This window comes from Heteronotia binoei, chromosome 19 (assembly GCF_032191835.1).
Source record: "Heteronotia binoei isolate CCM8104 ecotype False Entrance Well chromosome 19, APGP_CSIRO_Hbin_v1, whole genome shotgun sequence".
NCBI lineage: Eukaryota > Metazoa > Chordata > Lepidosauria > Squamata > Gekkonidae > Heteronotia > Heteronotia binoei.
This window is the reverse complement of record NC_083241.1, coordinates 25,172,526-25,311,698: the sequence shown is the minus strand read 5'-3', so window position 1 is coordinate 25,311,698 and position 139,173 is coordinate 25,172,526. Positions and strand designations below refer to the sequence as shown.

The following is a 139,173-nucleotide window of genomic DNA, read 5'->3' as shown; positions in this document are numbered from 1 at the left end:
TGGTAGGCAGTGGTTTAGAATGCAAAATGGTACAAATTTAAAATCCAATGACAGAATAGCAAAATTAACAAATTGAGCAAACCTTTGATCTGGGTAGCAGACGTGTAAGAAACCAATAAAACAGTAACATGTCAAAATGTGAGAATGTCTGCTAATCACTCTATTGGGTATAAACCTGGGCCAATAAGTGATTAACAACAGAGTGATTAGCAGTTGTTCTCACATTTTGACATGTTACTGTTTTATTGGTTTCTCACGCTCATGCTGGGTAAGAACGCCGCCAATTCAAAATCCGACAACGGGGCCGCAGGATGGAACCGGCTGTTTCACTGTGGAGCTTCGTTGGACATTTAAATTGGGGTATTATTAAGAACTGCATTTTACAATTCTTCTCTGAACCTGACGAGTCAAAAAGCTGGCTCCTCCCAGGACATCCCAGTTCCAGCCTTCGGCCCTGTTATCAGATTTTGCATTGGCAGGGTTCTTACCTTCTTTTCCACCAGTGCAATGTGAAGGGATTTTTTTTCCCCATTTGAAATCTGCAAGCGAACAATAGACTTTAAATATTCAAGAATGGACCATGGTTTCCGCTTTTAGCGGCTTTCTGACAGGTCAGTTATCAATGTAAAGTGCACTTCTGCACGTTTGGAATGTATGAGACTTGGAATGTCCTGTGAATTGCATTTATTTATAAATTGATCTTTATACATGTTACTACGCCAGTAATTGTAGCTGTGTAATTTTCTTGTATTGATCCTCCAGGTGGGGCCTGGGGTTCTCCCAGAATTCCAAGGGATCCCTAGATTAAAGAAATCACATCCCCTGGCGGAAATGGCGGCTTCAGAGGACAGGTTTTATGGAATCATATCCCCAAACTCCACCCTCCTCAACTGGGTTGATAATTTTCAGGTAGGGATGGAGATCTCCCAGCGTTACAACTGATCTTTGGATTATATAAATCTCTTATTTAATAATGTATTTAAAACATGTATTCCATTTCTCCTGAAGAAAATGCCCACTTTGAAAGAGGACCGAATGGCATTATTAGACTCTACCGAGGTCCCTTATCCTCCCTAAATCCCACTCTCCCAGTCTCCATCATCAAATCTCCAGGTATTTTCAGACTCAGAATTGGTAAGCCTATATCCCCAGGCTCTAGGGTTGCCAAGTCCAATTTAAGAAATATCTGGGGACTTTGGGGGTGGAGCCAGGAGACATTGGGGGCGGAGCCAAGAGCAAGGGTGTGACAAGCATAATTGAACTTCAAGGGAGTTCTGGCCATCACATTTAAGGGGACTGCACAAATTTTTAAATGCCTTCCTTCCATAGGAAATAATGAAGGATAGGGGCACCTTCTTTTGGGGCTCATAGAATTGGACCCCTTGGTCCAATCTTTTCGAAACATGGGAGGTATTTTGGGGAGAGGCACTAGATGCTATACTGAAAATTTGGTGCCTCTATCTCAAAAAACAGCCCCCCCCAGAGCTCCCGATACCCGCGGATCAATTCCCCATCATTCCTCTCTCTTGCTTCCTTCTGCATCACAGCTTGCCTGGTTTGCTCAATCACACAGGAGCTACAGAGCAAAACCTCTATTTTCTCCATTGGTTGAGTCTCCTCCTTTGGGGTGGAATGGGGGAGAGGTATAGCTTTGCTAGACTCTCTCAATTGCACAGCAGAGCTACAGAGCCAAGCCTCTCTTCCTACTATTGGCTGAAGCTCCTGAACCCCTGGGGAAGGAAGGAAATAGCCAGAGCTTCCTTTGCCCAGTTCCCTTGATCCCATAGGAGAGATTACAAAGGAAGCACCTTTAAAACCAACGAGTGCTAATGTTTAAGCATGTTTTATTTTAAGTTTGTTTTAAATCTTTAATTGTGTTTGTCTGTGCCCTTTATAAAGTTTATATCTCTGCTTCCTAATCTTAAATAGATACACACATGGCCCGGCCTGACATGGCCTGGCCCAGAAGGTCTTATTTATGTCAGACCTGTCCCTCACACCCCTGCTATAGAGTGACATTGTCACAAACGCGGAAACTACAGCTAGTGCAGAACACGGCGACCAGGCTGTTAATGGGGCTGCCCAGGTGGGAGCACATACAGCCGGCGCTGCCAGAACTGCACTGGCTGCCAATAGTATACCGGAACTGCACTGGCTGCCAATAGTATACCGGATTTGCTACAAGGTGCTGGTTATTACCTTTAAAGTCCTTTATGCCTGAGGACCTGCTTACCTGAGGAACCATCTGTCCCCACACGTTCCCCAGAGGGTACTAAGATCGGGAACACAACCCTGGGCCGAGAGAGGCGAGGCTGACGGCTACCAGGGATCACGCCTTCTCAGTAGCAACTCCCTACTGGTGGAACCAACTGCCAGAGGAGGTTAGAGCCTTGTGGGACCTCACCCAGTTCCGCAAGGCCTGTAAGACCAGACTCTCCCGGCTTGCTTTCGGCTGACTTTGATACTTGTAACAGTGGGAGGAATCCAGGGAATACTGACATCATCGAACTTGAATAACATCAGAATCGAACTTGAATAACATCACAATGTTATTAGTGCCATTGGGTTTAAATTGTTTTAAATTTAAGTGATTTTATTAATATGATGTACTAACATGTTATTCTCCTATTGTCTTACGATGATTGTCATAAGCCACCCTGAGCCTGCCTCGGCTGGGAGGGTGGGGTATAAATTTAATAAAACCTAAACCTGTTAACCCTAGCCCAAAGAAATAAAGCATCTTACTAGACAGCACCCAAGGGGTAATGAAGTGATCCCAGTCCCCTTCTCTAACCCCCTTAAATTAAGCAAGATTTGCCCCTGTTCACAGAAGAATCATCAGGACGTTTATTGTTTCAGAAATTCCAAATGCTACACAAGACAAATGGCAAAACGTGTCACCTCACTCGTTGGCAGAGGCCTTACAGAAGCAACACGCTGGCAGACTAATACATTCAGAGCTGAAATCCACCAACACGCCTGCTGCTGAGCGGCATATCTGCTGTTGTGCTGCAAATTGTTTCCAGCCGTCTTCACTGACATTTTCACATTTTTACAGTTTGTATTCTCTTCCAGGCAATGTTCTCAAAACAGTAAAAAAAAACCCACCCAAAACCCAAAAGTGCACGCTCAGTACTCCCCTTGTGATTGGACACTGTAATTGGTCTTCCTTTCCTTCTTTCCAGGGAAACAAATATTTTCATTGTCTTTGTTTCCCCTGCTTTCTAGTTTCAATTGTAGTTTCAATTCACTTCAGATGCAGTCCTCTGGGAAATTAAGGGGCTGTCCATCAAGTCTAGAAAAAGTTCTGGTTACAGGTCTCCTGGCAGGAAGGAAGTCCTTAAAGAGAAATCTCCATAGTGTTGTTTCTGTATGAAATCTTATATTTGATGGATTCTGTATGTATTGCTTGCAGGAGTGGAATTCTAGCAGGAGCTCCTTTGCATATTAGGCCACACACCCCTGATGCAGCCAATCCTCCAAGAGCTTTTTTGTAATGACGACTGCTTCAGAATGCAGGTGAAGGAAGTATGATTGAATCCAAAAGCTAGCATGTCAGGGAGTTGGACTCTAGAATAGTCTTCTTTCTTTCTGAGATTACTAGATTCCCAGTTAGCCCCTAGCCATCCGTACCTTTCTAGGGAGGTAAGGGATCGCCATAGAGTTGCCAACCTCTACCACAGACTATGGCAGCAGTGGCCAAACTGCAGCTCAGGAGCCACATGTGGCTCTTTTACACATATTGTGTGGCTCTTGAAGCCCCCACCGCTGTCCAGCTTGGAGAAGGCATTTGTATCTTTAAATCACTTCTCCAAGCCAAGCCAGTGGCTTGGAAAATGCATGTAAAGTTAAAGTTGCTTTCTTTCCACCTCTTCCTTCCTTCCCATCTATTTTCCTTCCTTCATTTCTTCCTTCCTTCCTTGGCTCTCAAACACCTTCTCATAGCTCTCAAACATCTGACATTTATTCCATGTGGCTCTTATGTTAAGTGAGTTTGGCCAGCCCTGCTCTATGGTAGTATTCCCCATTGATGTCCTTCCCCTCTTCCAAACCCCTCCCTCCTCAGGCTTCACCCTCAAAATCTTCAGGTATTAATCAGCCTTGTGCTGGCAACCCTGTTGTTATGTAATATTCTGATTTAGGTCTTTGGTTATTATTTTAAAAAGAAAGAAAAAGAAATCGTGTATAATTATTAATAGTTGCTCTTTACAGCTATTGTTCTGAATTGTTTTGTTTTTAAAATGACTGTGGTGCAGAGTGTTAAAGCTGCAGTACTGCAGTCCTAAGCTCTGCTCACAACCTGAGTTCGATCCCCGGCGGAAGCTGGGTTTTCAGGTAGCTGGCTCCAGGTTTACTCAGCCTTCCATCCTTCCGAGGTCGGTAAAATGAGTACCCAACTTGCTGGGGGGAAAGTGTAGATGACTGGGGAAGGCAATGGCAAACCACCCCATAAAAAGTCAGCCGTGAAAACGTTGTGAAAGCAACATCACCCCAGAGTCGAAAACAACTGGTGCTTGCACAGGGGACCTTTCCTTTCCTTGTTAGTACTTGAACCAGACAATCTCCCACCTGCCGTCTGGCTGTGTTAAGTTGTATTTAGCAGGCAACAAGCTCTCAGCATCATATTTACTTGTGCTAACTAACAAGTGCACAAAGGACAGCAGCCTTAATGTCTTTAATGTCTCATCCTGTCAGTCTCCAACTGAAGGTGTCATGTGACTCTCATACACAGGAGTGAGAATCGCATTCTGTGGACTCACAGAAGCACACAGTGTTTAGATCACTCAATCTAAGTGCTCTATTTATGATTCCTCTTCCCTGTCAGTTCCTGTAATGTCTCAGCAAAGGGGCCCTGGATGTGAAACAGAAGATGAACCCTGCTGGATCAGACAAGTGGTCCATCCTGTCCAGCATCCTCTTTCATGCAACAGCCAGTCAACTGCTTTAGAGATCCAAGGCCTTTCCCTGAAGTCTAAGCCCTTGACCTCTTTGCTCTAACTCTTAGCACTGGATCTTTAGCTTTGCAACTTCTGATGGTTATTATATTTTATTCCATTTAAAAAAAAAAAAGACTTCACCTTCAAAGAGACTCATTAGAATAATAATTTTAAAATATCTGAGGGACAATAACTATTCATTTACTTGAGGAAGGGATTCTCAAGCCGGGTGTGTTTCTGTGACAGAATGAGACCATAGAACTGAAGAAGTAGAACTGGCTATCCCGCTCCAGGTAAAGAGAGTTGCATTTTGAAATTGCTCTCCCATGTCAAAACACCCAAGCAAATAAAACATTACATTTCAGAGAGGAGGAAGAGGAGAAGAAGACCATAGATTTATATCTCACCCTTCTCTCTGAATCAGAGTCTCAGAGCGGTTTACAACCTCCTTTATCTTTTTCCTCCACAGCAGATACCCTGTGAGGTGGGTGGGGCTGAGAGAACTCTCACAGAAGCTGCCCTTTTCAAGGACAACTCTGAAAGAGCTATGGCTGACCCAATGCCATTCCAGCAGCTGCAAGTTGAGGAGTGGGGAATCAAACCCGGTTCTCCCAGATAAGAGTCCGCTTGTTTAACCACTACATCAAACTGGCTCTCAGTTATGTGTTATGCCAGTTTTCTATTTACAGACAATTATTAATGTAGATGAGCTTTGGGAAATGTAATCTTTCCCCTGCGGTCCAAGGTGGTGCAGCTCATTCAACCACTCTGGCACATGGTCACCCTGAACATGCATGCATGAGCACATGCATGAACTCATGGAGATGCCTTATGCTGAATCAGACCATCGGCCCGTCAAGATCAGCATTGTCTACTCAGACTGGCAGCGGCTGTCCAGGGTCTCGGGCTGAGATCTTTCCCATCACCTACTGCCTGGTCTTTTCAACCAGAGATACCAGGGATTGAACCTAGCACCTTCTACATGCAAATGCCCTGCACTGAGCCATGGCCCCTCCCACAAATGAAGGGGCTTCCTTCTGCAGTAGAGCAAGCTTCAGCTGCGTCAGATACAGGGATGGCAGAGAACTGCCTGGCTGCCTCCTGCGAATGGTTCCACAGGTGACACTTGGAGGCTGGATCCAGACGCAGCGGAAGGTTTACTTGGCTTGCCATGACCTGCTTTCCAGCGTGTACTCTACAGCTTCCTTCCAGATTCTAAAGATTCTTTGAGCTCCAGCTCTTTTCCTGGATCACTGCACCAAGTTTCAATGCCGTTACTGCATAAGTTGGTTATGGTTTCTTTTTTTGTGGGGAGAGGGGAGGGTCCCAAAGTTCATGGCTCTGCACTTTCACACAATCCCTTCTGCTTTTCTGTCACTGAATCACCCAGTCTGGAGAGATTCTCTTGAAGCTCTTTGGAGCCTGACTAGGATTTTATTACCCTGGATGCTTCGGCATCACGAACAAATATGGCTCCTTCACTATTTATCTTGACTGCAGATCATCACCATGAGTAAAACACGACAGCCTAGAAGTCACTCTGCTTAAGGAGAGTTCGCTGGGGCCTTATGCTGCCTCTTCAGTCCTCCTCGCACCGCATAGCATTTTGCTGAACCTCTATAAAAATCTGAAACAAGAATTTAGATGACCTAAAGAGAAACCAGAGTTTATTCGCTGCTCATGAATCTGTGATGGCATCAACTCAGGGAAATATATTTTTAAAGGCTGAATGGAAACAGAATTCTTTCTGGAAAAGATATTGCAAGTAGCACACAAGTTGGAGGGGAACATGAGTACAGGCCAAACCATTTGTCATTTAGGATCATGATTCCTGCACTCATCCTGTGATCTCATCAGATAGCAGATCAGTAAGTCATCATGTCGCTGTATGGTCCCGGAGTGATTAAAATCATGCAACCAGCAAGAAGACACTGCTTAAAATAAGAAGGCACCACCAAAGCAACAGTGAATGATCAGCAAAACTACACAGCTGGAGAGAATTTGGTGAAAATTCCCTGTGCCCTGGGTGCAAACATCCCTCTTTCTACTGCAAATACTCAGCACAGATTACTTAGCTGAATATATTCCTGCTCTGAGTCCATCACAGTAAGACCACATCTGCTTTCTCCCAATGAGTCAATGACATATACTGGCAGTCAGGGCTTTTTTCTGGAAAAACAATATGTATGAAGTGGATGTGCAATGGTCACTGAAATGGATTGAAACTGCATTATTTAGCATGTGTGAAAGCATTTAGTTCAGGGGTGGCCAAACTTGCGTAAAGTAAGCGCCACATAGAATAAACTTCAGATGTCAGAGAGCCGCAAGACATGAACATCAGATGTTTGAGAGCTGCAAGACAGGAAGGAAGAATGGTGGGAAGGCAAATAGATTGAGGGGAGGTAGGAGGGAGGGAGAGGTGGAAAGAAAGCAACTTTAAATGCATTATCCATGCTGCTGACTGGCTTGGCTTGGAGAAGTGATTCAAAGACTAATGCCTTCTCCAAGCCAGCCAATTGGGTGGTGAGGGCTTCAAGAGCTGCACAATATGTATGAACGAGCCATGTGTGGCTCTCGAGCCACTGTTTGGCCACCCCTGCTCCAGAGAGTATAAACCAAATGTTGATCAACCTTCAGCCCAATCGACTACAATAACTGTTTTCCAATGTGATAATTGCCCTGATCTGGATAGCCCAGGCTAGTCTGATCCTGTCAAAGTTCAGAAGTGAAGAAGGGTTGGCCTTGGTTAGTACTTGGATGAGAGGCCGCCAAGGAAGTTCAGGGTGGCTTTGCAGAGGCAGGCAATGGGAAACCACCTCTGTTTGTCTTCTGGCTTAAAAACCCTATGGCAGGGGTGGCCAATGATAGCTCTCCAGATGTTTTTTGCCTACAACTCCCAATGGCTGGAGCTGATGGGAGTTGCAGGCAAAAAACATCTGGAGAGCTAGCATTGCCCCCCCTGCCCTATGGAGTTTCTGTAACTGTAACTTGGCTGTGACTTGATGGCACTTTCCACCACCAATGCAACAATTAGTGGAGTGAACATTGCTCATCTGACTGACAACACATACCCACAAACTGCAAAAGCCTAGTATTGCAATGGATTCCCTTCTTTTATGCGACAAATCATATATTCTAAAAACAACCCAGCTAAGGTTTATGGACCATGAATTTCAAAAAGTGTCCTCTTTGCAGCCCTCTGTTCTGCAGCCAATATAGGTATATATCAAAGGCATGGAATGGACTACAGCTATGATGTTAGTTGTTGTATATCTATTTAATTTTTAATTAAAAACTGGATAAAATAAATCTCTTAATACGTTCTTTGCACAGAAAGATAACATACATATGTATGCACTTTACATATTTATTTAAAAAATAAAAACTGGGAATAACAGTCCCCCTAAAACCAGTATAGGGAAAGGGGAATTATTTTTTGGCACCAGTGGGAGAAGGAAACTCACATGTACCATATAAATCACTGAGCAATCTTTGCATCATTATACATCTCTCTTTGCCTTGGCACCAAGGTTAGTAAATGCAACTCCTGTAAGAGCTATGAAACTAAGGGGGGACCTTGCGCCGCCTTCTTTAATTCTGTCCCTCCTTCCAGTGGCTCTTGAGAAAGGCCATGGAAGTAGCTATTGCCCTGGTGGAATGAGCCTTCAAGGGTCCTGTGAGAGGCTTCTTAGCAGGTAGCATAATTTAATAGTCTCCAGCTCTCTCAACTTTTGTACTCTCTCATTCTTGTACTCTCTTTCCCTGCTCCCCTCCTTCCCTGCATTAAGTTCCTCACTGACCTCGGGGAGCCACACAATATGTGTGAAAGAGCCGCAGTTTGGCCCTCCCTGCTCTAATGCCTCTTTATAGCAGTTGCTGGGGAGCAGGAGGGGGAGGATTCTGTTGCAGTCATTCTGCCCCTGGGCTTCCTAGAGGGAGCTGGTCAGCCAGTGTATGAACAGGACACTGGACTAGATGGGCCTCGGATTGAATCCAGCATGGCTCTTTTGGGTTCTTATCACCTAAAGACTGCAATCACACATGCTAAATAAGGCAGTCTCAATCGACTTTTATTGCACTTTCCAACTGGATTTTGCTGTGTGAACTGGCAAATCCAGTATGAGACTGCATTGAAAGTGGACTGAAATTGAATTATTTAGCATTTGTGATCGCAGCCAGAATTTAACTGTCCCCATCAGTGGTTGTGGGAAATTATGAGCAGGAGAGCTATGGCATCCTGGGCTGAGTCCAAGCCCAAAGGACTGGTGTGTGCATTGTTTCACTATTGATACTGATTGGGAAGTGATTCCTGGTCAACATGAAGCAATCTTCTGGTCAAGATTCAGTGACTGAAAAGCCCCTTCCTTCTGTTTTATGGTTCCGGAGCAGCACCGAAAGGGATGGATTCTCCACAAGTGGAAAGCTCCAGAACTCATCGTAATGCTGGCTCGGAGCCTGGCCAGGCTTGGCAGTTGGGAGCCTCGCCCACGGCCAACTGTCATTTGATGCCAGAGCTTTGTTGGTTGAAGATCCACTACCATCACAGCATCAACAGATAACAAGATATGGAGGGGAAACAGGTAAGAATGACCTCCTCTCTCTTACTGCCACTGGGGAGACTTGGGGGTGCACATAAAAGCCATGGTGGAAACAGATGGGGAAAGAAATTTGGGTGGTAGTTCTAATGATGGGGGAAATCATCCTAAGGAGAGCCCTGCTGGGTGAGACCAAGAAGGCCCATCAAGCTCAGCATCTGGTTTCTAAAAGAGGTCAGCCAGATGTCAGTTAAGAAGCCGGCAGTAAGGGCAGAGAAAGGAGATCCACCTCTGTTCTTTCTCTAGAGCATTTCAAACTCAGGGCAAGACTGCCAGGTGCCATCACAGGATAAAAGGCAAGTGCCCAACCTCTGGGTTGGGAAAGGCTTGGAGATTTGGGGGATGGAACCCATAAAGGGGAAGGGAAGTCCTCATAGGCCCATAGCTACGGGGGGCTGGGAGGGGCCAGACTCCACTAATCTTTACCTTTTTGGCCCCTCCACTGCTTGCCTGCAGCCTTCCTCGCTCGCCCACAGCTTTTCTTGCCACCCGCCACTTTCCTTGCCTGTTTTTCTCTCCTTCCTGCTGCCTTTCTCGCCCTCCCATCGCCTTACTTGGCCACCTGCCGTCTTTCTCTACTGCCCATTACCTTTCTCAGTTGCCAGCCGCCTTTCTTGGTCACCTGCCGCCTTCCTTGTCTGTCTTTCTTTCCTGCTCGCCACCTTTCTCGCCCACCTGCCACTTTCTTTGTCTGCCTTTCTCGCCTTTCCCCTGCTTTCCTCGGCTGCCCGCTGCCTTCCTTGGCTGCCTGCTGCCTTCCTCACCTGCATTTCTCTCCTGCCCGCCGTCTTCCTTGCCCACCCACTGCTTTTCTCAGTTGCCCACCGCCTTCCTCGCCTGCCTTTCTTGCCTGCCACCTTCCTTGGCTGCCTGCCACCTTCCTCACCCACCCGCTGCCTTCCTTGCCAACCCACCGCCGCCTTTCTCAGTTGCCCGCCACCTTCCTCGCCTGTCTTCCTCGGTTGCCCTCCGCCTTTCTCATTTGCCTGCCCCGCAACCCTCCCACCTAAATTTATCCCCTGGGCCCCCTCATCCAAAATTTTCTGGCTACGGGCTCAAGTCCTCCACCTTTCTAAGGAGCTATTTTCTACAGGGAAACTGATTTCGGTAGTCTAGAGACCACTTGTAATTCCAGGAGATTTACAAACACACACACACACCCTGGAGACTGACAACCCGAGTTGACTTGTGGAGAAAAAATAAAGGCTTCTGTAATGTACTGAGGTCGGAGACATTCAGATGGCAACATGCTTTATTAGCAAGTACATCACAAAGACAACATGGCGGGGTTAACCTCCTGCCCATGAGTAACTCGGTGGGGCTTACACCCGTTGCCGGGTTAGGGTTGATCCTGTTTCCAAATAGGAAGGCGGACAGTCGGTGGTCCCAGTCCCCTTGAACTATGCGACCCAGGGCCTCCTTGGCTGTGCAAACCATGTGCGCCGCTTGGTTGTTAGTTGTAGGGTGAAAGGGAACGGACCTTATGTGGCGGATGAAGTACCTATTCAGGAATTCCTGGAACTCCCGGAAGGTAAAAGCGATGCCATTGTCTGTCACTATGGTGTCAGGGATTCCGTGAGTGCAAAAAACCCTCCGTGAGGCTCTGACTGCGGCCACGGTGGAGGTGGAAGCAACTGGGATGACCTCCAGCCACTTCATGTAAGCATTCACCAAGATAAAGAATATTTGCCCCTAGTATGGCCCTGCAAAATCTAAGTGTAGCTGGGACCACGGCACCCGATTGCATTCCCAGCAGTGAATGGGGGCACCGGACGGAGTTGGCCGGGAGTCTTGGCAGGGCGGGCATCTCCTAACCCACCCCTCTATCACTTCATCCATCCCCGACCACCATACATAGCTCCGCGCCAGAGCTTTCATACGCACTATCCCAGGGTGCATCTTGTGCAAGGCTTCGAGCACTTGCTTCTGGAGTTTGGGAAGGACCACCACTCTGCTACCCCACAGAATACACCCTTTGTGTAAGGAGAGTTCCTCCCAACAGGAAACAAAAGGCCTGAATTCAGCGTCCAATTTGCCCATGGGCCAACCCCTCCCCACCCAGTCCGAAATGCGTGCAAGGATATGGTAGCCGTGGACCTGGCTACCTCAGTGGCATGGGGGGCCACTCCGGTAGAGACTCCAGAAGCATCATGTGGTGGGCCGGGGCCGGATCGGGGTCTATCTCTGGCAACGGAAGGCAGGTGAGGGCATCTGCGTGGCCCATTGCCTTGCCGGGGCGGTAGACTAGCTTGTAGGTGTAGGAGTTGAGGAACTCAGTTTATCGCAGGACCCGCTGCAACAGGATCTGCGGCATCTGGCAGTCTGGGGCAAGAAGGCCAAGCAATGGCTTGTGGTCTGTGGCAATCGTGAAGCACCAGCATACAGGTAGTTGTTGAATTTGTATACGCCTGCCACGATTGCCAATGCCTCGTCTATTTGGGCGTAGTTGCACTCAGCCTGGTTTAAGGTCTGAGAGTAATAGGCCACGGGAACCTCTCTCCTGTCCGGGATTTGGTGGCCCAGAACGGCGCCCACTCTGTAAGGGGAAGCATCACAGGCTAAAATCACAGGTAGGGACACGTCAAAATGGTGGAGTACCTCATTTGAAACCAAGATGTCCTTGACAGCCTGGAAGGCCGCGGCCTGTTTTCCCCAGACCCATGGGGCGCCCTTATCTAGGAGTCTGTGTAGGGGTTCGGCCAGGGCTGCTTTGTGGGGCACGAATGAGTGGTAAAAGTTCAGGAGCCCCCAAAAACTTTGAAGCTCTGCCTTGCAAGTGGGGGCCGGGGCCTGGACTATCGCCCTGGTCTTGTCAGCCATTGAGTGAATTCCCGCGGCATCCACTGCAAACCCCAGGAACTCCATCCTTGGCACCCCAAGTGAGCACTTCTCCCACTTCACCTTGAGACCTGCATTCTGGAAACGGTGGAGCACCTCTTGAAGTCGGTGGCAGAACTCGTCGGCGTCGGGTGCCACTATCAAAACATCATCGAAAAGGGGTTGTACTCCAGGAATCCCTTTAAGGAGAGAGTCCATTAAGTTCTGGAAAATTCCCGGAGCCACGCTGACCCCAAATTGTAACCTCCACACCTTGAAAGCACCCCAGTGTGTAACAATGGTCTGAGCCTCAGCCGTTTGCTCATCCACCGGAAGCTGTTGGTATGCTTGGGCCACATCCAACTTCCCGAAAATCTTAGAGCCGGCCAGGGAGGCAAGGACATGGCTGACCACTGGGACGGGGTATGGGTGGTCCTTTAGAGCTTTGTTAATTGTGCATTTGTAGTCTGCACAGATTCGCATGTCCCTGTTTGGCTTGACTGGGGTCACTATGGGGGTTTCCCAAGTGGCGTGAGAGACAGGCTCTAGCACCCCCTGGGCCACAAGGCAGTCCAGTTCGGCTTCAATTTTTGGCTTTAGTGCAAACGGAACCCGCCGAGCCTTCAGCCTTAAGGGCCTAACCATGGGATCCAGCTGCGGCGTGATAGGTGGCCCCTTGTGGGTTCCCAGAGCCCCATCGAATACTTCCGGGAACTCCCAGCACACCCCCCAACAATTTTGATTCCCAGGGGCTTAAACCAAGCCAATCCCAAAAGGGTGGTGAACTGGCGCTTCACCACAAGTATGTCCAGGGCCCCTTTGAAATTTTTGAACTCCACCCTAACTCTGGTCCACCCCATGATCTGCACCAGATTCTTTTGAAAGTCCCGCAATATGAACTTCACAGGCCGGAGGGCCGGCCAGTTGTGGGGGCAGAGTTTACTAAGGGACTCCTCCGAAATTATGGAGATGGAAGAGCCCGTGTCCATTTCCATCAGGCAGGGACTCCCTTCGATCAAGACCTGCACTTTGACCTTGTTGGGGGTGTCCAGGGGCAAGTTCATTACCTGGATGCTGTCTGAGGCCGTCGTGTGTGCGTCTGTCGTAGTGTGCGGACTGGGGCCTCCTGTTGGTTCTGGCCCTGCAAGCCCGGGTGATGTGGTCCACTTTTCCGCAGCTTCTGCAATCCGCTTTGCAGTAGGGGCAGTCTCAGCTCTTGTGTGAGTCCCCAAAGCTGGTGCACTTGGTGCTTGCCTTCTCCGCTGCCCATGGTTGGGTTGGTGTTTTCAGCCCGCTGCGCAGCTGGTGGCGGAGCTGGTGTGCCCCTTCCTCGTCGGAGCCGTCCGAGGTTGAGGCAGTGGCGGCCTGGTTCGCAGAAGGGCTGGTGTGCGTCTATTCGAAGGTGGTTGCCTGTCGAAGCGCTTTTTGCAAGGTTGATGTTTTTGTCCTCGTATGCTAGCAACTTTCAGTGCATTTTCTTCTCCTGGATGTCAACCACGAAGTGGTCCAGCAGGATCTCTTCCAGGTCCCCCGTGAAATCGCATCTCAGGGCTAATCCACGGAGCTCCGCAAGATACTCGGCAGCAGACTCAGCGTGTCTCTGCTGTCTCATGTAGGATGCGTGCCTGCATGAGGGGATGGCTGGGGCACCATGTGGTTCATCATCGCCTTGACCAGCTGGTCGTAGGTGGCCCTTGCAAGGGTGGTCGGCGTGATGAGTCGCTTCATCAGCTGGATGGTCTCCACCCTGCACGAACTCAGGAGAAGCGCCTTCTTCTCGGCTGCTGTCTCCATTTTGCGCAGTTCTATGTAGTAATTGATCTGGTCCATCCATGAGTTCCATAAGTCAGGCTGGGTGACGTCGAATGCCGGTAGGGTTTGTCCGGGAGCAGTAGCCATGACCTCGGCCGCGGAAGCGCTAGAGCTCGGAGCGCTGGAGGCTCTTGGCTGCTCTCTGCTCACTGATATCCCACCTTCGTCGCCAGTGTAATGTACTGAGGTCGGAGATGTTCAGATGGCAACATGCTTTATTAGCAAGTACATCACAACATGGCGGGGCCAGGTCCCCTGTTATATACATTTCCTGGAACAGCCTTCTTCCTGGTCAGGTCCAATCCTGGCCAGTTAAACTTCCTGCCACTGATCGTCATAGGCGGGCTGTGTTCATCCCTTCCAGGCACTGCTCCCAGGCAGGCTGTGCTGTACCTTCCGGGACGAACACCAGACACAACAGCCTCTTTCCCACAGCTTTCTCTCTGGAAAAGAAACCGGCTGGCTGGTGTTAGAACACATACAAGGTGCCCTTGCCTGGCTCGTCTCCTCCAGCTCCTGGTACTCAAAGGCAGACTGTTTCTGAACATGAAGGTGCCTCTCAAGTTATGACTTATGGCCCTTGGTTCAATAGCTTCCATCCTGTAGATGATTTCAATGGGGGGGGGAGAGAAAAACAAATCACCAATATGCTCCTGACCCTACAGATATTATTATTATTATTATTATTATTATTATTATTATCATCATCATCATTATAATTATTATTTAGATTTCAGACTCACCATTGAATGTCAAGGGCCTTTGATGCTACATTTTAGAGAACGACCTCTTCATTGAACACCTGGAGGAGGTCTCCAGTGAGGTAACTCTTTGAAGAGTCCCAGAGGCTCATGTAAGTTTAGGAGTCAGAGGGACCAAGAGAGGAATTCAGAGAACAGACCCACAGGCAGACAGTGAGAACCTGTTGGGGCCTGGAAATGAGTCAGTGAGGGGAAAAAGGCAAAACTGAAGTTGTCTTGTGTCAGCTGTCAATGGAGAAGAACGCCTGGGGACACAGCGGAAATATGCATTCTAGAACCATTCTTTAATAATACAGAAGGACACCAGAGATCCTTTTTAGGATGACCACTTTAATTGAATGTTCTTTGTGCTAATGGTGTGCCCCATCAGTGAACTAGGGGAACTTCCAGAAACATATCAAACTGCCGTTAGTAGAGTGAGACACTTGTTGGACTGATTTCCCACTAGCTTTATGTCGCTCTCACTCTCCTCTTCTCTGTGGGGCTTCTGTTGGATTTCACACTATCTGCCCCAGGGCTGCAACTCACTCCGCCTCTTTCGCGCAGCAAACAAGAGCCTCTAAAAACCAGTTTTTGTTTGCTGCGCAAAAAAGGCAACACTAGTTGCAGCCCCAGGCAGATAGTGTGAAATCTGATGGAAGCCCTGCGGAGAAGAGGAGAGAGAGAGCGGCATAAGGCTAATGGGAAATTGGTCCCAGTTTGATGCTTATCTTTAGTTTGGCTTAACTTTGACTGTCTGTAGCTCTCCTCTTCCCCAGTCCCTGATGCCTGAGATTTCTTTGAATGGAAACTGAACTGGAGGCCCTCCTGCATGCAAATCAGGGGCTCTAACCATTGAACCCTCCTACCAGCCAACCATCCACTGTGAAACCACATCACCCTCGGGTTGCGTTAGGCAGAGTCAGACCATCATTCTCCACTACATCTCCTGGACCTCTGGAAGAGAGAATTTTCTCTCAAGACTTGAGATCCTTCAAACCTGCTAGGGACTGTATAGGGCATCTTCTGTACATGCTCTGGTGCCGAGATGCAGCCCTCCGTGTTCTAAGCAGACTTCCGTGGTCCACAGCATGGCTGGATACGGGGTGGGGGCTGAATGTCTTGTCCAAAGCCACCTAAGAAGTTAATAGCCAAGACCAGAAGGGGGGGGGGGGCTCCAGCTTCACAGCCTTTGTGACACCTCCCTTCAGGTAGCAACAATTACATGGAAACAACAGAGGGCTTCCTGCTGTTCACTGTCTCAGAATATCTGCTCTTGTAAAAAGTCTGAAGCTTTTCTTTGTTTCCTCACCTTCCAGACCTCCTTGGACAGCTGCTCAACACCCAGCCCTGTTGTCTCCAGCTGTGACTCCATCTCGGTATCAGATGGAGTCCAAGAGGATGCCATCTTGCTGGAGGTGTGCCAGGCCCAGCCCCCAGCCCCTCATCCTGTCAGTGGCTGCAAGGAGGCCAAGAGGGTCGGGAATCCACCCTCCTTGGTAGTTTCTCTCCACTTTCCATGTGCAGAAGCTCCTTGTGCACCTTCTATATGCAGAAGCTCTCTTTAGCCCTTCAGGGACCCCAGTCTTTCACAAATTCTTCTCATTCATTGGTCACTTCATGACTATGCGGGGCAGACCCACATTGATAATTCCTAGAACATTGGCTGATTCGCCAAGTAACATCAAGCGTCCCTCCTGCTGCTGGCCATTTCTTTTTTGCCTGGGAAGGAAAATGGCCAGAAGATCAGGAGCCTCTCCTGGGAACATCTTCAGGCGGCTGAGAAGTTGGACAGCCAAGCGAAGAGGTCGTGTGCATCCTCAGCAACATCAGAGGTATTGTCTGAGGTCCTTTGTTTGCTTCTTCTGTGTTTGGAAATGTATGGATTTGATTTACATTTAACGCATGTTAATATGTTAATGTTTGTGGAGATGTTCAATAATAATAGTTATTTTAATAGTAAACTTGAACATTTATAGCAAATATTAACAACTATATGTTTATATAGAATTATTAACTGGTAAAGTTATATTATATTGTTTTAAGACTATTTAAGATCATATGGTTTTATGACTGCATACATATGGAAAAACTGTATAGAACATTCAGACATAGAAGGAAGGTAGGAAAACGGAGGAAAATGGCTTCTGGTACAAGCACCGCCAAGAAAGATCTCAGCTTTGGAGACAATATAGAAATACCAGCAGAAAAGTTAGAGTCATCTCTTTCATGTCAGAGCTAAAACAAGAAAATAAAAACATCCTAATTCAATTGCAACCAAGTGATAAAAAGCCTCAGGACATTATTACCTGAGGACATTACAGGAGGATATACTAAAGAGAAGGACTGAGATCTCATCTGGACTGCAAGAAACAAGTCAAAAAATTCAAGAAAGTAAACAAGGTTGTTATGTATTGGAACTGGAGTTTGGCCTTAGGGCCAGCAGAGACTTGGCTGAGCTGGAGACCCTAAAACAATAGGCACCTGGATTCAGGAAGGAGGCCCATCAGGGATTGTTAGGCCAGCTATTAACCTATAGTTGTGTGGAATGGGATGATGGTAATGCGTTTTTGGATGGGGAGGTTTGCATACATATAAGCAGGGCCGTTGGTCTTGCCAGACAGTTCTGTTTCTATCTCACTATGCTGAATCACTGAATAAAGAGCTGAACTCACTATCTATTGGGCGTCCTCATGCTTTGAGCCCAGTACGTTTTAAAGGTATTCCAGAAACCAAGATAAACAAGAAGAACTTCAAAGGAAACAAGACAAAAATGAATCAGTGCCAACAGTTGCAAGCAAGCTGTTTAACAGAACCAGAACAACGAAGTGATGTCTTGGAAACGAAACTCAGAAGTAAGAACCTGCAGTTCTGTGGAGTTTCAGAAAACGTTGGCGAACTGAATCTAGAACAATGGATTTTGAAAAGGAACACAAGATTACTTGAAAGTGCAAGGTGCTGCAAGAAAAACAGGTTACTTACCTGAAACTGACTGTCTTTGAGTGGTCATCTGTGCATTCACACCCTTGGGGAAACCAGCGCCTGAGACAATTCCAAAGGTGATAGAAAGCTCCAGAGTAAAAAATTCTGTGGCCTCCCACTGGGCATGCGGAACAACCGTGTGCATCCCCGGGGAGGATGCCAGAATCCCACCAGTTTCCTTCTGACCCCTTAACAATCCAGTAAGAGAGCAACTAGACTGACATTGGATGGGAAGGTTGGTGGGTGATGTGAATGCACAGATAACCACTCAAAGATAATCAGTTACAGATAAGCCACCTGTTAATCTTCATCATGATCTATGTGCTTCACACCCTTGGGAGAATAACAAGTTGAGTCCTACCTGGAGGTGGGTGCTGGCAGACATCAGTTGCAAGTAAGAAACCTAAAAGGTTAATATGCAGTTAAAGGGTCAAACATTAAAAACAAAGTGTAAAAAAGTCATGAATCAACATACATGTATTTATTGTTGAAAGCTAAAACCATTTAAGGACCCATCATAAGCCTCTATCCTATGTAAAATCATAAAATCTCATTGGGACCACATTCAACTTGACCTGACGCATTTTGACCTAAATTGGTCTTCTTCAGAGGTCAGAAAGGTAAGTACACATATTGGCTCATAATACAGAACAGAATAAAACAATAGAACAATGCTGGACCACAAGGAAATTTCTGTAATATAAAAAAGAAAAATTGTAAATTTGTAAAAATATTTTTCATGCTATTTAAGGATAATATTTAGAATTAATTACTTACAGTGAAGTGACAAAGGCTTAGAGATATTCTTGAGGCCTCTTGTTCTATAGCCTTATGTCTTAATCAAGAGCATACCTATAGCATTCAGTGCTTTTTGTATGCCTAAACACAAAATATTAACCAACAAATAAAAGTTAAACCACACTAAAAATAATACCGAATAAAACCATAAATTTCAAATTTAATCAGTTGTCTCACCACGTGGTCCAGAATTGATCAAGTAAAGTCAGAGCCTATGTGCCAAAGTTGTGTGTACTGCACTGAAGCCAGTGCTCAGCTTAAAAATGCTAGGAACCAGATGATGCAATCCTGGCCCAATCAAAGCACATGATGTAATTAGAACAAACGTCATGAGGGAAGATAAATTGGAAATTACAGGTACATTACAGGTAAAATGGAAAACTTTAAAAAGTTACAAAAATAATTTCAAAATTTTCTCTCCATTATACACAAAACCAATCAATTTCCTCATTCAAGCCATGAGGTGTTAAAGTCCCGAGTGTAAATCCAAAATGTCTCTCTGGCCTTCAGACGCTGAGCAAGCTGTAATTTTGGAGCTTGTATTTGTTCCAAGACAAAGAACTGCAGGTGTTTATCAGAGTGATTTGATGAAGTCCAGTGTTTCACCAAGGGAGCATTCTTCCTTTGAAGACGGATGTTACTTCTGTGCTCACAAATCCTGTTTTTCACAGTCCTAGTTGTATACCCAATGTACATTAAATCACAGCAGATTATACAATAAATAACAGATTTGGAATTACAATTAAGAAATGACTTACCGGTAATTAAATACTTCTTCTGCTTGGTAGAGTCAAGAAAAGAATCAGTGCATTGCATTAAACTACAAACAGCAGCCTCCACATGAAAAGCTACCTACTGGTCTGTCCCTGCCATCCACTCCCATCTGTCTTGTTTGAATGGATTTTAATCTGCTGTTAACTAAAACATCCTTCAAGTTCTTAGATCTCCTATGTGTAAAAAGGGGAGGAGGGCGGCATATGGGAAACTTGAGGAGATGCCAGTGTTTCATAATAATTTCCTTTACCTGTCTTGACCTGCCATCAAATGTTAAGGGGATAATTAGTCTCTCAATTTGACTTTGTCTAGTTTTAAAGACCAATAAGGATGACCTGCAGGTATTTTTTGCTTTGTGATAAGCTTGTTTAACTATTCTGGAGGAGTAACCTCTCTCCCTAAACTGTCTCATCAGGAACCTTGGTGAGGAGATGCCAGTGTTTTATAATAATTTCCTTTACCTGTCTTGACCTGCCATCAAATGTTAAGGAGATACTTAGTCTCTCAGTTTAACTTTGTCTAGTTTTAGGGGCCAATAAGGATGACCTGCAGGTATTTCTTGCTTTGTGATAAGCTTGTTTAACTATTCTGGAGGTGCTAATGTACATTGGCTATACAACTAGGACTGTGAAAACCAGGATTTGTGAGCTCAAAAGTAACATCTGTCTTCAAAGGAAGAATGCTCCCTTGGTGAAACACAGGACTTCATCAAATCACTTTGATAAACAGCTTGCGTAACGTCTGAAGGCCAGAGACATTTTGGATTCACACTCGGGACTTTAACACCTCATGGCTTGAATGACGAAATTGATTGGTTTTGTGTATAATGGAGAGAAAATTTTGAAATTATTTTTGTAACTTTTTAAAAAGTTTTCCATTTTACCTGTAATGTACCTGTAATTTCCAATTTATCTTCCCTCATGACGTTTGTTCTAATTACATCATGTGCTTTGATTGGGCCAGGATTACATCATCTGGTTCCTAGCATTTTTAAGCTGAGCACTGGCTTCAGTGCACTACACACAACTTTGGCACATAGGCTCTGACTTTACTTGATCAATTCTGGACCACGTGGTGAGACAACTGATTAAATTTGAAATTTATGGTCTTATTCGGTATTATTTTTAGTGTGGTTTAACTTTTATTTGTTGGTTAATATTTTGTGTTTAGGCATACAAAAAACACTGAATGCTATAGGTATGCTCTTGATTAAGACATAAGGCTATAGAACAAGAGGCCTCAAGAATATCGCTAAGCCTTTGTCACTTCACTGTAAGTAATTAATTCTAAATATTATCCTTAAATAGCATGAAAAATATTTTTACAAATTCATAATTTTTCTCTTTTATATTACAGAAATTTCCTTGTGGTCCAGCATTGTTCTATTGTTTTATTCTGTTCTGTATTATGAGCCAATATGTGTACTTACCTTTCTGACCTCTGAAGAAGACCAATTTAGGTTGAAACGCGTCAGGTCAAATTGAGTGGGTTCCCATTGAAGTTTTATGATTTTATATAGGATAGAGGCTTATGATGGGCCCTTAAATGGTTTTAGCTTTCAACAATAAATACATGTATGTTGATTTATGACTTTTTTACACTTTGTTTTTAACATTTGACCCTTTAATTGCATATTAACCTTTTAGGTTTCTTACTTCAGTTTTTGGGTTAAGTTTCTTTCCCTTCTTTGTTTTTCTTTAGACATCAGTTGCAAACCAAATAAATTACTGCCAACAATGGCTCTCCGTTGCTCCCAAATATCCAGAGTAGAGTGTCTAATAAAGGTATTAGGCATGGCCCATGTGGCTGCTCTGCAGATCTCTGAGAGGGGAATGCCCTTGAGAAAGGCCATGGAAGTAGCTATTGCCCTGGTGGAATGAGCCTTCAGGGGTCCTGGGAGAGGCTTCTTAGCAGGTAGCATAATTTAATAGTCTTCACTATCCATCTGGAGATTTGCTGAGATGACAGTTTAGAACATCTGTGATGGTCTGCACAGGTTACAAATAAGTGAGGAGTCATCTGGAAACTGCAGGTTCTATGGAGATAGAAAAGAAGGGCCCATTTGATGTCCAGGGAATGCCATCTGTGTTCCCCAGACATGGGACTGGGAAAGGAGGTAGGGAGAACTAGTTCTGACTGAGTATGAAAGTCCAATACAATGTTAGGAAGAAAGTTTAATGTCAGGAATCAACGTAACCCCTTCAGAACCAACATCTGAGGAACTTGACACGAGGTGGAGGCCACGGAAATGCGGGAGGAAAGGCACCATAGGAATAGTGCCAATGTCTCCGTTATGGCCCCCGTATGGTGGAATCAGCTGCCGGAAGAGGTGAGGGCCCTGCGGGACTTGGCGCAGTTCCGCAGGGCCTGTAAGACGACCCTCTTCCGGCTAGCATATACCTAGCTATGATGACAACTGATGTAACTGGCCAGCCATCTGTTTACAGGAAATTGAAATATTCTGTTTTAAAGTTTTAACTGTTTAAATATTTAATTGTTTTATACTTAATATTGTTTAAATTTTATGTTTGATTAAATTGTTGGAAGCCGCCCTGAGCCATTCGTGGGAAGGGCGGGATATAAATCTCAAATAAATAAATAAATGTCTCTAATCCCATGGAGGCAGTGGAGAAGGAGGTGGCCAGTGGTAGTCTGAATGGTCATCCAGAGCGAGTGGATAGGGTCGGTATGGATCCGGACATGACAACGCAGGTTGGTCAAGTGGGTGTCAGAGAGGGTCTGGTATGATCAGTACATGGTTCACAGTATCCCCTTCACTGGCAGCCACCAAATTGGAATCTTCCCTGCTTTGCTAGGTAATGTCGATATGGTCAGTATCCACTGCCGCAGTGTTGGTAGCATCACCCGAATCTTGCAGCTCCGGGGAGTTCACCTAACATGCCGGTGTTTACAAGATTTTGAGAGGTTCCAACGTAGAGAAAGTTGGATCCGGAAGCAAGTGGAAGGCACCAATGTAAGAACCACTAAGCCACGAGGCAGGCTCCTTGGTTTCTTCTTATGTAAGTCTGATTATCTGTCCCCACTCAGCACAGAGCCAGTTTGATGTAATGGTTAAGCATGCAGACTCTTATCTGGGAGAACGAGGTTTGATTCCCCATTCCTCCACTTACACTGCTGGAATGGCCTTGGGTTAGCCATAGCTATCGCAGGAGTTGTCCTTGAAAGGGCAGCTGCTGTGAGAGCCCTCTCAGCCCCACCCACCTCAAAAGGTGTCTGTTGTGGGAGGAGAAGATATAGGAGATTGTAAGCTGCTCTGAGTCTCTGATTCAGAGAGAAGGGTGGGGTATAAATCTGCTATCTTCTTATGATGATGATGTTTTTCCTTCTTCCTCTTTTTTGCAGGAGATGCCAAACAGGATTGGGAGGCAGTCTGTGTTGATGGTGGCAGTCTGTGTTGGTGGCAGTCTGTGTTGATTCCAAAGACATCAATTTCGATGGTGTGCGGGTGTGGTGTCAACCAGGGAAGATGGCAGATATAGTTTGAACCGGCTCTCTTCCACCTGTCCCTCACTGCTGATAAACACACGTCCTGACTTCTTGATTTCTACTTTATGCTGTGGGCAAATCTGGTGGACCAAAAGGCAAAACTTTATCCCCAAACTGTGCTGATCTAACTTCCTTTTTCAGTGCTCCTACAACGCCACCAGAACCTTCTGACTCCAAGATGGCTGACGATAAATGGATCTCGACAATTAACCTATCTATAATCGAAACCTCAAAGAATTCAAATCTGCAATGCTACAAGAAATACATCTCCTTTTAAAACCTGTGGCCAAACAGCTATCTACAATCCATGCCTCACTAATGAAAGTAACTGAAACTGCTGATGCTGCATTTGAGTCAACCATGATACATGATGAAGAAATATGCATACTACAATGACAGGCATCCTGGGCCAGGGAAAGGATTACTGGAATTTAAATCATGGGAACACATAGTCAAATTCCGGGGCTTCGTCGAACAGTCTGAAGACAATACTGACCTTTCAATCTTTATTTCTGCCTGGCTAGCCTCGAACTTAATTTAGAGGATGGAGTGGCCCCGACGATCATCAATCCCTTTCGTTTGGATCCTATGCAAGCCAACAATAAATGGGGCCCCCATTACACATTGGTAGAATTTTTTGATGTTCGTACCAAAATAAAAGTCCTCCATGAGCTCAGAAGGGCCTTTCATATAAGGAGCTCACCATTCTTGCATTCCTGGATCTTCCTGCTGAGATGCTACAAATTCGCCGTTCTCTGAAACTAGTCACAACATGGAGGCTGGTATTAAATATAAATGGCTGGACATGGGAAGCTCTATGTAAAACATCACAATTTGACCATACTGGCTGATGATGAGGAATCTGGCAATGATCTTCTCTACACTCTGAATCTCGATACTCCTGAAGATCAGTCCAGGAAACCTCCAGAGAAAACTGGACTTTCCATCACCTGTCTCTAGGTGGGGCAAAATGCCTGCCACTAAAAATCAGGCAGACAACCCGAAGAACAATTGTTGAAAATACGTGAATATATGTATCATTACTTACTTGTTACTACTTTTTAAATCCATCTTGTACTTTTATAGCTTAATTCATCTTTGACTTATTCATTATTTTACCAAATGGATGTTACATTTTTGTTGTTATACCAGAGGGGGAGGGGAGGTGTTCCAGTTTGAAAGCCTCTTTAGGTCAAGTACTAAGTGCATTTATACATAGTTGTATTTTTAAAGTAAGATGGTAGTCTTATACTGGAGTTATGCGCAGTTTTTGTGGGGTGGGGGGTGGGATTTGCTTACTTAGGGATATGTTTAGTTGTTCTTAGGGGGAGGGTTTCGGGGATTACTCTTAATATAGTTCAAAGCAATTGTTACAGTTTACGAATTTATAATAACTTTAGCTACTGCATTTTTGGAATTTCTCTTCATCAGGCAATGTTAAAATCATTCAGCACTTATTATGGACAAGGTTTTATATGCATATGCTTTCTTTTCCCAGATAGCCACGGCTTACTCTGTAAGATCCACTCAGTAAACCTTTTTGCTAACAACTTTCACCCTACTGGTCTAACCACTGCTTTATCTCTCCTTCTTACTTACAATGGGGTCTGTTTTTAATATGTTTACAATCAACTGTGGCGGCATTAACAACTTTATTAAAAGAAAACACCTAAAAATGCACTTCTAAAACATCCCCCCAGTATTATTTGCATCCAAGAAACCCATCTCATACCATCTTCCAATCTAAATCTCCAAGTCTTTCCCAACCTGCTTTTTATCCTACCTGTGATGGCACCTGGTAGGCTTGCCCTGATTTTGAAATGCTCTCAAGAAAGAACAGAGGTGGATCTACTTCTCTGCCCTGCCTGCTGGCTTCTTAACTGACATCTGGCTGGTCTCTTAGAAACCAGATGCTGAGCTTGGTGGGCCTTCTTGGTGGACAGGGCTCTCCTTAGGACGATTCCCATCATTAGAACTACCACCCCAATTTCTCTCTCTGTTTCCGCCATGGCTTTTATATGCACCCGAGTCTCTCCAGAGGCAGAAAGAGAGAGGAGGTCATTCTTACCTGTTTCCCCTCCATATCTTGTTGTTTCTTGATGCTCTAGTGACTCTTGTGGGTCGAGTGACTGTACTGGCTCTTCACCCAACAAAGCTTTGGCATCAAATGACCGTTGGCCATGGGCAAGGCTCCCAACTGACAAGCCCGGACAGGTTCCGAGCCAGCATCGCAATGGGTTCTGGAGCTTTCCACTTGTGGAGAATCCATCCCTTCCGGTGCTGCTCTGGAACCATAAAATGGAAGGAAGGGGCTTTTCAGTCACTGAAGATTGTTTCATGTTGACCAGGAATCACTTCCCAATCAGTATCACTAGTGAAACAATGCACACACCAGTCCTTTGGGCCTGGACTCAGCCCAGGATGCCATAGCTCTCCTGCTCATATTTTCCCACAACCACTGATGGGGACAGTTAAACTTTGGCTGCGATCACACATGCTAAATAATCTCATTTCAATCCACTTTCAATGCAGTCTCATACTGGATTTGCCAGTTCACACAGCAAAATCCAGTTGGAAAGTGCAATAAAAGTCGAATGAGACTGCCTTATTTAGCATGTGTGATTGCAGTCTTTAGGTGATAAGAACCCAAAAGAGCCATGCTGGATTCAATCCGAGGCCCATCTAGTCCAGTGTCCTGTTCATACACTGGCTGACCAGCTCCCTCTAGGAAGCCCAGGGGCAGAATGACTGCAACAGAATCCTCCCCCTCCTGCTCCCCAGCAACTGCTATAAAGAGGCATTAGAGCAGGGAGGGCCAAACTGCGGCTCTGGAGCCATATGCAGCTCTTTGTCTCCTAGAGGTCAATGAAGAACTTAATGCAGCCTTACTCTTGAGTAACCGTGCTTAGTGGTGGGACCCCAATAAGCCTCTGAGCTGACCCATAAGTAAGCAACTATTTCTGCCATGTGTGAAGCAGGGAAGGAGGGGAGCAAAGAAAGAGAGTACAAGAGCTAAGAGAGCCACTGGGACAGAATTAAAGAAAACAGCACAAGGCTCCCCCTTAGTTTCATAGCTCTTACAGGAGCTGCATTTACTAACCTTGGTGCCAAGGCAAAGAGAGATGTATAATGATGCAAACAGTGGTCAGTGATTTATATGGTACATGTATGTTTCCTTCTCCCACTGGTGCCAAAAAATAATTCCCCTTTCCCTATACTGGTCTTAGGGGGACTGTTATTCCCAGGTGTTTTTTTTAAGTCTCCTTCTAGATGGTCATGTTGTAACGTGCATACATATGCATTTTATCTTTCTGTGCAAAGAAAGTATTAAGGTATTTATTTTTTGCAGGTTTTAATTAAAAAATAAAATAGATACACAACAAAACACCATAGCTGTAGTCCATTCCATGCCTTTGATATATACCTAAATTGGCTGCAAAACAGACAGGGGGGTGCAAAGGGAACACTTTTTGGAATTCATGTTCCATAAACCTTAGCTGGGTTGTTTTTAGAATATATGATTTGTCACATAAAAGAAGAGAATCCGTTGCAATACTAAGCTTTTGCAGTCTGTGGGTCTTAATTCCTCTCTTGATCCCTCTTGACCCCTAAACCTACGTTAGCCTCTGAGACTCGGCCTTATTTCTTTCCTTGGAAGACCTCCTCACTGGAGACCTCCTCCAAATCTTCAAGGAAGAGGTCGTTCTCTACAGTGTAGCATTGACATTCAATGGTGATGACTCTGAAATCTAAACAATAATAATAATAATATCTGTAGGGGTAACAGCCCATTGGTGATTTGTTTTTCTCTTCCCCCCCATGGAAATCATCCACAGGATGCAGTCTAGGATCAAAGGAATGCGACCTTCTGTTTTGTACATTGCCTGCCTGTGCCCATCCCGCCCCAACTTGTTCTTAAAGTCAACAGGCTGTTCGATCAGGAAAAGACAGAAAAAGAAAAAGGAAATTATTGCTGTTCAAAATTCATTAAGAACCGACAGCTAATTGCAGCAGATATATGTTACATACATTGATTATTATATTAAAATATTTCACTTTTATAGAGAGGCTGAGATTTAACACCTTTCTCGCAAAAAGCCAGTGGGTGGATAATGTGGGTTTCTCACACTGTATTGCATGCATCTGTAAAAGATTAAATGTGCACACACACGCACATCATATACATACTATACACACATGTGTATGAAAAAGCTGGACCTCTAAACACAAAAGACATCTCAGAATAATCTGATAAAATTTTCTCCCAGAAGAAATGAATTTTTTTTAACGGACGAGGAAGGAAGGAAGATGGAGGAGGGAAGGGGAGGTGGAAAGAAAGCAGTTTTAACTTTAAATGCATTCTCCAAGCCACTGGCTGGCTTGGCGAAGTGATTTAAAGAGAAAAATGCCTTCTCCAAGCTCGCCAACAGGGTGGTGGGCCTTTGTGAGCCACACAATATGGGTGGAAGAGCCACATGTGGCTCCTGAGACACAGTTTGGCTATCCCTGATATAGTCAATCATTCTGATTATAACAACATCCAAGCAAGATGTCTTTATGGCCACAAAGTCTATTCCTTGTTCTCTACCCATAGCAATTAGGGTTCAGCAATGTATTGTTTCCATCCATGAAAGCTACAGTTAGTTATAGCTAATACTGTTTGATGGATCTTTTCTCTGTGCATTTGTCAGATAAGACCATCTCCACTATTGGCCATCACCTCATCTTGGAGTAGTAAACCCCATTGTTGGGGAATTTCTCTTTATATAATTCATAGGGTAAAAACAGTGTAAAATGACTCAGATCTTTCATGAGTTGTTTCCATAAGGGGACCAGTCAAAATTTTCCTGCAACGTCCATGAGCTAATTACGTGATGTAATATAAATTATGGGAGTGGGAAGGGGGCTTTCAGCAGTTTTTATGATGATGAACCATATCAGGGCATTTAAATATTTCTGCCTCTGCAGAATAAGCAGTCTCATGAAAGCATTTTAGAAGGTGGGTGCAAGCTGTATTGGAGAACTGCATGAAGATCCTTCAGTTTCAGAAACAGAAAGAAAAGGCAATAAAATGAAAGATTCAGGGGAAAGTGAGGTTTTAAAAAATATTCACTTGCTGCGTAAATTCACTGCAGAAAGCAAGCTACAATATCATCTGCCAATTTCATTTGGTTTCTCTCTTCCCAGGGAAATAGAAACCATTAGCACACCTCTAGCTCCGTGGCGCAGGGTGGTAATCTGCAATATTGCAGTCCAAACTCTGCTCACAACTTGAGTTCGATCCCAGCAGAAGCTGGGTTCAAGTAGCCAGCTCAAGGTTGACTCCACCTTCCATCCTTCCGAGGTTGGTAAAATGAGTACCCAGCTTGCTGGGGAGAAAGTGTAGAGGACTGGGGAAGGCAATGGCAAACCACCCTGTAAAAAAGTCTGCTGTGAAAACATCATGATGAGATGTCACCCTGAGTCGGAAACGACTGGTGCTTGCACAGAGGACTGCCTTTACCTTTTAGCCCAAGGATAGGCAATCTACCATGTCCCACCACTACAAATGCCATGCCTACATGACAATCTTGGTGGTCTAGGAAAGAAATGAAGGATCTTCTTCGTGGTCTCTGTGCAGTCCCACACATGGGTTTTCCCGTCAGGACGAACCCTACCTCGGAAATTTTAAAAGCTAGCCTAGGCGTTATTTTTGGCGCGCACTCCCTTTCGCTCTGGGGAGCAGGCATCCACTGCGCATGCCTGGAGCGAGAGGGAGGCGCCCCACCCACTCAGTTTCTTTCCAACCGCCGCCCGGGATAGTCTTACCTCGCTGCGCTCCTCGTTTACCTCAAACATCTAGCCTCCGTTTTTCTTCACTTTTCCTCTTTATTCTATTTCCCTCGCTATTTTTCTTATATTCTTATACTCTCTAAAAAAAAAAAGCATAAATATCTTCCCCGCTTTTACCTCAGACCTCCCTTCCCCCCCCCCCTCCCGGGCGTATGGAAGGAAGAGACAGTAAAATAACCTTTAAAAGGTGTTCGCGTTGTAGGGCGAAAATCCCTACCTCAGACGGACATTCGCTTTGCCTATTCTGCTTGGGAGAAACCCATAAAGTGGACGCCTGTGCGCATTGCCTTCAATTCGGCAAACAGGCGCGCAAAAACAGAGCCGCTAGACTAAGAAGCCATCTTATGGAGTCTGTGCTTCACCCTGAAATGTCTCAATCTTCTTCTGTGAGTAAGTCGCCTCCCCTCCTGACTCCCCAAGGAGACGGCGCACGGTCGGCAGCTTCAGTGGCCATTGTTCCCAGCAAGCATAAGCCCGGCGATGCCGCGAAAGCCGGCGACGGCGCGAGAACGTCAGAACTAACGGCCGCGTCTACTAAAACGAAAAGTGGGAAGCACACTAAGAAACACAAGCACTCCGATCCGAAGGGCCAGAAGGATTCGAGGAAACCTACCGATCCGAAGGACCTGAAAAAATCTACCGACCCGAAGGACTCGAGAAAACCTACCGACTCGAACAAAACTTCGGAACAACAAAAAGCCCACGAGCCTGACAGACAATGTGAGCCCTCCACACCCGGAACCGATACCCAGGAAGTGACCACTCCGATTACGGAATCACCGCATCAGCAGACGGAAGAGGTTATTCCGATTCCGTCCCGATCCCCTTCTCTACAAGGATCCATACCAGACCCTTCGCTGGAGAAGATCCGAGACCCGCTGCAGTGGACTCAACAGCACATCAACCCTAGATCGTTCCGCGATATGTCGAATCCCATCCAATACAGACATGACGCTTATAGGTACTTTGATACCCATCGGTTCCCAGCCAGGTCTCCCAGCATCGAGAGACATCGGTACCATTGTACGCGTTTCCCGGAGAGATCCCCTAGTAGGGGGAGGGACCGCTATCGCTACAACCCGAGGTCTCGGTCTCCATCTATGTCCCCGAGACGACGCCACTACGCTTCGAGGTCTCCATCAATGGATTCCCATGCATGTTGCGGCTACCACCATTCTCGGTACCGTACCGATTACCACAGGAACCAATCCAAGGAAGCGACTCCTGTCCAACGGAGTAAGCAACTAACAAAACAGCCATCTCCGACTCCTTCCACTTCGACTTCTAAGCTTAAAGGCACGAGTCCAACCAGACCTAAAAGCACGACTCCAACCAGACCGGACCCACCGGCACCCGAACCTGACTCGGATGCCGAATCCGACGCACAATCATCGGACTCGATACAGTCGATGTCCCCTGGATCCCCTGCCTCGGATATCGCCAAGCCCGCGGATTTGTCACCTTCCGAAGGGGCAAAGACATACTTGGACTTGATTGCCAACATGGCCTCTGCACTTAACGTTACCCTCACCTCAGATGCACCCAAGGTAACAGACGTGGTACACGACTTGGTGCACTCAGATTTACCTGCTGGTTCCTTTCTGCCGATGTTACCGGTACACCTAGAGGCCATCAAAGAAGCTTGGGACAACCCAGCATCTATTCCCCCGACTTCAAAACGAATTGAATCTCTTTACAGGATCCAAGCAATGGAGTCGAAATTTCTATTTAGCCATCCAGCCCCGAACTCTCTGATAGTTCATTCTTCTTCTAAATCGAAACAGACTCGTCACCCTGTACCTCCTGAGAAGGAAGGCAGGAAATTAGACACCCTGGGAAGGAAAATGTATTCAATTTCTACGGCAAATGCCAAAATCAACAATTATTTAGCATACTTCGCCGCGTATACCCACAATATCTCCTCCCAACTAAATACGCTCGTCTCTGCCCTACCTGAACCTTCCCAGAAACAAGCCTACAAGCTGCTACAGGAGCTCAACAGGGTTTCAAAGCAACAGATAAATACTATCTGCCACTCTGTGGGGTGCACTTCAAAGGCGATGGCTGCCTCAATTGCCCTAAGACGACACGCTTGGCTTCGGTCCTCTTCGTTGCAACCTGATCTTAAGTTTAAAATCGAAGACCTTCCCTTCGACGGCCAAGGTCTCTTTAATGCAACGACAGACGATATATTGACCACCGTGGACGACAGCCGCAAACGAGCAAAAAGGCTCGGAGTAGCGCAACAACAACAACAGCAGAGCTATAAGCCCAGACCATGGAAACCAACGCCGTTTAAACGTTCCAGATCTCCTCGACAATCTGAATACTGGAAACGTAAGGCTCCTCCTCCGAAGCAATCTTTTAACCAGAGACAGCAGAGACCACAACCACCTAAAAAGGCTGCGTCTTCATCAAAGCAGTCTCTTTGACTTCCTACCTTTACCAATTCAACACATTTCCAGACTTCTTCCATTTCACGAGAACTGGCAACAAATAACCACGGACAAATGGGTTTTAAACATCATTTTGAGAGGCTACTCGATAGAGTTTCAAACACCACCAACAAAACATCATTTTGTCTCAACTCCACCATCCCCTTCCCTTCAGGAAGAAATAGACACCTTAACTGCCAAAGCGGCTATAGAGCCTGTCCCAGACCAGATTCCTGCAAAATCGGACCGGATTTTATTCCCGGTACTTTCTAGTTCCCAAAAGGGATGGGGGACAGCGTCCGATTCTGGATCTAAGAGCCCTAAACAAATTCATCCGTCACAGAAAATTCAGAATGATCACCTTACAATCGATTCTGCCCTTAATCCCCCGAAACTCTTGGATGGCACTGGTAGATTTACAGGACGCATACTTCCACCTGACAATACACCAATGCCACAGAAAGTTCCTGCGTTTCGCCGTGGGCAGCAACCACTACCAGTTCCGAGCCCTACCCTTCGGACTCTCCACAGCACCACGGACATTCACGAAATGTATGGCGGTAATTGCGGCATACCTCAGACAACGCGGAATTGCAACCTACCCATACATAGACGATTGGCTCCTCGTGGGAGCTTCAAAGGCACAGTTGATGAAGGACATTTCAATGACACTTGCGCTCTTAGCAGAACTGGGCCTCCAGGTCAATCATCAAAAGTCACACCTGACCCCAACTCAAGACATCCATTTTATAGGGGCTCGCTTGTGCACCACGGACCACAAGGCATACCTTCCTGTAGACAGGATATCTTCCATTCAGACACTGGCCACACAAATAATACAACAACCCAAACAAACGGCCTTCAACATTCAGCGCATGTTAGGACTTATGGCAGCGACGACTGCAGTTTTAACACACGCGAGACTACGCATGCGAACCCTGCAAATCTGGTTCGTCCGTGCGTTTCGGCCCCAACGCCAGTCTCAAAGAACCATCCTCACTGTTCCAAACCACATCCTCCCCTCACTCGAATGGTGGACAGTACGAGCTCACCTGCTTGCAGGAATGCCATTTTTAAGGCCAAGCCCATCAGCAGTAGTTACAACAGATGCCTCGAGGTGGGGCTGGGGAGCCCATCTCGACATACTCACTGTCCAGGGGCAATGGACACCGTACGAACAGTCGCTCCACATCAATTGTTTAGAGCTTCTAGCTGTTCACAGAGCTTTAAAATCGTTTCTCCCATCTCTTCAAGGCCGACATGTACAAATTGCCTCAGACAATGTGGCGACGGTTTTTTATATAAACAGGCAAGGAGGGACTGCTTCCACCCGTCTTTGCAAAAGAGCAATGCACCTTTGGCACTGGAGTATTGCTCACCAGATCCATCTCACTGCGGTACATCTTCCTGGCGTCCAGAATGCTCAAGCGGACAGGCTGAGCAGATATCTCATCAACGACCACGAGTGGTCCCTCCACAGGTCATATCTTCTGCCAGTATTCCGGAAATTCGGAACCCCCTCAATAGATGCGTTTGCTGCACCAGACAATGCACAGTGTGCTATCTTTTTTATGAGAGGTCCGCCCTCACAACAGTCTGCAGGGGATGCCTTCATACAGACATGGACCGGTCCACTACACTTCCTCTTCCCACCCTTCCCACTGATAACACGATGCATACAGAAAATTCAACTAGACAACACAGATTGCATTTTAGTGACGCCATGGTGGCCACGCCAGCCATGGTTCACAACCCTCCTCTTTCTGTCGAAAAATACTTACCATCACTTTCCTCCAGCACAGAACCTCCTGTCTCAGCAGAACGGCAGGGTTCTCCATCACGACCCGAACAGGCTTCGCTTAACGGCTTGGAGGATATGTTCTCAGACTTTCCTGAAGGAGTAAGACATGTTCTCTTAAATGCGAGGAAACCATCAACGAGAAAGTCATACTCCATGAAATGGAAAAGATTTTCCAGCTATGCTACCAAGCATAACTTCAGACCTTTCTCGGCTTCCATACCTCAAATCTTGGCATATACACTGCATTTGTCAGAAAAGGGCCTCACGTACTCATCTTTAAAGGTGCACCTTGCAGCAATCTCAGCTTTTCACCCGCATGTACAGGGTCGGACTGTCTTTTCACACCCTGCTGCGAAATCCTTCTTAAAAGGAATCTTACATTTGCACCCACCATTGCGGCAAATGTATCCTAGCTGGAGTTTATCGCTAGTGCTAAGCCAACTAGTAAAACCGCCTTTCGAACCTATGGCTACGATACCGCTTCACCTTCTCTCATGGAAAACGGCACTATTAGTCGCACTCACCTCTGCTAAGAGAGCAAGTGATATTTGTGCGTTCAGAGCAGACTCACCTTACACCATTTTTCACCACGATAGGGTGGTGTTGCGGCCAGACCCTGCCTTCTTACCCAAGGTAGTTTCCGCATTTCATTTACACAGAATCACAACCTTACCTGCCTTTTTCCAACGTCCTACGGACAAGGGGCAAGAAGCTCTACACTGTCTAGATGTTAGAAGAGCACTCGCTTACTATATAGATAGAACAGCATCGTTCCGTACGGACTCCAGACTTTTTGTGGCCTACGGCCGCCTTAATAAGGGCAAAAAGATATCTACACAGAGACTGTCAAAATGGTTGGTTGCTGCTATAGAGCTGTGCTACAAACTCGCAAAGCAACCAGTCCCATCTGCCATACGAGCTCATTCCACAAGAGCTTTGTCAACGTCATCTGCCCTTGCCAGGGGTGTATCCATGGAGGACATTTGCGCCGCTGCCGCCTGGTCTTCCCCTTCGACCTTCGCCACGCACTACGCTTTGGACGTTCGTGCTAGGCGAGATGCATCCTTCGGACAGGCAGTGCTCCGCTCCATCTTTGACTAAGGAGGCGGTCTCGGCTTGGTGAGTAATTGCTTGCCTTGTAGCCTGTTATGTGCTGACTGTGTTGCACTAACCTTTGCATTATTCTTTTCTCCAACTCTAGTGCCAGCACCCACCACCTTGCAGGTCAGCTTATCAGTCACCCATGTGTGGGACTGCACAGAGACCACGAAGAAGATAAACAGGTTACTCACCTGTAATTGATGATCTTCGAGTGGTCATCTGTGCAGTCACACACGCCCGCCCAGCCGTCCCCGCTGCTGGCTACTGGTCCTATACTACCGCTCATCTACTATGTCAGCGGCGGGGAAAGAAACTGAGTGGGTGGGGCGCCTCCCTCTCGCTCCAGGCATGCGCAGTGGATGCCTGCTCCCCAGAGCGAAAGGGAGTGCGCGCCAAAAATAACGCCTAGGCTAGCTTTTAAAATCTCCGAGGTAGGGTTCGTCCTGACGGGAAAACCCATGTGTGTGACTGCACAGATGACCACTCGAAGATCATCAATTACAGGTGAGTAACCTGTTTTTATGCTTGGCAGACACAATGGGGGCAAACCAACCCCCGGGGCTCATGTTCAACACAGCTGCTTCTCTGTGTGGCCAAAAGCCAATGATGGCCATAAGCTGCATCTGTCTCCTTTTTCCATGCCACTGTCATTAGTGGTGCTCAGCTGGATTGCCCAGAAAGAGAACGAACCCTGCTTGCTGAGAGGAATGGTCTGGTGTGCATCTGTTTGGAATGTATAGTTTGGTTTGCCTATTCCTGCTCTGGAAGTATGTTTCGCTCCTCTACTCAAAAGGAAAATGATAGGGAGAGGGGAGGGAGAGCTGGAAAGAAAGTAATTGTAACTTTCAATGCATTCTCCAAACCCCCAGCTGGCTCAGCTTAGAGAAGCGATTTAAAGAGACAAATCCCTTTTTCCAAGAAGAAAAAGACGACTGCAGATTTATACCCTGCCCTTCTCTCTGAATCAGACTCAGAGTGGCTTACGGTCTCCTATATCTTCTCCCCCCACAACAGACACCCTGTGAGGTGGGTGGGGCTGAGAGGGCTCTCACAGCAGCTGCCCTTTCAAGGACAACTCCTGTGATAGCTATGGCTAACCCAAGGCCATTCCAGCAGTTGCAAGTGGAGGAGTGGGGAATCAAACCCAGTTCTCCCAGATAAGAGTCTGCTCACTTAACCACTACACCTAACTGACCAATGGGGTGGCAGGGACTTTGAGAGCTGCACAATATGTTTGAAAGAGCCACATGTGGATCCCGAGCCGCAGTTTGAGCACCCTGATTTAGTTTCATCCAGCACAACAGCAATATAACAGTCCAGGAAAATGGATTCCAAATGAATGGAGACTACAACAGCATTCAAAACAGAGCTGGTGTTTATTCATACTAATATATCCTGTTTAATATAGAGAGTTTCACTTGCTGCTTAGCTACAAACTATAGACTTAGGGTTGCCAATCTCCAGTTAGGGGCAGGGGATCCCCTGGTTTGGAGGCCCTCTACCTGCACCAGGATTAGCAGAAGGGGGGGGAGGCACTCTATTATACCCTATGGAGACCGGTTCCCATAGGATATAATGGAGAATCAGTCTTTGGGTATCTGGGATTCTGAGGGGAGGCTGTTGTGGTAGAGACACCAAATTTTCAGCATAGCATCTGGAGGATCTTCTCAAACCCTCCTCCCAAGTTTCAAAAATATTAGACCAGGGGGTCCAATTCTATGAGCCCCAAAAGGAGGTGCCCATATCCTTCATTATTTCCGAAGCAGGGAAAGCATTTAAAAGGTGTGTGGTCCCTTTAAATATGACGGCCAGAACTCCCTTTGGAGTTCAATTGTGCTTGTCACACCCTTGCTCCTGGCTCCACCCCCAATGTTTCCTGGCTCCACCTCCAAAGTCCCCAGATATTTCTTCACTCGGAACTGAGAACTCTACTAAAATACGATTATATTTTGTTACTGTAAGGTCAAATGCAACTTCACTTTGCTGTCAACCGCCTAGGTTTTGGCATTAGGCATGGGTTCTGGAAATGCCACCATTGTTCTCACAAAACTCCTGGCAGGAAGGAAGGAGGCATTGTTGCAAGGTAGACTCAAGGGGCGCAACGCATATCCTGTTGAACAAAGTGAGTTTTTTTGGGTTGCATTCTCAAGACAATAAGCATGGTGCGGCGGGGTGGCGGTCAAGCCAGCGCTGGTCTTGCGGGCCGCAGGCGGAACACGACGCTTTAACCTGGAGCTGGAGGGCCTGTGAAATCCGGGCACGGGAAGGCAGCCCATCCTCTGGCCGATCCTCACCGTAAGCGGACGAAGGAATCGTGGCTTCAGCTTGGCGCCGAACCCATTCGCAGTCTTGCACGTGCAGCCCTGCAGTTGCCGCTTGCAACCTTGCTATTTGTCTCGATTTTGCGCCCTCGTCTCCTGTCCCCTGCAAAGACACGCAACCCTCTGCACAAAGCGTGCGCCCCGCCACGCTGGCTCGCTTGGCACAGCAACCCAGCTTTGCATGCTCGGCGGCGGCGCGCCACGTGAAAGGTGGGAAGCGCCCCTTCCCCTTCGCCCGTGTGCCGCCGGCTGTTTCCTGGCGAGTGTGCAACGCTCAGTCCCCGTTTCCCTCGCCAAGCAGCCAGGGGACTCGTTTCCCGCGGGAGGGGGGGGGGGAGTCGCCGCGTTTCCGAACAACAAGCTTGGCGGGGAACAAAAAACAGCTCCCCGAGCCGGCCAGCTGCGTGCTGCAACTGGGTGGGAGCGCAGGAGCTGTTGCGAATGCCTCGCACGTAGGGTGTTTTTGCAGGACGCCTCCACGCGGCCTCCGGCTCAACCGGGCTTCTTGGGAGGGGAGGAGCCTTGGGCGGCCTTCCAACCGAGCTGGGGGAGTCGATCCCCCTCCTCCCCTCGGGAACGAAGCCCACCTGCAAAATCCCCAGGGAGGGACTCTTCGCCACGGTGAGAAAGAAACTCCCCCCCCCTCCCCTCCTTTCCCCGAGCAAGTCATCTGGCGCCGGGGAAGCAACGCCCTTGCAGCCGAGTTCCGAGCCGCGGGAGGAAGGGGATGCTGGGCTGAAAGACCCCGGCAATGCTGGGCGGCTGGTCTCCCTGATCGCGCGTGAACCAGGCGCCGCCCTAGCCGCGATCCGCGCCGCCGGACCCGGGCAGCTGGTGTCATCCGCCGCCGCCGCCACCCGATTGCTCGCTCTCGAGAGCCACAGGTCCTTAGCATGGGGAGGAAAGCTAAGGAGGAAAAGGGTTCGTACGCGCTCGGGCTGCCTGGATGCGCCGGAGGGGTGGGGATCGTGTGCAGGTGGGGAGGGGGTGGCTTTGCTTTTCGCGTGGGGCGGGCCGCGGCAAGGAGGGGCGCTGGCTGGTGGCCCTGGAAGCAACAGGGGGTTGTGGGTTTGGTTTTTGACCTTGGGCGGCTGTTGATGTCACACCCAGGTTGCCCCGCCCTGATGGCTCTTGGGGTCTCAAGATGACCAGGTAAGGAGACCGCAGGGAGGAAGCGAAGGGAAGCCAGCTGGGACCAGCAGACCTTGGAAGGGCCGTTTGGGTTTTCCGCCCCGCCCTAGGGTTGGCCAATGAGCATTTTGGTAAATAGAGGGCATCTCAACACACGGCTTTTAACCTTGTTTATCCAGAAAGGAAACCCAGCTGATGTAAGGTTGGATGGCAGCCTTTTATGAGCCAGTGATGCCCAAGAGGCTTCTAAATAGAGACCAAGGTCAACGATTGGCTTGCTTTTGGCACCGCTTCATGGCCTGTCAACAAGAAGCCAGTCCACACTGGGGTTGGGAGGGTTAGTGGCCACACATGGTTGCGTGCGTTCTGTTGGTCACAGAAAACACATGTTGTTAGCAGGCACAAACTTAGTACCTACATTTGGAAGGCTCTCCCATGGAGTAAGCGCGTGCTCTCCGGGTATATCTCCCACCTGCCAGCAGAGAACAGTGGCTCTCTGCAGTACTTACCGTGCAATCCTAATGCAGAGTTGCATTAGGATCTCAGTAGGCTGGAACAAGGATGCACTGGAAAGTGTGAGGTTTTTAGGTGAGGGCAAGGTGAGGTTTTTTTTAGGTTGTTAGGAGGAATGTAGCCTACTGTGTTTGAAAATCAGAGGAAACAGAGAAAGAAGAAGCAGATGGGGATGGCTCAGTGGTAGAGCAATCCATTTTGCACGCAGAAGATCCCAGGTTCAATCCTCAGCGTCTCCCATTAAAAAGGACCAGGTGTTAAGTGACCTTAAAGACCTCCACTTGAGACCCTGGAGAGCTGCTGCCAGTCTGAGGTGACATACTGACTTTGATGGACTGGTGGTCTGACTGAGACAGCTTTCTTACAGAAGTTTCTTTGAAGGCCTGCTCTTCAAGATGGCTGTCCACACTTGAACCTGCACTGTATCACGTCTCCCTGCTCAGAATTCTGTCAGTTGGGGATGCGGAATCATAACTCTTCTGCATGAGAGAAGCAGGAGTGCCTTTTAAAAACAAACCAATCTCTTTTCAGCCATTCAGGAGCTCATTTGTCGCTGGAAACCTAGCCATCTTTGCTTAGGGCAACACATTTGGTTGCTGGAAGATTGCATTATCCCAGCAAAATGGTCTGTCACAGGGCATCTGTTGCAGTGTTGACTGTGGCTGCACAGCTGTCATTGGAACATGCCCATATCACTTTAATTTAATTATGGGAAGTTGCATACACATGTATAATTTCTGTGTAAATAGGAAACATGGCCCAGATTATTTACTGCAGCAAAAGTGGGGAAGAGACTGATGCTGGATCAGGCCAGTGATAAATGATAAATAAGATCTGTAATGGCAACATTAATACTAGCAGAAATCATATGGTGCATTTTCCTAGTAGTCAAAGTATTTCACACACATTACCTTAGACCAGGGGTGGTCAAACTGTGACTCAGGAGCCACAGGTGACTCTTTCACAATATTGTGTGACTCTTGAAGCCCCCACTGCTCCACTGGCCAGCTTGGAGAAGGCATTTAAACTTAAAGTTGCTTTCTTTCCACATCTACCTCCCACATCTATTTGCTTTCCTTCCTTACAGCTCTCAAACATCTGACGTTAATATCTTGAGGCTCTCAAACATCTGACATTCATGTCTTGTGGTTCTCAAACATCCAACATTTATTTTATGTGGCTCTTACGTTAAGCAAGTTTGGCCACCCCTGCCTTAGACATTCTTACAACACCCATGCAAGGTAGGTAAGCAATACCATCTTTATTGCCGGGCTTAAAAAACACCAGATTGCTTATGGCCCATGAGATTTTGAACCAGAGATTTCCCAGCAAACGTTACAGTCCCTTAGCCAAGGCAAATAGTATGCACATTTCTTTCTTAATTCTCAGAAAGTTCTGAAGTTTTTTTTTTTAAATTAAGTTTCATATACAGAAGAATTGGAACAAGGGGTACAGTAGCAGATTCTGCCCATCACAGTCACACAGTCTCATTTCCGATCCATCCTGAACCTAGTAATTATGAAATATGATGGATTGGTAGTTACAATGAAATATATTCCTTGTTTTTAATCTTGCTTCCATAAGCAGACGGAAGTTCAGAGGCTTTGTGGCTTTTGTTTCCTTTTGTATGCATGGTGGACATGAAATTCCCAGTATGTTGCCTAGCTTGGTCCTAAAAATGATTTTAAAAAAAGTATCAGCTGAAACATATACTGGTGGTCTCCAGATAAAGATGACACTGGTCTTAAAAGCACTCAAAATTTGTTTCTCTGGTTTTCTGACATCCTTGCTTTGAGACGTGATGATGACCACTAACTTGGAAGATGTTTGAAAGAGACAAATTCACAGAGGATAGATCTATCAACTGCCTGTATCCATGACAGTTAAACGGAAACTCTGGTTACGGAGGCAGTATATCTTTGAATACCAGGGCTAGGGACCAACAGCAGTCAGGAAGTCTAACACCATAATGCTGTGATGTGTGGTGATAAGATGATTTTTGGTGCAGTAAAGACAACTACATGAGAGAGGGGTAGAGATGAGGGAGAGTGCTCTGAATAGATTGTGCCAGCTTAAACAGGTTCTAGGCGCTTTTCAGTGACCACCTGCAGATTAGCTTGGAGGTACATAGAACAGGAAGTTCTTGGGAACATCATTTGTTGGAGGCAACCGCTGTCGATGTCATGTTCTGCTTGTGGGCTTCCCAGAGACATTTGGTTGACTTCTGTGGAAAGCAGGATGCTGGGCTACAATGTAGGCTTGCTCTCGTCCAGCAGGGCTCTTGTTGCTTTCCCTTCCTCTCTTCACAACAAGCACCTTGTGAGGCAGGTGGGGCTGAGAGAAAAAACTAACTGCCCCAGGGACACCCAGCAGGGTTCATGTGGAGAAGTGGGGGAATTAAACCAGATTAGAGTTTGTCGCTCTTAACCACTACACCATGCTGGGTTTCTGAGATCCATACTTCTTGTATTTCTGTTTTCTTTATTACCTTTTGTGTCTTCCAACTTTAAAATGTGAAAGACATTCTACTAGCGACCTCATTCTTTTGTGAGAGAGACCTGATTCAATTCCACCTACATGTTTTTGTATCGCTGCTAAAATAATATTCAATGTTTTTTAACCCTTTCCTACAGCTGTTCAAGCTTCAGGAACGCCTGGAAGTGTGCCTTACTTGACAGCATCAGGTAGTTTTTATCTGTTACAATAAATAAGCATTTCCTCAGCTATGATGATTTGACTAAATCCACTTGCTTCACTATTTTCTGATGAAATATGTTTTATGACTTGCCCAGAGATTCAACATGACAACTGCAACAATTCTTAACATTTTATGTTGCTTTTAATCAAAAGCTAATAATAATAATAATAATATAATAAGTTTTTATTTATACCTGCCCCTCGTTGTTAGAAAGCCATTGCATAATATCTTGTTTTCCATTTCTCGTTATGATAATACACTTCGAACCAATTAGCCTCAAAAATTCAGCAAGTTAATTCTGAGCATTCACCAGTTTTAATCAGTTGATTAAGATGATTAATGGGATCCAGAGAACCACTGACTTTTTAAAAAAATCCAAACAGCAGACCGTCACAGCTGCCTTAATAGATCAGAACAGTGGTCCCATCTAGTGCAGCTTCCTGTTTCACATGGCAATTATTAAGCTGCTTTTGAAACTCCCATCATTTCCAAAATTTGCTGTGTGATATGAGCAGGGGTGGAATTCTTACAGGAGCTGCATTGCATATTAGGCCACACCCCCTTGATGTAGCCAATCCTTCAAGAGCTTACAAAAAAGAGCCTTGGAGGATTGGCTACATCAGGGGCGTGTGGCCTAACATGCAAAGGAGCTCCTGGTAGAATTCCACCCCTGAATATGGGGGGAGGGGCTGCCTTTCAAGAAACCCGAAGTCACCTTGAGTATTTAGAATTGGTTCCCCAGTCTGAGTATATTGCAAATGTATGGACCAGGGTGTTTCCCTATCACGGATTAGGCAGGTAGTGTGTGTTATGTCACACTTCCTATAATACTCCTTCCATGTAGGACAAAATAAAAGGAATAGATTTACCTGGTTTAGGGCATGCTGTCTATCTGAATGGCCTGGGGGTGCCCAGAATATTAAAGTACCAGTGCATAGCCAGTGGTAGTATTCACATTAATACTCAATAAAGATCCGGAACCAGATAAATGGCATCTTGAACCAGCCACCCCTCCTCCCACAATGGTTGATGGGCAGCCACATTAAAAAGACAAGCAAATATTGGACTCTAAGCTAAAGAAGAAGAAGAATTGCAGATTTATACCCCACCCTTCTCTTTGAATAAGAGAGTGGCTTACAATCTCCTATATCTTCTCCCCCCACAACAGACCCCCTGTGAGGTGGGTGGGGCTGAGAGGGCTCTCACAGCAGCTGCCCTTTCAAGAACAACTCCTGAGATAGCTATGGCTGAACCAAGGCCATTCCAGCAGGTGCAAGTGGAGAAGTGGGGAAAAAGGGGTGTCCTGTATTATCTGATTCAGCGGAAACACTTTTCTGAAGGTCGTAATGAATGGGGTCAGAACATCTGATGTGAATGCCAAAAAATTAGTCCAGGAGTTTCATAAATGGTATCCTGCCAAACTCGTGGGGAGGTAGTATGAGGGGGACACAAAATGCCAGGATCCATGCAATGTCTCCTGTCACACTTTCCTTTCTGAGTGGTTCTACATGGAACTGCCACCGTCTTGCTATGCAGTATGTCAGGGCTTTTTTTGTAGAAAAAGCCCATCAGGTGCTCATTTGCATATTAGGCCACACCCTCTAACATTGTTCCATACAGGGCTTTCATGTAGAAAAAGCCCAGCAGGGACTCATTTGCATATTAGGCCACACCTGACACCAAGCCAGCCGGAACTGCATTCCTGTGTGTTCCTGCTCAAAAAAAGCTCTGCAGTATGTTATGGGGTCGTGGTGTGTTGCATATGTAGTGTTTGTAAAAGGTCTCTCACAATGGAGATATTGGTGGCTGCCTGGGAATGCGGGGGCCCTCCCCCTCCTTCCTCTCCACCATCTGGAGACAGAGGCTGGGAATAACCTTCACTTTTCAGGAGATAAGGAGATGGGTTCCCTATGAACTGTTTCATGAAGAGTTATGTGTTAGAACGGGTGCAGAACTTATTTGCTGTGACGGCCTGATCTGACATAAATGAGACCTTGTCGGGCTGGGCCATGTGTGCCATAAAAAGTAAATGCCAGGCAGCAGAGATATAAACTTTATAAAGGACACAAACAAACCCAGTTAAAGATTTTGTTTTTCTTCCATGTGATCGAGAGAACTAGGCAAAGGAACCTGGCTGTTTCCCTCCCTTCCCAGGGGATGAGGAGGGGGAGAAGCCTCAGTAGCTCTACTGTGTGATTGAGAGAGCCTGCCAAAGCAAGCTCTCCCTTCCCCCCTTCCTCCCCAAGGGAGGAGCCTTAGCCAATGGATAAAACAGAGGCTTTGCACTGTGCTGTTCTCTCCACAATCATTACAGCTATGGGCATATACAAGCTTCACAGGGGATTTCCCTGTATCTACCCTCTGTAACTGCAGAAGGGAGGGCGTCCCACCTCATAAGGGAGAATATTCTTCTGTATTCATAGTTTTCTAGGTGAAACAATATGGTGTGGGAGATAACCTATGAAACAACTCTATAAAGGTATGCCATTGTTGTGAGTTATTTAAGTCAGTTTCTGTGGCAGTATCTAGCTAGTGTTACGAGTTTTGTTTTAACCCCGCTAACGCCACCTCTTTCTGTGTCCAGGCAAAGAAGCGAAAATCCCGAAGGCCCGCCATGATGTGAAAACCCGCCATGAGCAGTAACTACTGCAACAATGTGTCAGTGACCATGAGTGTCAACGAGGTATCCACTTTCCCCCTGACTCTGGAGCAAAAAACCGGCTTTGCCTTTGTAGGGATTCTGTGTGTCTTCTTGGGACTTCTGATCATCAGATGCTTCAAAATTTTATTAGACCCTTACAGCAGTATGCCGTCTTCCACCTGGGAGGATGAGGTCGAAGGGCTAGATAAGGGGACGTTTGAATATGCTCTTGCATGAAAAACCCCAAAGGAGGTAAAAGGTAAAGGTAGTCCCCTGTGCAAGCACCAGTCGTTTCCGACTCTGGGGTGATGTTGCTTTCACAACGTTTTCACAGCAGACTTTTTACGGGGTGGTTTGCCATTGCCTTCCCCAGTCATCTACACTTTCCCCTTAGCAAGCTGGGAACTCATTTTACTGACCTCAGAAGGATGGAAGGCTGAGTCAACCTCAAACCAGTTACCTGAACTCCAAAGGAGGACCCTGCCTTAATTCTGATGTTTTTTTCATTTGGCCGGGGCGGGGGGGGGGGGGGGGGGAGCCGACTAAGGAGACATTTGTAACAGAGATGTATGTTTTAAAGATACGATGGCATCTTTTTTTGTTAAATAAATCTTTCTTTTAGACTCCTGGAAGCATTTTTGTGCAGCATTTGCATAGGTTTTTTTCTTTAAAAAATAGTACAATTTAAAAAAAGAAATAACACCAGAGGAGAAATCTTCAGTCATTATGCTGATTTACAGATTCCATAGGAATGAAAGACCAGTCCCCTTGACTTGGATTATGTCAAGTCAAAGATGGCAGCAAACCAAACAGGAGGGCTGCCCAAAGCACCAAGACAAATACTAATGATGCAAGTGGGAAAGTGAGAATTGACTAATTTGTTGGGTTGCCATAAGTCAGAAGTAACCTAACAGCTCTTAACACACTTACACAAGTCTCTACACCTCTTGCAGGCAGCGTCGTCAGGGGATCTGAAAGGTGATATCAAAAGAACATTAATAAAATCATAGTCAAATTTATTTATTTATTTATTCCTCGCATTTATATCCCGCCCTCCCCGCCGAAGCAGATCTCAGGGCTGCTAACAGCAATCAAACCCAAACAATAGAACAATAAGCAAACAATTAAAATTAGCAGTCATTGTGAATTAACAGTTTAAGACAATTTAAAATAATTTAAAACAATTTTTGGTGCTAGTGTTGGTATCATTACATTCAGCGATGTTGGGCATCTACTTATACTGTAGCTAACTAAAGGCAAGTCGAAATAAACTTTTACAAGCCTTGCAGAACTGGGCAAGGTCCCGCAAGGCCCTTACATCTTCTGGGAGTTGGTTCCACCAGTGGGGGGCAGCAATTGAGAAGGCTTTTTCTCTGATAGCCTTCAGCCTCACCTCCCTCGGCCCAGGGATTGATAGTAAATTCTGTGATCCAGATCTAAGTACTCTCTAGGGAAATAAAACACAAAATACATAAAATAATAAAAATACATTTAGAAGGAATGTACTTGAAAGGGCATTACTAAGAATGTTACATAAATCAGGATCCAGAGGAGTTGGCCATGTTAGTCTGTTGCTGTAAAATAGTAGAGTCCAGCAGCACCTTTAAGATTAAAAAATGTATTGTAACTGCAAACCATAAAACATACATTAAAAGGTCAGTTTTATTTTTGTGTTTCTTCAAATCCATTGGTTCATGTAGTTATGTGATACTTCATGCCTCGAACATAGGATTTCAGCTGTCTTTTTTTGGACAAAATTTGGAATCACCTTGCTAAGATTCTTTGCATCAGTTCCCACTCCAAGCTTAAGAAGCTGCTGGCTGCTTAGGTCTGGCTTGAAGAAAGTCTCAGATCTATAGAGTAACCTACACAAACATACTAAGGGATCTGTGAATGGTAGTGAAAATTGCTGTCACGTTGCAATCAACTTACAGCGAACCTGTAGGGTTTTCAAGATGGCTTGCTTTTGCCTGCTTCTGCGTAGAAACCCTGGATTTCCTCGGTGGTCTTCCATCCAAATACTAATCAGGGCTGACTTTGTTTAGTTTACGAGATTTGACAAGATCAGGCTAGCCTGGGTTATTCAAGTCAGGAAGATCTGTGACTAAACTGTGTGATTTTAAGCACATTTTCCTGGGAGTAAGCCTTAACAAACACACTGAGCAGACCTACTTTGTAAGTTTTGAGGCACTGCTTCCAGCTTGGCAGGAGTACTGAGATCTGGACCAAGTCAAGACTTAAAATTATTAATTTGCATTTGGGGGATAATGCAAATAAAACAAACATCTCAGCTGGGGGATCGGTAGATCTCAAGGAGTTAAAATAATGTTAAGCACTCACTATCAGTGTCTGATATTAAAAGCCCATTAAAGAGCCAAAGCATCCAAACATTATGCAGGTTGCTTCACTCAAAATGGGAGGCGGGAGGCTGAAGACAGCAAGGGAGAAAACAAGAGTTGGCTACAGCCAGGGGTGGAATTCTAGCAGGAGCTCCTTTGCATATTAGGCCACAGATCCCTGATGTAGCCAATCCTCCGAGAGCTTACAAAAAAGAGTCTTGTAAGCTCTTGGAGGATTGGCTACATCAGGGGTGTGTGGCCTAATATGCAAAGGAGCTCTTGCTAGAATTCCCACCCTGGCTATAGCTACCTATCAGGAGAGTTTCAACAGGGAACCACATACTGAGGCAGGAATCCAAATGAGGCAATGGATCTACAAGGGGATGACAAGCGTGAATGTGTTTTGGTGTCAACAGTCAGAAGAGCAGAATCACTCTTGGCTCATTTACAGTTCAAAAAGAAGATTGTTTGCTGTCTTGGAGAGTGAAAGAGGGAGCTCAGGTACATCACCTGGTTGGTCAGTGGGGAAAAACAGGCAGCATGGGATCCTGGAGAAAGTTCCAAACAACCTAACAGAGATGAGTCAGATGGGAAGGGGTTGGTGTTTGGAGACAGTGTGAATGTAATCAGTAACATTGGGACAGCCAGCCAGTCAAATGGGGGAAATTATTTGGGAAATGTTAATGCAGCTGGTTCTGTTGGTAGGTAAAGGCACACTGGTCAAGTACTGCCACATAAATCCTTTTATGCATCCTTTTAAGAATTCTCAAGACATCCAGGAGGGACCAGTTGGGGACTTTAGAAAACTAAGATTTGTTCCATTGTGATGAAGCTATGTGGCAAAGCTTTAAGAAAGTGCTAAAACACCTACGTTCTTCAAGGTCACCTCTTAACTCAAGCGGCAAGAGCAAGAATGACAATATTTGACAGCATTAGATTACATTTAAAGAAATGTTGGAATCGGGATTTCATCTCAGTGTTGTCACTTTTGTTAAAGAAGTGCTTTGAGAAGTGCAGAGATAAGCTAGTCAGCCCAGATAGGTCATCCATTCACCTCTATAATTTCATATTGTACCATTTGCCTTATAATGTAGACAAATGACAGCCAAGGGAATAATTGTGGATTTGTCAGCTAAATGAAATGCCACTCAGGCTACGTTGGGTTTTTAAAAGGGAAATTAAAGAAAAGAACACAAAGCCAGAGTTCAAAGAAAGGAGCAGGTTCAAAGACTGCAAGAAATGTTTGGGACATAACTGTGGAGCGCGGCTCAAGTGACAAGACATCGAAGTTTCAGGTTTCATCTCTGTTCCTTCTACTTGTAGGAGGATGTTGGGTAGCAAGATGGCAAAGACCCTTGCCCACAACCTCATTAAAGAAGAAAGCAAAAAGAAGCTCATGGCCAAAATTGCTGTAAAATATGTTATATATTGTAATAAAGAGTTATATATGAAAAATGTATGTGTTTCTTAAACCGGTATAGATATAACATTTATCAACAAGAGCTACATATTAAGTCCTGCAAAAAACATTCCATATATAGGCTCAATAAAGACTTGGAAAAAAACATACATCCAACAGCAGTGTTTACATAGATTTACACACACAGAAGATCCTATAATATAGTGGGTTCCATGCAGAGAGGAGACGTGGTTGCAGTGATCATAGCTACATTGTTAGTTACAGCATAGTAACGTAAACTAGAAGACTGCTAAATGGGGCCAACTATATACAGTTCAAGGTTTCCACGCTAAAACACCATTGGGTCATTTGAACCAGCAGGAGGCCTGTGATTGGACCAGGGCAGCAGGGATTTGGATCCTACTGCCCATTGTTCCTGAGACCCCAAGCTCAGTCCACAGGCTCCAGTGAACCTTGCAGGAACACCGGTAAAATGTATTGCGTGAGTCCACATACACAACTGACCCCAAATCCACAAACGACCTTGATGCTGTATCATAGAGCTCCGCTCTTTTCTACTTGTTCACGTGGGAGTCTGAAGAAAGCACGTGGAATCTGCAAGCTGTCAGCGAAGGTTCATTGAAGTTCCCAAAATGAGCAGACTTAGTTATTTGAAACAAAGTTGCATTTATCATATTCTCCAAAGTTACTTCAGCATGAAAGACATTGGAACTGATGGCGAACAGTTCGAGTCATTGGTATTTAACATTATACATCAAAGCATTCGCATCTACCCCAATTCCCAAAACAAAGGCTGTCTTTGCATGTGAGACATTTCACACGGCTCCCCCTTATCTTCTACAGTTGGTGGTTACATTTCCCTGTGGCAATGTCCTTGCTGCCTCTAGGGGGGAGGTGAGAATCGGCCAGGCACTTTCTGCTTCAAAGACTGGCTAACAACCTTTGATATTCCTGGGAAGCTACTCTTGGGCTAGCCCCTACTTGGCCCCCCTCTGCTACTCTACTAATATGGGTTAATAAGCATATATCTTTATTAATCAATATGATTAGTGATCAGTATTCAAGAAGAGTATCAATGAACAGAGTCTGACACAAGCCAGACTATGTCCACTCTCAGCTGGAAATGGTTTTAAAGATAGTGATGCAGGAACACAGAGCACACCTACTAGGAGCAGCAGCAGCAGCAAGAGTTCTACTACACTGAACAATTCCTACTCTTAGGAGGCCTTTTGACTGCATATCTCCTTTACACTAAGCTGAAGGGAGAGGACAGCAAAGGTCTTGAAGATGTCAAATCCCCATGTGTGAAGTCCCATGGAGAGACTGTGAGGACCAAATGAAGATTGCTTTTAACACTAAGGTCTATCTAATGCAGTGACTCTCAAACAGGGACCAGGAAGCTGACGGGACTGAATATGGATGCTCCGTTTGTAGCTATTACGATTAATACCATTGATAAATCTTTCTTCCATGGATTTGTTAGACCCATTTAAGAACATTTTCTCTGCTACATCTTGTGGCAATCAGTTCAATACATTAGGTAAGCATTGTATGAAGAAATGTTTTGTCCTTCTTATCCTTAACAGACTGAGAAAATTTCGATCCCATGACACCAAGTTTCAGTATTTGGAGAGAGACTGGAAAGTTTGTTCACTTACCATCAAGTTCCTGTTTCAGCGACCCTAGAGTAGAGCACTCACAGCCAATGGGAAGGAGCTCCTCCCTGAAGACAGTCTAGGAAATTAACTTTTTGATGACTCCAAGTGGGTGGGGCTTAGTCTCCAAGGCCTGTCCGATAACTATTAAAGCCCACTATCTCCAACAGCCCACAATGTTTAGAAACAGCTAGAAAACCAGGGGGAGTCTATATTCCATGATTGTCTCTCTAGGACTCTAATAGGGAGGGATTGACTGACCCACCAAGAAAGGCTTTTCGCTGTAACTGAACAAATTTTCAGTTCTCAAGTGGTCTAGGATGGGGCAGTCACAAGCCAGCTGTGGTGCAGTGGTTAAGAGCAGCCAGCTCTAATCCAGAGAACTGGGCTTGATTCCCCACTTCTTCACATGCAGCCTAACCCCACTCCTTCACATGCAATCCCTCCCTATTCTCAGAGTCCTAGAGAGACAATCATGTCTGTTGTGGGGAGAAAAGGGAGGTTGATTGTAAACTGCTCTGAGACTCCTTCGGGTAGTGGACTGGAGTATAAAACCAACTCTGCTTCATCTTCTTCGGGATGTACAAAAGCAGTGAATCCCAAGGTGGACTACTTGACAACCAACCTGTTGGAGCTTGTTGGATGACTCTCCTTCAAAAGGAGGCATCAGCACAGGCCTTCTTCTCAGTGTGGTGTGGCTACGTGAAGGTATGCGCTGACTTCCACATAGCTCCCTTGCAGGTCACTTCTAAGGAAGGAAATGCCCTAAGTCAAGGGTGTCAAACTCATTTATTATGAGGGCCAGATCTGACATAAATGAGACTAAAAACTTTTTTAAAAATCCATGCTTAAAACATTAGCATTCGTTGGTCTTAAAGTGCTTTCTTAGTATCTCTCCTGTGCAATCCAGGAAACTTGGTAAAGGAAGCTCCGGCTCTTTCGTTCCTTCTGCAGGGGACCAGGAGGGGGAGGAGCCTCAGCCATAGAAGGAAAAGAGGCTTAGCTCAGTAGCACTGCTGTGTGATTGAGAGAGCCTGGCAAAGCAAGCTCTCCCTCCCCCCATACCTCCCCAAAGGAGGAGCCTCAGCCAATGGAGAAAATAGAGGCTTTGCTCTGTAGCTCCTTTGCAATTGAGCAAGCCTGGCAAAGCAAGCTGTGATGCAGAAGGAAGCAAGAGAGAGAGAAAGAAGTAGATGACAGTAAGGCTTGTGAGCCTGATAGGAGCCCTCTGGGGACCTGATCTGGGCCTCAGGTCACATGTTTGACACCCCTGCCCTAAGTGCTGCAGAGGCAGCTGTTCCCCTAAGGAAATGAATCCTAATCCCACCCAACCAAAGCAACACAATCCCAGACCCACTTTTCTTGGGTAGACGCACCACAACCCCAGAATCCACAGATGACTGCTTGAAGGAGATTTAAAAAGGGAGCCAGACCTCCTCACAGCCCTATGAATATAAAAGCTCTTCTGGATCTCCAAGTGATACCACTCCATTCCCTGCAGATATTTGGGGTTGGGGCAAAAGAAAGGCAGAACAATCTCCTCTGGTTCATGGAAGCGACAAGTTACCTTTGGGAATAAAGGCTAGGCCCACCCTCAGAACTTCCTAGGGCTGCTGAGAGGCACGATGGCTTCATGGTCAAAAATTCTATCTGGGTTCCCTGCCCACACATGCACATTATTTTGCTCCTGTGCTTTCTTTGTTCTTTTTGATATTGGGCATCCAAATAATTTTTGCACTAAGGCTTTCTTTTATACATCAAACTTTATATCCGTTTCGAGGATGAACTGTAGGTGCCAGGAACAGAGATCTCTCAGAGCCCTGAAGCTAGAGGATCTAGCAAGCTGTTTTAGCAAAAAGCGTTTTGAGGCAAGAAGTGTGTGGGCTGGCTACAACGGAAGATCTTTCCCTGTTTTTAATTGGACCTGAAGACAGAGGGGGGGGGGGGGAATGGCTTTGGGCCATTTTGCAGAAGATCAGCTTTTTATTGTAGGATGCCAATAAAGTTGTTACTAAAAATGCGACTTGCACGGTCGTCGGCTCCAGTTTCCAAGTCGTTAGTGATGACAAATGCTGTTAGTCGTCCTAGTGACAAGACATCAATTCCTGTTGTTGTTTCATAACTGCTGTCTTCTTCCAAATGTTCTTTTCTCTGAAGATGCTGGAGCCACTGGTTGGGGAGGGGGGGAAAGCACTAAAAATCCTTACATAGTTTGAGACCTAGGGTGACAAAATATTTCACAACATCTGTCTGTACTTCATACAAGATTGTTTAATTTCAAAATATTAATATTCAAGTTCAGGCAGATGAACTATACGAATATTTAAGCACAACATTTTATTTATTTATTTTATTACATTTATATCCCGCCCTTCCTGCAAGCGGGCTCAGGGCAGCTAACAGACGATTATGGCCATAAAACACATGATCATAAAAACAGCCGATAGAAGTTTCTATACATTAAAATACAGTGTATGCAATTGAAAAACTGTATTATAATATTAGGTGCAACATCATCACCAGTACCATCCAGCAGTCTCACATAAGGTTGCCAATCCCCAGGTGAGGGCAGGGGATGCCCTGGTTTGGAGGCCCTCCCCCCCGCTTCAGGATCATCAGAAAGTGGGGTGGGGGAGGGAAATGTCTGCTGGGCACTCCATTATTTCCTATGGAGACTGATTCCCATAGGGTATAATGGAGAATTTATGCACTGGTATCAAGAGCTTGGGGGGCTGTTTTTTGAGGTAGAGGCACCAAATTGTCAGCATAGCATCATGTGCCTCTCCCCAAAATACCATCCAAGTTTTAAAAAGATTGGACCAGGGGGTCCAATTCTATAAGCACCAAAAGAAGGTGCCCCTATCCATTATTTCCAATGGAGGGAAGACATTTAAAAGGTGTGCAGTCCCTTTAAATGTGATGGCCAGAACTCTGTTTGGAGTTCAGTTATGCTTGTCACAACTTTGCTCCGGGCTCCACATCAATGTCTCCTGGCTCCACTCCCAAAGTCCCCATATATTTCTTGAACTGGACTTGGCAACGCTAGCTCCTGTAGGGTATAGTGTTGATAATACTGGTGTATCGATAGTAGAGGAACAACCAATTCTGTGGTATTTTAAATGAAGATAGTTGAGCCATATTCTCCTTAGGGTAGAGGAAAATGGCAGAATTTGTTCTGTTGCCGCCGCTTATCTGCATTTCACCTTTTGGATGGGATATCACCTAAGGAGAAGCATCACACAAGTTTCCTGCCTTAATCACAACTAACTTCAACTGGATGAGGCTCAGTTCATAAAATTAAAGAATGACCTTGTAAAGCTTCAGGCAATAAAACAATCCCACATTTTGGCATGCATATGTAAGAGCTTTTTAAATGGTGCACACTTATTTCAGTAGCACATGACTTTCTAGGAATATAGTCCACGTCAGCCCCACACATATTTGTGTGAGGACATTCACAGTTGCAGCCATACTCTGTAAACTCAAAGGAACAGAGGTCAAGATCTTGAAGAGGACCTCATTTGTTTTTTCTGGATCGGCTGACATTCAGCAAGAGCTGGGTGCCAATTTTTTTCTCCTTCCGTCCAAGAATTAACGGACTCATTACTAGGTAATATTTAACACACTAAAATATTCCTCTGAACATATGGCTAATGGTAGCAGAGGTTCCACTTCAAACTTTGAGACTGGCTGATTCAACAAGCGTTCGATAGAGAACAAAAGGCTCCAAACGTTGAGTTTTGCACTGACAGAGTGGAAAGAATCAACTCTGTGCATCAGAAAATATATCTTTGTGCAGAACAAGGGGATAAGCGGCAGGTTAAACCACCTGGACAGCATCCATTTCTCTTTAAACAGAGTTTGGATACTCTTAAAGACAACCAACCAAAGCTGACAGATACCATCAAATTTATATGTCAGGGTACCCCTGAGATCATTTGGAAGAGGTAAGTTTTCATTTTAGAGTTCTTCCCGTACCGGAGTGGATATTCACTAACTGTCTAAAGACACCTGCAGGCTCAAAAATGTTGGGGACACCTGTTCTACATAGTACACTGCTTCCCTTCCCCCAGGCCATTTTTTGCTGTTGCTGTTCTTAATTTTGTGATTTAATATTAATTGTGTTTCATTGGATTTTATTGAGAACCTTACAAAGGGAGCATAAAATGTCACCATTTTGTATCTTCCTGAACTGAGGGATCTTTTGGAATTGGCGGGGAAGTGCTCTGTGCCTTGGCTGTATACAGGAGTCCTAATATAAAGATACATCAGATCTTTCGGATGCTTAATCCCTTCTGAGGTTCTGAGTTTTAATCCCTTTCCTTTCCCGTCTTTGTCTCTAGATGAGAATAGTATTTATTCTGCCTTTCTATGAGTTCTAACAGGCCACCAGTCTCTTGCTGCAGGGGCCTTGTCAGGGAAAATGGTCGAGCTTCAAGATTCAGCAGCAGTTGATCTCATTCCTACAGTGAGGCCTGAAGTTCGGGTCTGGGGACCTAAAATGAAAAAGCAGTTAAATGTTGAGGTGAGAAACCTGCAGAAGTGGGACTCACCCTGTACAGGTGTCTGTTATGGAAGGGTCTAGCATTTTGCCTTTCAGTTTGCTTTTCTTGGCCGATGTGGTGAGATGGTCATATAAATCTGAATCTCAGTTGAACGAAATTTAATTTTTCTCCCAGGTTGCATGCAGATCACAAACAAATACAGTGCCAAGTTGGAATGACACACTTGGATTCCATCTTACATTTATTTGTGCTTCCTGTTGAAAAGGAACTACAGCTGTCTCTGGTTTAGCTATAGGGTTGCCAATTCAAGAAATATCTGGGGACTTTGGGGGTGAAGACAGGATGCTTTGGGGGTGGAGCCAGGAGACCTTGGTGTGGAGCCAGAAGCAAGGTTATGACAAGCATAATTGAACTCCAAAGGGAGTTCTGGCCATCACATTTAAAGGGACTGCACACCTTTTAAATGCCTTCCCTGTTATGCCAATAAAGGTGTGCTATTGATTGAAATGCTTTCCCTCCACTGGAAATAATGAAGGATAAAGGGACCTTTTGGGGGTGCTCATAGACTTGGACCCCCTGGTTCAATCCTTTTGAAACTTGGAGGGTGTTTTGAGGACAGGCACCAGATGCTACAGTGCAAATTTGGTGCCTCTGCCTCAAAAAACAGAGTCTACCCTCCAGAGCCCCAGATACCCACGGATCAATTCTCCATTATACTCTATGGAAATCGGTCTCCATGGGGAATAACAGAATGTCCAGCAGACAGTTCCCTCCCTCCCCCCACTTTCTGATGACCCTGAAGAGGGGGTAGGGTCTCCAAACTAGGGGATCCCCTGCCCCCACCTGGGGATTGTGATACAACAAAGGAGAATCACGGGAAAATAGCAAACCAAACAAATACTGTGATATAATAACGAAAATCCATAAAAGTCACTTATAGCAATTTATCAAAAAATCCCATAAATATAGTGATATCCATCACAATTACGTCAACATTTTTATAATAGAGTCAGTAATTCATACAAATAGAACCATTCACATAAACTGAGCACATACAATACTCTAGAGAATATACTTCTCATAATAAAGTGTGGAGTGCAAAAGGTGCTTGTATAGTAAATAGCAGCAGTTCATTCTTTGAAGACTCCACAGGTCCACCTCCGACGGAGCCCGAAGCCAGCTGACATTTGCTGTGCTGTTTCAAATTCCTTTGTCAAAGAGGGGAAATAGAAGTTCTTCTGATATTTTCACAACAAAGAAACATTCAGAAGCACATACAAGCACTCGCAAACCTTCCAAGGACGTATTACTGACTTTATTATAAAAATGTTGAAGTAATTGTGATAGATATCACTATATTTATGGGATGTTTTTGATAAATTGCTATAAGTGGCTTTTATGGTTTTTCGTTATTATATCATGGTATTTGTTTGGTTTCCCACCTGGGGATTGGCAGCCCTATTTAGCGAGGTCTTTTGGCTCTGTTGTTTAGCTTCTTTTACCCTTTCTGAGCTCAGGTTGATCTATGCCTGCCAATCTGCCGTATTACAAAAATATGACGCTGTCTTGGGAACCCTAAATTGGACGGAAGGGCAGCATAGAAATGTTTAAAATCAATAAATATCTGCATTCTGTGGTGCAGCACTGCTTTGCTAAATAAACTAACACAAGTATCCATTTTTAATGTGTATAAATTGCCCTCAAGTGGTTTTCAAGGCAAGTGGGAAGCAGAGGTGGTTGGCCATGGCCTTCCTCTGCAGAGCCTTCCTTGGTGGTCTCCCATCCAAGTACTGACCCTTCCAAAATCTGATGAGCTCAGGCTGTCCCATGCCACCTTCCCTTCATTATAATAGCTGTGTATAAAATACCATTTCAGTTTGTTCGCCATCCTGATTATCTGACTGAAGTTAGCGTCCATAGACACCTTTAAGACCAACAAAGATATGAGCTTTCGTGTGCACACAGACTTCCTCAGGTACATAGACATTCAAACTTATGGACAGAGGTTGAACAGCAAATTAGCATGTAACATGATGGAGATATTTTAAGATATGCAGAGACAAATCAGAAATATCACATTAAGTTTATACGGTCAACAGTTGTTTGGATTTAATTAAGAGGGAGCAACCGTGAGGCAATAAATACGTCAAAATAGGGAATACATGTGTAAAAGTATCCTTTCTAATTGTGGGAAGTTGACTGAGGCTCCATTATTTATCTGACTGTTTGGGATAAGAGCTGTATAGTATAGTGGTTAGGGGGGGCAATGTAGTATCCAACGGTGCCATAATACCTGCCTACACCTTTCCTGATGCCCACCATTCTTTTTAGAAAGTTGGTGGGGTTTCTGGCCAGCAAGGTTGGGGATCTGATTGGCTCTACAAGTTTTTTTTAAATGTTACTTTGGTGGCAGCCACCGCCACAGCAACAAGGGACTTCACTGGTTGACTAAATATAAGCTGAGGGTATGTAAAAAGTATGCTTAAACAATATTTCATTTTTAGAAGTGTCCCGTTAAACCGAGTTTTCATTTGAAATGGTGAGGGAATAAATATTCTTAACTATCAGAGTTAAGAATAATCTCACTTGCTGGCATTTTGTGGTTGACTCCACCACTGATCCCATCCATTTTGTCATTATGCTCACCAGCCCTGTGGCAAAATTTCAAAGATGCCCATAAGGCTTAAAATTGGTGGGATGCCCTGGATTAGAATATCAATACTAAAAAGGTAGTCCCCTGTCCAAGCACCAGCCATTTCTGACTCTGGGGTGATGTTGCTTTCACAACGTTTTCACAGCAGACTTTTTAACGGGGTGGTTTGCCATTGCCTTCCCCAGTCATCTACACTTTCCCCTCAGCAAGCTGGGGACTCATTTTACCGAATTTGGAAGGATGGAAGGCTGAGTCAACCTGAGCCGGCTACCTGAAACCAGCTTCTGCCGGGATCAAACTCAGGTCATGAGCAGAGAGTTCAGACTGCAGTACTGCAGCTTTATCATTCTGCACCACAGGACTCTTATCAATATTAGGAGGACGCAAAAGATCCAGATTTGAACTCTCACTTTGCCATGGAAGCTGGCTAGATACCCCTGGGCCAGTCACATGTACTCAGTCTCAGCTTCACCTACCTCACAGGGTTGTTGTGAGGATACTGTGGAGGAGAGGAGTACAGCGTAAGCCACTTTAGGTTCCCACTGGGGAGGAAGACAGGATATAAATGAAGCAGGCAAATATTTACCAAGCAACTAGAAGAAAGTGGGCGATACTATAATTCAGGTAAACTTGGTAAATATTGGCCCTGTTCACACAGCGTGGTGAGTTCGTGTTAAACTGACCCGGTTCTGTTCCAAATATCTTTGTTCTGGATATTATCAATCAGACTGCCATACTGCAATTGGAATCACTTTGCGGTGAAACCGTCTTCTGCCATCCACATGATGGCACCATGCAGTTTTTTCCCCCCTCCACTTTTGTGTGCCTGCACACATTATGCACATGCATACATTATGCGCATGCGTGCATTATGCACATAGGTTAAAACATTATGTGGTTATGCGCATATTGCTAAGTAGTACAAAAAATGCGGACCGTAAACCTGATGTCTGAGGCTCCTTTTGCTCTGGGACAGCCTTCAGACATCCGGAAGTTTGTTAATATCACAGCAGAAGTATCCAGACGGAGAAAACTATGAGGTGAAACCGGAGAACTCAAAAAATACTGCAAAGGAGCAGGTAACAAAATAATCTGGTTCCAAGAAGGATTGGGGGGGGGGGGCTACCACAAGTTAATACGGGGAGGCAGATGTTGCTGTCTGATCAGCCATTTTAAATCCGGAAGGAAACAGCAGCGACATCTGATTATACTATACGTCTGAACAGGGCCTCTATCATGTAAGTAAGTCTGGCTTGCTAGATGAAATGTGAGCGTTGTGGACTTGCTTTTTTTTATTCTGAAACTTGTATGGAGATTATTGCCCTCCCCCCTTACTTCTCTGCAATAGCTTCTCATTCAGCAAGGAGGGATGAAATACGATAACGGCAAAACCATCTTACCTTCTTGCTTAGTAATAATTCTCTTTTTTTGCAAGAAGGTGGCTTTACCTCCTTCACAGTTATTCCCTACTGGCGAGTGAGAAACAGAGCATGCCGAGAAAACTTCTTGCTGTGGAGTGTTTGAGGCCAGGGCTTGCCTCTCTTCTCTTTTGCTCCTGGGCTTGTAGCAGTATGTGTCTGTGGGTGTGTCTGGGTGTGTCTGTGGGTGTGGGTCTTGCCTCTGACAGCCAGCCTCTTGCCTCCTTAGATTCTCATGTCACTGTGAAATTCATCCATCACCAGGTAAAAAGTGAATACATCGCCTATGTCTTGTTTAGGTTGCCATCTGTTCATAGAGACCTTAATGGAAAATCCATTCCTTGTTTTCCTTTCAGCTTTGTCTGTGCTGCAATGCTTTTTAAGGGAGTGGAGCTCAGTTTCACTTTTTAGTGTTTATATGGCCAGTTAGAAGCTGTTCCTTGATGGAGTTGTATGACCTTGCCAATAAAGGGTTGATGCTTTAAACCAGCATGTCTCTGCTGAATGGACTTTAGAACTGGTGTCTAGTGAGTACTCTAACCCAAGAACCCAATGACATAGGGGGATATTACAATGAAGAGCTATTGCCAATCTGAATAGACCTAGGAGCAGGGGGAGAAGCTTGCAATGCCCAGCCATTTCATGTTTTCCTAAGCCAGAGCATTTTGTATTTTTGGTGTATAGTTTTAGTTTCTGCTATGATCCTTGTGCTTTTCCTTGATGTTTTATTTTTAAAATTGCATTGCCAAATCCCATCGTACCCCCACCTTTCCATTTTAAACAAAACATCACAAAAGTTTTAAGCTTGTTTATGTTTTAAGTTAAAAAAAATAATATATTTAATTGTGTTTTTCTGTATCTTTTATAAAGCTTATATCTCCACTACCTGGCCTTACATTTTATGAAACTCATGATCTGGCCCCACAAAACCCCATTTATGTCAAATCCAGCCCTCGTAACAAATGAGTTCAACACCCCATCTAGAGTGATTCATGTCAGCAGTGGTTTGTGCTTAAATATTTTGGCACTTCCACCTTCCACAACATAAAACATCTCTATTAATTTGGCAAAGGTTCAGGCCTGCCTGTAGACACTGATAGGTTTCGCCATCTTTTGGCCATTGAAATTGCTGAATTTCAAGTTATTACAACACTCAGAACAAAGACCCCTCCCGTACTCAACAGGGACATTGATTTCTTATCTTATTACATATGCTAAACTCATTCAGTCCTTACATTATGTATTCCCACCAAGGGCTATACATACTCTGTATTTTAGTGTTTGTTTGTTTTTAGAATAATATGTTGGAATAGTGATTGCAAGGCAATTTATTGGAATGTATTCTTTGACCCCTAAGAAAAGAATACTGTTAATTAACTCCATGCTTCAGGGGTGACAAATGGAGTGTAATGACTAAGAAAGGCACTTTTACACATCTGTCTCCTATTTAGACATATTTATTGCTTTGCTGTTCCCCCCACCCCAATTAAATCCAAACGAATGGTGACTCTATGAATTTAGCCTGTTATTGCTATTTGGCCTTTGCATATGTCAAGACATCACCTCTGAGAAAAACATGTTTTCAGTTTAACCCAGTAAGATAAGCAAAAAAGGAGGGGGGGGGGCGGGTTCAGCCAGAAATAATGACAAAAACAAGAACACACAAGAGAAGCCGCAACCACTCACAAACAGCCCACAAAAACTACAACCATTCCTTGCAACACACTCTTATTTAAAGAAGAAGAAGAAGAAGATATTAGATTTATATCCCGCCCCCCACTCCGAAGAGTCTCAGAGCAGCTCACAATCTCCTTTACCTTCCTCCCCCACAACGGACACCCTGTGAGGTGGGTGGGACTGAGAAGGCTCTCACAGCAGCTGCCCTTTCAAGGACAACCTCTGCCAGAGCTATGGCTGACCCAAGGCCATTCCAGCAGGTGCAAGTGTAGGAGTGGGGAATCAAACCCGGTTCTCCCAGATAAGAGTGCGCACATTTAACCACTACACCAAACTGGCTCTCTTAAAGTCCTCTTACTTAAGGTTTCTTATACGTATGAACAACTCTGTCATCATACAACTGAAATTAGACAGTCCTCCACAGTGACAATGCCCCAGGGTTCCTACGGTCCATTTCAGCATAGTCAAGGTGGGTGTATGACCGCCCTGCACCCCTTAAGGCAACTTACGGCGACCCCAGCCCCTCCTGCTGACTTTATTTCTTCTTTCTGGTTTTACCTCACGACTACTGAGTAAAGGGGGTGGGTATAATAAGGATTTCTCGTCTCTTTGGGGTTCTCTTTTATTTTCAGATAGATGGATAACTATGTATGTAGGGGACCACTGCTGATTTGCTGCTGATTCCAAATACTCAGGCACCAGAGAACTTAACAGTTAACCACAGATTTTTATTTACACACAGTCTTCAGCTGGGGGGAAGGGATGTATTTACATAGGCTATTTTGTATCTTGGATGAATAACAGTTGCTAAACAGTTCAGGCTTTACAATACAGAGGTTCACTGAGGTATCTCAGGGTCCACAGTTCTTATATTCTTCACTCTCCAAACTCTAATTAGGTTGGCCTCTTGGGCTTTATGTGTCTGGTCTCTTGAGTTGACTGGTGTGTCTGCTCCCAGCCCTCCTGACTCTCTCAGACCCACATCTCTCCCTTGCTAGTTCTTAAGAGTAGTGTAAATATTTCTGTGACCACTCAGGTCTTTCACTGTGACACTCGATTGTCACTCTCAGCCACCTGGCTGTCTCCACAGAGCTAACAGCAAGCTTCACTTCACCAGAAGTCTCTTCACAGCTCTCTGTATCATCTCTCTCTTCAGCTCTCCTGCTGACCATATACTGCCCACTTCAACTGTCTCCCTCTGACAGTTGCTGACAGTTGACTCTCCAGCTGTTATCTGTCACTCACTCATCCTGAGAGTTCCGAGCACTCCGGGCCCCCACCCTCAGATCACATGACTCAGACTCCCTGAGTCCTTCGCTTTTCTATTAACCCTTCCAATTCCGTCACAGGGTGCATCCGTCCAGAGCAAGTAGCAATAGTCTACAGTCTTTTTAAATGAGCAAAATAGTTTTAGTGTCAGGTCATCCAGGGTTACATCAATTAAAGAGCCAAACAATTGCAGTGCCAGAAGATAGTTGCAATGCCAGGAATGTTTTCAGCATCAATTGCCTTCTTCAGCTGGATATTTCAACGGTTATTTCATAGATGTAACCATCTGATTTTCGTTCCTGAAGGACTTGCACAAGTTCACCACACCAGACTCTGCATTTATTGTCTTGTGACACTCTCACTATCATTCTCCAATTCTGACATGTTTACTGCCTTTGTCGTTTATTCTGTGTTAATTGCTGGGAAGGTTGGAAGGGGTTTGAAGATAAGGAAGATGGTTGTTGACTGTGCTGATTGTTCTGTGGAATTTGCTGGTTGTTCTGAGACTTTCTGCAATTTATAGTCTTCCAACCTTCCCAGCAATTAACACAGAACAATGGTCACATTCAACAGCCAGTTTCCTTATCACTACCCTTCCAGGAAGCCCCACCAAACAATGGGCACATCCACAAACCAATTGCCCTTTCATTACACCCCCTCCAGCCTACAAATAGCAGCTCTCCAGCAGCCCTGGCCCCACTCAATGCACAGCAGCCAAGAAGGTCTGAGCGCCTGCTCCGGCTGCAATGCCACTGAGGATGTTCTCCGCAGCTGAGAACGAAACGTCTGGAAGGAAAACTTTCTCCAGTAGAACACGGCACTTGATCCCGAAAGATTCTACAAACCCTAATTATGTTACCAGCCGTGAAAACCTGAAATCTTTGATAATCATGTAGTACATAGTGTACAGGACAGATAATTATTTCCTTTTCACCCCCTTCATTACAATTTTAAAGGTATTATTTATAAAATACAATAATTCTTATTTCTGTTGTACAACTATATTCATCATTTGATTTGCAAATTTCATAACTAATCTATGTTGACTACACTAGTTTCATTACTACTGTATTCAACACAACATATTTTCACTATTTCTACATATTTATTAGAATCCTTGATAGATAAGTAGTATATCATGGTGTAAAAGGAAGTCTATTATATATCTCATATAGAGAATCCATTTTTATTCAAGATATTACATTTGGAACAGATTTCTACTTCTATTTCATTACCATGCATTTGTATATAATATTTTCTCACTTTAAGTTTGTTTCCTGCTAGCATAATACACATAATATACCCGCCATCTGTCCTCAAATTTTTAAAAAAGCCTGTTTCAATTGGCCATTACTGCATATATGGATTTTTTTTTAATTTGGAAGCATTGTCCCTAATAAGCAGAAAAGTCTATGCATAGAGTTTGCCTATGTTTTCTCCTAAGTAAAAAAATCCCAACAAGTCAGCACTAAATATGAACGAACAAAGGGAGATGTATTCACCAGTGTGCATTCAATCAAAGAAAAAATAATGTCTAGAAAATAAATCAGAATTGCAGAGAAACTGGAGCCTGTTTTTGCATAAGAACATCTGTGCATTGCATTCACATAACTAAGGCCGGTATTGTATGAACTTGTGCATTGATGTGGTGTTTTTGATTGAATTGCATTCTTTTCAAATTAAAAGATTATACCTTTCAGATTAAACCATTATAAATTAGTGAGGTGCCCTGTCCTGGATAGCCCAGGCAAACCTGAATTCATCAGATCTGAGAAGCTAAGCAGGGCTGACTTGGAAGGGAGACCTCCTTGGAATACCAGGAGCTGGAGGCAGAGGCAGGTTGTATCAAGCAACTTCTCTGAACATCCTCCATGCCCCAGTAGAAGTTATGACTTCCAGGCATGCATGCGCGCACACACACACAAATACAGAAAATATTTCCCCCAAAAGTAGTGAGGCTAGTCACAGCCTTTGATTTTAATGGGTAAAAAAAGGTAAAGGTAGTCCCCTGTGCAAGCACCAGTCATTTCCGACTCTGGGGTGACGTTGCATTACGACATTTTCACGGCAGACTGTTTGCGGGGTGGTTTGCCATTGCCTTCCCCAGTCATCTACACTTTCCCCCCAGCAAGCTGGGTACTCATTTTACCAGCCTTGGGAGGATGGAAGGCTGAGTCAACCTTGAGTCAGCTACCTGAACACAGCTTCCACCGGGATCAAACTCAGATCATGAGCAGAGAGCTCAGACTGCAGTACTGTAGCTTTACCACTCTGTGCCACGGGAATCTGATTTTAATGGGAGGTGGGCTTAAATGTAAATAACCTAATTGCCAAAGACCACCATTCAAAAGAGCTTTTGGGGGGTTACCATTTGGAGTAAACATACTAACTAACATAAGCAATGGTCCAGTTCAGTATTTGTGCATGTATTAGAAAAATATGCCCCAATGCTGATGTGTTTGGGTGTTTAAAAATAAAGACACTTCAGAAGGGTGCTGTTGACAAAGAAGAACAACAGGAAGGGCAAGACTTAATTCCTTGGTTCTGCCAGTTTTCTTCTTCTTCTTCTTCTTCTTCTTCTTCTTCTTCTTCTTCTTCTTCTTCTTCTTCTTCTTCTTCTTCTTCTTCTTTAAAGGGTTCTAGGGCAGGGCCAGATCTTAGGGGGGAGCAGAGGGGGTGCTTGCCCTGGGTGCCAAATTGGGTATGGAGTCCATTCTATTCTATGGGCCCATAAGATAGAATGGGCCCATAAGGGTTATCATTTTAAAATCTTGCCCTCCCTCTAAAAACATGTTGATCCAGTCCTGTTCTAGGGAATCCAACAAGCATTTTTGCATTGAACTGAAAGCAGCTTTGCCTTTTAAGTGCTGGATGTTAATTGATGAGGCATCTGCCTTAATGTTCATTATTTTGAATATTATTAAAACCTCAATATAGGGTTCAGTTTTACAAGGGGTATATGAAAGTGCTATGGTTCTCTTTTTTGTCTTTGTTGTGTTTTCCCCAGTTTTATTTGCTTCATTTGTCCATTTCAGTCAATTCTTTTACATCACCTTAATATCATTTGTATGCAAAACCAGACATCAAATTTAATTCCAGTTCCACCTATCATGTTTTTCATTATTTTGGGTTGGGAAAAATGACTGCAAATTTGTCCAAAGCAGCGAGAAATCATAAATGAAGACTTTGGAAATAAATTTTTGAATGAAAGCAGAGAGGTCATAAAATTCAGTTAAAAAAGGTAATGGTAGTCCCCTATGCAAGCACCAGTCATTTTCAACTCTGGGGTGACATTGCTTTCACATCGTTTTCACAGCAGACTTTTTACGAGGTGGTTTGCCATTGCCTTCCCCAGTCTTTTACACTCTCCCCCCAGCAAGCTGGATATTCATTTTACCAACCTCGGAAGGATGGAAGGCTGAGTCAACCTCAAGACGGTGACCTGAACCCAGCTTCCACCAGGATCAAACTCAGGTAGTGAGCAGAGAGCTTCAACTGCAGTACTGCAGCTTTACCACTCTGCGCCATGGGGCTCCTTAAAATTCAGTAGCATCCCTCATTTTAAGCTATTGAAGAAAGTGAAAAATAACATACTGTTTCACAAACAAATGCTACCCCCAGTCTTCCTAGAAAAGGATCCTAGATTTTCCCCATTGCCTATTCCTGCAACTCGCAAGAAGCAAACTAGCGTCAGAGTGCTCTTAGCCTGTACCGCCTCCAATTAAAATTGCTCTTCATTAATTAATCAGCTAAGTAGATTAATCTGCCAAGTGAACTGATTGTACATTTCAAACCTAATATCTTGCAGCCACCAAGCCAACACCTGAAGCAAGCAACAACCTAGAAGTCCATGAGAATACAGTGTGTTTTCAAGGCCTGCAAGATTCTCAGAAAGTGTGACCCTACTCCAACCGGTAATCAATAGCAAACTTGTCACTGTCTTTAAGGGACCAGGATATCACTCTTTTAACTTGACAGGAAATAGCTGTATATTGACTCATGTTTATCTTTAATGGGACCCAGTCTTGCATTTCACATGAATTACATTTTGACCATCTGCTGCTGTTCATTTCAACATGTCTATAAAACGAGAGCTTACTGTGTGAAGAGAATGCAAAATCAGTTCCTGGACTTTAATAGTCAATAGCCATCTCTGTACCTCAGTCATTTGCACATTTATTCTATCCAGTCCAAGTTAGCAACTCTTTATTGGGTATATAGCAGGAGGGCTTTTTTTTTTTTAGAAAAAGCCCAGCAGGAACTCATTTGCCTATGAGGCCACACCCCCTGACATCACCATTGTTTCACACAGGGATTTTTTTCTGGAGAAAAAGCCCAGCAGAGATTCATTTGCATGTTAGTCCACACCCCCTGATGCCGAGCCAGCTGAAACTGTGTTCTGGTGTGTTCCTGCTCAAAGAAAAGCCCTGCATAGCAGTATTATGGCATGCATTCCTTTGTGCCCCTGTTCTCATCCCCACAATGAATTATTTGCCATGCTTATGTCAAAATGATGGGTTTGAAAAAATGACGTTTGGAATATTTAAAAACCAACTTTGCAGCACAAAATTCACATTCTTGTACAGAAGAATAATGTTTGAGTCCTGTGGCACCTTTCAGACCAAGTTTTATTCAAGGAATGAGCTTTTGTGCACGTGTGTGCATGAAAGGTCATACCTTGAATAAATCTTTGTTGATCTTAAACAGGGGTGGGGAACCTTTTTTTCTGCCAAGGGCCATATAGATATTTATAACATCATTCATGGGCCATAAAAAAATGTCAACTTAAAAAAACAGTGCTCTGCCAAGAGAGAACAATTCAGGCAAGCAAAATTAATACAAATAACTGTTTTCCTATTTGAAAACATGTGGGGAGAGCCTAATCTGGCACACACACACACACACCTGGCCTGCTGCCCTAGGCAAATGCATAGGTTCAGGGTTTTTTTGTAGAAAAAGCCCAGCAGGAACTCAGTAACATATTAGACCACATCCCCTAATATCAGCATATTAGGTCACACACTCATTAGCATTAGGCCGCACCATCTGGGATAATCAAGTGCAAACTGAACTGTGGCAGTAACTTTTCTAGGCCCTGCAGCGATTCTGGCCGGCCACCCCAAGGAGGCTGCCGCACAGTACATCTGGGCCCTGTGATCCCTGCCTGGCCCCGGGGAGGCTGCTGCACAGCGTGGCTGGGCCCCATGATCCTCGCTGGCCAGCCAGGCCCCAGGGAGACTGCCACATGGCTCGGTTCAGCCCAGCAATCCCCGAGGGTTACACCAAGTGACCTCGAGGGCCGTATAAGGCCCTCGGGACAGAGGTTCCCCATCCCTGGTCTTAAAGGTACTATTGGACTCAAACTTTGTCCTTTGTGCTTCAGACCAACATGGCTGCCCACCTGGATCTTGCACAGAAGACTCAGGGTCTCCCAGACTTCAGTCAGGGACCTGAATCCAAAAGTCATCCACTCTTCCAATATCCTTGCAACTTTTCCCCAGTGGAGCCCCAAAGTGGCTTACAGCATCGTTCTCTTCTCCATTTATTGAAGAAGACTGTAGATTTATACCCTGCCCTTCTCTCTGCATCAGAGTCTCAGAGTGGCTCACAATCTTCTTTATCTTCTTCCCAACAACAGACACCCTGTGAGGTAGGTGGGGCTGAGAGGGCTCTCACAGCAGCTGCCCTTTCAAGGACAACTCCTGCGATAGCTATGGCTGACCTAAGGGCATTCCAGCAGCTGCAAGTGGAGTAGTAGGAAATCAAAACTGGTTCTCCCAGATAAGAGTCCGCACACTTAACCACTCCACCAAACTGGCTCTCAGGAACGACCCCCTAAGATATATTAGGCCAAGAGAAAGTGACTGGCCCAAGGTCACCCATTAAGCTTCCACAACAAAATAGGGTTCTGAACTTGAGTCTCCCAGATCCTAGGTCTGTATGCCAACCACTGGCCCCCACTCATGCATAGAGCATCAGATAATCTTGATTCCAATGACCAAACTCATCTATGTTCTCTCTTCCCATTGAAGACCCAGTACATACAAACTAGTATTTCAAACAGAAAGTGGGAAAGAAGGGATGGAGGAAGGAAGGGCTTCACTGTGGCATGTGGGGCACAAAACATTTCACCACCTCAAGTTATCACGAGTCCTTTACGAAGCATGCCACAGGTTCTTTTTCTGGTGTTTGCTGTCTATTCTTATTATTGTGCTTTCATTCTGGTTGACAGGTTTGTTTTTACTGGATCTTTGTATCTGTGATTTTTAGACTCATGCTTTCATTAAATTTTGATGTCTTCTCAGCATGTATAAGTCTTCTCCAGAGTCCTATGGAAGAGAAGGTCCCTCCTACCCTGGGTGCAACAAGACACACCCGCCAAGGGCAGGGCGGGAGCCCCGTTTCTTAGCCCAACTTGCAGCCGCTGCACTAACTTTGCATTTGTGGTTTAGCACAAAATCTCTGAATCAGCTGCTTTGGAAGTGCTGGTGCAGACAAGGCTAATTTTAGTCATAAGACAACACATAAACTAGCTGAAACCATAGAATCATAGAGTTGGAAGGGACCTCCAGGGTAATCTAGTTCAACCCCCTGCACTATGCATGAAACTCACAAATACCTCCCCCTCAGTCCACAGGATCGTCATTGCTGTCAGCCTCTTTTTAGAAACCTCCAAGGAGAAGAGCCCATAACCTCCTGAGGAAGCCTGTTCCACTGAAGATCCGCTCTAATGGTTTATACCCCACCCTTTTCTTCCTATGTTTGAGGGCAGAGTTCCATGACACCACTTCATGACGACTGCATAAGAGAGTTCAAAGAGGTCTCCAAAGAAATAGACACTGCAGTCCCTCGAGAGCCGCAACAGTCCTACATTGAAGAGCTGACGACAAAGGAGGAGAAAGACTTGTGAAAATAAAACCTAACTTTCGCCAATATGAATAATTCTCCAAATATATTTTCAGATCCAAGTCCAAATAGGTTCCAAGTTAATGTAATTAACGAAAGCCATGACAGTACAGTATCATCAACCGGAGATCCCAACCCTCAGTACGAAGAAACATCTTTTGCGGATGAGGCCAATAACAGACTACGAGTCAGCTTCAGACCTGGAAACCAAGAGCTGTATGATAATTTCTTTCAAAACGGGGATACTGCTAAAACCAATGGAAGCTTTTATCCCTATGATACACATAGCAACACATACTATCTGAAAACTTTTGGTCATAATACAGTGGATGCCATACCTAAAATCGATTATTACCGAAACACTGGCAGCATCAGCGGTGCCAAAATGATTAGGCCAAGCCTAATGGACATCCATGAACAATTAGCAAAGGTATGTTGCGGGGGGCGGGGGGGGGAGACAAATATACTATTGGCTATTTATTTGCCCTCAATCCAAAGTGTGCTTATAAAGCTTTTAGTTGAGGCTGCGGGCGTCTATTCTTGATCTGGTTGGCCGCCCCTATTGGCACTGTCACCTGTGCTATAAATGGAATGATATCTGCCGTCTCTATGAGATATCATGATGTGAGACAGCCAGGCTGGGCAACACTGTATGCGATGATATGATTTCTGAGTGCTGTTGAGTTGTCTGTTTATAAAATGTTTTTATTGTATTTTATTGTTTTATCATATGTTGTACTCCACCCTGAGCGCTACAGGGAATGGGCGGAATAGAAATATTCTAAAATACAATAAAATAAAAATAAATAAATACTCCAGATATGCAAGGCTGGTGCGCCCACTAGGTGACCGCGCTTAGGGCATGGCCCTGGGGGGTGCAGAATCGGGCACCCCTGGGAATGTGCGGACAACCCCCTCCCTCCCAGGTTATTGAAATCACATGGGAGTTTGCCAGGGAGCAGCCGCTGCCCTTCCCAGGCAGGGAAGGGCTCTTTAAATGGTCGGTGGGCTCTTTAAATGGAGGGGGAGGCCAGTCTAGCTGCTTCTGCCAATGCTACCCATGATCAGAAGAGCATCCAATATCAGGTACTGGCCTCCTGGGTGATTTAAAGGCCCCCCTTTCCTGGGCACAAGAAGGGCAGCAGCTGCTCTTGGGCATCCTCTTGTGCAGTTTAAATCACCTGAAAGGGAGGGGGTAGCCCCCAGCCTCTCAGCCTAGAGCGCCGGTAAGCCTGGCACGGGCCCCGAGTGCGAGTCAACAACACAGGATGTATTACTGTGCTTTCTAAATATTTATTGTTTAGAACATAGCAGTTGCTTCAGCGGACAAATTCACCAAAGCAGATGGTGCTCCAGGAGGAGAAGGAGAACCCAAGTATGAAGAAGAAAGCCAAGGAGGCTTTGTGAAATTTGGCTGGGTGAAGGGTGTCCTGGTAAGCAGAGCACGTTTGGTATTACAAATTCAATTCCGCTCTCTTATTTTGAAAGAGAGCACATACTTAGAGGGGGGAAACATACAGTTGCTTGTGCTGCTAGAGAACACAACATGAGAAGCACATCCACTTTTTCATGCTTTGTAATGCATAGGGTGGTTTGAGTTAGGACCAATATATTGCTTGAATGCTGTATCCTGTTTTTTTTCCCATTTTCAAACTTTTAAGGTTTGTTCCATTTCTGTTTTGGAAATGTTATTCTAGCTCCTTCAATGCCACTGTTATTTTGGGGTATTATTGAACACTTATGCTGGCTATTATTTTATAGTGCCATAGTCTATTGCAGGGGTGGCCAAACTGTGGCTCTTCAACACTTACTGTGTGGTTCTTGAAACCCCCATCACCCTGTTGGCCAGCTTGGAGAAGGCATTTCTCTCTTTAAATCACTTCTTTCAGCAAAGCCAGTCAGTGGCTTGGAGAATGCATTTAAAGTTGCTTTATTTCCATCTCTCTCTCCCTCCTCCATCTATTTTCCTGCCTGCCTGCCTTCCTTCCTGCCTTCCTGTTTTGTGGCTCTCAGACATTTGATGTTCATATCTTTCGGCTTTCAAACATCTGACCTTTATTCTTTGTGGCTCTTATATTAAGCAAGTTTGGCCACCCCTGGTCTATTGGCTGTGTAATATTTTTTATCTGATCTGATCATAAGCCACGCAATGTTACTCCCTTAACTAATAACACTGCTTGCATTCTACAATGACATGTTAATGCAACTCTTTGTTCAACATTTAGGTGAGGTGCATGCTGAATATCTGGGGTGTGATGCTTTTCATTCGCCTGTCCTGGATTGTGGGGCAAGCTGGAATAGGTATGCATTTTGAAAGTACCTTTTTTCTTTTTTTAACTCCATGCAGGAAAAAACAGGAGAAACTTTACAGAAAGACTATTAATCTTTAAACTGAAGTGTGAATTGGCATGGAACATGCATTCAGGCTTTTAAAAATATTTTCCATTGTATCCAAAGGCAAAGTTAACTAAACCAACACTGGAATTTTCCAGACTGTTAAACAAATTACCCTTTTGAACAGCCCAGATCAAGCAGACATCTATGCCAGTTTCATTGCCATTGAAATCAATGGAATTTAAGGATATGTAACTGCTGGATACAGTCTTTGGGCAAAATATTTATATGTAAAAGATAGGCATTTGGAAGAGATTTCTGTATTCTAGAAACTAGCTAATATTGGAACAATAAAACCTGGCTGTTCTCTGAAAGTACAGTGTTTTAAAACCACTGCTGTGTGAAATCACTTCATGCTGTGTATTTGTGCTGAAAGGACAATCAACATATATCAGTGGCATTATAAACTACTAAAGTGTTCAGCTCCCCTAGCACCAACAACTTACAGCATGTACCCAAAGAAATCGATCTTCCTTAACCAATTAAGTAAGGCTACGGTCCCACACACAAAATAATACACTTTCAATCCAGTTTCAATGCACTTTACAACTGGGTTTTACTGTGTGAACTGGCAAAATCCAGTGGGAAAGTGCATTGAAAGTGCATTATTTTATCTGTGTGATCACAGTCTAAGAGTTATTCAATGGCGGAAAGTGCCATCAAGTCATAGCCAACTTACGGAGATCCAGGAGGTTTTAAAAGGAAAGAGGCAGCAAGGTGGTTTGCCATTGCCTGCCTCCATGTAGCAATCCTGGGCTTTCTTGGTAGTCTCACATCCAAATACAAACCAGAGCTGACCCTGCTCAGCTTTTGAGATTTGATGAAATCAAGCTAGCCCTTACCATGCAGGTCAAGGCAAAACTTATACACAGGGCTTTTTTTTGTAACAGGAACTCCTTTGTATATTAGACCACCCCTACCATGTAGCCAATCCTCCAAGAACTTACAGTAGGCCCTTTAATTAAGAGCCCTGTAAACTCTTGGAGGATTGGCTACATCAGGGGTGTGTGGCCTAATATGCAAAGGAGTTTCTGCTTATATGTTACAGAGTTCAATCTATTCCATCTTTCTCTGAGACCCAAGTTCTCTTTGTGTCCCATTCACAGAAGGTCCACTGGGTCACTTTAGAGTGGGCTTCAAAGACCCACCAGCTTATGGATAAATATTGTTAATTATTATAATTAAGTATATTAATAGTAGTAATTAATTATATTATTATTAGCCTAAAAACCAGCTTATTGTTGATTAAATTATGTCTGTTCCTCTATTCCAAGTTACAATCCAAAGAAATTTCATGCTTTTTTCTGTGATCAGTTTTAGCCAAACAAGTCAAATGCCATTCGAAGGAATGCTTGGGAACCCAAGTACATAACTGTTACACTGTTCATCTCAGATTCTGTAGCCACAATACAGCATGTGTGAACAGTGTGATATTTCCTGTGGTTTAGGACAGGCCTGCACCAGCACTTTTCTGCACACTGTACTCAAGAAAATAGCATGAGGGACTGATGCAAAAGGCACATCCATTTTCCTTTCTCCTGTCATGGAGAGCTGCTCTTTATGTTTGAGGGGGAAGTCACATGACATGGCATTTTCATATGTACAAAACAAAAAATAATTCAGAAAGCATTTTCAACAGTACTCCATAAGCTGGTTGATATATCCCCCTTAAAATGAATCAGATGAACTTCACTTACTTGGTTTTGCATTTGAAATAAGGTGATATCTTAAAAACCAGTGTGGTGTGATGGTAGCATTGCCAGCCTCCAGGTGTGGCCTGGAGATCTCCCACTTTTAGAACTGATTTCCAGCTGGCAGAAATCAGCTGCTCCCCTTGAGAAAATGGCTGGTTGGAAGGGTGAACTTTATGGCATTGGACCATGCAGAGCCAATATTTTCAGTATGTCAATACAAGGAATTATACTGATACACAATTCTAAAAGAGAAACACATTGGAATACTGTGGGTGACCTCAAGGTAGCTGTTTTACTGCAAAGTGTTTTACTGGAAAGTGAGGGGATCCGGTACACCTCCCTAGGGAAGTGGTTCCAAATTGTGAGGCTGGCACTGAAAAGGCCCTCTCTTGTTTACCCCCCAGACAAACTTCTTTGATTGCTGGGACAATCAGGAGGGCCTCTCCCTGCGATGTTACTCTCCTTTATACTCTGCTTTACCTTCTGCCTTTGCTTGGTGGGGTGTGTGTGAGATCATGCCTTCCCTTCCCACATCCCCTGGGTACCTTTGTCCTGGCTCCAAAAGACCTGGACGTCCACATGTGACTGTAATGGTGGGACAGAGCGTGCAAGCATAAAATCCAGTTTACCCCACACACATTCCAGGAAATGACCATGCATATTGGATTTGAAACATTTAACCCACATGTGGCCATCTTGAGATGAACAAGTTTAAGTAGACAGTCAAAATCTTGTTCCTCCACACACATATCATGGGTGGGGTAAAGACAGGGGAAAGTATCTCTACTTTGATGCCAGCAATAATTGTAGACTTAAATGTGAAAGCCAAGGCCATTGTAACCACTCTTGTAACAAAGTAATGCCAAGATCTGATTAAAGTTTAGATTAAAACCCCAAATGTAAGGACATTAACTAACATTAAAATGAATTACTCTTGCCCAGGGCTATTTTCACACCCTGGAAAAAAAGTAATGCTTCTTGATGATAGCAATAAGTTACTAAACTGCCCTTTAAAAAAAGAAACTAATTTTGCATGAAGCCCCAGAGCAAAGTCTTGGCGATGTTAAGATGCAGGGTTTTCATGGCAGAGCATATACTTATATGTGCTTCCAGCTGCAAGGCCTCATTTGGTATGCATCATAAAACCTGCCAGCACCCTTTTGTCAGGCACAGGGCCAAATGCAAACATGTAACGCTGCATAGATGGGCAACATCTCCCCCCATACGTTAGTGGCTTTTTTGCCTATTAACTCTTGTCAAAAAGCAACAAAACTTCTTTTTTTTTTTTTAGTTTTAAAATTCAGATAGAATCCCACCCCCCACCCCCCAAATCAGAAATATATCCAGACATCCTCACTCAAACAAAATGCACCTGAAGTGATGCTAGAGAGTTGAATGGGGGAGTTAGGAAATATTGAATATGGTTTATGCTTGTTGGTAGATTCTGAGCTGGTCTCCACAAAACAAGGAGCTTTGAACTTAAGAGGATGTCCACAAGCATTTTCAGGAGGGTGCTAAGTGACACAGATGTGGTGTTTCCACTATAGTGATGGTCAGGGCTTTTTTTGAGTAGGAACACAATTCCGGCTAGCTTGACATCAGGGGTGTGGCCTAATAAGCATATGCGCTTCTGCTGGGCCTTTTCTACAAAAAAAGCCCTATGCTAAACAATAGTGATGTCGGGGTGCATGGCCTAATATGAAAATGAGTTCTGGCTGGGCATTTTCTACAAAAAAGCCCTGTGAAACAACAGAGGTGTCAGGGGTGTGGCCTAATATGCAAATGAGTTCCTGCTGGGCCTTTTCTACAAAAAAGCTCTAATTTTATATATTTATATGTATGTATTTTATTTATACTGTAAGTCACCTTGAGCTCCATTAGGAAAAAAGGCTGCTAACTAGCCATACTGCTAGTTAGTTAGTTTTAACTAACTAATTAAATAAAAAATATTGGGCAAAACAGAATTCTACCTTCTGAACATAATCTGTTTTACTGGAATGTGGGATAGGTCCACCCGGGAGAAATTTACTACCAATGCTATTGTACCATTTAATTATTATTCCTACCACATTGCCATCTATGAACATGGCACTATACAGGGTAACTGTATATAAATTGTAGGGAGTTTATAATCCAAAGCTTGCATAGAAGTCCTTTGTTCAGCCTAGTCTGAAACCTTTGTCCAGCCCAAGGAGCCCTTTTCCTATAGAAACAGCTCACAGTCTGAATTTTGACAGGAACAAGGAAGCTAACCAACCATAGAGGAAAGGAATAAGAAGGGCAAGGGGTCAATGTGACTAAATGCATTTGCACACCTGCTGCATTCTATTCCAATACAAAAGAGCAAGAATCCAGGAGCACCTTAAAGGCTAGTGAAATTTATGGCAGGGTAGGAGCTTTCGTGAGTCACTGCTCGCTTCTTAAGATCTGAAGAAGTAACACTATGGAGCACCTTAAAAACTAACACATCTGAAGAAGTGAGCAGTGACTTGCTACAGTTCCTACCCTGCCCCGAATTTTGTTAGTCTTTAAAGTTCTACTGGATTCTTGCTCTTTTCCACTGCTACAGACAGACTAACATGTTCTTACTCAATAACTGTGTTGGAACAGATGAAGATGGGTACAAGATGGGATGGGATGGAAAAATGGGATGAAGAGCTGTTCCAACACAGTTATTGAGTAAGAACATAAAAATATAAGAACATAAGAGAAGCCATGTTGGATCAGGCCAATAGCCCATCCAGTCCCACACTCTATGTCATACAGTGGCTAAAAACCCCCAGGTGCCATCAGTAGGTCCACTAGCGGGGCCAGGACACTAGAAGCCCTCCCACTGTGCCCCCCCCCCCGCCCCGAGCACCAAGAATACAGATCATCACTACCTCAGACAGAGAGTTCCAACAATAAGCTGTGGCTAATAGCTACTGATGGACCTCTGATCCATATGTTTATCCAATCCCCTCTTGAAGCCGGCTATGCTTGTAGCCACCACCACTTCCTGTGGCAGTGAATTCCATGTGTTAATCACCCTTTGGGTGAAGAAGTACTTCCTTTTATCCATTCTAACCCAAGTAGCCAAAAGATGTTTAACCCCATCCATTCAAAAAACTTACATAGACAAAATGGAAAGGGGAGGGATTAATTTAATAGTAGTCTTTTTGTTAATGAAGCTTTGGTTAAGACAGAGTCTGGATTCCCGCTTAAAATATTCTTTTTAGAGAACTTTTTGGAGAGTTATGGACTGCAAGTTACATTTTTGATCCTTTCATTGCTGACAGGTCTTGGAGTTTTCATAATCCTCCTTGCTACCATGGTCACCTCCATTACTGGCTTATCAACTTCTGCAATAGCAACTAATGGTTTTGTTCGTGGAGGTAAACTCTTAAGGGTTTTAAAATTGTATTTACATTCTTAACACTCAGAAAGAGTCTTCCAAGTATGATTATAAGACAAGCCAAGGGTCTTAAAATGACAGCACAATGGACATTAGACCTGCAGGGAACTCACAGGTGAGCCATCCAGTCAATAGTATTCATAACTTATATTTTGATCCTTAACCTTCCTGTGAATCACAAAGTTCAGCTCAGTTCACGAAGTGCCGATAATCCTATCTGGGACTGATGGAGGATTTGAATCAATTTTTCTTGGAGATTCTTTTGTTCTTTTCCTCTTTAATTAAAAAAAACCCTCTCTTATTCAGAACATTGCAGGTTGCATTTTCATGGATGGACTGGACTGCCTGTTCTTAAAAATTTATGGGCTAATGAACATGATTATCTGAATTAACTCTAAATGTTTATCTGTATAATACTTTGATTGCAGACTTTTCTGATTCTGAGGACATGGGCAATTCATTCTGGGATTCAGAACCAGCATCCAGTGCCTTACTGGTATTTTCTTTATCCTGACAACTTAGTGCATCACATTATTTCCAGATCCAGTCGGACCCATTTCCCTTCGATCTGTGATGGTGGAATCGTACTAGCAGGATTTTAGCACATAATAATCTGACCAAGGTATCTGGGTCAAACATCTTTTTTGGGATTTTTTCAGGTCTTGGAGTCGTAGTTATTTCCCTGAGTGTGGTAGTTACAACTTTAACAGGTATCTCCATGTCTGCCATATGTACAAACGGAGTGGTAAGAGGAGGTGAGTAAAGTATTGTTTAATTGAGAAAATACAAATCTTTGTAGAGAAACATTCACTGTGTTGTTCCAGCCTGGCTGAATATATCAAAACGCAATTATAATGACGGAGGAACATGCATCTGTGTGAGAGAGCATGAGGATCATCTAATATTAAATTATTAGTTTAGCCTAGAAAGAAGAGGAAAGTATGTTGATGATTTCCAGGTATTTAGCATCATGGGAGGATGTTAAAAAAAATCCTTCCACATCTTCTGAAAACAGCAGCCAAATTTACATTACTGGAAGGCAAATTAGACTAAATAGTTTTTGCTTTGGGGTTGACTGTCCATTGTTAGAAATTGGAAGACCAGACTAGGTGGTGCTTTGGTCTGACCCTGCAGAATTTATGATTTAGCACTCGTTTTTAAGCACTTGTGAGATGGTTGTGGTTTTAATATTTTATGCTATCACCATGTTTTTAATGTTGCGGGATTTTGGGGAAGATGTGGAGGTAGTGACAGACTTCACATTCCTGAGATCCAAGATCACTGCAGATGGCGACTGTAGCCATGAAATTAAAAGACATTTGCTCCTTGGGAGGACAGCTATGGCGAACCTGGGCAGCATAATAAAGAGAAGAGACATCACCCTGCCAACAAAAGTCCATATAGTCAAAGCAATGGTATTCCCAGTAGTAATGTATGACTGTGAGAGTTGAACCATAAGGAAGGCCGAGTGCAGAAGAATAGGTACTTTCGAGCTGTGGTGCTGAAGAAGAATCTTGAGAGCCCCTTGGACTGCAAGAAGATCAAAACAGTCAGTCCTAGGGTAATCAAGGTCAGATTCTGAAGCTGAAGCTCAAACACTTTGGCCACCAAATGAGAAGGGAGCACTCCCTGGAGAAGACCCTGATGCTGGGAAAGACAGACGGCAAAAGAAGAAGGGGACTGCAAAAGATGAAATGGCTGTCCTAGGGCAGGGTATAAATCGCAAATTAAATTAAAATTAGTTTGTATGATAAATGTTAATGTTACCCTCTGCTCTACTGGCAGGTGGTGCTTACTACCTCATCTCCAGAAGTCTAGGACCAGAGTTTGGGGGCTCCATTGGATTAATCTTTGCCTTTGCCAATGCTGTGGCAGTAGCCATGTACGTTGTGGGATTTGCAGAAACAGTTGTGGAACTCCTTAAGGTAAGGATGATTCCCGTACGTGTGGCTAACTCTCCCCGCCATTTCTCCTGAACCAAAGTTTGGACACAGGCTTGACCAGAGTTGAAGCAGACTTGACACCCAGCAAAACCTTGGTTAATAACTTTTTATACATACTGAGCCCACGTCAAATCAGCGCATTAAATATCAACTTGGTGATTGGTGAATTAGAACACTCTAAATGTAACATAAATTCTAATTTATAAGCTTTCTCTTCCCTTCCGCCAGGTTGAGGAAATGTTTCCTAAAACTGCTGTATGAATTTCAGAGTTACTAAAGGGAATTAAGGTTCTAATTAGACTGCCAATAACCTTGGCGATTGAGGCCCAACCAGCATAAAACATGTGAAACTCAGGGCTCATTACCCATGGAATGTGAAGAATCCCTCTGTAGCCATTTCCTTCTGTTTTATGTAGCTGCCAGAGTGATCTTGCGCAAACGGTATTCTTAAGTCATTTCTTTCTCTCCGTATTTTTTTTTCCAGAGCAGCAATGCTATGATGGTGGATGAATCCAATGACATCAGGATAATAGGAGCCATAACTGTTGTGGTTCTTTTGGGCATCTCTGTGGCTGGTATGGAGTGGGAAGCAAAGGTAATACGCAGCATTAAAAACAAGGATTTAGAGGAAATGAACACACCAGAGGATGTTTCACAGCCACTAGGAGTCGATGTTGCCCATCAGAGTACTCAGTCTGTGGGTCTGCGCGTGATATTGCCAAATGGCCATGAAATAAAGCCTGTGGCATCACTAACACTATTTATAAATACTACAAAACAACAAATAAATTCTAAGCTTTTTCAGTGTTAAATGTGAACAAGCATGCAATTTTACATTAAGAAGAAGAAGACCACAGATTTATACCTTGCCCTCTCGTGGGCATTCGATGAAATTGCTGAGCAGACAGGTTAAAACGGATAAAAGGAAGTACTTCTTCACCCAAAGGGTGATTAACATGTGGAATTCACTGCCACAGGAGGTGGTGGCGGCCACAAGCATGGCCACCTTCAAGAGGGGGTTAGATAGAAATATGGAGCAGAGGTCCATCAGTGGCTATTAGCCACAGTGTGTGTGTGTGTGTGTGTGTGTGTGTGTGTATATATATATTTGGCCACTGTGTGACACAGAATGTTGGACTGGATGGGCCATTGGCCTGATCTAACATGGCTTCTCTTATGTTCTTATGTTCTCTGAATCAGAGTCTCATAGCAGCTTGCAATCTCCTTTATCTCCTTCCCCCACCACAGACACTCTGTGAGATGGGTGGGGTGAGAGAGCTCTCCCAGAAGCTGCCCTTTCAAGGACAACTCCTATGATAGCTATGGCTAACCCAAGGACAATCCAGCAGCTGTAAGTGGAGGAGTGGGAAATCAAACCCGGTTCTCCCAGATAAGAGTCCACACACTTAACTACTACACCAAACTGGCTCTCTTAAAACGTAAAAGTAGTCGCCTGTGCAAGCACCAGTCATTTCCGACATCGTATCATGAAGTTTTCATGGCAGACTTTTTACAGGGTGGTTTGCCATTGCTTTTCCCAGTCATCTACACTCCCCCCCCCCCCCCAGCAAACTGGGTACTCATTTTACCAACCTTGGGAGGATGAAAGGCTGAGTGAACCTTGAGCTGGCTACCTGAACCCAGCTTCTGCCGGGATTGAACTCAGGTCATGAGCAGAGAGCTTGGACTGCAGTACTGCAGCTTTACCACTCTGCACCATGGGGCTCCTAATTTTACATTGACGGAAGGCAAAAGTAAAGTGGAGTTCCTTTTGCAAGTAGATCTTGACAAGCAAAGTAAATTTAGAAGGGAGTCCTGCTTCATAAAGTCTGAGAACCACTGGTAACATGGTTATTTCTTGGATTTGGAAGCTCATTTTCATTTACTTTTTATTCCATATGCATAATTTTTATTCAATACGCCTGTCCCATTTAATATAAAGGATATGGGCATTCCTTTTTTTGCTTGGTTCTACTTTCAAATACATGGGAATAGGTCTCTGTTCAATAAAGGGGAAATGGTAGAAAATACCCACATAGAGAGAACAAAAATTAGCTCATATATGCGTGGCTTTTGGACTCAGGAATAGAGATGGGCACAGACAGGTCCATGGACCAAAATTCGTCATGGACTGGGGGCTGGTTCCTGGTCTGTTTGCCCAGTCTGTGCATTTCCTGCTTTGCCAGACCACCCATGAACCACAATTTTTTAAAAGACGGTCCGTTTGGTCTGTTGGAATGATCTGTGGGGAGTGAACCCAGGAGACATTTGAACTGTGCCTCTGCTAGGATGGCCTGGAAGTGAGCTGAGTCCGCTTCTAGGTCCCTATGGACCTCACTAACCGGTTCATAAACTGGAAAAGTCTGTGGAAGTTCATGGTTTGTGAAATTCACGAACCACAAACCTCCACCAATCTCAATTTTTGGGGGTCCATGCTCATCCATACTCAGGAATGTACACTTTAGTACAAAAAGTCAAGGAGAGTTGTGGATTTCTGGGCCACCACTGGGGAAATGGGTAGTACCTCCCTGAAAGATTAAAAAAGCATTCCTTTTGGATGTCCTGCATAGTTTCCTGTAAGCAATACTTTTTATCTAGGACATGGATAAAAAAAATCAGCACACCAATTTTGAATATCTGGACAGATATGCTAATGTTGATATAAAAATAGAGACTCAAAGAAATTTGACTCGGTCCTGGCTATGACTGACTTTCTGGACAGCGCCTGTTGTTACTAGCAGTTTGAATGCCTTTTGATAAAAGAGCCGAGTATGTGGAAGAACCCCAGTGCCCGAATGCGAGAAAATGAGTCATGCTTAAATCCAGCGAAAATCAATGAGACTTTAGCCACTAATAAGAAGTCCCATTGATCTCACTGATGTGTCTAGCGTTCTCTGGATTTAGGCCCCAAACTCTGAAAAGCACCAGTTTAAAAATGGCCTATGGTAATTAAAAGGGCAATTGCTGACAGCAAATCCAAATATAAATTGCTTCTTTTTGAAACCTTTACAGGCCCAAGTTGTTCTTCTGGTGATCCTTCTTATTGCTATCCTGAACTTCTTCATTGGGACAGTCATCCCAAGCAACCGTGAAAAAAAAGCAAGAGGCTTTTTCAATTACCAAGGCAAGTTTCCTGTTTATTTTTTTTCATCCCTGCCTCATACAAAAGAGATGCCGCAGTCAATATGAGCACCTTGCAAGAGAGGGAGCACGCCTATATCGTAGTGATACAGCACCACGAAATGTTTTTAAAATCTTAAATTGTAATTATGTTTTTATTGGTTTTGACTGGTTTTAACTTGTGAATATGAATGTTGTTAGCCGCCCTGAGCTTGCGGAGAGGGCGGGATAGAAATTTAAAGTAATAAATAAGAATAAATAATAGCAGCATCCTTACAGCTAGCTCTGGTCTGGGAAATACCTGGAGATGTTGGGGTTAGGGCTGTCAATCCCCAGGTGGGGGCAGGGAACCCCTCCCCCTGGTGGAGGCCCTCCTCCTGCTTCAGGGTCATCAGAAAGTGTGTGTGTGGGGGTCTGCTGGGCACTCCATTATTCCCTATGAAGACCGATTCCCATAGGGTATAATGGAGAATTGATCCCTGGGTATCTGGGGCTCTACAGGGGCTGTTTCTAGAGGTAGGGGCACCAAACTTGCAGCATAGCATCCAAAGCCTCTCCTCAAAATATCCTCCAAGTTTCAAAAGGATTGGACCAGGGGGTCCAACTCTATGAGCCCCAAAAGAAGGTGCCCCTATTCTTCATTATTTCCAATGGAGGGAAGGCATTTAAAAAGTGTGCGGTCCCTTTAAATGTGATGGCCAGAACTCCCTTCAGAGTTCAGTCATGCTTGCCACACTCTTGCTCCTGGCTCCACCCTAAAGTCTCCTGGCTCCACCCCCAAAGTCCCCAGATATTTCTTGAATTGGACCTGGCAACCCTAGTTGGGGTGGAGCCTGAGGAGGGCAGAGTTTGGGAAGAGGAGGGACTTCAGAGGGGTACGATACCCTAGAGCAGGGGTAGGGAACGTTGGCTCTCCAGATGTTTTTTGCCTACAACTCCCATCAGCCCCAGCCATTGGCCATGCTGGCTGGGGCTGATGTGAGTTGTAGGCAAAAAACATCTGTAGAGCCAACGTTCCCTACCCCTGCCCTAGAGTCTACCTTCCAAAGCAGCCATTTTCTCAGGGTGAACTGGAGAAGGCCCATAGCTAGGTTAGACCTTCAGGGTCCCGGCCTCACCACTTTTACTCCAAGGCAAGGGACTTGGCCCCACCACATACCACCTTGAGGAGGACATGTTGGAGCACAAGTTACATGGGCAGCGCCTTGGCTTCCTGGCAGAGAAGGATGCTGATGCTGTGGGGAGAGGCGTGGAACCAATGGGCCTCAAGGGCAGTGACTGGGATGGGCAGCCGGGAGGCATCTGTGCTCAGTGAAGCAGAGGCCAGCCTAGCATGAGGGGCCATGAGTTGTGCATGGCTTTCCCTTCACCTCCACCACAGGCTGGGCAGCGCTGAAGGGAGGCAGGCAGTGGCAGCCTGAACATGGACTCCTCCACATTTTTTATTTATTTTTGTGTCATTTTATCTTGTCGTTTTTGTGACATCATTTTTGGCCCTACGACCCCCACCACTTTCCCCAGTGCTCCCCTCTCCACTTATAATTTTCTAGCCATAGGCCCATCTCTGTCACGTGGAGATTGGTTAAAACTGGAAGATCTCACCCACCACCTAGAGGTTGGCAACCCTAATCCTACACGAAGCAAAACTGGACAGATTCATGATGCCATGTTTCCAGTCAGCTACTGTTCCATTACAACCAGGGCTCTTTTTTTTAAAGCAGGAATGCACAGGAACGCAGTTCCGGCTGTCTTGGTGCCAGGGGGTGTGGCCTAATATGCAAGTGAGGTTCTGCTGAGCTTTTTTCTACAAAAAGCCCCATGTGAAACAATGGTGAAGTCAGGGGGTGTGGCCTAATATGCAAATGAGTTCCTGCTGGGCTTTTTCTACAAAGAAAGCCCTGGTTACAACTATAGCATAATGTGTATTCACTGGCAGCGCTCAAGTAGCATCTAGAGCAGAAAGCCATATAGAACCTATTGACAGCATGTCAGGTTTTCGTGCCAGTGCCTGAGTCCATCCAGTCATGTGACCTATATGGCCAGATGCTCTAGATTGGGTGTGGACAAAGTTGCTTAACATAAGAACCACATAGAATAAACTTCAGATGTTTGAGAGCCGCAAGACTTGGACGTCAGATGTTTGAGAGCCATGAAACACGAAGGAAGGAAGGAAGGAAGGAAGGAAGGAAGGAAGGAAGGAAGGAAGGAAGGAAGGAAGGAAGGAAGGAAGGAAGGAAGGAAGGAAGGAAGGAAGGAAGGAAGGAAGGAAGGAAGGAAGGAAGGAAGGAAGGAAGGAAGGAAGGAAGGGTGGAAAGAAAGCTACTTTAACTTTAAATGCATTCTCCAAGCCACTGGCTGGCTTCTCCTAGCCGGCTAATGGGCGGTTGTGGCTTCGAGAGCCTCACAAAATATGTGAAATAGCCGCATGTGGTCCCTGAGCCACAGTTTGGCCACCCCTGCTTTAGATGCTCTATTAAGCATTCCAGGTCATGTTCCGCTAGGAGAGTCCTCCGAGGCAGAGTGGCTCTTTGAGAATTAAAGCATCAATCACTGCAGTTAAATGTTCCCTAAAAGTTCACAAAGACTTTTCTCCTTTCTTTTGCAGCCTCGATATTTGCTGAAAACTTTGGACCAGATTTCAGAGGTGGAGAAGGGTTTTTCTCTGTGTTTGCCATTTTCTTCCCAGCAGCCACTGGTATTCTCGCTGGGGCCAATATCTCTGGAGACTTGGAGGTCTGTCTTTCAAATGACGAGCTGAATGTGTATCATTACACTTTAACATTGCCAGAATAGAAAGCAAGAGTTTGTAATGTTCTTTCAGATGACAGCACATAAATCCTTCATTATTTCCTATGGAAGGAAGACATTTGAAAAGGTGTGCTGTCCCTTTAAATGTGATGGCCAGAACTCCCTTGGAGTTCAATTATGCTTGTCACATCCATGTTCCTGGCTCCACCCCCAAAGTCCCCAGATATTTCTTGAATTGGACTTGGCAACCCTACTTGGGTTAGCCATAATTCTAGTAGAGTTATCCTTGAAAGGGCAGCTTCTGTGAGAGCTATCTCAGCCCCACCTACCTCACAGGGTGTCGGTTGTGGGGGGAGGAAGTTAAAGGAGATTGTGAGCTGCTCTGAGACTCCAAGATTCAGAGTGAAGGGTGGGATATAAATCCAACATCATCATCTTCTCCTCCTCCTCCTTCTTCCACAAACTCTTGCACAATCTGCGGACTGGATGGCTGCCTAATGCTCTATCACAATCATGTGAGGCCCCTAGCTAATTCCCCACATGCATAATCTGATAGAACAGAGCTGGCTGGCCAAAAATTATCTTACAGAAACAGACTATGAAATTTTAAAAGGCCACCGATAACTCTAGTAGCACAGTATTAATGGGCCCATTATCAGGGTACTGCACATGGAAACGAGCTACGTAATTCCTATTACTACAGCTTTGCTAATTCATAAAAAGCTGTACATATGGTGGAAGTGAAATTTACAATTGGAGGGGGAGAAGGAAATGCACAATCTTCTCTAAAATGGGTTATTGCTAGCACCAGTGGCTTTGACTGTTCCCGAGAAGATTCCTTTACACAAGGTGCTGTATTGTATGGTTGCCAATTCCCAGTTGGGGGCAGGGGATCCCCTGGTTTGGAGGCCCTCCCCCTGTTTCAGGGTTATCAGAAGGTGGGGAGAAATGTCTGCTGGGCACTCCATTGTACCCTATGGAGACTGATTCCCATAGAGTAAAATGGAGAATTGATCCACAGGTATCTGGGGCTCTGGGGGAGCTCTTTTTTGAGTTAGAGGCACCAAATTTTCAGGATTGCATCCAGTCCCTCTCCTCAAAACATCCCCCAGGTTTCAAAAAGTTTGGACCAGGGAGTCCAATTTTGTGAGCCCCAAAAGAATGTGCCCCTATCCTCCGTTATTTCCAAATGGAGAGAAGGCATTTAAAAGGCCTACAGTCCCTTTAAATGTGATTGCCAGAACTCTCTTTGGAGTTCAATTGTGCTTGTCGCACCCTTGCTCCTGGCTCCACCCCCAAAGTCCCCAGATATTTCTTAAATTGGACTTGGCATGGGATGAAATAAAAATGAGCCCCAAACAGACCCTCTGCATCTTGTGTGACTGGTGGCTGCTGTGTAAACACAGGATCATACACATCCCAGAATTAAATATGAATTTAATTCATATTTAATTCAGATTCGGGGGGGGGGTGGTGATTTGAAATGCTTTCCTAAAACTGGAGACATTGAGAGTCCTGTACCCATCTTTTTAAACAGCTTTTTAAAAAGCAGCCAAGAAAGCCCCTTGCTGGCACAACTTAGAACAATTCATTCCAAGTGTGGTTCTTTTTTATTTGTATTCTTGCATTTGAGCCTCTAGAGGATGACATTTCCAAGGTTTTGTATTAAAGGATAAAGATGTAGACATGGTCACATGCTAACATGAGACCAAATGCTACAAGCCTCATAAAGAAAAATACAGCGCTCATAACCTTTGGAGTAAAGTCATACGGTTAGTAACATTAACTGCCTTTGGGAGCAAAACTCCTGACGGAATTTTAAATGTCATCTTTGTACCGCTATACTCTTCCTGCATTTTGACATTTTGTAAGAGCAGTGCTAATTTTTCAGCAATGTTGAGTAAATCATACCACACCCTTTATCTTTGTCTAATATGACTTCTTTTAGTGGTGTTTTTAATGGTCTGCATGGATTTTGCTATTTTTGTGAAATTCAGACAGTGTAGCAAACTACACCTATAAAAATCACCCATGCAAAACAGTACACAAAAGCACCAGATTGTCTAGACATCTTCTTTCGGGGGAGTGGCAGTATATTTTGTATTGTGTGTGTCCATGTGTGCGTACCTGGAAGTTACTGCGAGTTCTGGTGACCCCTACTGGGGCATGGAGGACATGCAGAGAAATGGCTTGATACAGCCTGTCTCTGCCTCCCGCTCCTGGTATTCTAAAAAGGTCCCCCATCCAAGTACTTGCCCAGAGTCTACTCTGCTTAGCTTCCGAGATCTGATGAGATTGGGCTTGCTTGGGGTATCCAGGTCTGGACACTGTCTAGACCAGGGGTGTCGAACTCATTTGTTATGAGGGCCGGATCTGACATAAATGAGACCTTGTTGGGCCAGGCTGGGCTGTGTCAGGCCGGGCCATGTGTGTACCTATTTAAGATTAGATAGCAGAGAGCCCCGTGGCACAGAGCGGTAAAGCTGCACTACTGCAGTCCTAAGCTCTGCTCACAACCTGAGTTCGATCCCAGCTCATGGTTGACTCAGCCTTCCATCCTTCCGAGTACCCAGCTTGCTGGGGGAAATGTGTAGATGACTGTAAAACAGCCCTGTAAAAAGTCTGCAGTGAAAATGTTGTGAAAGCAATGTCACCCCAGAGTCAGAAACGACTGGTGCTTGCACAGGGGACTACCTTTACCTTTTTTAGCAGAGATATGAGCTTTTTTAAAGGACACAAACATGACTAAAGATTTTTTTAAAAACTTATAATAAAACATGCTTAAAACGTTAGCACTCGTTGGTCTTAAAGTTGCTTTCTTTGTATCTCTCCCATGGGAGCCAGGGAGCAGGGCAAAGGAAGCTCTGGCTCTTTCCCTCCTTCCCCAGGGGATCAGGAGGGGGAGGAGCCTCAACCAATGGAGAAAACTGAGGTTTTGCTCTGTAGCTCCTGTGTGATTGAGCAAGCCTTGCAAAGCAAGTTGAGATGTAGAAGGAAGCAAGAGAGAGGGAGAAGGAAGCAGACAAGAGCCAGTCGCTCGGGGCCTGATAGGAGCCCTCCGGGGGCCTGATTTGGCCCTCAGGCCACATGTTTGACACCCCTGGTCTAGATCCTTTTAAACTTCACATTGCACTGCCATATGGACAGGAGAGCTTGTTTTTTTAAAAAATGTGAAGACTTTTCTGCACCAGATCTGTATGTGAATGTGAAAGCGCAGAGGGTGTGCAGAGGATGGCCAACCCCTTTCTGTATTAAAAAAGGTGAGATTTTACTGCAGCCTTTGCTCCTCTAATGTTCCAGGATCCACAAGGAGCTATACCCAAAGGAACCATGCTGGCCATACTGATAACGACTATTGCTTATGTCGGTGTTGCCATCTGCGCAGGTGAGTAAGAAGCAGACATTTGCATGACAGTCTGGTGTTATAATTAATATGATTAAGCATCTTCAGAGCTCTGTGCTCAGACTGGCACTTGGCATCCTCGTTGTTTTTTTGATCCTGCGGATTTGCTGTGCTGTGAGACAGATGCATATGAGCAACTGAGAACATGGGCTGCAGCAACAATCCCCATTTGGCAGGGGCATGCATAGGGTTGCCAATCCCCAGGTGGGGACAGGGGATCCCCGGGTTTGGAGGCCCTCCCCCCCACTTCAGGATCATCAGAAAGTTGGGGGGGGGCAGGAAATGTCTGCTGGGAACTCTATTATTCCCTATGGAAATTTATTCCCATAGGAATAATGGAGAATGGATCCGCGGGTATCTGGGGCGGGGCTGTTTTTTGAGGTACAGGCGCCAAATTTGCAGCATAGCATCCAGTGCCTCTCCCCAAAATACCCCCCAAGTTTCAAAACAATTGGACCAGGGGGTTCAATTCTATGAGCCCCTATCCTTCATCATTTCCTATAGAAGGAAAGCATTTAAAAAGGTGTGCGGTCCCTTTAAATGTGATGCACATTCAATAATGCTTGTCACAGCCTTTCTTTTCTTTTGGTAAATATATTTATTTTGGTAAATTTGGTAAAGCCTTGCTCCTGGCTCCACCCTCAAAGTCCCCAGATATTTCTTGTATTGGACTTGGCAACCCTAGGTGTGCAACCGGACAGCCAAGAATCTGCACCAGGCCTGTAGCTACAGTGGGGCCCTGAGGGGACAGGCCCATCCTTTCAAACTCCGCTTCCAATTGTATGGCCCCTCCATTGGAGGGCCCCCAATTTGTCCCCTTTGCTCACCGCCACTTTGAACAAGTCGTAGTAGCATTGCTGCCGGTCTTTCTGCTGCATCGTTCAGATCACTTCCTCAAAGCCTTCCACTTTATGCCGTCTTCTCTCCCCTTCCCTAACAGTGTGCAGAGCAAAGTGGGGAGGGGAGAGTCTTCTTGCAGCCAACCTTCTTAGCTCCCAAATTTGGTTTAAGAGGCCTCTGTCTCTCTGAGAGAGGGGCACATAAGCAAGGGGTGGGGGGAGCAGAGCTGCTGTGACTGCCCAGGGGAAGGGAGGTTAGCTTGTGGAACTCAAGCTTACAGTGCCAAGAGCCTGGGGCCACCAAACTGGGTGCCCCCAGTTCCACCGCCCCCCCACAAACAGCAAATCCCGCTGTGGGCTGCACTAAACATGAAATCCTGCCTCCAGCCCTGATCTGCAGACAGGCTATGGGATTCCTTTTATAGGGAAGGGTCACAGACTCAAAACGTATTTCCGCACTGCCAAACGCATGATCTCAATATATGGACTGGCATATGGAAAATCAGGGCTTTTTTTTTTTTTTTTTAGCAGGAACGCACAGGAATGCAGTTCCAGCTGGCTTGGTGTCAGGGGGTGTGGCCTAATATGCAAATGAGTTCCTGTTGGGCTTTTTCTATCAAAAACAGCCTATGTGAAACCATGGTGCTGTCAGGGAGTATGGCCTAATATCCAAATGAGTTCCTGCTGGGCTTTTTCTACAAAAAAAGCCCTGTGGAAAACTATTCGTCATTAATACAAAGTAATTTATTATGCAGCTGTATTGGCCGCACACTTCCTATCTCCTCTCGTCACCTCTTTCCAGGGCTTTTTTTGTAGCAGGAACTCCTTTGCATATTAGGCCACACACCCCTGATGTAGCCAATCCTCTTGGAGTAGGCTCTGTACTAAGAGCCCTGTAAGCTCTTGGAGGATTGGCTACATCAGGGGTGTGTGGCCTAATATGCAAAGGAGTTCCTGCTACAAAAAAAAACCCTCTGCCTCTTTCTATTCTGTTGTTGCCTTTGGGAATGAAAGACACGTCGGGCAATTTGGCAAGGCAAGAGGAACCGGTGTTGCTCTTCTGGCTCAGAGGCTTAATGAATCACCGTATTTGGAATCAAGAAGGATTTTTCCCCCCAGGTCAGACAGACTGGCTGGCTACCATTCAGGGTCAGGGCTGGCTGCATTCAAATCCAGAAGGACAATTGCCAGCTCAAGATCCCGACTGGAGCAGAAGGCTCATGCGAAAGCCAGAGGCTATTCTGTTGACCAGCCAACCCAGACACGTTAAAATGCCTGCCCATTGCAGCAGCAAGTGTTGTATACACTTATTCTCTTCCATTTGCCTTTCTTTGCCCAAAAAGCAGACAGCCAGAGGTAGGTCAAAGGATGAGGTTTGAGCACCACAAGCCCTCTCAGCGGCTTTCTGCAATCAATGGCATGAGCGTGATCCATGAAGATTAGTCTTAAAACCCATGTCAAGCCCTGCAGGAGTTCAGTGTTTCTTAAAGGCAGGTCTCATTTTGAGCAGGAGCTCACAGGAGCTCTAAATTTTTATTTTGTCCTTTCTTTCTTACCCCCCCCCCCCAAAAAAAAAAACTCCACTTGCTTCTGGACTCCATTGTTCAACATACACACACCGTGAGAATTTTGCTGAACTCTAAGATCTGACAACCTCCTAAAACCTGGTGGAATCATTTCCCCATGGAGATATGGGCCCTACCAGATTTGTTACCTTTCCGTAGGGCCTGTAAGATGGAGCTGTTCTGCCAGGTGTTTGGTTGAGGCAAGTGGGTGTCCTTCTCTTTATTGCCTATACCATCTGTTTATCCTCCACCACATTGATCCATCAGCTGAATTATTATATCTGGGCCATTGATTATATTCTAACCTGCACTATGAGCCAGCCCGCCTCTGTTATATAGTACTGTGGTGCTTTGTTTTTAATCGTATTTTATTGGTTTTATTGGCTTTGTTTTTAATCGTATTTTATTGGTTTTATTGTATTTGACTGGTTTTACTTGGTTGTAATCCGCCCTGAGCCCATTTGGGAAAGCGCGGAATATAAATTCACCAAATAAAATAAATAAATAAAAATATTTTCCCTCACAAAAAAAGGGGAAATTATAGCTCCAATGAGCCAGGCAGGAGTTTACACCCAACATGTTCAGGCATGCCTTCACATACATAACAATAACTAAAACATATAAAGCAGACAGATGGAAATCTTCATCAGGCCATTGTAGCCACATAGGAGAAAATAATTGAAAAAGTACGAGGAGAGTAAGGTTTTATTATGACAATTATCATTCAAGAAGCATTTCAAGGTAGATGCTGAGCTGATATAATTTACTACACCTTCCGTTGATGTCAGGAGTGTGTGGCATATGCAAATGATTATGCATATGAGCTGTGCTAATGAGCTCCGGCACCTCTTTTTCTACAAAATGACCCCTGCTTAAAGAAGAATTGCAGATTTATACCCGCCCTTCTCTCTGAATCAGAGACTCAGAGCGGCTTACAATCTCCTTTATCTTCTCCCCCCACAACAGACACCCTGTGAGGTAGGTGGGGCTGAAAGAGCTTTCCCAGAAGCTGCCCTTTCAAGGACAAGCTCTGTGATCGCTATGGCTGACCCAAGGCCATTCCAGCAGGTGCAAGTGGAGGAGTGGGGAATCAAACCCGGTTCTCCCAGATAAGAGTTCGCACGCTTAACCACCACACCAAACTGACTCTCTTGCAGATCCCTGCTGTATCTTTCAGGCACTGCTGACTTCCCTTATGATTAAATAAACGTGTCTGGATTTGAGCCATTTGATCCATATTTGAGACTGCTACGCAAGAGGCTAAATGCAAAGTCCAGGACAACGATGCTTTAATGAATGGTGGCATTCTTTGAGATGCGAGAAAACTCCCCCACCCCAAGATAAACAGGAGTGGAAATGCATTCAGAACAGAGCTAACCTAGGAATCCACGGTACTGTGAGAATATCTGCCTCTTGTCACAAGGAACCGAAATAATAATATGCTGTTGTTTCCGCAGCTGCTTGTGTCGTACGTGATGCTACTGGGAATGTCAATGATACCGTTGTATCTGGAATGAATTGCAATGGATCATCTGCTTGTGCCTTAGGCTACGATTTCTCCAGCTGTAAAACCCAGACATGTGGCTACGGGCTGATGAATAATTTCCAGGTTCAAAAGAGCTCTAATTATGCAATTTGTGTAATCATATGTGCGTTGTACAAATGAGCAAAAGATACGCTCACCCACAAGCAAGCGGTAGCGTGAGTTGGCTGGGGATATTTTCGGTATCTGTACTAATTGACCAGCCGAGGTATATGACATGCATAGGTATGCTTTGAAATAGTAACCAGGTCAGTCACCCTGACATGACCTTATCCAAAAGGCCAAGGAGCAAGACTTTATTCAGTCTTTTTTGAGGACGAATTGGCTGATAAGCATGAGCTATTAAAGAAAGTGGTGGGCATGGATCAGAACTACTTGGGAAACTTTAAAGGGTGTTTTTACACTGACAGTTTGTGACTCTCTATCACCGCATTGAAAACTCACCTTTTACATTACCTAACGTTCTCTTAACTGTTTTGCATCGTTGCTGCCCAAAGCATCTACATTTGTTTTGGTGAGATGAGTTTCGGAGCTGCTGCTGCAACATTTTTCTCCACAGTAGTTTTGATCTGGTCTTTTCTCTACAGGCGTTTCAAACTTGTATTGTAGAAGTTTTCATGCATTTTAAAAGACTCCTCCAAAAGCCACCACAAGGTGCAGTAATTTGCATGAGAACTGACAGCACTTGAAATTTTTACATATCATTGCTTGCCTCATCTAGTAATTTAAATTTGTATTGTTTTTGCAGTGTTGACACGATTTCCAAGCAATCGTATACATTTAACTAAGCACTGGTATTCCGGCTGCCCTCTGATCAGACACCCACCCCCCCAATTGAAATGCTTAAATGTAAAAGGAAAATAATTAAAGTGGAACAGTAGCAGGCGATTTGAAGACTCTAAAACTCTGGATCAAAGTGAATGTAAAAACACCCTTTATCTCTGAGGCCTGGTCTATAGAATGAGGTGGGATTAAGAGTAAGCTAGGGTTGCCAGGTCTTACTTTCTTCCCAGCAGGAGGATCTTTGGGCCTTCCTGGAAGCATCACACCCCTGACTTCACGTGACAACACTCTGGTTTTGAGGCAAAATTCTATAGCTGGAGCCACGGGTGGAATTCTAGCAGGAGCTCCTTTGCATATTAGGGCACACACCCCTGATGTAGCCAACCCTCCAAGAGCTTACAAGGGGTTTTTTTTGGAAGCTCTTGGAGGATTGGCTACATCAGGAGTGTGTGGCCTAATATGCAAAGGAGCTCCTGCTAGAATTCCACCGCTGTATTCACCATAGAGTTTTTCCCCAAAACTAGGGCGTCACAATGATTTTGGTGCTTTGGGGGGCAACAGTGGGCGGGCTTCTAGTGTCCTGGCCCCACTAGTGGACCTCCTGATGGCACCTGATTTCTTTGGCCACTGTGTGAAAGGGTGCTGGACTGGATGGGCCATTGGCCTGATCCAACATGGCTTCTCTTATGTTCTTATGTCACTTTCAGGTGATGTCATTGTACCATGTTTGGGGCATTTGCAGGTGGGGTTTCTGCCTGCTGGCCAGCAGCAAGAAGGAGCCCACAAAAGCAGGGGGAACCCACCTGGATCAGGGGGCTGGCAACCCGAGGTAGCAGCAAAACAGAAGGTCAAGGTTTTGATGCTCCTCTACAGGGACCCACCCCCACATCTTTGCAAGTAGAGAACTAACATAGAAGGAAGCAACCTGGGCTACGACTTTCTCCCTTGTGTGCTAGTTTTCAGTTACAAGGAAACTCCACCCAACTGAACTGGTACAATCCACTTTACTACCTCAGGAGTCGGACCCACCTCATTATGCAGGAACTAAGCCCCAAACTATAGCATCATTGTTAAAAAAGACTTTCTGCCATGAGTTCGTACGATGCTATACTAGATAAACACACAGACAGACACCCTAGGGCTCTTTTTCTAGCAGGAGCTCCTCTGCATATTAGGCCACGCCCCCGCTGATGTAGCCAATCCCCCAAGAGTTTAGAGGGCTTTTAGTAAGCTCAGAAGGACTGGCTACATCAGGGGGCGTGGCCTAATATGCAGAGTAGCTCCTTTCCTGGGAGCAACCCTGATCGGTAGACCTGAATGGTATTGCTTCTCTCACAGCATTCAACACAGCAGACTAGGGCTCCTCCAGTTGCTCAGTGGGAGACTACAGTGCCTGGCTTCAGGAAGACCTCTGCCCAAGTGAGGGGGACAAGCCAAGCAGGCACCCTCAAGAACTCTGTAGGCAGTGGAGACCGAAGAAAGCTTTGGGTCTAAGCAACAGAATGTAAAGCTCATGGCTAGATTCAGTGCTGATTTATGCAGAATATGAAAACATAACCATGAAGAGTCACATGCATTGCCGGGGGGGGGGGGAGGGATCTATGAAATATCAGTACTGGAAAGGAACATTTATTATATGCACTGGCATTAAAAATGGTCTAACACATGACAACATTAATATTTCATTTTTTATGGGCCAAACATACTACTCACACACCCACAATAATCTGAACTAGTCTATCTTGTAGGCAAATGCATCAAACACACCTGTAAAGCTTCTGAAACTTTCCAAAAGTATATGATGCACCCCAATAACTGGTGCATGAGAGAGAGAGAGAGACTGACTGACTGACTTGAGTTTTACGTGTACAAATTTCTCTTTGGAGGGTACAGAGATTACTCTCTTTTAAAATGCAATTAACTTGCTTCTTCTGACATCCTGTTCTTAATGATACTACTTGCAAAAGGCAATACCAAAATCATCCTTTTGACTTCAGTGGGAACAGGACAGGATTCAATTACAGAACAGTCTCCTTCACTAGCAGTGTCTTGTTTTCTTGACAACAAAAGGAGCTTGCTGTGCTGAATACAGAGCTGTTCAGGAGGTTTTTAATAGGTGACAGAGAAGATAAATAGAGAAGAGGTGACAAATAGCAGTGCATATTATTATCGGTATTATTATGATTCAGCGCAGCCAGCAGGGGGGATTTATGATTCTGCTTGTACCTAGGATTACCTGAGCTTCTCAGCTGCCACTTGTTGTTTTTTCTTCTCCCAAAAGGTTATGAGCATGGTTTCTGGATTTGGTCCCTTAATCACTGCAGGGATATTTTCTGCTACTCTTTCGTCAGCATTAGCCTCGCTTGTCAGTGCTCCCAAGGTTTTCCAGGTATATCCAAAGGGACAAAGTTCCTCATTCTGTATTTTCATGTGTATTTTCATGTAACAGAAACCTTGGGGTGATCCTGGATGCCTTGTTTTCTATGGAGGGCTTCTAACCCTTGGGATCGGGACAAGAGACACCCCCCCCCCCAAAAAAAAGGGATGGAAGCTAAATTCTTGAAGCAGTTCCACCCCAGTCCCACCTCCATCTTCATTGGATTAAGTTTCAGCCAACTCCTTTGCAACCATCAAATCATGACCTTCAATGCCTGGTGCAGATTTTCGGGGGTAGAGTCCAGGTAGCCGTCCATCAACAGATAGAGCTGGATGTCATCAGCACGCTGATGGCACCCCAGCTCATACCTTCATACCCATACAGCATTGGCAAGAAGATCGCTCCTTGTGTTACACCGCATTCCAGTGGTGTAACACAAGTGCCACCCCCTTTCCCCAACCTTGGGAAAAGGAGAAAAACTATTGCAAGGCAGTCCCCTTAACGCCTATGTTGGCGAGGCTGTGGGCCAATAGGTCATGGTCAACAGTGTCAGACGCTGCTGTTAGAATCTACTAATAGCAGCAGTGGTGACCTGCCTCAACCCAAGTGTCTCCAGAAGTCATCTGTGAGAGCAACAGCGCTGTCTCCACCCCATGTCCAGTTCGGAAGCCAGACTGGAGTGGGTCCAGGACTGATGCTTCACTCAGGAAAGCCTGGAGTTGTTTGGCCGCCATTCTCTCAACTACCTTTTTATTTATTTATATATTTATTTTGTGAATGTATAATCCGCCCTTTCCCATAATGGGCTCAGGGTGGATTACAACACAATAAGGTTGATAAATTTGACACTGGGTGGTAATTGGTCAGAACCATAGGGTTCAAAGACGGTTTCTTTAAGAGCAGATGTACCACTGCCTCCTTCAAAGCCACTGGAAAGACCCCTGACAAGAGGGGTCATCTGTCCTCCTCAGACACTTTCTCCATTTCAAAACTTACAAGGGCAAACTTGGCTTTATTCATTACGTGGAGGAAACATGCTTGTAAACACTGTATTTCTGAATCAGTTCTGGTCTTTCAACAGGCCCTCTGCAAGGATAATATCTACCGAGCTCTCCATTTTTTTGCCAAGGGATATGGGAAAAACAATGAACCAATCAGAGGATACGTCCTTACTTTTTTCATTGCTATGGCCTTTATTTTAATTGGTAAGTATATAGACAGCTTTTAAAATTCTCCCTCTAGCCCCCCCATTGCACCCCCAAATACGATCTTTTTTCTGAAATTAAAGACATTCCTTAACGATACTGTTCCTGATTTCCAGTAACAGCCATTTATTGGTTGTCCGTAAATGGTAACCTGTTTCCCTCTTTTGCTGCTAACTGAAAAAATTGCTCAAGGGCAGCCATATTCATTTCATGTCCAGTGTATAAAGCACACCCAGCCAGCACAAATTTAGTTCACAGCCAAACCATATCAGAAAGCCACGCGAATCAGAAAAGCGCAACCACATATATATTTATTGGCATAGCTATGAAATCGCTCTAATTTCTGCAAAATTTATATAAGACCATTTGTTTGCTAACTTGACGCAACATTTTTAGAGGTCCCCATCTAGTAAGGTCCTTTATTTAAGGTTGAGCACAGCAACTGTCAGGCCAGTGTGTTGAGGAAACAGAAGTCCAGTCACTAAACTGATTCTCCTCAGAGACATGTGCAATTAACCGCTTTTACTCCATTCCTTCTCGCTTCCAAGTATTGTGCCAAAATGTTGGTTTTAGATGAGTAGCGGATGATTGTTAATAATACTTGGAATCTGAATTCTAATTTTAGTTTTGGAACTATGCCTTTTTCATGTTTATGCCACCTAGAATTATTGCAGAACCGATTGCTACTTAAGTGGGTCTTTTTCAAAAATTTTACGTTTTTGTCATTTTAGTCTGTTGTAAGATGCTTAATTGTTTGTTTTAATCCTACAGCTGAACTGAACACCATTGCTCCCATTATCTCCAATTTCTTCTTAGCTTCATATGCACTTATTAATTTCTCTTGTTTCCACGCTTCATATGCAAAATCTCCAGGTTAGTTTTTCAGTTTCTTCTAGTTTACATAAGCCGGGTCTTGGTCTCTCTGTGGGTCCAGTTTCTGGCACCATTGGGGGAGACGGCAGCCATGCCGGTTCTTCCCAGGATGGAAGGGGTGGGCCAGCATTGGGTGTGGGCAGGGGTGGACTCCTAGCAGGAGCTGCTTTGCCTATTAGGCCACACCCCCTAATGTAGCCAATCCTCCAAGAGCTTACAAGGCTCTTTTTTGTAAGTTCTTGGAGGATTGGCTACACCAGGAGAGTGGCCTAATATGCAAAGGAGCTCCTTTTAGAATTCTGCCCCTGGCTTTGGGAAGCTGGGTCCCGCCTGACCCAGTGCAGAACCTATCAGCCAGCTGGGGTGGGGGCACCCAAGCTGCAACTTAGGGCACCACGCCGCTATGATGCGCCAAAGCTCATTTATAAAAAATCATTTGAGCTGAAGAAGGACAGCTCAATACAATTACCAATACAATTAACAATACAATTATCACACTCGTTCTATTGCTTGCCACAATGCATCTCGCAGTTGTGCTGCAAAAATAACTTATAGCAGTCTTCATCTTCAGTATAAGCCATTTGGACCTCAGGGACTTACACAGAACTAAGGCTATGTACAGTTATTAAAAGCTTTTTTAAAAATATGGGCTTCATCCTCTGCACTGTGGAAAGCAGTGAAGGACAAGACACGTGGCACGGTGCGTGAGGCTAGGTGCTTCACTGTGGCAAGAGCTTAAGTGGGCAACTGCTCTGATTCAGTGGATACGTGGAGGTGACTGCAACGGGAGGAGTGTGAGAGGGTCCCTAGGGTTGCCAAGTCCAATTCAAGAAATATATGGGAACTTTGGGGGTGGAGCCAGGAGACTTTGGGGGTGGAGCTAAGGAGCAAGGTTGTGACAAGCAGAATTGAACTCCAAAGGGAGTTCTGGCCATCACATTTAAGGGGACAGCACACCTTTTAAATGCCTTCCCTCCATTAGAAATAATGAAGGATAGGGGCACCTTCTTTGGGGGCTCATAGAACTGGACCCTCTGGTTCAATCATTTTGAAACTTGGTGGGTGTTTTAAGGAGAGGCACCAGATGCTATGCTGAAAATCTACCACAAAAAACCAGCTCCCACAGAGCCACAGATACCTGCAGATCAATTCTCCATCATACACTATGGGAATTAGTCTCCATAGGGAATAATAGAGTGCCCAGCAGACATTTCCCTCCCCCCACACCTGCTTTCTGATGACCCTGAAACGGGGGGAGGGCCTCCAAACCAGGGGGATCCCCTGCCCCCATCTGGGGATTGACAACACTAGGGGCTCCACATAATACCCACTGGCCTCATAGAGCAGCCTGTTGGATCATAGAATCATAGAGTTGGAAGGGACCTCCAGAGACATCTAATCCAACCCCCTGCACAATGCAGGAAACTGACAAATACTTCCCCCTGTGCTTGATTATACTCCCTTTCTCCTGCATGCTTCTTAAATACTTTTCAAGTCTGAATGCACTAAGGGGGAAATGCAAAATATGTTAAAAATCACCGCATCACACTACCATCAGTTCCGTCCACTCAGTCTGAGGCCACAGGAGGCCAAACATCCATGGTAGGTGACGTTGTGGAGGCCTGGCATGGGTGAAAATATGAAGCACATCTAGACTTTCACTTTCTTTTCCTCCTTCTGTTTGGTTACCTTTTTCCTAGGGCTGACTAAAAAATGTCTAGCTAATTAATCTGTCTTTTAAATCAACTGCACTTGTATAATTTATATCCATACTAACAGAACCTGGAACAAGTGCCATTTTGATATTCTGCAAAAAGTATGAGATAATAAGATTAAAAACCAAAATTTGCATTAGTCATTAGAAAGAAAGGCAGTGGTTCATGTTTTCTTATTACAGAAATGTACCTCACCCAAAAACAGACTCAGAAGCTGTATAGCCCTACATGCCTCCACTCCCTGATTGACCCCACTGACAAACCAACTAAAGCTTTAGGTGATGGCTCCACAAATTGAAGCTTGCAGCCCTGTTTTTATCTGTGGAGAAGGCAATTTCCTCTTACTGAAAACAAATGCTCATCACATGCATGAAGATATTTATTTTCAACAGAAGAGAAACAGACCCCTTATTTCCAGCATTGAAGAACACATAGTGGTGACATAAATATATATATAAACTCCATTTATACAATTTCCTCCTGCTGCCTGAACAGAGGGGCACATTGTTTTTAAAAAAAGAGACTTCCCCCAACTATCTGTGGAGCTTCACAGTTCCAGATCAGGCAGGGGCCTCATTACTCAGTGCTGTTTGTATGTTGTATGGATTAGGATGCTATAATTACTTAGAATTCCAGTCAAAGCAATACTCTTTTCTCCGTCGGCTAATTTTTGCTGCCCAAATCAATTCGGGTATAGACATTCATAACTGCACAGCTACAAGACAAGAAACATTTTCAAACAGAAGAGACCACCACTCTGTTCTTGCTAAGGCGATCCATGTTACAACTGCCAAAGTTCATCCTTATAGTTGAAGTGCTTAAAAAAAAAAAAACTTCAAGGAAACCATTATCTCGAGTGTTTGATGAAGCCCAAACAATGCACAAAACAGATGAGATATTGGGAGAAAGAAATTGGGCTAGGCCCAACATGGGGTCATCAAACCAAAAAGGGGGGAAATGCCAGGTGAGAAGTGACTGGTTTATTATCATACGGAGCCCCTACCGGTTTCACTGTGCAGGCTTCATCAGGGGATCAGAGAATTCACCTACTGCTGGACCTAATTGCTATGAAAAGAAAAAGAAAATGAAGAAGATATTGGATTTATATCCCACCCTCCACTCCGAAGAGTCTCAGAGCGGCTCACAATCTCCTTTACCTTCCTCCCCAACAACAGACACCCTGTGAGGTGGGTAGGGCTGGAGAGGGCTCTCACAGCAGCTGCCCTTTCGAAGACAACCTCTGCCAGAGCTATGGCTGACCCAAGGCCATGCTAGCAGGTGCAAGTGGAGGAGTGGGGAATCAAACCCGGTCCTCCCAGATAAGAGTCCGCACACTTAACCACTACACCAAACTGGCTCTCCTACACCAAACTGACTCTCCAGTATTCGGTAAAGGTCCAGTATTAGGTAAATTATCTGGTCCTTCTGATTAAGCCTGCATGGGAAAATGGGTAGGGGCTTTGTATGACAATAAAAAGGTAAATATAATATAGTGGGTTCTATGCATTGATGAGGCGAGGTGGTCGTGATAAACAGCTTTTTATTAGATACAGCATCATAGGCAGCTGCACTGTAAAGACTGAAGAACTGGGCCAGTGGGGCCAGCTATATACAAAGCAGGGTTCCCGCACAAGCATGTTATTGGGTCATTCAAACTGACATGGGCTTGTGATTGGTGCAAGGGCAGCAGGGATTTGGATCCTGCTGCCTATTGTTCCCAAGTCCCCAAGCTCCAATCTTATGACTCCAATGAGCCAGGCAGGAACACCCAATTCAGTCTTCATTTAAGTCCACATACATAGCTGTAATGGTAGTCCCCTGTGAAGCACCCAGTCATTAACGACTCAAGGGGTGATGTCACATCCCAACGTTTCCTTGGCAGACTTTTACGGGATGGTTTGCCATTGCCTTCTCCAGTCATCTACACTTTACCTCCAGCAAGAGGGTACTCATTTTACTGACCTCGGAAGGATGAAAGGCTGAGTCAACCTTGAGTCGGCTACCTGAACCCAGCTACTGCCAGGATCGAACTCGCTTGAACTAGAGTACTGCAGCTTACCACATTGCGCCACGGGGCTCTTATATGATAATAAACCAGTCACTTATCATCTGGCAATTTTTCTTTTGGTTTGCTAAGATATTGGGAGAGTCATGACTGGACATTCCCAGCATCTTTAGATTAATTATAGATGTGTGGGGTTGCAAAATTGGACTAGGGTCACGTCAAGATGGGTGAAATGGTTAATGGTTGCATTCCCCAAACTGTTTCACAAATGAAAATTGGTTTCACTGCACTGTTAGAGAAACACTAACAACGGAACAGCTGCTTGGTTTTCTGTTAGCCAAACCAAAACACAACCCACTATATTTCCGCCACGTAGACCCAATCCGAAACTGCAGCTGTAATTTGTCTTTAATGACTGACTGGCATCTTCAATCTCTCTCACTTCTAAGTTGACCTTTAGCTGCTAGCACTTGCACAAATGTGAGAAATGAAAGGAGGGAATACTTGCTTAAAGGGGAATGATTTCTCTGCATCTGGTTTCCTCGAAAATAAACTAATGTTCCGTCTTGCTGGAGATGGAGTGTTGCACGCCATCCAGAACAAGGTAAATTTTACAAAACAAGCCAAAGATCTCAAACAGCAGGTCTGTTATGACTAGGGCCCAGACAGCCTTATACCAGTGTTCCCTCTACGCTGAGTTAGCGTGAGCTAGCTCACAGATTTTTGGCCTCCAGCTCACACATTTTTGTCTTAGCTCAGGAAGGATGACCCCAAAGCACACTAATTTATGCAGCAACTCTCAACTTTAATGACAGTAGCTCGCAACATTAATACCAGTAGCTCATAAAGTAGAATTTTTGTTCACAAGATTCTGCAGCTTAGAGGGAACATTGCCTTATACTGTTTTTCATTCTAAAGATCTACATGAATAGCATCAAAAACGCATTCTTTCAGATAAATGAACATATTCATTTGGACCTGCTCCCCATAAAAACTACACTGGATGGAGTGGAATGTATATTATTTATGAAAAGCTATATCTAGTAGGTGCTTGCAGCAATCCATACAAAACCACGTATGTGTCGGCTGGAGCAACAGTAGGACTGGTCACAAATCTAGGAGCTAGTCTAGGAGCTTTATCTATTCTTAGATAACGACTTGAAGCTTTATATAATACTTCAGAACCAAATACTCTGGTAAAATTGGAGGGGGGGACGTGGATATCTCTACAATATGACATCCCTACAATAATGTCTCCAAATATTTGGTAAACACATGCCAAGAAATATGGGCATATGAAGCTGCCTTATACTGAATCAGACCCACCTGGGTCCATCAAAGACTGGCAGTGGCTCTCTAGGGTTTCAAGCTGAGGTTTTTCATGCCTATTTGCCTGGACCCTTTTTAGTTGGAGATACCGGGGATTGAACCTGGGACCTTCTGCTTACCAAGCAGATGCTCTACCACTGAGCCACTGTGCCTCCCCTATGTTTCAGCACTTTCAAATGCAGTTGTAATGACAGTACAGTATATTTGACACATACTGGCTAAAATAAGTGTGTTAAATTCTCACCATGTATAGTCTTAACTTCCTTGTTCTTTCTAACCGCTGATTTAACCCCCTTTGGACTTCCCTAGGTTGGAGACCTGCTTTCAGGTATTACAACATGTGGGTCTCCCTTTTCGGAGCCATGCTGTGCTGTGGGGTCATGTTTGTCATCAACTGGTGGGCTGCTGTCATCACTTACGCCATCGAGCTCTTTCTCTATATTTACGTGACCTACAAGAAGCCAGGTAAGGCGAGGCCTAGACTTGGCAGTGGATCAAAATGCATCCGTCCTCTGTGGCACACCCAGACAGAAGTTAAGAAGGCTGCAATACTTAAGATACTGATATGTTGACAAATACATGGAAAACTGCTTCTCTCTGTTCTAGTGTTGCATGTATCCAAATGAACATGAGGAGAGTTGTCTCCAGGTAGATTGGGAGTAATGCAGGGGTTGTTGCAAGTGGCAGCATCAGACATGGCTCCGTTCTTGTGCTGCCGAGAGCACCTACCAGGTCCTACTTTGAAAATGCATTCTGTTACTGTATTATTAAATTATATATACTGTGCAAATACACGCTAAGATTCTGCTGCCAGCGCTACACCTGGCACGAACAGGTCGAATGTGAGGCTTAAACTATAGGCCAGGGGTGGCCAAACTTCCTTAATATGACAGCCACATAGAAGAAATGTCAGATGTTTGAGAGCCACAAGACAAGAAGGTTAGATGTTTGAGAACCACAAGATGGATGGAAGGAAGGAAGGAAGGAAGGAAGGAAGGAAGGAAGGAAGGAAGGAAGGAAGGAAGGAAGGAAGGAAGGAAGGAAGGAAGATGGAAAGAGAGGTGGGAAGAAAGCAGCTTTAACAAACCAGCTGGCTTGGTTTGGAGAAGTAATTTAAAAAGACAAATGCCTTCTGCAAGCTGGCCGATGGGGCAGTGAGGACTTCATTCCCCTCCCTACATTCCCATCCTTTTCCCCTGGGTATATTTAATTCAATCCCAGTGGAAGATAGGTTCTTTTTAAAAAAAAAAAAAAACTAGGGATTTTGCCTAAGAACGTGCAGCGACATTATTCACTCCTTCCTCAGCTCCTGGCGGGTGGCTGCTGCTACTTTCATCTGGCGCACACTCGCTCCTGCTAGGAAAGCCTCTGGGGAAAGGCAGCTTCTGAAGAACGGCTCCTCTCTAACTCCAAACATATATTTGCTAATGAGGCTTTTATGAGTAGTACAACTTGGCCCTTCTTCGGAGAACACCCACATGGCAGCGGGGGGGGGGGGGGAGTGGAATCAGCTGTTCTCCCAGTGCTTCTTAGAAGCTAGTCAATACCCCCTTTGCATTATGTACTGCACAAACACACTAATCCAAATGAACCAAGAACAAAATAGCTTGCATCTGAATGATTTTCTGCCTGGAATATTAAACACAAAACTGATTTCTTTGGTCAGTACTCATTCTAATATATTTTTCCCAGATATGAGCTAATTTAGGCAGCTCTCCAATTTTCTGTGAAAACAAAATGTATCTAGTCCTCACTGTTTCTGGAATGAAGCACATCACATTGCATGCGAATGAAAAAGCTACCTGGGGGACCCTAGTGTTCACACATATCCTCTTCTTCATAGGTAGGGGTGGAATTCTAGCAGGAACTCTTTTGCATATTAGGCCACACCCCCTGAATGTAGCCGGTCCTCCAAGAGCTTAAAAGGCTCTTTTGTGTAAGCTCTTGGAGGATTGGCTACATCAGGGTGTGTGGCCTAATATGCAAAGGAGCTCCTGCTAGAATTCCACCTATGTCCATAGGCATGGTTTTGGAAAGTAATAATTTCTGCTTTCATGGCAAATGATTGTTAACAGCAGAGCTACAAACTATGGTTTGTTCTCTATTCTCTTCCTTACAAACCATGAGTCCAGGGCTTAATCTCCATAGGAAACTAAGGGAAAAGAGCAAACTATAACTTGTGGTTTTAACATAGCAACAAACAATAGATTGCTGCAATAATTTTTTAAATCAGTTTTTGAGATGCATAATTAGAAAGAGAAATGGAGTCACAGTTCTGAGGATCACAGTCTGCTATTGCAGTCAAACATGACTATGATTAAATTTAGGAGTAATTTCTGATTCTCAAATCTGACTTTAGCAATAACATTGATAAAACAGGACTAGAGATCTACTCCCAGTTATGTCCATTATTGAATGATTTAAAAAACAGAATGCAATATATCTGTTTGGCTAGGGCTTTTTTTTGTAACAGGGACTCCTTTGCATATTAGGCCACATGCCCCTGATGTAGCCAATCCTCCTGGAGCTTACAAGGCTCTTATTACAGGGCCAACTGTAAGTTCTTGGAGGATTGGCTACATCAGGGGGCTGTGACCTAATATGCAAAGGAGTTCCTGCTACAAGAATGCCCTGCGTTTAGCATTCTACTTTCCGTATGACGACTGCTTACAGGACACAGGAGGTCAACTTCTGTAAAAGAAGGTAAAACCTAAAATGATTTCATAGGGGTTTAGGTTTAATATACACTATTTTCCTCCAATATAACAGAGGTAAATTGGGGATCATCTGCCCAGGCACTCTACTATGTTACAGCCATTGACAGAGCACTGGAATTAACTACAGTGGATGATCACGTGAAGAACTTCAGGTAATGGCTCCATGGAAACACTCAAAGATTTGTTGTGCCATAAATGCAATACCAGATGTAATCCACCTCTTTCTATCCTTACAGGCCTCAATGCATAGTATTAACAGGAGGACCCATGATAAGACCAGCTTTGCTAGACATCACACATTCGTTCACAAAGGACAATGGCCTCTGCATTTGCTGCGAAGTGTACACGGTAGGCTCCATGAACTTAAGTCTGCATTAGGGATGGGCACAAACCTAAAAAATCTGGTTCAGGGCAGCTCCTGAACCAAACCCGCAAACTGAACTAGCAGATTTGGTTCCCTCTTTCCACAGCTCAGTGTAGCCATGAGAAAGCGGGAGATTGCCCAGGAAAGGTTACAGCTGGCAGCCATTTAACCTGTTTTGCTTTCTCCACTCTAAAGCAAGGGGGGAGTAAAACCGACAGATTTAATGGCTCGCAGCCATTTAAATCTAACAGCTGATGGGTGGACCTACCCTGCTGTTAGGTTTAAATGGCTGGTGGCCATTTCATTAGTTTGTTTTGCTTCCCCCCACCCCTCAAAGCCCTTTCAACCTAACAGTGAGGCAGGTGCGGCCATTTCACTGCTTGGTTTTGCTTCCTCCCACTTCAAAGCTGGGGGCGGGGGGGGGGGTGAAACTGACCTGTTAAATGCCTCACAACCATTTGAACCTAACAGGTCAGCTGTGGACTCACACTGCTCAGCTGTTGTTAGGTTTAAATGGCCTGAACAGCCGAAACGGACAAAAGCCCAGTAAATGTTTGGGAAAGGCATCTTCCCTGAACATCAGTTCAAGGGCTCTGTACTGACCTGAGTTTGTACCGGATTTTGGCTCGTGAGCTGGTCCGTGCCCATCCCTAGGTCTGCATCACACAAAATGGCTGCCATGTGAATGTACTATGATGGAAGTTGGTTTATGTACCTCATGGGTTTGCCTTCCCAGCACCACAATTAATTTCTGTTGCAATGGAATGTTGAAGCAGCATAAAGGAAACCACACGGTGCCACTTAAAAAGCAGCAGTATGTGAACGACTTCAGTGCAGTCCTAAGAACTGCACTCTCCTAAGTTTGTTGAAGTCAGTGGGTTTAAAGGTAAAAAGTAAAAGCAGACCCCTGTGCAATCATTGCATCATTACCAACCCATGGGATGACATCACATCATGATGTTTTCATGGCAGACTTTTTACGGGGTGGTTTGCCATTGCCTTCCCCAGTCATCTACACGTTTCCCCCAGCAAGCTGGGTACTCCTTCTACCGACCTCAGAAGGATGGAAGGCTGAGTCAACCTTGAGCTGCCTACCTGAACCCAGCTTCTTCTGGGATCGAACTCAGATTGTGAGCAGAGCTTGGACTGCAGTACTGCAGCTTACCACACTATGCCATGGGGTTTAGGAGGGTATAATTCTGCTTTGGATTACACTTGTCAACACAGACATTTCAAGTGATCTCTTCATACTGGCCATTTTATATAGTAGGCTTTTATGTAGTAGGAACGTGCCATGGAATCAAGCAGTGGAACTCATTCCACAGGTTATGGAGAGCTGCATTCACAGTTGCCATCAACCAAAAGAGCCACATTTATTTCCATCTGTGGCATGAGGCCTGTAACTCAGGGAACTGGGCAACTAACCTGTCCTTCTGGCAAAGGCTGCTTCAAGATGGGAACCACTTTGCCAGCCAAAAGCCCTACCATGCATGGACCTTACCCACTGAAACATAGGGCATGAAGATAGATCCAGGTGGGCAGCCGTGTTGGTCTGAAGCAGCAGAACGGAATTTTAGTCCAGTGGCACCTTTAAGACCAACAAAAGTTTACTCACTGAAGAATCTAAAGAAGTCTGCATGAACATGAAAGCTCATTCCTTGAATAAACTTTTGTTGGTCTAAAAGGTGCCACTGGACTCAAAATCTGCTCTAGTGCTCAGAAGAGTGACAGGTGGCATGTCAAAGAACCACATATGGCTTCTGAGCCACTGACAGAATATTGCCAGAACAAAGGGTAAGTTTAGAACAGGGGCAGCCAAACTGCGGCTCGCGATCCACATGTGGCTCTTTCACAAGTATTGTGTGGCTCTCGAAGCCCTCAGTGCCCTGTCAGCCAGCTTGGAGAAGGCATTTCTCTCTTTAAATCACTTATCCAAGCCAAGCCAGCCAGCAGCTTGGAGAATGGATTTAAAGTTAAAGTTGCTTTCTTTCTGCCTTCCCTGCCCTCCTCCATCTTCCTTCCTTTCTTCCTTCTCCTTCCTTCCTTCCTCTCAAACATCTGACATTCATGTCTTTCAGCTCTCTTAAGTGACTCTTACATTAAGGAAGTTTGGTCACCCCTGGTCTAGAGAATAAGTTTCATATACCAATGCTATGCAGATGATAAAAGTGACGTTTTCAAGCATTGTAGGTGCACATTCAAGTAGGACAGGTCTCATGTCTAGATGGGACCCTTCTGCACAGGATTGTTCCTCTCTCCCTATAAGTCCACCCATCTAGCCAACACTCTTTGCTGATGGTGCCCTTCTTTCAGTAGTCTTCCCTTCCCAGACCTGGGACCTACCAAATTGCAAACATGCAGGAAGTCATATGAAAAGAAGAAGGGGACCCAGAGTTATAATAACCTCACTAGTGTCAAAACCAGGACCCACACACCTGAGGACAGGAGACACAAGCTCTGTACCAGAAGATCTATCATAATGAGGGACAAACCAAGGGTTACAGGCATGGAGGAATCCACCCCAGCAAGTGAATTGCCTCGCTATCCTGCTGCTCTGTTTAGCATGCTGGCATGATGACTGTAACCCTAACCCTTGGCTAGGCTTGCCAATCCCCAGGTCCCAGCGGGGGTTCTTCCGCTTTCCCAGGCTTCTTCCCGCCCCAGTCAGCTGGCTGGCGGGGGGAAGCCCCACCCCCAGAGGACCATGTGCCTTTCCACCTCTGGAGGCTCCGATTGAAAGGCTTCCTCTTGGGATGGTGTGTCTGTGTTACTTTGAAGAAGTTGGCAGCAACTCATGAGTAGAGACTCCAATCCCCCTTTAGAGTTGCCAGAAAGGGGGGGAGGGGGGAGGGAAACGTCTGCTGAGCACTTCATTATTCCCTATGTGGAGATCGATTCTCATAGGGTATAATGGGGAATTGATCTGGAGGTTTCAGGGGCTCTGGGGGAGCTGTTTTTTGAGGTAGAGGCACCAAAATTTCAGTATAATATCTAGTGCCTCTCTCCAAAGTACCCCCTCCCCAAGTTTCAAAAAGATTGGACCAGGGGGTCCAATTCTATGAGTCCCAAAAGAAGGTGCCCCTATCCATTATTTCATATGGAAAGAAGACATTTAAAAAGGTGTGCTGTCCCTTTAAATGTGGTGGCCAGAACTCCCTTGGAGCAGGTCCTTCTATTAAAAAGGGCACACACAAACACACAAAAAGGCAACACTATAGGGACTCATGACCTTGCTGGAACAGGTTCATGTCCCAACAGAGGATCTTGATTATCTTGATCTATTTGTTGGAGACTGCCATACGCTATCAAATAAGGTCCATGATGATAAAAAAGAAAACTTAAATAATTTAAGAAAATTCTTAAATTATTTTAACACTTGTTTCAAATCTGGTCTTTTATTACTCTTTGCTTAGTGGTTAAGTCTGGTGTAATGGTTAAGTGTGTGGACTCTAATCTGGGAGAACCAGGTTTGACTGCCCACTCCTCCACTTGCACCTGCTGGAATGGCCTTGGGTCAGCCATAGCTCTGGCAGAGGTTGTCCTTGAAAGGGCAGCTGCTGTGAGAGCCCTCTCAGCCCCACCCACCTCACAGGGTGTCTGTTGTGGGGGGGGAAGACATAGGAGATTGTAAGCCACTCTGTGTCTCTGACTCAGAGAGAAGGGCAGGGTATAAATCTGCAGTCTTCTTCTTCAGTCTTCAGCCCATCCTTTTCACAGGTTGTTTGTTGTGGGGAGAGGAAGGAATTGAGATTGTAAAATGCTCTGAGACTCCCGAGTGAAGGATGGGGTATAAATCCAATCTCCTCCTCTTCCTCCTCCTCTACTTCTGATCTGAATTGTTATTTTAAACTATTTCTATTATTTTAAACAATGGATTAGAATTGTTTCTTTGGATAAGCATTTAATTATGTTAACCAGGGCTTTTTTTTTTGGAACAGGAAAGCCTTTGCATATTAGACCACACACCCCTGATGTAGCCAATCTTCCAAGAGCTTACAGTAGGCCCAGTGTGGCCTAATATGCAAAGGAGTTCCTGCTACAACAACAACAACAAGAAGCCCTGATGTTAACCATTTTAGAACACAGGAGATGTAGAAGTATCAATCTCTCAATTTTATAAAAACAAAAATTGTTCAGGATTGCAGCAATTTACGAAATAAAAAACCTAAAATATTGTAGGCCTGCAACCCAGACCAAGACAGAAGCTTGCTGGTCTTTCTTGCCACAGCTGACCTACACAACTGAAGTTAACAGAAATTTTACTGTATATTCCAGTAGGGATATTACGAGCCTCTAAAATAGCCTCAGGTCAGCAAGATTTTTTTTAAAAAATGTATTGTTTTTCACACCGTGTTGGGAGATTTTTATTTCTGCCAATATTTAATGTAGCTTTTTCTGTGCTGGTGTAAGCATTTTGGTTGTTTTCCTCTTTTTAGAAAATTTAAGCCGAGCTTAGTTTTATTGGCTAATAAAACTTGTAATACAATGAACTTCAGCGATCCTCATAACGGGGGAAATAAGGTAGCGATAAAAAAAGTAATGTGCTGCCAATTGGGTGCCCATTATGCTTGTAAAGGTTGCTTATTTAACCCCCATTTGGCTGCCTTTCTTTCTTTTTTTTTACCCTAATGTAAAGCAGTATTGTTTACGTTGTGCTGTGAAAAATGTGTGCAACCAGGGACAGCACCTTTCCGGACTTTGCCGTATCTCAGGGACACTCTGCACAGAGAGAACTATTACTAGATTATCATCAATCATCATTATTGCTCGTACAGCATCATCAGTATAGACTCAGGGAGCTTTCCATCTAAAATCTGTCATAAAGGAGACAATCAAGAGAGGGGAGGGCAAACTAGGGAAGAACAGGCATTCATTTCAGGCACTTGTGCTCAAGCTTAAATCCCCAGTAGATAAGGGATAATGTGTTATACACTAAAGCAGGGGTGTCGAACATATTTGTTATGAGGGCTGAATCTGACATAAACGAGACCTTGTCGGGCTGGGCCGTGTGCATCATAAAATGTAAATCCAGGCAGTGGAGACATAAACTTTATAAAGTACGCAGACAAACACAATTAAAGGGGTTTTTAAAAGCTTAAAAGATTAGCACTCTTGCAATATTTTATTTAACCATCTCTGATAATTGAAGGAAGCAAGAGAGAGGGAGAAGGAAGCAGACTTGCTCACGGGGGTGATGGGAGCCCTCCAAGGGCCTGATTCGTCCCCCAGGCTGCATGTTGGATAAGCCTGCACTAAAGGCTTCATGAAAAATGTGGATTTTGATGAAAGACTGGTTCACAAGACACCACCACTACCATTTCCCAACTCACAATGGTCCTCGGGAGCCACTGTCTGCCATATGGGGGAATTGGGTTGCCAGGTTCAACTCAAGAAGTATCTGGGGACTTTGGGGGTGAAGCCAGGAGACTTTGGGGGTGGAGCGAGGAGCAAGGGTGTGACAAGCATGATTAAACTCCAAAAGGAGTTCTGGCAATCACATTTAAAAGGACCGTGCTTCTTTTAAATGACTTCTTTCCTTAGGAAATAATGGAGGATAAGGTGTACCTTATTTGGGGGCTCATAGAATGAGACCCTCTGGTCCAATCTTTAGGAGAGGCACCAGATGCTATGCTGTTATTTTGATGTCTCTACCTCATACAACAGCTCCTCTGGAGCCCCAGATACCCATGGATCATTTCTCCATTATACTCTATGAGAATCAGTCTCCATAGGAAATAATGGAGTGCCCAGCAGACATTCCTCACCCCGCTTTCTGATGACCCTGAAGCGGCGGGAGGGCCTCCAAACCGGGGGATCTCCTGCCCCCAACTGGGGATTGGCAGCCCTATGGGGGAAGCTTTCATGGAGCCATCAGTACATGGAAGATTCCGCAACGGGGCAAATAATAGCTCCCTGGGGCCATTTCAGGCCAAAGAAATGGGGGAAAGAAAGGCTTAGCTCCTTCTCCTTGTATGCCACAATTCCAATCCAAATTGGACCTGCACACCTGAGAAATTACGTCCTAAAGTCCAGGAACAGATTTGATCAGAAATCTCTGTGGCAACCACACAGAGGATACGAAGACTTTGTAATGTATAAAATAAGAACGGCATCACACAGGTTGTTTATGGAAGGGAATCTTGGGTATAACAGGCAGCAAGGGAGGAAGGGCAGAGCTGTATGTGGAACAGGAGACTTCTGGGGTGGCTGAGGAATGAAGGTCACAGACAAGAATTATTGGGATAAAAGCAGAGAGATGCAGGGGGAGGGAACAAGGCCATGAAGAGCACTAAAGTCAAGAAGAGAAGACTAAGCTGGAGCTGAGAGGGACCAAAAGATCATGGAGGACAACTGCTAATTGCTGCCAGGGAGTGACATCTGTCAGCAGGGCCGACTCGCACATTAGGCAAACTAGGCAGTTGCCTAGGGTGCCAGGAGGGGGGCACCGAATTGGGCTACCCCCTCCTGGTACGGAAAACAACTGCCTAAATTTGCCTCTCTCCCTCCCTGATGCCGCCACTGCTGCCACTGCAACCGCCACCACCAACCCCTTCCCTTCCCTTCTGCTGTGCTCCGCCCACCCCCACCCTGCCTCAGAGAAGCTCATCGCGACGAGGCTGGGGCCTACCAGCTTCGAGGCAGCCAGCATCTGCGTGTTTTTCGAAGTGAGAACTGGAGGAGGCTTCATTCCCCTCTCACTTCCAGTTCCAGAAAGGAGGGGGGAGAAGCCTCCTCCAACAGTCTCTTTGAAAAATGTGCAGATGCCAGCTGCCTCAAAGCCGGTAGGCCCTAACCTCATCACGCTTCTCTGAGGGAGGGAGGGAGGCACTGCAGAGGGAGGGCAGCAGTGATGGTGGGGTGGTAGGTAGGGAGCCTGCCTTGGGCATCATGCGCCCTAGGGCCGGCACTGTCTGTCAGGCAAATGTGAGAAAAATTGGTTCACCACCACTGCCCTGATCCAGTTCTCTGGTGCTTTTCTTTGTACCGTTAGACAAAATGTCAGGAAGGCTGACTATGGATTTTGTGTGTAACATGTAGTTCGGCAGTTTCTTGTAGCTCTAAATGGTGCTATTCCATGAATATATTGATCTCATAGAAGCCCACCAAAATCCATGTGATACAGCATCCATTGGAATGTTTCCACAACTCAACAGCATGCACTACCTTAAAAAAAGCAACCAAAGTGCTTTGTTATATAAATGTCCTACAAAAATTTTGAAAAGCAACCAAAGGGCTTCATTACATAAATACTTTACAAAAACTGGTTTGTGAATTGATCCTAAATCAAGCATCTCATGTCAAATACTTCAATTTAAGTAGTAGATTGGCACCGATTTTTCACTAGCAGTTGCTCGTCTCTCTCTCTCTCACACACACACACAGAGAAAGGATTCTGCTTTCCTCAGCTCAAGCAATCAATTCCCCACCAGTTACTATGGGTGCATTTTGATCTGCAGCTCCCTCCAATTTCTTTTGCAGTTTGTTACTCTCCAAAAAAAAGAGTAAGAAACCACAAGTGAAATTCGAGAGAGCTGCAAATCAAAATGCACCCATGCAGCAACTGGTGGGGAATTGATTGCTTGAGCCAAGAAAAGCAGAAGCCCAAGGGCGGAGCAATTGCTAGTAAGGAATCGGTTAGGGTTGTTAACGTTAACATGATGCTATTTCCCCATTTTTTTTGAATTGCAGATTCCATTCTAAAGATGTGTGTTTTAAACTTGTTTCTGTGAGTTAGGACTATAACCTAAGTGGTGTTAGCAAGCATACCCTCCTGCAACAGAAAATGAGCAACAATAGCGGCAGGTATCGTTTCAAGGCTAAATCTCTATGGATTGCACTCCTTTGTGGAAATGTTGCCCCCTCCATGCGCTTTCTGTTCCCTCACACAGCAGATTCAGTAACTCCTTCAAAATTGACATCATTGTGTGATGCGCCATACAAAAGTCCCCTTCCTAATATATTATTGTGTCATGCAGGGCCCACGCAAACTGTGTGTTCGGGAGATGAACAGTGGCATGGCAACAAAGCAGGCCTGGCTGACAAAGAACAAAAGGAAGGCCTTCTATGCCGCTGTGGCAGCTGACAGCTTCAGAGATGGAGTCAAAAGTCTCCTCCAAGTAAGCTCTTTATTTGCACAGCACATGCGAGAAGGATGACTTCAAAGCGGCCTGGGCTGCAGGAGGAATTTCTGTTGATTCGTTAAGGGCTCTTGTTGTATATATGGATAAGATCTTGTAAATACAGAGTGCAACCTGAGGGGCACCTCTCTCTGTATTAAACGTTATTTCGGAAACAATTCTGGCTCCGGGCTATGGAACTAGAGAACAAAACCAATCAATTCCTTGTTAAACGAATGAATGAGGCCCCGTGGTACATGGCAATGTCTTAATGGTACCCTCATTGATGTCTAAGACTTCATGTGCTCATGGCAAATGAGTTTCCCTACCTCCTAATATGCAATTATATGGACTATTTTATATCACACAACATTATATTGCAAATCACATTTCGCATAGTAAAATGCACAGACATGAATGGATGCTTATAGGGGGAGACAGAAGGATGGAGGCCCAGTCACAGTTAACGGGGACTGTATAAACAGATACAACTAGGCTTCCCAACCCTCCCGCCCTGGCGGGGGACCCTAGGATTTCCACCCTCTTCCCCTGCTCCCCAAAAAAACGGAAGTGGGGGGAGGGGGGAAACGGCGCCGGGGAGCATGGCGAGCCGCCCCATCCCAGAGCGGGCAAGGCCACCGCGCCGCTGCCGCCCTCACCCCCTCCCCGCCCACCACAGCTGCTCCTCCGAGATGGGCCCAGGTTGAGCCCATCTCGGAGGAGCAGCCAAGAGGCGGCAGCAGCACAGGCAAAACCAGAGAAGGGAAGGGTGGAGGCAGGCCAGGAGCATGGCGAGCCGCGAATCCGGGCCCTTTATTTTATTTATTTATTTATTTATTTATTTATTTATTTATTTATTTATTTGTAATTTGTATCCCGCCCTTCCCACCAGGTGGCTCAGGGCAGCTTATAGGACCTGGACTCGCGGCTCACCATGCCCCCAGGCCGCCTCCACCCCCCCCCTCTGATTCCACCCCAGAGGCGGAGCAGAGCGGGCGAGGCCGCCGCGCCGCTGCCACCCCCCCCCCCCGCCCCACCGCAACTGCTCCTCTGAGATGGGCTCAGCCTGAGCCCATCTCGGAGGAGCAGCCACGGCGAGCGGAGAAGAGGCGGCAGCTGCGCAGCAGCGTCGCCCACTCTGAGACGGGGCGGCTCGCCATGCTCCCCGGCGCCGTTTCCCCCCCCAGCTCCACCCCAGTGTCTCCTGGCTCCACCCCCAAAGTCTCCTGGCTCCACCCCCAAAGTCCCTAGATATTTCTGGGATTGGACTTGGTAACCCTAGATACAACTAGTATTTTGATAGGTCCAAGTGGGCAGCTGTGTTACTCTGAAGGGGTAGAACAGATTTCGAGTCCAGTGGCACCTTTAAGACTGACAAAAGTTTAATTCTGGATATGAGTTTTTGTTAGGGTTGCCAAGTCCAATTCAATAAATGTCTGGGGACTTTGGGGGTGGAGCCAGGAGACTTTGGGGGTAGAGTCAGGAGCAAGGTTGTGACAAGCTTAATTGAACTCCAAAGGGAATTCTGGCCATTACATTGAAAGGAACTGCACACCTTTTAAATGCCTTTCCCTTCATTGGAAATAATAAAGGACAGGGGAACCTTCTTTGGGGGTTCATAGAATTGGACCCCCTGGTCCAGTCCTTTAGAAACTTGGAGGGTATTCTGGGGAGAGGCACTGGATGCTATGCTGAAAATTTGGTGTCTATATCTTAAAAAAGCAGCCACCCCAGAGGCCCAGATATCCGTGGATCAATTCTCCATTATACCCTATGGGAATCTTCATAGGTAATAATGGAGTACCCAGCAGACATTTCACTCCCCCCCCCCACTTTCTGCTAATCCTGAAGCGGGGGGAGGGCCTCCAAACCAGGGGATCCCCTGTCCCATCTGGGGATTGGCAACCCTAGTTTTCATGTGCATGCACATGAAAGAGAGCCAGTTTGGCGTAGTGGTTAAGTGTGCGGACTCTTATCTGGGAGAACCAGGTTTGATCCCCCAGTCCTCCACTTGCAGTTGCTGGAATGGCCTTGGGCCAGCCATAGCTATCGCAGGAGTTGTCCTTGAAAGGGCAGCTGCTGTGAGAGCCCTCTCAGCCCCACCCACCTCACAGGGTGCCTGTTGTGGAGGAAGGAGATATAGGAGATTGTAAGCTGCTCTGAGACTCTGTTTCAGAGAGAAGGGTGGGGTATAAATCTGCAGTCTTCTTCTTTTTCTTAAGATATTTTGAGTTGCACTGAAATCAACAGGATTTATTTTTTTCAAAGAAAGGAGTTTTGGATCATACATATTCTCAGTGCTTTTTGCAGAAAAAATCCAGCAGGAACTCATTTGCCTATCAGGCCACACTGCTTGGCCTGGGAGCACTCAGCTGCTGCCGGGTGGGACAGGCCAGCCAGAGCCCTGCACAGCCCAGGCGGAGCTCCACTCCTGTGGCCTCCAGCAGAAAAAAAAATCCCTGCGTATTCTGTTCACCAGTAGTTTTTAAATAACAGAAGCTGTGTGTATTGGCACTACCATATATTTCTTTGCATTTTTAAAAAACGGCCTCTCTATAAGGCTATATATAAGGATACTTAAAAAGTGCTCAGGTCAGTTTCCATCCATGTGAAGAGAATATAAAATAATTTAAATCACTGTGCAAGCCTTTGCAGAATTCCTACAAAGGAAACCCAGAATAACTCTGCATAGGACTACACTGTAAGACATACAGAATTGGGGTTACAGCCCATCTAAAACAACAAATGGCAAAAAACTGCAAAGGACAGCAGAGTACAAAAAGGATTTCCTTGACATCTACAGCTATGACAACAGGCTGGCAAAGGCAAACCGTGCATTTGGCCGACTGCACAAGAGTGTGGAGCGACAAGCATCTGAAAAAAGGCACAAAGATCAATGTTTACAAAGCGGTTGTGATGACAACCCTCATCTATGGCTCCGGATCGTGGGTTTTATACCGTCATCACCTGCGACTCCTTGAGCGCTTTCATCAGCGCTGCCTTCGCACCATCCTCAACATCCACTGGAGTGACTTTGTGACCAACACTGAAGTCCTCAAGAGGGCGGAGGTTACAAGCATCGAAGCACTGCTGTTGAAGATGCAGCTGCGCTGGGCAGGGCATATTTCTAGGATGGAAAACCACCGCCTTCCCAAGATTGCTCTGTATGGCGAACTTTCCACCGGCCATCGAAATAGAGGGGCACCAAAGAAGAGGTACAAGGACTCCTTGAAGAAATCCCTTGGCACCTGTCGCATCAACCATCACCAGTGGTCTGACCTAGCCTCAGATCGCAAAGCATGGAGGCACACCATCCACCAGGCTGTCTCTTCCTTTGAGAACGCACGCATAGCTGGTCTTGAGGACAAAAGGAGATTGAGGAAGAATCGCACTGCTACAGCACCAACCCCAAATCAGACTTTTCCCTGCAGCCACTGTGGCTGGATCTGCCTGTCCCGCATTGGTCTTGTCAGCCACCAGCGAGCCTGCAGCAGACGTGGACTACTGCACCCTTCTTAAATCTTCGTTCGTGAAGTCAAGCCGAGAGAGAGAGAGAGAGAGAGAGAGAGACAGCTATGATGTAGCCCAATAGCCCGTTCTGTGAACAAGTGGCACCAAATGCATCTAAAACAGCTTGCTCTATACCAGGGGTAGGGAATGTTGGCTCTCCAGATGTTTTTTGCCTACAACTCCCATCAGCCCCAGCCATTGGCCATGCTGGCTGAGGCTGATGGGAGTTGTAGGCAAAAAACATCTGGAGAGCCACTGTTCCCTACCCCTGCTCTATACACTCACTGGTATTTATCGTGTCTTCATCTTAAGTGCAGTGGCTTAGAAGCTCAGACCTTTGGGCAGAGGCTGACTGCACAGGAGTTCAACAGCATTTCTGGAGGGTCTAGGAGCATTCCCCAATAGCCTACTGCTTTCATTTCCTTGTATACCTGAACATCCAAAACTAGATGACTCACGCATACACAACTACAACCGATTTCTTTACTCTAACTTCTTTAAGGCAATTGCATGTTTGAAGCGACTGTACTGAAAAGCATTGCACTTGAAGTCTTTGGTGAGATCGCATTCATAGCCATCATGCGGAGTACAACTGTTATCAAATGACAGGTGCAGGGCTTTTTTTGTAGAAAAAGCCCAGCAGAAACTAATTTGCATATTAGGCCACACCCTGTGACATCACCATTGTTCCACACAGGGCTTTTTGGTAGGAACAGCCCAGCAGGAACTCATTTGCATATTAGGCCACATACCCCCTGATGCCAAGCCAGCTGGAACGGCATTCTTGTGCGTTTCTGCTCAAAAAAAGCCCTGGATAAATGCTCAGATCAGAGTGGCTCTGGATCCAGTACTCCTACGCTGCTAAATCCAACAGGTCAAATTCCTCAGTCGCAAGTGATCTTTGCTTCGAAGCTTCCACTTCACACTTGTTTGGCCTTTTTGCCACTTTCTGTAGTAGCTTCAAATAATAAGAAGGTCCCATGAATTCTACACTAAGTGTACTCAAGCAGATAGATCCAAGTGGGCAGCCCTGCTGGTCTGAGGCAGTAGAACCAGGGCTTTTTTTGAGCAGGAACTCACAGGAATGCAGTTCCGTCTGGCTTAGGGGATGTGGTTTAATATGCAAACGAGTTCCTGTTGGTGTTTTCCCACAAAAAGCCCTATGTGAAACAATGGTGATGCCAAGGGGTGTGGCCTAATATGCAAATGAGTTCCTGCAGGGCTTTTTCTTAAAACCCCCCCTGAGTTGAACAAAGTAGGAGTCAAGTTGCACCTTCCAGACCAACAAAGTTTTATTCAGAATGTAAGCTTTCGTGTGCTCTAAGCACGCTTCATCAGACGAGGAATCAGGTACAGTGAGCAGGGCTATATATAGCAGGTAGGCAGTGGTTTAGAATGCAAGATGGTACAAATTTAAGATCCAATGACAGCATAGTAAAATTCTCAACAAATTGAGCAAACCTTTGATCTGGGTAGCAGGAGCGTGATAATGAGGAGCAATAAAACAGTAACATGTCAAAATGTGAGAATGTCTTTTAATCACTCTTTGTTATAAGCCTGGGCCAAAATGAGGGCATTTCTCAGGCCGCTCAGTGGTCTCTTTGGATACTGAGAATTGTACATTTCAAGTCTATGCAGGTTTGCGCAGAAATAAGTCCCACTGTGTTCAGTTTTAATCCCAAGTGATTCTGCAAAAGATTTCAGTTTTAAACTTGAGTGAAGAAATGAAAGCACCTCCTCAGACGCTTAGTAAATCTTTCATTGCTCTCATGTTCAAATGGGCACACGAATATTATGAAAACACTGTTGATCTTAAATTATTCAACTGTTTTAATGATCACGCATCAGGAAAAATGCAAATGAATGCTAATTTAGCAGAATTACATTTATGTCATTTAAAAACCATTTATAGCCAAGATGATTTAAAGCTAATCTTTATATTTGCTGCTTGGGTACAAGCATGAAGGACATTCACCAACTGCAATTTAGTCTTAAATCCCTCTAGAACATTACTTCAGTTATCTTTTGCCATTACTCCTCATTTTGGATCAACCTTGCACATGCATCTCTTTAAAGACTATGTTTTAATATTGATAGGCTGCTGGTCTGGGCAGGATGAGACCCAATACATTAGTACTTGGATTTAAAAAGGACTGGAGAGATGCCACGGCTTTACAAGTTGAAAACTACATGGGAATCATACAGTAAGTTGAAGCTGGAAGTATATTATTTTTGGATGAGTTGAAATTGTTTGGAAGATCTAAAGAGTACTAGATCAGGAGTGGCCAAACTCACTTAATGTAAAAGCCACATAGAATAAATGTCAGATGTTGGAGAGCCACAAGACAGTAACATCAAGGAAGAAAGATGGATGGATGGATGGATGGATGGATGGATGGATGGATGGATGGATAGATAGATAGATAGATAGATAGATAGATAGATAGATAGATAGATAGATAGATAGATAGATAGATAGACGGACGGACGGACGGACGGACGGACGGACGGACGGACGGACGGACGGACGGACGGACGGACGGACGGACAGACAGACAGACAGACAGACAGACAGACAGACAGACAGACAGACAGACAGACAGACAGACAGACAGACAGACAGACAGACAGACAGACAGACAGATAGATAGATAGATAGATAGATAGATAGATAGATAGATAGATAGATAGATAGATAGATAGATAGATGGATGGATGGATGGATGGATGGAGAAGGGAGGAAGAATGAAAAGAAAGCAAGTTTAAATGCATTCTTCAAGCCATTGGCGGGCTTGACTTAGAGAACTGATTTAAAGGACTGCCTTTTCCAAGCCAGCTGACAGGGCAGTGGACCTTTGAAAGCTGCACAATATGTGTGAAAGAGCCACATGTGGCTCCCAAGCCGCAGTCTGGCCACCTCTGTTCTAGACAAACAAAAAAAATATATGAAAGGGTTATTGAAATCTGGAGTTCAAGTTTCAAGCAGTACATGAGGTTAAGGAAAGCAGGGGGCAAGATCATAGTCTCTCCTCTTTGTATACAGGGGACAGAATGGCCATAATGGAATCATAGAATCGCAGAGTTGGAAGGGGCCATACGGGCCATCTAGTCCAACCCCCTGCTCAATGCAGGATCAGCCTAGAGCAGGGGTGGCCAAACTTGCTTAATGGAAGAGCCACATAGAATAAGTGTTAGATATTTGAGAGCCACAAGATATGAACTTTGGAAGTTTGAGAGCCGGAAGGCAGGCAGGCAGGCAGGCAGACAGAGAGATGGGGTGGGAGAGGTAGAAAGAAAGCAACTTTAAATGCATTCTCCAAGCCACCAGCTGGTTTGGCTTGGAGAAGTGATTTAAAGAGAGAAATGCCTTCTCCAAGCCAGCCGACTGGACAGTGGGGGCTTTGAGAGTCACACAATCTGTGTGAAAGAGCCACGTGTGGCTTCTGAGCCACAGTTTGGCTAGCCCTGACCTAAAGCATCCTTGACAAGTGTTTGTTCAGCCACTGCTTAAAGACTGTCAATGAGGGGGAAAGTGAGGTTGGGAGGAGAACACCATGGCATCTCTAGTGTATTTTATTGTCTATGTGTAATGGATTAACAGTCATGGCTCTCAGTATTGTAATTCTATAAGGATATCAGGCTCCAACAAAGAATTCTTGGCAAGCGCACAAAAGTACAATTTCTAGAGTCCTTTGAGGAAATGCACGCCCACTAAACTGGTTTCATACCCATTTAAACTTGCAGTCTTGATATCCCCTTTGAATATGGTATGTTCATAAAAGAGCAATACCACTGAGGACAAAAATAACTTCAGGATATACATGTGAACTGCAGAAAATCTGCTCATAAACCCAGAGCGAGCTGTGTCTGAGAAGAAGGGCAAGTAGAAAGAGGCGCTTAACTCTTTTGCATCCTGTGATTTTTCAGCTCAAACTCATCTTCCCAAAACTGCCTTTAATCAGTTGGGGGAAAGGTAGGGACAGGATAAAAGACTTTATAAGTGGAGGGGGGGAAACAACTTGAGGAGAGTAAGTTTTAGCTGGGTGGGAGGGAGAGTTAAACACCTTATTATTTATGTATTTATTACATTAAGCTTATATCCCGCCCTCTCCGCAAGCGGACTCAGGGCGGCTCACAACATTACATTACTAGCATTAAAATCAATAAAACATATAAAACATAATTACATATTTAAATTATTTAAAACCATTTCATGGTGCTGTGTTAATACAGTACAATATAGGCGGTTCTGAAAATTCGGTGGTGACCACCAGTACTCTACTTGGTGCTCTATATGATGTCCAGTGGCAGCTCTCTCTCAGTTAGATATCGAAGGCCTGTCGAAACAGTTCGGTCTTACAGGCCCTGGGGAACGTAGGCAGATCCCGCAGGGAGAGCATTCCAGAGTTCTGGCATTGCCACCGAGAAAGCCCTGATTCGTGTCATACGCAACCTGGCTTCTTTTGGTCCTGGGATGGACAGTAGATTTTTCGTCCCTGAACGCAGTGCTCTCTGGGGAATATACGGAGAAAGGCGGTCCCGCAGATAGACAGGTCCCTGACCATAAAGGGCTTTAAAGGTCAGTACCAACACCTTGAAATGAACTCGGAACACAACAGGAAGCCAGTGCAGCTCTTTCAGCACCGGCTGAATGTGCTCCCATCGAGGGAGTCTCATTAACAGCCGTGCCGCAGCGTTCTGCACTAGCTGTAGTCTCTGGGTTAGCGTCAAGGGTAGCCCCATGTAGAGGGCATTACAGTGATCTGTTCTTGAGGTGACCGTGGCATGGATCACCATTGCTAAGTCGTTGTGCTCCAGGAATGGAGCCAGCTGCCGCACCCGCCGAAGGTGAAAAAAGGCGGATCTAACAGTGGCTGCTACTTGGGCCTCCATTGTGAGGGAGGACTCAAGGAGCATGCCCAGGCTCTTGACCTTAGGGGCCGGTATTAATGGCACCCCGTCAAGAGCCGGCAGACAAACCTCCCTCCCTGGGTCACCCTGACTCAGATAGAGAACCTCCGTCTTTGTCGGATTCAGCTTCAGCCGGCTCAGCCTGAGCCAAGAAGCCACGGCTTGAAGAGCCAGGTCTAGATTTTCCAGGGTAGTCGGACTGGCCGCCCATCAATAGATAGAGCTGGGTGTCATCTGCATATTGATGACAACCCAGTCCATACCTCCTGACAATCTGGGCAAGGGGGCGCATATAGATGTTAAATAGCATCGGGGATAGGACCGCTCCCTGTGGCACCCCACAGCTGAGAGAGTGCCTCTGGGATGCTTCCTCTCCTAACACCACCCTTTGTCCCCGATCTTGGAGAAAGGAGGTCAACCACCTTCTCTATGCCACCTTATCTTACTCTACTTGGACATGAGCTACCTTGTACTAAAGGGGAAAAAAATCATGGGAAAGAGTCATGGAATTCCTCATAATCAGGCCTTGAATTCAGCAGGAGCTCACAGAAGAGCAGCTCCTGAACCTTTCTGTGGGTTCCCCCTCCTCCTCACCTACCTTGTCCATTGAATAGTAGGTGCAGCTGCATAACAATCCCTGGCTTAGGAGAACAGGCAGCCAGCCACCAGGGGCCTTGCCACACCCACAGCAGCCCTCATTAACCCCTGGAGAAGCCCATGCCGCCCTTTCTCCATTTCTTATATGTTTTTGTGTGGTGGGTGGCTTGCTGGCCCTTTGACCAGGGGTGTGTGGCCAAGGAGAGCCCCAGGTGAGCGAAGCCTGCTTGGGCTGGCTGGATATCTAGCCAGCCAAAGCAGGCCTTGCTCACCCAGGGCTCTCCTTTCTTGCATCAGGTTGCTTTTGGCTGATGGGGGGAGTGGCATATGCTAATGAGCTCCACTACCTATTCTTATACAAAATGACCCCTTCTCATAAAGTATAGACTTGGCGGGCGCCATTTACAACAGGTCAAAAATGGAGGTAGTAAAGTAAAGATGGTAAGCTGCAACCAGACAGTCGAGGGATATGAAAGTTGAGGAAGCAAAGCTGACTCGTTTTAAAACACAGAAGAAGATTGTTCAAGACGTTCAAAATGACCTTTTTTGTATATTAGAAATCTAATTGCACCCCTTAACTGTTCTTATCTGCGTAACCATGCAAGTATCGACACAGGCAACTGTAAACTATTCCAGGGTTGTATGGAAGTGTTTTATTGTTTTGTTCTTGATTTCAGTGATGCATTTGACTTTGAATTCGGTGTGATTATTGTTCGAATAAGCCAAGGATTTGACATATCACAAGCTCTTCAGGTTCAAGGTATGTAAAAAGTCACTGGATTTCAGTCCAAAACTAGAAATGCTATCTGTACACAAAAAACAATTCCATCAAAAATTCCTACCAGTTTCCAAAAACATCAGCCTTAGGAAATGCCATTTAGTGCATTTAAGACATGACCATTAATATTGTAAACAATCTTCTCTGGAGATTGGGAACACTTATGCTATCTATAATTAGTGGAATGTTTTTCATAATGATGAGAAAAGAAATTGAGGGGCACTGCCAAATGAAAATCTGGACACTATAAATTTGGGTGGAAAAAGCCATTAGCTAGACTGAAGGCCATTAAAAGAGCTACGGTATTCCAGTGGATGACCAAAAAGGGTTTCAACAGCCAACATACCAATCCTGAAAATGCTCAGTAGGATCCAAACGCACAGAAACTTTCTGTCCGTAAAGAAGACATGCTCCTCATATGTATGGGAATTTGTTGTAAGTGCAAAACACCTCCCCACTTAGACTGAAATCAAACATGCGTTGTGAAGTGCAGGAAGTGTGAAGTGCAGGAAAATTGAAACGTGACTGTAAATCAGCCTTTCTGCATAAAGTGCATTCAAAGCTCACACTTTTCTCTATTTCTCTATACACAAAGCCCTGGTTAGTATTTGGATGGGAGACCACCAAGGAAGTCACAGCAGAGGCAGGCAATGGGAAACCATCCCTAAACGTCTCTTGCCTTGAGAACCCCTGAGGGTCACTAGAAGTTAGCTGTGACTTGATGGCAACCCCCCCCCCAAACCACACAAAGTGATAAGTGGCACATGCAAATACACAATACATCTTCTTCTTCAGTCAGGCCTTTGGCCCATTAGCTCTGCCAAGCAGTGGATCATCAGGGTCTTAGGCAGGGATGCCAGCTTCCAGGTGCAACCTGGAGATCCCCCAGAATTCCAGCTCATCTCCAGACAACGGAGATCAGTTCCCCTGGAGAAAATGGATGATTTGGAGGGTGGACTCTATGGTATTGTACCCCACTGAGTTCCCTGTCCTCTCTAGGCTTCACCCCTAAATCTCCAGGAGTTTGGCAACTCTATTCCCCCCGCCATCCACCACTGGTGGCCAAGAAGGACCTGGCATCCCTAGCCTTGGGCCAAGAAAAATCCTTCCTGGCATGAGCTACCCAAGATCTTTTGACTGGAGATGCCAGAGATAGAAGCAAAGCGTATGCTCAGCTAGCATCCCCACCCCTGTGAGGGTATGTATTTAAGAACAGAGCAGACACCCCTGTGCTCTGTGAGCTTCACAGAACAGAATGGCAAGCAGAGGCCATGAAATGGAATTCCTGTCGAGGTTAATACCATCAGGATGCATTATCTAAGTGAGGTGGTGGGCTTCACACATGAATCTGCCTTATACTGCCACTAAGGTCAGTATTGCCTGCTCCAGGGGTGGCCACACTTGCTTAATGCAAGAGCTACTTAGAATAAACGTTGGCTGTTTGAGAGCCGCAAGACATGAATGTCAGGAAGGAAGGAAGGAAGGAAGGAAGGAAGGAAGGAAGGAAGGAAGGAAGGAAGGAAGGAAGGAAGGAAGGAAGGAAGGAAGGAAGGAAGGAAGGAAGGAAGGAAGGAAAATAGATGGGAGGGAGGTGGGTGAGAAAGGTGGAAAGAAAGCAACTTTAACTTTAAATGCATTCTCCAAACCACCAGCTGACTTGGCTTGGAGAAGTGATTTAAAGAGACCAATGCCTTTTCCAAGCTGACTGACAGCTTGGAAAAGCATGAAAGAGCCATATGTGGCTCCCGAGCCGCAGTTTGGCCACCCCTGGTCTACTCAGCCTGGCAGCGCCTCTCCAGGATCTCAGGGTTTTTCACATCCCCTACCTGCCTGGTCCTTTTAACTGGAAATGACAGGGATTGAACCTGTGGCCTTATTTATTTATTTGATTTATATCCCGCCCTCCCCGCCGAAGCAGGCTCAGGGCGGCTGCCAGACAGATGCTCTGCCACAGAGTCACAGCCCCTCCTTCCGTAGATCCTATGTTGCTTTCTTTTCTGATGCTTTGGACTGGGGACCTTTTGTAGTTTTTAGCTTCTTAGCCCCCCTTTGGCTGATAAAGAGAATAAGCTCCACTTCATGTGATACAACTGTTAGCTCCAGGGCTTTTTTTGAGCAGGAAGGCACAGGAATGCAGTTCCGGCTGGCTTGGTGTTAGGGGTTGTGGCCTAATACGTAAGTGAGTTCCTATTGGGCTTCTTCTACAAAAAAAGCCCTGTGTGGAATGATGATGCCATCAGGGGGTGTGGCCTAATATGCAAATGAGTTCCTGCTGGGCCTTTTCTACAAAAAATGCCCTGGTTAGCTCACATTTACACACAGGTGTTATGTGTAATACATATGCCATGAAATCCTTTCTTTATATGGTGCTGGACTTCCCAGTGCCTGTGTACTCTAAAACAGTCTGTGTGGGTTCTGTATAAGAATTTTGTAATGCTGAAGTGGCCCTAATTTGACCAGATTTGTCTTTCATCTCACTGAGCCTCTGTCTGAAGAGAAAGACTCTAAACAAGATTTAAAGAGTAATCATGATGAACACTTTTTGGTGAATCTACAGGAATTAGTTTAAAATTGCTACTCAGGTCATCATTTGAATGCAGAGTTACAGCCCTCTGCTGCCCCCTGCTGCCAGCTTCTGTTTCTCTCAGGATGGCAAGGAAGAGGGAGAAACATAGAATCATAGAGTTGGAAGGGACCCCCCAGGGTCATCTAGTCCAGCCCTTTGCACCATGCAGGAAATTCACAAACACCTCCACCTAAATTCACAGGATCAGCATTGCTGTCAGATGGCCATCTAGCCTCTGTTTAAAAACATCCAAGGAAAGAAGCCTGTTCCACTTGAGGAACTGCTCTGTCAGATTCTGTTCCTGCCTTCTGGGAGATGAGCGATGAGATGAGAGAAACATGACATCTAAGGTAGCAAATCAAAAACAAAATTAACAGACCACTGAAATATTTTAAGATGGGTGTGTCTATGGCCCACCCTCCTAATAAAACCCACTTTCTGACCAAATCAGAAGACGGGGCAAAGGTTTACTTTGCAATACTGTAATATACTGAAGTAGCAGAAAGTCAAATCTGTCCTTGGCCCAGTGGTTTTGTGTGTTGTAATCAGGGGTTGTTTTGTAGAAAAATAGATTGTGGAGCTCATTCAGGGATTGTGATGCAGCTGCACATACTGCTCAATGGACAAGGAGGTGGAACTCTCAGAAGGAGGAGGAGGAACTCTCAGAAAGTTTCAGGAGCTGTGCTCCTGTGAGCTCCCACTGAATTTGAGGCCTGGCTGTAATGCAACCATATTGAGTTAGAGCCATGATAGTATCTGGGAGAACTACAGCAACATTTTAACCTGCCATCACTGAATCTCTACAAAAGTTACCTGTCACTTTTAATATTTCAAAAGAAGCAGTCAGGAAAATAATTGCTGTTTTAAACCTCTCTGAGAAGGTTATCCTAGTATATTACAGTGCGGTGATAGCAGATATCAGCCACGCACCATTAAAATAAAATGCTCCAAATGTTAAAAACAGAAACAGGAAAACAGTTTAAAAGCAACAAGAAATTACAGCTGTCTTTTTAAAAAGGGCAACATGGCGAATAACTTTAGAGATTATATTTCTGGAGATGTTTTAAGTTCTGAAAACATAGGAAAAACCATACTGCTATGTTTATATGCTACTCTGGTATCTTGTTTAAAAAATAACAATCTGTTATTTGGCTTTGAATAAAAGCGGTAATGGATGTATCACCATGCCATCCAGGCCTAGGGTGTTGTAGTACAGTCTAATATAAAGAACATGATAACCAGGAGTTGTTTTGTAGAAAAATAGGTGGTGGAGCTCATCCAGGGATTGTTATGCAGCTGCACCTACTAGTCAATGGACAAGGAGGTGGAATTCTCAGAAAGGTTCAGGAGCTGTGCTCCTGTGAGCTCCCACTGAATCGGAGGCCTGAAGGATAACTGTAATGAAAGACCTCCAGTTGCTCATCTCATACATCTATACAGGGCTTTTTTTGGTAGAAAAAACCCAGAAGGAACTTATTTGCATATTAGGCCACACACTCTGATGTCACCATTATTTCACACAGGGCTTTCTTGTAGAAAAAGCCCAGGAGACTCATCTGCATACTAGGCCACACACCCTGACACCAAGCCAGCCAGAACTCTGTTCCTGTGCATTCCTGCTCAAAAAAAGCCCTGCATACATACCTACACACATATACACTTTACAAGCCAAGAATCATTAAGAACACAAGAAGAGCCTTGCTGGATCAGACCAATGGCCCATTTAGTTCGGTATCTGGTTTCTAAGGGAGGGACTGTGGCTCAGTGGCATGTCCAGTTAAAAGGACCAGGCAGTAGATGATGTGACAGACCCTGGAGAGCCATTGCCAGTCTAAGGAGCCAATACTGACTTTAGGGGAGGGGCTGCTGTTCAGTGGTAGAGCATCTGCTTGACATAGAGGAAGTCCCAGGTACAATTCCCAGCATCTCCAGGTAAAAGAATGCGGCAGTAGGTAATGTGAAAGGTCTCTACTAGTGACCCTGGAGAGCTGCTGCCAGTCTGAGTAGATGCTGCTGACTCTGAAGGACCAATGGTCTGATTCAGTATAAGGCAGCTCCATGGTGTGTTCTCATGGTGGGCCAGGTACCCCTGAAAGCCCACAAGCAGAGGCACAAAGCCAAAGCATCCCCCTGCTCTGTTCCTCTCACCAGCACCTAGCATTCAGAGATATAGTGCCTTCAGATATGGAGGTCCCCTTAGCCACTGGTCAAATCCACCATGGTTTTCTCTAATCCTCTTATCCAACCCAGGGCCAGATCTAGGGGGGAGCAGAGAGGCACTTGCCCTGGGTGCTGCTGGAGGGGGGGGGGACGTCAAATTGGGTATGGAGTCCATTCTATTCTATAGGCCCATAAGATAGAATGGGCCCATAAGAGGGCATCATTTTTTTAATTTTGTCCCCCTTCAAAAAACATGTAGATCCAGTTCTGATCCATCCATCTAAGCTAGTAGCTGTCACTGCATCACAACATCACACAAGATTTTTGCTGGACCATGGAATTCTATCATGCAAAGTGTATCAGTCGATAGACAAAGAGAGTTTACTGTAGATCCGTGGTTTTGCTACATTAACAGAGACCTTCCCATAATCAATTCAACAGCAATTCCAAATCCTGCTGTCTGGACACTATTTTATTTAATGACTATGCATTCTTTCCCCCCCATTATTGTATTTATGGAATTATCTAGGTACATTTCTTTGCCCAAGAGTATGCTTCCAAAATTCAGTGAAAGAAAGTGACAAAAGGAAATATTGGTGCTGGATACCACAAACGTGTTTTTAGTCAAAATATTTGTACGTGTATGGCCATCTTGAAGTATGAAGTCAACAGGGAAACTCTACAATACTGGATTTTATTTCCAATTAATGGTCTGATACTAGGCAATTGGGATCAGTAAAAAGAAAAGAAAATTACACTTAAACCAGATTTCAAGGACGGCTCCAGGTTCCATCGGAAAACAAACCGCTTGTACAAATTGCACCTTTACATGATGATTATTGTGTCCACCTAAAAACAAAAAGATGGTGTGTGAAAAGTCAAGGGGCAAACGTAATAACAAATGGGTCCTCGCCTTCTTTTTTCTTTGACCTTACAAGACGGTTGTGTTGCCATTGTTGCTTTCCTTTCGCAGAGGAACTGAAGAAGCTGGAACAAGAGAGGCAAGCCCTAGAAGCGACTATCAAAGAGAGTGAATGTGAGGAAGGGAGCTATGGCATCCGTGGATTCTTCAGAAAAGCCACCAAACTCAACGTGACAAAGAGGGCACACATTAAGGGCAAGTTCTGAACCTGGAGGGGGGGGGGGAGACAGTAGTAGCTGAATGGTCAGTCGGCAGGGCTTGGGCCTTACCCTCCTGATCCCCCTCCCCCAGCCTAGCTATGAAAATTGTGCAGGCCTTGAAAGGGATGGTCACAACTTGGCACAGGTCTTTCTTTGAAAGCAAAGGAGCTTCCTAACTTTTAAGCAGCAACTTCGTATTTTTAAGTTTTAAAAAGCAGGGATGTGTTACCAGAAACGGACCACAAGAGGTAAAGGCTTCTTGGGTATTTCTTTTATACATAACTATAATAGTTTTATACATAACTATAACATAAGAGTCCCATGGTGCAGAGTGGTAAAGCTGCAGTACTGCAGTCAGAGCCCTCTGCTCACGACCTGAGTTCGATCCCAGCGGAAGCTGGTTCAGGTAGCCAACTCCAGGTTGACTCAGCCTTCCATCCTTCCGAGGTGGGTAAAATGAGTACCCAGCTTGCTGGGGGGAAAGTGTAGAGGACCGGGGAAGGCAATGGCAAACCACCTTGTAAAAAGTCTGCCGTAAAATGTTGTGAAAGCAATGTCACCCAGAGTCGAAAATGACTGGTGCTTGCACAGGGGACTACCTTTACCTTTACCTTTATAATAGTTTTGAGTTGACTAATGAGGTTCAGCACAGCCTCTACTATAGGGTTGTGTTGGAAAATACCTGGAGGCTTTGGGGGTGGATCTGGGAGATGGCGGGGTTTGGGGAGGGGAGGGGCCTCAGCATGGTCCAGTGCCACAGAGTCCACCCTTCCAAGCAGCCATCTTCTCCAGGGGAGCTGATCTCTGCCAGCTGGAGATCAGTTGTAAAAGCAGGAGATCTCCAGGCCCCACCTGGAGGCTGGCAACCCCACCCACTGGCAGGGGGGGGAAATCTTATTTCTTTTAAAAACTCATCCTTTTCTCACTGTCAGGTAAAATTGTTTTTAAAATTTCTGCCTTTAAGGTAGAGCAAAATGCAAAGTGAGACATGTTATTTCAGAAGTACTATTTTCCAAGAGCCTTTTATAAACACTAAACTGCATATCAAAGTGATTATTAGCTTCCAGTGGAATTTGTAGCCACAACAGACAGTACTCCGATGACAACTAGTTACTAATAGGGCATTCTCAAAACAAAGACTAATCAAAATAGAGAAATCTAAATATTAATATGGAAATTAAGTAGGATTTGTTAGGAAACACACACACACACACACACACACAAACATATGTCTCTCTCTCTGCTTTTTTGTAGCAGGAACTCCTTTGCATATTAGGCCACACACCCCTGATGTAGCCAATCCTCCAGCAGCTTACAGGCCCTTCTTACAGGGCCTACTGTAAGCTCTTGAAGGATTGGCTACATTAGGGGTATGTGGCCTAATAGGCAAAGGAGTTCCTGCTACAAAAAATCCCAGTATATATGTGTGTGTGTGTGTCTGTCTGTCTATATATGAAAGGACTTAAGTACACATGGTGCATATTTTGCTCTAACAATTTTTTAAACTGTATTTCATCACTTGCCATGCTCCTAGCATCTTGATTTGGCTTGAATCCCTGGCAAACAAAGAAATGTAATGCCAAGGATTCGTCCCAGAGGCTAGCTTCCTACCTTTCCAGTCAAGCGCTATACCTCACACTCACCATCGGGTCAACATGAGAGGAATATGGACATGGGGAGGGGCGGTGGCTCAGTGGTAGAGCATCTGCTTGGTAAGCAGAAGGTCCCAGGTTCAATCCCCAGCATCTCCAACTAAAAGGGTCCAGGCAAATAGGTGTGAAAAACCTTAGCTTGAAACCCTGGAGAGCCGCTGCCAGTCTGAGTAGACAATACTGAATTTGATGGACCGAGGGTCTGATTCAGTAGAAGGCAGCTTCATATGTTCATGTTCATATTGCCAACATAAGAGAAGCCATTCTGCCATGAAATGTTGTGAAAGCAACGTCACCTTAGAGTCGATATATATATATTGACCACTGTGTGACACTCACACACACACATACACACACACACTGTGGCTAATAGCCACTGATGGACCTCTGCTCCATATTTTTATCTAACCCCCTCTTGAAGCTGGCTATGCTTGTAGTCGCCACCACCTCCTGTGGCAGTGAATTCCACATGTTAATCACCCTTTGGGTGAAGAAGTACTTCCTTTTATCCATTTTAACCATTCAATTTCATTGAATGCACATGAGTTCTTATATTGTGAGAAAGGGAGAAAAGTACTTCTTTTTCTACCTTCTCTATCCCATGCATAATCTTGTAAACCTCTATCATGTCACCCTGTAATCAATGTTTCTCCAAGCTAAAGAGCTCCAAGCATTTTAACCTTTCTTCATAGGGAAAGTGTTCCAACCCTTTAATCATTCTAGTTGCCCTTTTCTGGACTTTTTCCAATGCTATAATATCCTTTTTGAGGTGCAGTGACCAGAATTGTACACAGTATTCCAAATGAGGCCACACCATCGATTTATACAGGGGCGTTATGATACTGGCTGATTCGTTTTCAATTCCCTTCCTAATAATTCCCAGCATGGCATTGGCCTTTTTTATTGCAAACGCACACTGTCTTGACATTTTCAGTGAGTTATCTACCACGACCCCAAGATCTCTCTCTTGGTCAACTTACAGCCTTTTAAAAAAACACCTGGCCAAACAGAATAACAATTCATGGCATGTTACAAAAGATGGCGGTCGCCACTCGCTTTCCTAAATGGAGCCGTTGTGGCATTCCATATTTCCTCCTGTTCACCTTTCGTTTTCTTCTTGCGTAGAGGCTGGCCAAGCAAGGAACACCCTTTGCTCTTGATCCTGAAAACACATGATCAAAAGCATACTGCGAAATCCCCCTCCTGAATCCTTGCAACACTCGCATGCTCGACTGAAGTATGCACATCTCGCTGTAATCAATAAATTGCAAGGCGAGAATTGTGCTGTGGAACTCACTTCCCGGGATTGTGCAGAAGGGCCCTGAATGTTCTTTCTCTCGCGCCCTCTCATTTCAGCCAGCAGTATTAACACCATTTCTTCAATACACGTGGGGGAGTTCAATCAACGGCTGCTGGAAGTCAGCACTCAGTTTAAGAAGAAGCAGGGGAAAGGCACCATTGATGTCTGGTGGCTGTTTGACGATGGAGGTAAGCCAGCTAGAAGTCTCTCGTCGGTTGAGAAAGAAAAAAAAAAATCTGTGCAACCGTTGGAGGAAAAGGGAATAATTTAAATAATGTCTAGAAGAAGAAGAGGAATTGCAGATTTATACCCTGCCCTTCTCTCTGAATCAGAGACTCAGAGCGGCTTACAATCTCCTATATCTTCTCCCCCTGCAACAGACACCCTGTGAGGTGGGTGGGGCTGAGAGGGCTCTCACAAGCAGCTGCCCTTTCTAAAGACTTAATGCGACAAAATGCTAGGGGGATTAATAATTAATACTAAATAATAAAAGTAGCCCTCTTGTTATAAGACAGTCTCCTGATTGGGCTTTTCTTGCATATAATTGATTTCGTTTGTTCAACCAGGGCTAATTCTTTTAATTCCCCATATCCTCACTCTTCGAAAAAAGTGGAAAGATTGCAAATTAAGGATCTTTACCGGTGGAAAAGTTACTCGCCTTGAAGAGGAGAAGCTAATGTAAGTAGACTTTGCATCCCCCACCCCTCCGACAGAGTTCATGAGCTTCTATTGCTTAGTCTTTCCATACAGTGCTGATGGAAGAAACTGATAGGACTAATCATATTATCAACTCTGACGACCCAGAAGTTAATATATGTGAAACACTTTGACCGATTTCCCACTCACCTTACGCCGCTCTCACATTCCTCTTCTCAGCGGGGCTTCCTTCCGATTTCACACTATCTGCCCCGGGGTTGCTGCAAGGGTCAGCCTTTTCGCGCAGCAAACAGAAACTGGGTTTTAGCAGTTTCTGTTTGCTGCACAAAAACGCCGACGCTTGCTGCAGCCCCAGGACAGATAGTGTGAAATCAGCTCCGCTGAGAAGACAAACGTGAGGGTGGTGTAAGGTGAGTGGGAAATTGGTCTTTGAGTACTCTTAAACATTATATAAGTGCTTATTAGTAGTTTCACAAAATCTTGCATACATTTATCTCCTTATATTTTTTATTGTATGATATTTTCACCAACTTATGCAATTTCTTGTCCACAGTTTTAGCAGCACTGATGTGCTCTCACAGCAGTACTAAATAAGGGCTGCTTGGCTCTTTTCGGTACCAGGAAATGTTGGTTCTCCATGTAAAAAGTTACATGAACCTGGAAAAAATTAGGCAGCTTCTTGTCGTTCTGGTGCATTTCCCTGGCCATTTCTCCAGTATTTAATTTTCAAATAAACCAATTAGCTTACACTTTTCATCTTCATAGAATTCTATAAATGAGACGCCCTAATTAAAGCGCTTCTGATAGATCTGGATACTTAATTAAATGGCAAGTAATTGAACAGGACTCGTAGTGCAACCCTAAGTGGAGTTAAGCCCTCCTCAGCCCATTGACTTCAATGGACTTAAAAGGGTGCGACTCTGCTCAGGATGGCAATACCAGCGGCTTGTGCTGCATATCAAACTACTGACTACTAACTCTTTAAAAATGCCCCTCCCCTTTCCTTTGTTTTTCAGGATGGCTTCACTTTTAAATAAATTCAGAATAAAATTTGCTGACATCCATATAATTGGTGACATCAGTACAAAACCCAACAAAGAGAGGTAAGAGTTGCTTCAGAATAAAATTATATTTTACAACAGGAACTGAAATGAATGGAAATATGATTGACTTATTGTAGTTATTTTCAGCCTGAATCAGAAGTGAGGTTCGACTCTTTCAAAGGGGGCAGCTTCACCGATTCTTTGAACTGTATGCCCAGTGCATGTGGATCAGACTTTGAATTTCAGACAGCATTGCATTTTCCTAAAGTTGCATCTTCCTACCCGCTATTTTGTTCTGTTTTGCACTATATTAATATATTGAAAAATGGCTTCAGTTTAAAATAAATAGAAACAGGCAGGAAAAATAAAGTGGTTCATTACAAAGTGCTACAATGATGGGTTGCCAGCCTCCAGGCAGGGCCTGGAGATCTCCCACTTTTACAACTGATCTCCATCTGGCAGAGATCAGCTCCCTTGGAGAAAATGGCTGCTTGGAAGGGTGGACTCTACGGCATTGCACCATATTGAGACCCCTCCCCTCCTCAAACTCCACCCGCTCCCAAATCCACCCCCAGAGCCTCCAGGTATTTCCCAACCCAGATCTGGCAACCTACTGCAAACAGCTCAGGCAGCATCTTCTGGAACTCAGAAATGCAGCTACATGAGAAAATCTGAACAAACAACAGATCAAACATTCATTAAAAATGGGACAACAATCCTTGTTCATTGAGACATCTGAAAAGAAAAGAAAAACCATTCACTATCAGGATCAGCAACCTTTTTAAAAACATCCCATTTTCCAGGCTTTTCTGCACTCTTGTTTTTGTTGCTCCCCCCCCCCTTTTGTGGTTTCCCCCCCTTTTCTGTGCCTCTTTTGTTCTCTCTAGTGGTCATTTTTATATTACAGTTGTATCTCCTGCATATTTCCATGCCGAAGAGCACGCCATCAGATTTAAGAAAACAAAACTACAATTTATAACCCAACTGCCCCCCCCCCTCAAAAAAAAATTCTAGGAGCTGAAGGTCTGAGGATGTGCGTAGCCAATTACTTTGTCAAGGGAATAACTATACCTGACAAGGTGGTGCTAGCCAGATCTTGTTTTAGTTAGCTAATAAGCCCAACAGAAAGCAGAAAAAGAGAAAATTTGCTTCATTGATAACAACCTTGCTTCGAGAAAAAGAAATCTCTTTGTTCCTTTTGGAAAACATGCAAAACAGACATTGGAGATATTCACCCAAACGCTCTAGAACAGGGGCGGCCAAACTTGTTTCGTGTAAGAGCCACATAGAATAAACATCAGATGTTTGAGAGCCGCAAGACAGGAAGGAAGGGAGGGAGGAAAAATGGAAAGAAAAACGGAAAGAAAGCAAATAGATGGCAAGAAGGGGGAGGGAAAGAGAGGTGAAAGAAAGCAACTTGAAATGCATTCTCCAAGCCACTGGCTAGCTTGGCATGGAGCAGTGATTGAAAGAGACAAATGCCTTCTCCAAGCCAGCCGATGGGGCAGTGGGGGCTTCGAGAGCCACAGCATCTATGTGAAAGAGCCACAGTTTGGCCACCCCTGCTCTAGAAGCTAAACACTATCCAAAGAAAAACAGACTTGATTTCCCCTTTTTAATACACGGTAGCATAAATCTTTTGTTTCCACCACAGTTTTACAGCTAGTCAATAATTGTGTTGAACGTCAACCTAGAAACATGGTGCTTTGCAGAACTTTTGTTTTGTTGAGATAGTTGTGTGACCAGCGTAACTTCGGTATTAAATTATAACAAAGGGAATGTGAGCTATAAATGGACTGCAATGACACACGGAGACCTGCCTAGACAAGGTGTAGGCAGCCCTGCTGCACGGATGTAATGGAGCATAAAACCTGATGCAAGAAGTTTAAAGATTTTGAAGGCAATTCAGTCACAATTCCGCAGCCAATAGACTGTGTTCTACCTGAGAATAGAATCTCTGTGGGGTAAGGAGTGACAGTCTTGCTGTGAGGTTTCCTTTATAATTTCTGTTCCAGCTGGAAATTCTTTGAAGAGATGATTGAACCATACCGCCTTCGTGAGAGCTGCAAAGATTTAACAACTGCTGAGAAATTAAAAAGAGAGGCTCCGTGGAAAATCACTGATGCAGAGCTGGAAGCATTCAAGGAGAAGGTAAAGCTTTACTGCCCTTACTTTTGACACTATGCGCTGGTTAGCTGAAAAGGAAAATAGCACAGATGTAACCTGAGAATAGTTAAGGCAAATTTGGTGGGTTATGAAGAAAGGGAGAATCTGAAATCCACTGACTTTTAAGAAAGGTGGTGATTAGATCCTTATATGACAAGCTTCAGAAAGGTATATCTTAAGCTTGTCATATCCTGTATCCTATTAGCCACAAGATATAGATGGAACTCTCTGTCTGGGGCAGTGAGGTTCTGTATTCTTGGTGCTTGGGCGGGGGGCAATAGTGAGAGGGCTTCCAGTGTCCTGGGCCCACTGGTAGATCTCCTGATGGCACCTGGGTTTTTTTTTTTTTTTGCCACTGTGTGACACAGAGTGTTGGACTAGATGGGCCATTGGCTTGATCTCACACGGCTTCTCTTATGTTCTTTTGAACAGTGATATTTAGTGGAAACCATCAAATAGTGTGGATGTGTGTATAACAGTATCACTAGAAAAAAAAATACCTGTAGACAGTGTCATTTATCTATAGCAATTTGTCTACCATTTTATCTACCCAAGGGTACTCAGGACAACGTATAGCCTGGGGGCCAAATCAAGCCCTCGAGCAACTGTCATCTGCTTCCTTCTCCCTCTCTCTTGCTTCCTTCTGCATCTTATATTGCTTTGCATGGCTTGCTAATGACACAGGAGCTACAGAGCAAAATCTTGATTTTCTCCATTGGTTGAGGCTCCTTCCCCATCTAGTTTCCTGGGAGGGTGGCAAAGAGCCAGAGCTTCCTTTGCCCAGTTCCCTGGATCCCATGGGAGAAATACAAAGAAAGCACCTTGAAGACCAACAAGTGCTAATGTTTTAAGCAAGTTTTATTTGAAGGGGGTTATTTTAGTTGTGTTGTTCAGTGTCCTTTAAAAAGTTTCTATGTCTGCTACCTAATCTTAAATAGGTACACACATGGCCCAGCCCAACACAGCCCAGCCCGGCCTGACAAGATCTCATTTATGTCCGATCTGGCCCTCATAACAAATGAGTTCGACACCCCTGGTTGTATAGCATTCAATATTAGCGCTCACTTTAGCCAGGGCCGAATTAAACCCTGTGGAGGCCCCTAGGCAGTCAAAATCTCGGGGGGGGGGGCTTGCAAATTATCTCTGAGTCGGAGCGCCTGCCCTACCACTTGCAGCCCCCACTGCAGGCTGCAGGCCCCTTCTCAAAAGCCCCTTTGACAAAGCTGTGAGGGAGAGGCAGAGAGAGGCAAATTTAGCAACGACGCCAGCCGCACCGGGCGAGTCGGGCAAGTCGAGCAGCTCAGTTGCTGGCTGTGCTTGCTGTCTCCAAGGGCTGCAAACAGGGAAAATTGGGGGGGGGGGGGAGCTGGCCTGGGACCTCTAAAGGTGTGGGGGCCTATAGGCCAGTGCCTAGTTGGCCTAATTGTTAATCTGGCCCTGATGTTAGCATGCCCCGAGCTCCTTATTTGAGTCAGAGCCTGTACAATGCAGTGAAGAATAAGAGGTCAAATAGACAAGGGACATATGCATGCTGCAAAGTTTTTGTATTAGTGTAACAGCTGTGACTTCCCTTAAAGGTATTCAGGCATCGCAGTCTGCAGAGTGCTGAAAATTTGTTATTAGATCCTATGTACCCCTTTGACAGATCTGTTTCTTGGGTCTCCCTAGGAATTCAAAATAGCCTTAAGGAGCTTACTAAGTTTTTTGGTCCAATGTAAATCCCAGTTGCTTGCACCTCCTCTGATTTGCCACCCAGTATCAAACTGAGGTTGGGGACTGTGAATGAATTTTGTTATTTGGTAGGAAAGTACAATTTGTATATTCTCAAAAGCAGGGCTTTTTTTGTAGCAGGAACTCCTTTGCCTATTAGGCCACACACTCCTGATGTAGCCAGTCCTCCAAGAGCTTACAGGGCTCTTTGTACAGGGCCTACTATAAGCTCCAGGAGGATTGGCTACATCAGGGGTGTGTGGTCTAATATGCAAAGGAGTTCCTGCTACAAAAAACGCTCTGCAAAGGTATACTGTGCAGAAAGAGAACAGATCAACTGATATGTGTGAAATGGATTTCAGTGCTGAAATTCTGAAACAGTGTTTCTGATCAAGACCCTCCTCCCCAAATAAAGCATCCAAAGCAGACCCAATTGCAAGCACATGTTGACCACATAAACCTCATTAGCAAATGCACAGTAGTGTCAAACTCATTCGTTTTGAAGGCTGGATCTGACATAAACAAGACCTTGTTGGGCTGGGCCGTGTGTGTCATAAAACGTAATGCCAGGTAGCAGAGACATAACCTTTATACACAGACAAATTGCATTAAAGATTATTTTACACTTCAAATAAAACATGTTTAAAAGTTTAGCACTCTTGCCATATGTGTTTATTTAACAGTCTCTGATAAGTGACACCTCTTGCGCTGAATTATTGCATCAAAATCTGGAGACAATGTCTGTGCTGTAGCAATACTGAGTGTGCTGTTTAGGTGTTGTTCAAGTGTGTATCTGTAAGTTGCAAAGCTACTTTTGATTTATTGACGTTCATTACAAAAATCCCATGGTCAATGCTTTGCAGCTAAGACCCAGAGGACAACATAAAATGCGTGGGTATTGTGACCTTTTGTACATAATTCGCTTCATGTGCTGGTCAAGAACATGTGAAGGCACCATGACACAGACTGAGGGCTATGTGCTTGTCTACAAAACTATAGTCTTCCCCAGAGAAATAACTACAACTCCTCTGAGGCAGTGCAAGAAAGTGCAAGGCCAACAAAACTCTCTCTCTTTCTCTCTTTCTACAGGCAAAAAGCTCATACCTTGAATAAAACTTGGTTGGCCTTAAAGGAAGCTTTGGCTCTTTCCCTCCTTCCCCGGGGGATGAGGAGGGAGAGGAGCCTCAGCCAATAGGAGGAGAGGCTTGGCTCAGTAGCTCTGCTGTATAATTGAGAGATCCTGGCAAAGCAAGCTCTCCCTCCCCTCCTTCCTCCCCAAGGGAGGAACCTCAGCCAATGGAGAAAATAGAGGCTTTGCTTTGTCATTCCTGTGCAATTGAGCAAGCCTGGCAAAACAACCTGTGATGCAGAAGGAAGCAAGAGAGAGGGAGAAGGAAGCAGACTTGCTCATGGGCCTGATATGGCCCCAGGGTCACATGTTTGACACCCCTGCCCTATGCTATGCAGGGGAAAGACCTATTTGCAGGTAAACTGCATTTTATTTTGCATTCAAATATATCTCTCTTAAGTAAGGGAGAAGTCTGCTTTACAACTGCCAGTAGATGCTAGTAAACTGTTGATTTTCAGTAGGATCATCAACTAGAGAAAGCGTAAGATTAATTGTACACACTCAAAAATTAATCCAGCCCTTTGGCATTTCGAGATAGATTTATTTACATAATTATTGTACTTCATAGCCATCAGTATGTCATTATGCAGCAAACTGAAAATAAATTTTGTTGCATATTAATTTGACAGCAATAACAGAAAACAGAATGCTTCATATTTCCCCTAAGCTTCTTGCTCACAATCTGCTACCCATATACTTTAGTGGCGTCACATTAAAATCAATACTCTTATCTAAAGTGCAGAAGGGCCTTATGTGAAACAACAGTTCATCAGGAGGCACGCCAGTTTTGACATTTTCATTGTCAAGTTTCAAGCATGTTAGTAGAAGTCACCCTTTATGAACTGTGTTCTGATTTTTTTGTTTTAAATTTAAACAGAGCTACCGCCAGGTCCGTTTGAATGAACTCCTACAAGAGCACTCTAGAGCTGCTAATCTTGTTGTTCTGTAAGTTTAAAAAAAATTAAATTTGCATGAGTTTGAGCAGTTTATTGCAATTCAGAGAATCCACAGGTCCCTGAATTTGAAGCCTTTCAGAGGAAGAAAAGCAATGCACAGGCTTGCTGGATAAGATTATCTTACTACTTATTTTCTGTAAATATTCTTTTTTATCTGTGCAGACAGAAAGCAGAAAGGGTACTTTAAAATTATTTTGCCTCTTGTGACAACGCCAAATCTGATTCTATGATGTTCAGGCATCTAAAAGTGATATTTTAGCACCCAGGAATTTTGAGGGGAATATCAGTAGGGCTCAGAGTTATTTACTAATATGGTAGTAATATAGTCTCTTCCATTCAACAGGAGCCTTCCAGTGGCAAGAAAAGGAACTGTATCTGATCTCCTCTATATGGCTTGGCTGGAAATCCTCTCAAAGAATCTGCCTCCAGTTTTACTTATCAGGGGCAACCACAAAAATGTTCTAACATTTTATTCTTAGCAAGCAACACCAGGAATGCAGCATATACATTCTGCACACAAAAATGATGCTACACTACAAAAATACCATAGCACAACAACACAAATTGACAAACTTGAATACCCAGAGGCTGAAAAACCATTTTGGCGTTACTACCCCATAATGCCGTGATCCCAGAATCGTAATATTGCTGTGCAAGTACTCAATAACGAACAGACAATGATGACAACTGTGGACTGAAATTTCATCCGTGTAGAACCACAAGCCACAAATAAAGTTATAGCTGACTGCATATAGACTTGTCTCAGCAGGTTAAATGATCACCTGTTGGACTGTGACTACATTGATTTTTTTAAATAATTTTTTAATGTCTATCCATAAATTTTATTAATAAAAATATGAAGATCCATTTTAAAACAGTCCATAGAAGTTTTCCATGTTCCTTGTGTGCTAGACTAAGGCCCAAGTCTTCCGCTCAAGAGAAGGCCTTACCTGGAGTCACAGAAGCAGGCAGAAGTCCCCTGTAATAGAGTCGAGTTGCCTATGTCAGGCCCCCGTCCCACAGGACAACAACCAAAGACAGTGCAATGCTGTAGCAATCAAGACAGTGCAATGCTGTAACACATTAAAGTGTCTGGCACATCTCTGCCGATTGTCGTATTTAAATAGGTAAATGTAGTCCCCTGTGCAAGCACCAGTCATTTCCGACTCTGGGGTGACGTTGCATCACGTTTTCATGGCAAACTTTTTACAGGGTGGTTTGCCATTGCCTTCCCCAGTCATCTACACTTTCCCTCCAGCAAGCTATTTTACTGACCTCAGAAGGATGGAAGGCTGAGTCAACTTTGAGCCAACTACTTGAACCCAACTTCTGCCAGGATTGAACTCAGGTCATGAGCAGAGAGCTTGGACTGCAGTACTGCAGCTTTACCACTCTGCACCATGAGGCTCGTCCTTATTTAGGCCCCAGAATTTCCCAGCCACTTTCCTCCCTGCTAGCTGCATCCTTTGGTGGCTTGCCAGTAATTTTTTCAGATAGTTGTTTTTACAGCT

At 44.8% G+C, this 139,173-nt stretch overlaps 2 protein-coding genes across 2 annotated transcripts; both read left to right on the top strand.

Moving 5' to 3' along the window:
• Window positions 1-40,200: 40,200 nt before the first annotated feature.
• CTXN2 (cortexin 2) lies at window positions 40,201-43,676 on the top strand. The gene is made up of 3 exons (XM_060260109.1): window positions 40,201-40,219; window positions 40,730-40,780; window positions 43,379-43,676. The coding sequence occupies exon 3, from the start codon at window positions 43,427-43,429 to the stop codon at window positions 43,670-43,672; it is 246 nt and encodes an 81-aa protein (XP_060116092.1). The 5' UTR covers window positions 40,201-40,219; window positions 40,730-40,780; window positions 43,379-43,426; the 3' UTR covers window positions 43,673-43,676.
• Window positions 43,677-67,268: 23,592 nt separating this feature from the next.
• Window positions 67,269-138,217, top strand: SLC12A1 (solute carrier family 12 member 1). The gene is made up of 26 exons (XM_060259854.1): window positions 67,269-67,707; window positions 68,582-68,710; window positions 69,503-69,578; window positions 75,419-75,514; window positions 76,545-76,684; window positions 77,187-77,297; window positions 79,715-79,826; window positions 82,428-82,555; window positions 85,871-85,955; window positions 89,835-89,986; window positions 92,985-93,092; window positions 94,162-94,285; window positions 95,057-95,158; window positions 100,517-100,672; window positions 102,977-103,076; window positions 103,161-103,272; window positions 111,265-111,405; window positions 117,013-117,119; window positions 121,101-121,183; window positions 126,901-127,048; window positions 130,062-130,189; window positions 130,568-130,679; window positions 131,675-131,761; window positions 133,717-133,852; window positions 137,584-137,651; window positions 138,006-138,217. Exons 1-26 carry the CDS (start codon window positions 67,306-67,308, stop codon window positions 138,139-138,141), a joined length of 3,279 nt encoding a protein of 1,092 aa, XP_060115837.1. The 5' UTR covers window positions 67,269-67,305; the 3' UTR covers window positions 138,142-138,217.
• Window positions 138,218-139,173: the final 956 nt, after the last annotated feature.

Coding starts and splice junctions, on each gene's coding strand:
- CTXN2 (XM_060260109.1), top strand. CDS start 43,427: ATGAGCAGTAACTACTGCAACAATGTGTCAGTGACCATGAGTGTCAAC.
- SLC12A1 (XM_060259854.1), top strand. CDS start 67,306: ATGAATAATTCTCCAAATATATTTTCAGATCCAAGTCCAAATAGGTTC. Junction 100,673..102,976: donor CGTGACCTACAAGAAGCCAG/GTAAGGCGAGGC, acceptor CCAATATAACAG/AGGTAAATTGGGGATCATCT. Junction 103,077..103,160: donor GATCACGTGAAGAACTTCAG/GTAATGGCTCCA, acceptor CTATCCTTACAG/GCCTCAATGCATAGTATTAA.